Below are 144,179 nucleotides of genomic sequence, written 5' to 3' on the forward strand. Positions count from 1 at the left end.
TGGATTAAATGACACAGAGGAGCAGAGGCCAGCGGCAGAGTAGATTAAATGACACAGAGCAGCAGAGGCCAGCAGCTGAGTGGATTAAATGACACAGAGCAGCAGAGGCCAGCAGCTGAGTGGATTAAATGACGCAGAGCAGCAGCAGAGTGGATTAAATTACACAGAGCAGCAGCTGAGTGGATTAAATGACACTGAGCAGCAGCTGAGTGGATTAAAGGACACTGAGCAGCAGCTGAGTGGATTAAATGACACTGAGCAGCAGAGGCCAAAAACTGAGTGGATTAAATGACACCGAGCAGCAGCAGAATGGATTAACTGACACTGAGCAGCGGAGGCCAGCAGCAGAGTGGATTAAATGACAACGAGCAGCAGCAGAATGGATTAAATGACACAGAGCAGCAGAGGCCAGCAGCTGAGTGGATTAACTGACACTGAGCAGCGGAGGCCAGCAGCAGAGTGGATTAAATGACAACGAGCAGCAGCTGAGTGGATTAAATGACACTGAGCAGCAGCAGAGTGGATTAAATGACACTGAGCAGCAGCAGAGTGGATTAAATGACACAGAGCAGCAGAGGCCAGCAGCTGAGTTGATTAAATGACACTGAGCAGCAGAGGCCAGCAGCTGAATGGATTAACTGACGCTGAGCAGCAGAGGCCAGCAGCAGAGTGGATTAAATGACGCAGAGCAACAGCAGAGTGGATTAAATTACACAGAGCAGCAGGTGAGTGGATTAAATTACACAGAGCAGCAGGTGAGTGGATTAAATTAGACAGAGCAGCATCTGAGTGGATTGAATGACAACGAGCAGCAGCAGAGTGGATGAAATGACACCGAGCAGCGGAGTCCAGCAGCAGAGTGGATTACATGACACAGAGCAGCAGAGGCCAGCAGCAGAGTGGATTAAATGACACCGAGCAGCGGAGGTCAGCAGCTGAGTGGAATAAATGACGCAGAGCAGCAGCAGAGTGGATTAAATGACACAGAGCAGCAGCTGAGTGGATTAAATGACGCAGAGCAGCAGCAGAGTGGATTAAATTACACAGAGCAGCAGCTGAGTGGATTAAATGACACTGAGCAGCAGCTGAGTGGATTAAATGACACCGAGCAGCAGCTGAGTGGATTAAATGAAAACGAGCAGCAGCAGAGTGGATTGAATGACAACGAGCAGCAGCGGAGGCCAGCAGCAGAGTGGATTAAATGACACGAGCAGCGGAGGCCAGCAGCTGAGTGGATTAAATGACAACGAGCAGCAGCAGAGTGGACTAAATGACGCAGAGCAGCAGCAGAGTGGATTAAATGATACAGAGCAGAAGAGGCCAGCAGCTGAGTGGATTAAATGACACCGAGCAGCGGAGGCCAGCAGCAGAGTGGATTAAATGACAACGAGCAGCAGCTGAGTGGATTAAATGACACTGAGCAGCAGCAGAGTGGATTAAATGACACAGAGCAGCAGAGGCCAGCAGCAGAGTGGATTAAATGACAACGAGCAGCAGCTGAGTGGATTAAATGACACTGAGCAGCAGCAGAGTGGATTAAATGACACAGAGCAGCAGAGGCCAGCAGCTGAGTTGATTAAATGACACAGAGCAGCAGAGGCCAGCAGCAGAGTGGATTAAATTACACAGAGCAGCAGGTGAGTGGATTAAATTACACAGAGCAGCAGCTGAGTGGATTAAAGGACACTGAGCAGCACCTGAGTGGATTAAATGACACTGAGCAGCAGAGGCCAGCAGCTGAGTGGATTGAATGACAACGAGCAGCAGCAGAGTGGATTAAATGACACCGAGCAGCGGAGTCCAGCAGCAGAGTGGATTAAATGACACCGAGCAGCGGAGGCCAGCAGCAGAGTGGATTAAATGACACAGCGCAGCGGAGGCCAGCAGCTGAGTGGATTAAATGACACAGAGCAGCAGAGGCCAGCAGCTGAGTGGAATAAATGACGCAGAGCAGCAGCAGAGTGGATTAAATGACGCAGAGCAGCAGCAGAGTGGATTAAATTACACAGAGCAGCAGCTGAGTGGATTAAATGACGCAGAGCAGCAGCAGAGTGGATTAAATGACGCAGAGCAGCAGCTGAGTGGATTAAATGACACAGAGCAGCAGCTGAGTGGATGAAATGACACAGAGCAGCAGAGGCCAGCAGCTGAGTGGATTAAATGACACAGAGCAGCAGCTGAGCGGATTAAATGACACTGAGCAGCAGCTGAGTGGATTTAATGACACAGAGCAGCAGCTGAGTGGATTAAATGACACAGAGCAGCAGAGGCCAGCAGCTGAGTGGATTAAATGACGCAGAGCAGCAGCAGAGTGGATTAAATTACACAAAGCAGCAGCTGAGTGGATAAAATGACACTGAGCAGCAGAGGCCAAAAACTGAGTGGATTAAATGACACCGAGCAGCGGAGGCCAGCAGGTGAGTGGATTAAATGACAACGAGCAGCAGCAGAGTGGATTAAATGACGCAGAGCAGCAGCAGAGTGGATTAAATGATAAAGAGCAGCAGAGGCCAGCAGGTGAGTGGATTAAATGACACAGAGCAGCAGAGGCCAGCGGCAGAGTGGATTAAATGACACAGAGCAGCAGAGGCCTGCAGCTGAGTGGAATAAATGACACAGAGCAGCAGAGGCCAGCAGCAGATTGGATTAAATGACACTGAGCAGCAGAGGCCAGCAGCTGAGTGGATTAAATGACACTGAGCAGCAGAGGCCAGCAGGTGAGTGGATTAAATGACACAGAGCAGCAGAGGCCAGCGGCAGAGTGGATTAAATGACACAGAGCAGCAGAGGCCAGCAGCTGAGTGGATTAAATGACACAGAGCAGCAGAGGCCAGCAGCTGAGTGGATTAAATGACACAGAGCAGCAGAGGCCAGCAGCTAAGTGGATTAAATGACGCAGAGCAGCAGCAGAGTGGATTAAATGACACTGAGCAGCAGCTGAGTGGATTAAAGGACACTGAGCAGAAGCTGAGTGGATTAAATGACACTGAGCAGCAGAGGTCAGCAGCTGAGTGGATTTAATGACACTGAGCAACAGAGGCCAAAAACTGAGTGGATTGAATGACAACGAGCAGTAGCGGAGGCCAGCAGCAGAGTGGATTAAATGACACAGAGCAGCGGAGGCCAGCAGCTGAGTGGATTAAATGACAACGAGCAGCAGGAGAGTGGATTGAATGACAACGAGCAGCGGAGGCCAGCAGCTGAGTGGATTAAATGACAACGAGCAGCAGGAGAGTGGATTAAATGACACCGAGCAGCAGAGGCCAGCAGCTGAGTGGATTAAATGACAACGAGCAGCGGAGGCCAGCAGCTGAGTGGATTAAATGACAACGAGCAGCAGCAGAGTGGATTAAATGACACCGAGCAGCAGAGGCCAGCAGCTGAGTGGATTAAATGACAACGAGCAGCGGAGGCCAGCAGCTGAGTGGATTAAATGACAACGAGCAGCAGAGGCCAGCAGCTGAGTGGATTAAATGACAACGAGCAGCGGAGGCCAGCAGCTGAGTGGATTAAATGACAACGAGCAGCAGAGGCCAGCAGCTGAGTGGATTAAATGACAACGAGCAGCAGGAGAGTGGATTAAATGACACCGAGCAGCAGAGGCCAGCAGCTGAGTGGATTATATGACAACGAGCAGCGGAGGCCAGCAGCTGAGTGGATTAAATGACAACGAGCAGCAGCAGAGTGGATTAAATGACACCGAGCAGCAGAGGCCAGCAGCTGAGTGGATTAAATGACAACGAGCAGCGGAGGCCAGCAGCTGAGTGGATTAAATGACAACGAGCAGCAGAGGCCAGCATCTGAGTGGATTAAATGACACTGAGCAGCAGCAGAGTGGATTAAATGACACTGGGCAGCAGCAGAGTGGATTAAATGACACAGAGCAGCAGAGGCCAGCAGCTGAGTTGATTAAATGACACTGAGCAGCAGAGGCCAGCAGCTGAATGGATTAACTGACGCTGAGCAGCAGAGGCCAGCAGCAGAGTGGATTAAATGACGCAGAGCAACAGCAGAGTGGATTAAATTACACAGAGCAGCAGGTGAGTGGATTAAATTACACAGAGCAGCAGGTGAGTGGATTAAATTAGACAGAGCAGCATCTGAGTGGATTGAATGACAACGAGCAGCAGCAGAGTGGATTAAATGACACCGAGCAGCGGAGTCCAGCAGCAGAGTGGATTAAATGACACAGAGCAGCAGAGGCCAGCAGCAGAGTGGATTATATGACACAGAGCAGCAGCTGAGTGGATTAAATGACGCAGAGCAGCAGCTGAGTGGATTAAATGAAAACGAGCAGCAGCAGAGTGGATTGAATGAAAACGAGCAGCAGCAGAGTGGATTAAATGACACCGAGCAGCAGAGGCCAGCAGCTGAGTGGATTAAATGAAAACGAGCAGCAGCAGAGTGGATTGAATGACACAGAGCAGCAGCTGAGTGGATTAAATGACACTGAGCAGCAGCAGAGTGGATTAAATGACACGAGCAGCGGAGGCCAGCAGCTGAGTGGATTAAATGACAACGAGCAGCAGGAGAGTGGATTAAATGACACAGAGCAGCAAAGGCCAGCAGCTGAGTGGATTAAATGACAACGAGCAGCAGCAGAGTGGATTAAATGACGCAGAGCAGCAGCAGAGTGGATTAAATTACACAGAGCAGCAGCTGAGTGGATTAAATGACACTGAGCAGCAGCTGAGTGGATTAAATGACACTGAGCAGCAGAGGCCAAAAACTGAGTGGATTAAATGACACCGAGCAGCGGAGGCCAGCAGCTGAGTGGATTAAATGACAACGAGCAGCAGCAGAGTGGATTAAATGACGCAGAGCAGCAGCAGAGTGGATTAAATGATAAAGAGCAGCAGAGGCCAGCAGGTGAGTGGATTAAATGACACAGAGCAGCAGAGGCCAGCGGCAGAGTGGATCAAATGACACAGAGCAGCAGAGGCCAGCAGCTGAGTGGATTAAATGACACTGAGCAGCAGAGGCCAGCAGGTGAGTGGATTAAATGACACAGAGCAGCAGAGGCCAGCGGCAGAGTGGATTAAATGACACAGAGCAGCAGAGGCCAGCAGCTGAGTGGATTAAATGACACAGAGCAGCAGAGGCCAGCAGCTGAGTGGATTAAATGACACAGAGCAGCAGAGGCCAGCAGCTGAGTGGATTAAATGACGCAGAGCAGCAGCAGAGTGGATTAAATTACACAGAGCAGCAGCTGAGTGGATTAAATGACACTGAGCAGCAGCTGAGTGGATTAAAGGACACTGAGCAGCAGCTGAGTGGATTAAATGACACTGAGCAGCAGAGGTCAGCAGCTGAGTGGATTGAATGACAACGAGCAGTAGCGGAGGCCAGCAGCAGAGTGGATTAAATGACACAGAGCAGCGGAGGCCAGCAGCTGAGTGGATTAAATGACAACGAGCAGCAGGAGAGTGGATTGAATGACAACGAGCAGCGGAGGCCAGCAGCTGAGTGGATTAAATGACAACGAGCAGCAGGAGAGTGGATTAAATGACACCGAGCAGCAGAGGCCAGCAGCTGAGTGGATTAAATGACAACGAGCAGCGGAGGCCAGCAGCTGAGTGGATTAAATGACAACGAGCAGCAGCAGAGTGGATTAAATGACACCGAGCAGCAGAGGCCAGCAGCTGAGTGGATTAAATGACAACGAGCAGCGGAGGCCAGCAGCTGAGTGGATTAAATGACAACGAGCAGCAGAGGCCAGCAGCTGAGTGGATTAAATGACAACGAGCAGCGGAGGCCAGCAGCTGAGTGGATTAAATGACAACGAGCAGCAGAGGCCAGCAGCTGAGTGGATTAAATGACAACGAGCAGCAGGAGAGTGGATTAAATGACACCGAGCAGCAGAGGCCAGCAGCTGAGTGGATTAAATGACAACGAACAGCGGAGGCCAGCAGCTGAGTGGATTAAATGACAACGAGCAGCAGCAGAGTGGATTAAATGACACTGAGCAGCAGAGGCCAGCAGGTGAGTGGATTAAATGACACAGAGCAGCAGAGGCCAGCGGCAGAGTGGATTAAATGACACAGAGCAGCAGAGGCCAGCAGCTGAGTGGATTAAATGACACCGAGCAGCAGAGGCCAGCAGCTGAGTGGATTAAATGACAACGAACAGCGGAGGCCAGCAGCTGAGTGGATTAAATGACAACGAGCAGCAGCAGAGTGGATTAAATGACACTGAGCAGCAGAGGCCAGCAGGTGAGTGGATTAAATGACACAGAGCAGCAGAGGCCAGCGGCAGAGTGGATTAAATGACACAGAGCAGCAGAGGCCAGCAGCTGAGTGGATTAAATGACACAGAGCAGCAGAGGCCAGCAGCTGAGTGGATTAAATGACACAGAGCAGCAGAGGCCAGCAGCTGAGTGGATTAAATGACGCAGAGCAGCAGCAGAGTGGATTAAATTACACTGAGCAGCAGCTGAGTGGATTAAAGGACACTGAGCAGCAGCTGAGTGGATTAAATGACACTGAGCAGCAGAGGTCAGCAGCTGAGTGGATTTAATGACACTGAGCAGCAGAGGCCAAAAACTGAGTGGATTGAATGACAACGAGCAGTAGCGGAGGCCAGCAGCAGAGTGGATTAAATGACACAGAGCAGCGGAGGCCAGCAGCTGAGTGGATTAAATGACAACGAGCAGCAGGAGAGTGGATTGAATGACAACGAGCAGCGGAGGCCAGCAGCTGAGTGGATTAAATGACAACGAGCAGCAGGAGAGTGGATTAAATGACACCGAGCAGCAGAGGCCAGCAGCTGAGTGGATTAAATGACAACGAGCAGCGGAGGCCAGCAGCTGAGTGGATTAAATGACAACGAGCAGCAGCAGAGTGGATTAAATGACACCGAGCAGCAGAGGCCAGCAGCTGAGTGGATTAAATGACAACGAGCAGCAGGAGAGTGGATTAAATGACACCGAGCAGCAGAGGCCAGCAGCTGAGTGGATTAAATGACAACGAGCAGCGGAGGCCAGCAGCTGAGTGGATTAAATGACAACGAGCAGCAGCAGAGTGGATTAAATGACACTGAGCAGCAGAGTCCAGCAGGTGAGTGGATTAAATGACACAGAGCAGCAGAGGCCAGCGGCAGAGTGGATTAAATGACACAGAGCAGCAGAGGCCAGCAGCTGAGTGGATTAAATGACACAGAGCAGCAGAGGCCAGCAGCTGAGTGGATTAAATGACACAGAGCAGCAGAGGCCAGCAGCTGAGTGGATTAAATGACACAGAGCAGCAGCAGAGTGGATTAAATTACACTGAGCAGCAGCTGAGTGGATTAAAGGACACTGAGCAGCAGCTGAGTGGATTAAATGACACTGAGCAGCAGAGGTCAGCAGCTGAGTGGATTTAATGACACTGAGCAGCAGAGGCCAAAAACTGAGTGGATTGAATGACAACGAGCAGTAGCGGAGGCCAGCAGCAGAGTGGATTAAATGACACAGAGCAGCGGAGGCCAGCAGCTGAGTGGATTAAATGACAACGAGCAGCAGGAGAGTGGATTGAATGACAACGAGCAGCGGAGGCCAGCAGCTGAGTGGATTAAATGACAACGAGCAGCAGGAGAGTGGATTAAATGACACCGAGCAGCAGAGGCCAGCAGCTGAGTGGATTAAATGACAACGAGCAGCGGAGGCCAGCAGCTGAGTGGATTAAATGACAACGAGCAGCAGCAGAGTGGATTAAATGACACCGAGCAGCAGAGGCCAGCAGCTGAGTGGATTAAATGACAATGAGCAGCGGAGGCCAGCAGCTGAGTGGATTAAATGACAACGAGCAGCAGAGGCCAGCAGCTGAGTGGATTAAATGAAAACGAGCAGCAGCAGAGTGGATTGAATGACAACGAGCAGCAGCGGAGGCCAGCAGCAGAGTGGATTAAATGACACGAGCAGCGGAGGCCAGCAGCTGAGTGGATTAAATGACAACGAGCAGCAGGAGAGTGGATTAAATGACACAGAGCAGCAGAGGCCAGCAGGTGAGTGGATTAAATGACAACGAGCAGCAGCAGAGTGGATTAAATGACGCAGAGCAGCAGCAGAGTGGATTAAATGATACAGAGCAGAAGAGGCCAGTAGCTGAGTGGATTAAATGACAACGAGCAGCGGAGGCCAGCAGCTGAGTGGATTAAATGACAACGAGCAGCAGCAGAGTGGATTAAATGACACTGAGCAGCAGAGGCCAGCAGGTGAGTGGATTAAATGACACAGAGCAGCAGAGGCCAGCGGCAGAGTGGATTAAATGACACAGAGCAGCAGAGGCCAGCAGCTGAGTGGATTAAATGACACAGAGCAGCAGAGGCCAGCAGCTGAGTGGATTAAATGACACAGAGCAGCAGCAGAGTGGATTAAATTACACTGAGCAGCAGCTGAGTGGATTAAAGGACACTGAGCAGCAGCTGAGTGGATTAAATGACACTGAGCAGCAGAGGTCAGCAGCTGAGTGGATTTAATGACACTGAGCAGCAGAGGCCAAAAACTGAGTGGATTGAATGACAACGAGCAGTAGCGGAGGCCAGCAGCAGAGTGGATTAAATGACACAGAGCAGCGGAGGCCAGCAGCTGAGTGGATTAAATGACAACGAGCAGCGGAGGCCAGCAGCTGAGTGGATTAAATGACAACGAGCAGCAGGAGAGTGGATTGAATGACAACGAGCAGCGGAGGCCAGCAGCTGAGTGGATTAAATGACAACGAGCAGCAGGAGAGTGGATTAAATGACACCGAGCAGCAGAGGCCAGCAGCTGAGTGGATTAAATGACAACGAGCAGCGGAGGCCAGCAGCTGAGTGGATTAAATGACAACGAGCAGCAGCAGAGTGGATTAAATGACACCGAGCAGCAGAGGCCAGCAGCTGAGTGGATTAAATGACAACGAGCAGCGGAGGCCAGCAGCTGAGTGGATTAAATGACAACGAGCAGCAGAGGCCAGCAGCTGAGTGGATTAAATGACAACGAGCAGCGGAGGCCAGCAGCTGAGTGGATTAAATGACAACGAGCAGCAGAGGCCAGCAGCTGAGTGGATTAAATGACAACGAGCAGCAGGAGAGTGGATTAAATGACACCGAGCAGCAGAGGCCAGCAGCTGAGTGGATTAAATGACAACGAGCAGCGGAGGCCAGCAGCTGAGTGGATTAAATGACAACGAGCAGCAGCAGAGTGGATTAAATGACACCGAGCAGCAGAGGCCAGCAGCTGAGTGGATTAAATGACAACAAGCAGCGGAGGCCAGCAGCTGAGTGGATTAAATGACACTGAGCAGCAGCAGAGTGGATTAAATGACACTGAGCAGCAGCAGAGTGGATTAAATGACACAGAGCAGCAGAGGCCAGCAGCTGAGTTGATTAAATGACACTGAGCAGCAGAGGCCAGCAGCTGAATGGATTAACTGACGCTGAGCAGCAGAGGCCAGCAGCAGAGTGGATTAAATGACGCAGAGCAACAGCAGAGTGGATTAAATTACACAGAGCAGCAGGTGAGTGGATTAAATTACACAGAGCAGCAGGTGAGTGGATTAAATTAGACAGAGCAGCATCTGACTGGATTGAATGACAACGAGCAGCAGCAGAGTGGATTAAATGACACCGAGCAGCGGAGTCCAGCAGCAGAGTGGATTAAATGACACAGAGCAGCAGAGGCCAGCAGCAGAGTGGATTAAATGACACCGAGCAGCGGAGGCCAGCAGCTGAGTGGAATAAATGACGCAGAGCAGCAGCAGAGTGGATTAAATGACACAGAGCAGCAGCTGAGTGGATTAAATGACGCAGAGCAGCAGCAGAGTGGATTAAATTACACAGAGCAGCAGCTGAGTGGATTAAATGACACTGAGCAGCAGCTGAGTGGATTAAATGACACCGAGCAGCAGAGGCCAGCAGCTGAGTGGATTAAATGAAAACGAGCAACAGCAGAGTGGATTGAATGACAACGAGCAGCAGCGGAGGCCAGCAGCAGAGTGGATTAAATGACACGAGCCGCGGAGGCCAGCAGCTGAGTGGATTAAATGACAACGAGCAGCAGGAGAGTGGATTAAATGACACAGAGCAGCAGAGGCCAGCAGCTGAGTGGATTAAATGACAACGAGCAGCAGCAGAGTGGATTAAATGACGCAGAGCAGCAGCAGAGTGGATTAAATGATACAGAGCAGAAGAGGCCAGCAGCTGAGTGGATTAAATGACACCGAGCAGCGGAGGCCAGCAGCAGAGTGGATTAAATGACACAGAGCAGCAGAGGCCAGCAGCAGAGTGGATTAAATGACAACGAGCAGCGGAGGCCAGCAGCTGAGTGGAATAAATGACGCAGAGCAGCAGCAGAGTGGATTAAATGACACAGAGCAGCAGCTGAGTGGATTAAATGACGCAGAGCAGCAGCAGAGTGGATTAAATTACACAGAGCAGCAGCTGAGTGGATTAAATGACACTGAGCAGCAGCTGAGTGGATTAAATGACACCGAGCAGCAGAGGCCAGCAGCTGAGTGGATTAAATGAAAACGAGCAGCAGCAGAGTGGATTAAATGACACAGAGCAGCAGAGGCCAGCAGCTGAGTGGATTAAATGACAACGAGCAGCGGAGGCCAGCAGCTGAGTGGATTAAATGACAACGAGCAGCAGAGGCCAGCAGCTGAGTGGATTAAATGACAACGAGCAGCGGAGGCCAGCAGTTGAGTGGATTAAATGACAACGAGCAGCAGAGGCCAGCAGCTGAGTGGATTAAATGACAACGAGCAGCAGGAGAGTGGATTAAATGACACCGAGCAGCAGAGGCCAGCAGCTGAGTGGATTAAATGACAACGAGCAGCGGAGGCCAGCAGCTGAGTGGATTAAATGACAACGAGCAGCAGCAGAGTGGATTAAATGACACTGAGCAGCAGAGGCCAGCAGGTGAGTGGATTAAATGACACAGAGCAGCAGAGGCCAGCGGCAGAGTGGATTAAATGACACAGAGCAGCAGAGGCCAGCAGCTGAGTGGATTAAATGACACAGAGCAGCAGAGGCCAGCAGCTGAGTGGATTAAATGACACAGAGCAGCAGAGGCCAGCAGCTGAGTGGATTAAATGACGCAGAGCAGCAGCAGAGTGGATTAAATTACACTGAGCAGCAGCTGAGTGGATTAAAGGACACTGAGCAGCAGCTGAGTGGATTAAATGACACTGAGCAGCAGAGGTCAGCAGCTGAGTGGATTTAATGACACTGAGCAGCAGAGGCCAAAAACTGAGTGGATTGAATGACAACGAGCAGTAGCGGAGGCCAGCAGCAGAGTGGATTAAATGACACAGAGCAGCGGAGGCCAGCAGCTGAGTGGATTAAATGACAACGAGCAGCAGGAGAGTGGATTGAATGACAACGAGCAGCGGAGGCCAGCAGCTGAGTGGATTAAATGACAACGAGCAGCTGGAGAGTGGATTAAATGACACCGAGCAGCAGAGGCCAGCAGCTGAGTGGATTAAATGACAACGAGCAGCGGAGGCCAGCAGCTGAGTGGATTAAATGACAACGAGCAGCAGCAGAGTGGATTAAATGACACCGAGCAGCAGAGGCCAGCAGCTGAGTGGATTAAATGACACAGAGCAGCGGAGGCCAGCAGCTGAGTGGATTAAATGACAACGAGCAGCAGCAGAGTGGATTGAATGACAACGAGCAGTAGCGGAGGCCAGCAGCAGAGTGGATTAAATGACACAGAGCAGCGGAGGCCAGCAGCTGAGTGGATTAAATGACAACGAGCAGCAGGAGAGTGGATTGAATGACAACGAGCAGCGGAGGCCAGCAGCTGAGTGGATTAAATGACAACGAGCAGCAGGAGAGTGGATTAAATGACACCGAGCAGCAGAGGCCAGCAGCTGAGTGGATTAAATGACAACGAGCAGCGGAGGCCAGCAGCTGAGTGGATTAAATGACAACGAGCAGCAGCAGAGTGGATTAAATGACACCGAGCAGCAGAGGCCAGCAGCTGAGTGGATTAAATGACAACGAGCAGCGGAGGCCAGCAGCTGAGTGGATTAAATGACAACGAGCAGCAGAGGCCAGCAGCTGAGTGGATTAAATGACAACGAGCAGCGGAGGCCAGCAGCTGAGTGGATTAAATGACAACGAGCAGCAGAGGCCAGCAGCTGAGTGGATTAAATGACAACGAGCAGCAGGAGAGTGGATTAAATGACACCGAGCAGCAGAGGCCAGCAGCTGAGTGGATTAAATGACAACGAGCAGCGGAGGCCAGCAGCTGAGTGGATTAAATGACAACGAGCAGCAGCAGAGTGGATTAAATGACACCGAGCAGCAGAGGCCAGCAGCTGAGTGGATTAAATGACAACAAGCAGCGGAGGCCAGCAGCTGAGTGGATTAAATGACACTGAGCAGCAGCAGAGTGGATTAAATGACACTGAGCAGCAGCAGAGTGGATTAAATGACACAGAGCAGCAGAGGCCAGCAGCTGAGTTGATTAAATGACACTGAGCAGCAGAGGCCAGCAGCTGAATGGATTAACTGACGCTGAGCAGCAGAGGCCAGCAGCAGAGTGGATTAAATGACGCAGAGCAACAGCAGAGTGGATTAAATTACACAGAGCAGCAGGTGAGTGGATTAAATTACACAGAGCAGCAGGTGAGTGGATTAAATTAGACAGAGCAGCATCTGAGTGGATTGAATGACAACGAGCAGCAGCAGAGTGGATTAAATGACACCGAGCAGCGGAGTCCAGCAGCAGAGTGGATTAAATGACACAGAGCAGCAGAGGCCAGCAGCAGAGTGGATTAAATGACACCGAGCAGCGGAGGCCAGCAGCTGAGTGGAATAAATGACGCAGAGCAGCAGCAGGGTGGATTAAATGACACAGAGCAGCAGCTGAGTGGATTAAATGACGCAGAGCAGCAGCAGAGTGGATTAAATTACACAGAGCAGCAGCTGAGTGGATTAAATGACACTGAGCAGCAGCTGAGTGGATTAAATGACACCGAGCAGCAGAGGCCAGCAGCTGAGTGGATTAAATGAAAACGAGCAGCAGCAGAGTGGATTGAATGACAACGAGCAGCAGCAGATTGGATTAAATGATACAGAGCAGAAGAGGCCAGCAGCTGAGTGGATTAAATGACACCGAGCAGCGGAGGCCAGCAGCAGAGTGGATTAAATGACACAGAGCAGCAGAGGCCAGCAGCTGAGTGGATTAAATGACAACGAGCAGCGGAGGCCAGCAGCTGAGTGGATTAAATGACAACGAGCAGCAGCAGAGTGGATTAAATGACACCGAGCAGCAGAGGCCAGCAGCTGAGTGGATTAAATGACAACGAGCAGCGGAGGCCAGCAGCTGAGTGGATTAAATGACAACGAGCAGCAGAGGCCAGCAGCTGAGTGGATTAAATGACAACGAGCAGCGGAGGCCAGCAGCTGAGTGGATTAAATGACAACGAGCAGCAGAGGCCAGCAGCTGAGTGGATTAAATGACAACGAGCAGAAGGAGAGTGGATTAAATGACAACGAGCAGCGGAGGCCAGCAGCTGAGTGGATTAAATGACAACGAGCAGCAGCAGAGTGGATTAAATGACACTGAGCAGCAGAGGCCAGCAGGTGAGTGGATTAAATGACACAGAGCAGCAGAGGCCAGCGGCAGAGTGGATTAAATGACACAGAGCAGCAGAGGCCAGCAGCTGAGTGGATTAAATGACACAGAGCAGCAGAGGCCAGCAGCTGAGTGGATTAAATGACACAGAGCAGCAGAGGCCAGCAGCTGAGTGGATTAAATGACAACGAGCAGCAGCAGAGTGGATTAAATGACACCGAGCAGCAGAGGCCAGCAGCTGAGTGGATTAAATGACACAGAGCAGCGGAGGCCAGCAGCTGAGTGGATTAAATGACAACGAGCAGCAGCAGAGTGGATTGAATGACAACGAGCAGTAGCGGAGGCCAGCAGCAGAGTGGATTAAATGACACAGAGCAGCGGAGGCCAGCAGCTGAGTGGATTAAATGACAACGAGCAGCAGGAGAGTGGATTGAATGACAACGAGCAGCGGAGGCCAGCAGCTGAGTGGATTAAATGACAACGAGCAGCAGGAGAGTGGATTAAATGACACCGAGCAGCAGAGGCCAGCAGCTGAGTGGATTAAATGACAACGAGCAGCGGAGGCCAGCAGCTGAGTGGATTAAATGACAACGAGCAGCAGCAGAGTGGATTAAATGACACCGAGCAGCAGAGGCCAGCAGCTGAGTGGATTAAATGACAACGAGCAGCGGAGGCCAGCAGCAGAGTGGATTAAATGACAACGAGCAGCAGAGGCCAGCAGCTGAGTGGATTAAATGACAACGAGCAGCGGAGGCCAGCAGCTGAGTGGATTAAATGACAACGAGCAGCAGAGGCCAGCAGCTGAGTGGATTAAATGACAACGAGCAGCAGGAGAGTGGATTAAATGACACCGAGCAGCAGAGGCCAGCAGCTGAGTGGATTAAATGACAACGAGCAGCGGAGGCCAGCAGCTGAGTGGATTAAATGACAACGAGCAGCAGCAGAGTGGATTAAATGACACCGAGCAGCAGAGGCCAGCAGCTGAGTGGATTAAATGACAACAAGCAGCGGAGGCCAGCAGCTGAGTGGATTAAATGACACTGAGCAGCAGCAGAGTGGATTAAATGACACTGAGCAGCAGCAGAGTGGATTAAATGACACAGAGCAGCAGAGGCCAGCAGCTGAGTTGATTAAATGACACTGAGCAGCAGAGGCCAGCAGCTGAATGGATTAACTGACGCTGAGCAGCAGAGGCCAGCAGCAGAGTGGATTAAATGACGCAGAGCAACAGCAGAGTGGATTAAATTACACAGAGCAGCAGGTGAGTGGATTAAATTACACAGAGCAGCAGGTGAGTGGATTAAATTAGACAGAGCAGCATCTGAGTGGATTGAATGACAACGAGCAGCAGCAGAGTGGATTAAATGACACCGAGCAGCGGAGTCCAGCAGCAGAGTGGATTAAATGACACAGAGCAGCAGAGGCCAGCAGCAGAGTGGATTAAATGACACCGAGCAGCGGAGGCCAGCAGCTGAGTGGAATAAATGACGCAGAGCAGCAGCAGAGTGGATTAAATGACACAGAGCAGCAGCTGAGTGGATTAAATGACGCAGAGCAGCAGCAGAGTGGATTAAATTACACAGAGCAGCAGCTGAGTGGATTAAATGACACTGAGCAGCAGCTGAGTGGATTAAATGACACCGAGCAGCAGAGGCCAGCAGCTGAGTGGATTAAATGAAAACGAGCAGCAGCAGAGTGGATTGAATGACAACGAGCAGCAGCGGAGGCCAGCAGCAGAGTGGATTAAATGACACGAGCCGCGGAGGCCAGCAGCTGAGTGGATTAAATGACAACGAGCAGCAGCAGAGTGGATTAAATGACGCAGAGCAGCAGCAGAGTGGATTAAATGATACAGAGCAGAAGAGGCCAGCAGCTGAGTGGATTAAATGACACCGAGCAGCGGAGGCCAGCAGCAGAGTGGATTAAATGACACAGAGCAGCAGAGGCCAGCAGCTGAGTGGATTAAATGACAACGAGCAGCGGAGGCCAGCAGCTGAGTGGATTAAATGACAACGAGCAGCAGAGGCCAGCAGCTGAGTGGATTAAATGACAACGAGCAGCAGGAGAGTGGATTAAATGACACCGAGCAGCAGAGGCCAGCAGCTGAGTGGATTAAATGACAACGAGCAGCGGAGGCCAGCAGCTGAGTGGATTAAATGACAACGAGCAGCAGCAGAGTGGATTAAATGACACTGAGCAGCAGAGGCCAGCAGGTGAGTGGATTAAATGACACAGAGCAGCAGAGGCCAGCGGCAGAGTGGATTAAATGACACAGAGCAGCAGAGGCCAGCAGCTGAGTGGATTAAATGACACAGAGCAGCAGAGGCCAGCAGCTGAGTGGATTAAATGACACAGAGCAGCAGAGGCCAGCAGCTGAGTGGATTAAATGACGCAGAGCAGCAGCAGAGTGGATTAAATTACACTGAGCAGCAGCTGAGTGGATTAAAGGACACTGAGCAGCAGCTGAGTGGATTAAATGACACTGAGCAGCAGAGGTCAGCAGCTGAGTGGATTTAATGACACTGAGCAGCAGAGGCCAAAAACTGAGTGGATTGAATGACAACGAGCAGTAGCGGAGGCCAGCAGCAGAGTGGATTAAATGACACAGAGCAGCGGAGGCCAGCAGCTGAGTGGATTAAATGACAACGAGCAGCAGGAGAGTGGATTGAATGACAACGAGCAGCGGAGGCCAGCAGCTGAGTGGATTAAATGACAACGAGCAGCAGGAGAGTGGATTAAATGACACCGAGCAGCAAAGGCCAGCAGCTGAGTGGATTAAATGACAACGAGCAGCGGAGGCCAGCAGCTGAGTGGATTAAATGACAACGAGCAGCAGCAGAGTGGATTAAATGACACCGAGCAGCAGAGGCCAGCAGCTGAGTGGATTAAATGACAACGAGCAGCGGAGGCCAGCAGCTGAGTGGATTAAATGACAACGAGCAGCAGAGGCCAGCAGCTGAGTGGATTAAATGACAACGAGCAGCGGAGGCCAGCAGCTGAGTGGATTAAATGACAACGAGCAGCAGAGGCCAGCAGCTGAGTGGATTAAATGACAACGAGCAGCAGGAGAGTGGATTAAATGACACCGAGCAGCAGAGGCCAGCAGCTGAGTGGATTAAATGACAACGAGCAGCGGAGGCCAGCAGCTGAGTGGATTAAATGACAACGAGCAGCAGCAGAGTGGATTAAATGACACTGAGCAGCAGAGTCCAGCAGGTGAGTGGATTAAATGACACAGAGCAGCAGAGGCCAGCGGCAGAGTGGATTAAATGACACAGAGCAGCAGAGGCCAGCAGCTGAGTGGATTAAATGACACAGAGCAGCAGAGGCCAGCAGCTGAGTGGATTAAATGACACAGAGCAGCAGAGGCCAGCAGCTGAGTGGATTAAATGACACAGAGCAGCAGCAGAGTGGATTAAATTACACTGAGCAGCAGCTGAGTGGATTAAAGGACACTGAGAAGCAGAGTCCAGCAGGTGAGTGGATTAAATGACACAGAGCAGCAGAGGCCAGCGGCAGAGTGGATTAAATGACACAGAGCAGCAGAGGCCAGCAGCTGAGTGGATTAAATGACACAGAGCAGCAGAGGCCAGCAGCTGAGTGGATTAAATGACACAGAGCAGCAGAGGCCAGCAGCTGAGTGGATTAAATGACACAGAGCAGCAGCTGAGTGGATTAAATGACACTGAGCAGCAGAGGTCAGCAGCTGAGTGGATTTAATGACACTGAGCAGCAGAGGCCAAAAACTGAGTGGATTGAATGACAACGAGCAGTAGCGGAGGCCAGCAGCAGAGTGGATTAAATGACACAGAGCAGCGGAGGCCAGCAGCTGAGTGGATTAAATGACAACGAGCAGCAGGAGAGTGGATTGAATGACAACGAGCAGCGGAGGCCAGCAGCTGAGTGGATTAAATGACAACGAGCAGCAGGAGAGTGGATTAAATGACACCGAGCAGCAGAGGCCAGCAGCTGAGTGGATTAAATGACAACGAGCAGCGGAGGCCAGCAGCTGAGTGGATTAAATGACAACGAGCAGCAGCAGAGTGGATTAAATGACACCGAGCAGCAGAGGCCAGCAGCTGAGTGGATTAAATGACAACGAGCAGCGGAGGCCAGCAGCTGAGTGGATTAAATGACAACGAGCAGCAGAGGCCAGCAGCTGAGTGGATTAAATGAAAACGAGCAGCAGCAGAGTGGATTGAATGACAACGAGCAGCAGCGGAGGCCAGCAGCAGAGTGGATTAAATGACACGAGCAGCGGAGGCCAGCAGCTGAGTGGATTAAATGACAACGAGCAGCAGGAGAGTGGATTAAATGACACAGAGCAGCAGAGGCCAGCAGCTGAGTGGATTAAATGACAACGAGCAGCAGCAGAGTGGATTAAATGACGCAGAGCAGCAGCAGAGTGGATTAAATGATACAGAGCAGAAGAGGCCAGCAGCTGAGTGGATTAAATGACAACGAGCAGCGGAGGCCAGCAGCTGAGTGGATTAAATGACAACGAGCAGCAGCAGAGTGGATTAAATGACACTGAGCAGCAGAGGCCAGCAGGTGAGTGGATTAAATGACACAGAGCAGCAGAGGCCAGCGGCAGAGTGGATTAAATGACACAGAGCAGCAGAGGCCAGCAGCTGAGTGGATTAAATGACACAGAGCAGCAAAGGCCAGCAGCTGAGTGGATTAAATGACACAGAGCAGCAGAGGCCAGCAGCTGAGTGGATTAAATGACACAGAGCAGCAGCAGAGTGGATTAAATTACACTGAGCAGCAGCTGAGTGGATTAAAGGACACTGAGCAGCAGCTGAATGGATTAAATGACACTGAGCAGCAGAGGTCAGCAGCTGAGTGGATTTAATGACACTGAGCAGCAGAGGCCAAAAACTGAGTGGATTGAATGACAACGAGCAGTAGCGGAGGCCAGCAGCAGAGTGGATTAAATGACACAGAGCAGCGGAGGCCAGCAGCTGAGTGGATTAAATGACAACGAGCAGCAGGAGAGTGGATTGAATGACAACGAGCAGCGGAGGCCAGCAGCTGAGTGGATTAAATGACAACGAGCAGCAGGAGAGTGGATTAAATGACACCGAGCAGCAGAGGCCAGCAGCTGAGTGGATTAAATGACAACGAGCAGCGGAGGCCAGCAGCTGAGTGGATTAAATGACAACGAGCAGCAGCAGAGTGGATTAAATGACACCGAGCAGCAGAGGCCAGCAGCTGAGTGGATTAAATGACAACGAGCAGCGGAGGCCAGCAGCTGAGTGGATTAAATGACAACGAGCAGCAGAGGCCAGCAGCTGAGTGGATTAAATGACAACGAGCAGCGGAGGCCAGCAGCTGAGTGGATTAAATGACAACGAGCAGCAGAGGCCAGCAGCTGAGTGGATTAAATGACAACGAGCAGCAGGAGAGTGGATTAAATGACACCGAGCAGCAGAGGCCAGCAGCTGAGTGGATTAAATGACAACGAGCAGCGGAGGCCAGCAGCTGAGTGGATTAAATGACAACGAGCAGCAGCAGAGTGGATTAAATGACACCGAGCAGCAGAGGCCAGCAGCTGAGTGGATTAAATGACAACAAGCAGCGGAGGCCAGCAGCTGAGTGGATTAAATGACACTGAGCAGCAGCAGAGTGGATTAAATGACACTGAGCAGCAGCAGAGTGGATTAAATGGCACAGAGCAGCAGAGGCCAGCAGCTGAGTTGATTAAATGACACTGAGCAGCAGAGGCCAGCAGCTGAATGGATTAACTGACGCTGAGCAGCAGAGGCCAGCAGCAGAGTGGATTAAATGACGCAGAGCAACAGCAGAGTGGATTAAATTACACAGAGCAGCAGGTGAGTGGATTAAATTACACAGAGCAGCAGGTGAGTGGATTAAATTAGACAGAGCAGCATCTGAGTGGATTGAATGACAACGAGCAGCAGCAGAGTGGATTAAATGACACAGAGCAGCAGAGGCCAGCAGCAGAGTGGATTAAATGACACCGAGCAGCGGAGGCCAGCAGCTGAGTGGAATAAATGACGCAGAGCAGCAGCAGAGTGGATTAAATGACACAGAGCAGCAGCTGAGTGGATTAAATGACGCAGAGCAGCAGCAGAGTGGATTAAATTACACAGAGCAGCAGCTGAGTGGATTAAATGACACTGAGCAGCAGCTGAGTGGATTAAATGACACCGAGCAGCAGAGGCCAGCAGCTGAGTGGATTAAATGAAAACGAGCAGCAGCAGAGTGGATTGAATGACAACGAGCAGCAGCGGAGGCCAGCAGCAGAGTGGATTAAATGACACGAGCAGCGGAGGCCAGCAGCTGAGTGGATTAAATGACAACGAGCAGCAGGAGAGTGGATTAAATGACACAGAGCAGCAGAGGCCAGCAGCTGAGTGGATTAAATGACAACGAGCAGCAGCAGAGTGGATTAAATGACGCAGAGCAGCAGCAGAGTGGATTAAATGATACAGAGCAGAAGAGGCCAGCAGCTGAGTGGATTAAATGACACCGAGCAGCGGAGGCCAGCAGCAGAGTGGATTAAATGACACAGAGCAGCGGAGGCCAGCAGCAGAGTGGATTAAATGACAACGAGCAGCAGCTGAGTGGATTAAATGACACTGAGCAGCAGCAGAGTGGATTAAATGACACAGAGCAGCAGAGGCCAGCAGCTGAGTTGATTAAATGACACTGAGCAGCAGAGGCCAGCAGCAGAGTGGATTAAATTACACAGAGCAGCAGGTGAGTGGATTAAATTACACAGAGCAGCAGCTGAGTGGATTAAATGACACTGAGCAGCAGAGGCCAGCAGCTGAGTGGATTGAATGACAACGAGCAGCAGCAGAGTGGATTAAATGACACCGAGCAGCGGAGGCCAGCAGCAGAGTGGATTAAATGACACAGCGCAGCGGAGGCCAGCAGCTGAGTGGATTAAATGACACAGAGCAGCAGAGGCCAGCAGCTGAGTGGAATAAATGACGCAGAGCAGCAGCTGAGTGGATTAAATGACGCAGAGCAGCAGCAGAGTGGATTAAATTACACAGAGCAGCAGCTGAGTGGATTAAATGACACTGAGCAGCAGATGAGTGGATTAAATGACACTGAGCAGTAGCAGAGTGGATTAAATGACGCAGAGCAGCAGCTGAGTGGATTAAATGACACAGAGCAGCACCTGAGTGGATTAAATGACACCGAGCAGCGGAGGCCAGCAGCAGAGTGGATTAAATGACGCAGAGCAGCAGCTGAGTGGATTAAATGACGCAGAGCAGCAGCAGAGTGGATTAAATGACACAGAGCAGCAGCTGAGTGGATTAAATGACACTGAGCAGCAGCAGAGTGGATTAAATGACACAGAGTAGCAGAGGCCAGCAGCTGAGTGGAATAAATGACACCGAGCAGCAGAGGCCAGCAGCAGAGTGGATTAAATGACGCAGAGCAGCAGCTGAGTGGATTAAATGACACTGAGCAGCAGAGGCCAGCAGCTGAGTGGATTAAATGACACTGAGCAGCAGAGGCCAGCAGCTGAGTGGATTGAATGACAACGAGCAGCAGCAGAGTGGATTAAATGACACAGAGCAGCCTAGGCCAGCATCTGAGTGGATTAACTAACACTGAGCAGCAGAGGCCAGCAGCAGAGTGGATTAAATGACACAGAGCAGCAGAGGCCAGCAGCTGAGTGGATTAACTGACACTGAGCAGCAGAGGCCAGCAGCTGAGCGGATTTAATGACACAGAGCAGCAGCTGAGTGGATGAAATGACACAGAGCAGCAGAGGCCAGCAGCTGAGTGGATTAAATGACACAGAGCAGCAGCTGAGCGGATTAAATGACACTGAGCAGCAGCTGAGTGGATTTAATGACACAGAGCAGCAGAGGCCAGCAGCTGAGTGGATTAAATGACACAGAGCAGCAGAGGCCAGCAGCTGAGTGGATTAAATGACACAGAGCAGCAGCTGAGTGGATTAAATGACACAGAGCAGCAGAGGCCAGCAGCTGAGTGGATTAAATGACACAGAGCAGCAGAGGCCAGCAGCTGAGTGGATTAAATGACGCAGAGCAGCAGCAGAGTGGATTAAATTACACAGAGCAGCAGCTGAGTGGATTAAATGACACTGAGCAGCAGCTGAGTGGATTAAATGACACTGAGCAGCCGAGGCCAAAAACTGAGTGGATTGAATGACAACGAGCAGCAGCAGAGTCCAGCAGCAGAGTGGATTAAATGACACCGAGCAGCGGAGGCCAGCAGCTGAGTGGATTAAATGACAACGAGCAGCAGCAGAGTGGATTAAATGACGCAGAGCAGCAGCAGAGTGGATTAAATGATAAAGAGCAGCAGAGGCCAGCAGCTGAGTGGATTAAATGACACCGAGCAGCGGAGGCCAGCAGCAGAGTGGATTAAAGGACACAGAGCAGCAGAGGCCAGCAGCTGAGTGGATGAAATGACACCGAGCAGCAGCAGAGTGGATTAAATGACATTTACATTTATTCAAACATTTCTTCAAAAATGTCAGTACAAATAGAATATTATTTTAACTCAATGAATCAACGGACAAAAAATCATGATGCTAAATTAAGTTCAAACTTGCTGGACAAAGTTTTACAACTGATTTAATTTAGTTATTTTGGTTATTATTTCTTTTATTATATTTTAGCTTCCTGCCTGCCTCTTATAATCAGTTGTGTTTACTGTATCTGCAGACTGCTGATGCAGCTGTCAATGTGGAAGAAGAGCTGGCAGCAGAGGTGATGGATGTGTACTTGATCCAGAATGAAAGTGGACAAGTCGATGTCGGGATCGTCATGGAGGGTTCTGCTGTGCTCAACCATCTCAGAGATCTCAGCAGAGCCTGCTGCTACCTGCTAGGACTCACTGATGAGTTAGACCTGAGCCTGCTGCTACCTGCTAGGACTGACTTATGAGTTAGACCTGAGCCTGCTGCTACCTGCTAGGACTCACTGATGAGTTAGACCTGAGCCTGCTGCTACCTGCTAGGACTCACTTATGAGTTAGACCTGAGCCTGCTGCTACCTGCTAAGACTCACTTATGAGTTAGACCAGAGCCTGCTGCTACCTGCTAGGACTGACTAATGCCTTAGACCAGAGCCTGCTGCTACCTGCTAGGACTGACTAATGCCTTGGACCAGAGCCCGCTGCTACCTGCTAGGACTGACTTATGAGTTAGACCAGAGCCTGCTGCTACCTGCTAGGACTCACTTATGAGTTAGACCTGAGCCTGCTACTACCTGCTAGGACTGACTAATGCCTTAGACCAGAGCCTGCTGCTACCTGCTAGGACTCACTTATGAGTTAGACCAGAGCCTGCTGCTACCTGCTAGGACTGACTTATGAGTTAGACCTGAGCCTGCTGCTACCTGCTAGGACTGACTAATGCCTTAGACCAGAGCCTGCTGCTACCTGCTAGGACTGACTAATGCCTTAGACCAGAGCCTGCTGCTACCTGCTAGGACTGACTAATGAGTTAGACCTGAGCCTGCTGCTACCTGCTAGGACTCACTTATGAGTTAGACCAGAGCCTGCTGCTACCTGCTAGGACTGACTTATGAGTTAGACCTGAGCCTGCTGCTACCTGCTAGGACTCACTTATGAGTTAGACCTGAGCCTGCTGCTACCTGCTAGGACTGACTTATGAGTTAGACCTGAAAAACCCCAAAACGCTGAAATACCTTTTAGAGGTATTTCTAAAGATGTTTTTGGAGGTAGATGCAGGAAAGCTTTCAGTAAAGGTGCAAAGACTGAGAAACATGGTCATGTAGTTTGCTTGGAGGCAGTTGTTCAGATGAGACTGTGACTCATTGAACCACGTGTGGAAGGTGATATTGGTCTCTTGTTAGTCGTCTGGTTCTGGAGAGAAACTAAAGCAACCTTTAGTTCCTTTGAGTCAGACCATCATCAGGTGGGCTCAGGCTCACTTTCATTTTATTTCAATGTATATTGAGTCTGCATTGACAAATTGCTTTAAGAGGGATTTTCTCTATTTTCTATTAGGTATGACACATCTGATGTTATGTTTATAGGCAGTTTAATAAAACACTGATTGCAGTGTACTTTAGAGGAGACTGTACTTAATGCATGTTCAGTGTTGGGGATTTTCAGGAGCGAATACCTGACCAACGGTTATGTTGGGTTTTATGGTGTAACATTTAGTTGTCAAAATAAATTTAATAATTAAGTTTATTTAATTATTAATCTAAATCAATAATTGTTATTAAACTGCGTTTAATAAACCGCGGGGCACCACCCTGTAAACAGGGAACAACCAAAATATTACAAAATATCAGTCTCAAAATTAGTTACTTAAATACTAATATCATTAATAATTAATAATCGGTATTTAATTGAAGGTGTGAAATCCGAACACAAAGCCCTTTCACCCAGCCTAAGTCACAAAGCAAATTCACAGTGATCACAAACAACGACTTTTAAATTATAACAGAATTTATTTAACAAAGCAACATCAAGTTAATCAATGAAACTCAATCAAACAAAGATAGATAGATAGATAGATACTTTATTGATCCCGAGGGAAATTCAAAGAACTATTATAAACTAAACTACAGGAAACAAACAAAAACAAACAAGCGTGGCACAGGTGTGTGTGTGTGTGTGTGTGTGTTTCTGTGAGAGTGAGAGAGACAGAGAGGGGGAGGGACAGACAGACAGACAGCGACAGATCAAAATGGCAGCGTCCACGTGTGGTCACGTGATGGCGGACACAGAACGTGATCTACGTTTCAGCATCGTCTGGAAAGCCACAGATCTCTATGTGTGTGCGTCTACCGAAAGGTGTGTGTGTGTGTAAAGCGAGAGAGCGGGAGAAAACAACGCACCTCGACAGCTCAATCACGGACTGGAGCTCACGTACAACTCAGAGCATAGTTTACTTCACTACCAGAAGCCAGTGGCCGGATTTGTATCAGATGGCGTTCACACTAGTCTTTCTGATAATGAGTCTATTGCCCGGTTATGACGCCGGAGCTCACAGATAAACATACGGGACACAGCGGCACAAATAAAGACCACAAAAGAGATTTTTGCTCTCATAAACCAAAGACACAGTGGTCAAACACCAAGTAAATATTATCACCGTTTCACAATAATAACTCAGTTATTAAACACACTCTCTATATCTAACTGCCCAGACCTAGCTAAGCCTCACTTGTAACCGTTTCGTCCACGGTTGATGAAAGGAAGAAAAGAGGTCCTGGAACGGCCTTTCTGCAGTTGTAAGGTGATGGCGGTGCGTTCAAAGGGGTTGGAGCAAAGGGCCGTAGTGTCCTCCGTCGAGCGGGGTGATCTCCGTGGGTGTCCTTTTTTTAAAGGACGGAACGAGACGTAATCCTTACAGTCTCTCTCTATACCGTTTTAATACGGGAGAAACAAAACGCTCTTCTTTGAGATGCGTTCAAGTGGATGATCTAGGCTCGGAAATTAGGACGTCGGTGTGCTTCAAGGCCTCGGATTAGCTGCGCGCCAAAACTTTTAAACAAAGAGAAGCGTGTTGAAACAGGAAGCAGATGGGGGTATCCTCGGACGTCGCCAGACGACGTTTGAAAGAGAAAGAACAATGAGGCATGGCCGGCTTTATACCTCCCAGACTTCACACCTATGTGTTAGGTGTGGCAAAGCATTCTGGGAGTACCTGCAAGGCATGCTGGGATAAAGAGTCTTTTGTTGTAGTTCTCCAAGCGTACCCAGCCTGAACTTTGCCATCCTGGCTGGCCCCCAACATCAGTTTGTAACAATGTATTTCCAAGTTTAATTTGAAGTGTATCTATCACAACTAAGAGAAGAGTTGATCAATGTAAGGTCATCTAAATGGGAAACTTAAAGTGGGGATGATTTCATTTTTCCTTATAGCACACATTCTAATTGTAAACTTTTGAAAGCAGGCTTTCTGTTTCAATGTGTTTAGAGTTGAACAGGGATTTATAACACATGATGGAAGCAGCAGTGTTTGTTTGTCTGAAAACATTGTGGACAGCATTCCTAGAGAGAGATGTCTTTTTGTTAAGAAGTAAACCGTAACCATGACGACTGTATTGTGAGTTCTACAGAACATGTTGAAAGACAGTTAAGCCTGGTTCACACGGCAGGATAATTACGCCGATTTTGGCCCCGATTCTCCCCTTCCGATAATCTTAAGGACGCCCCGATCATCATAAGATAATCTTATAAGATCATCCTGCCGTGTGTGGTGTGTTCAGACCGTTCTCGTCCGGTCGGAAGAATGTCGGGACCGCTCCGATCTCAAATCGGGGATATTCAACATGTTGGATTGTTTTGGCCCGATCTCTCATCATGTGTGGTGTCCCCCGAGGAGAAAACGAGCACGAGCCTGTTGACTGTGACGCATAGCCAATCAGAAAGCGAGGTGACGTTGTAGCGAAATCACCGGTCAACTACTCACCTCCATATCAACATGTAGAAAGTACAGTTCATGCTCCCGTTGTCTCCGCTCCTTTGACCGACTCCTCTTTTTAAAAGCGTGTTTTTCAGATAAAAACAGCACAAACAATCCCTATTACATCCTCATCGTCCGTTTGTTGACTCTGGAATCACGTTTGATCTCGAGAGGTTTTGCGAGATTTCCCGTCTGATCGGGGGACGTTCGCGAGTGAAATCGGTTGGTGTGTGGTGTGATGCTGTTGCCGTGTGGCCGCACACCACACACTGTACGACCAAAACTGTAAAACCTCTGATTATTTATCGCCATGTGTGTGGTCTCTCAAGTTTGGGAAATCGGCCGACAATTTTAAAATTCTGCCGTGTGAACCAGCCTTTAGACATCATTTTCAAAGTCAAAGGACGATTTGTGAGAGTTAAAGTTGGCTGTCGTATGGTTGAGTTGACTCCAGTTCTTTTTGAAACTTGGTCACATTCAGAGAGATTAGCTAAATGTTTACTGTTTGGTTATTACAGTAATTACACAACACTGTGTCATTAATGTTTCTGCTGTTTCATGCAGCGCTGAAATAAACAGTGTTCATTTGCATACTTCATATCTGATGCAGGAAAGAATAAAACATGTTTGAGATTTGGTCATGCTTGTGTTTCTGATTTAAGTTTGACATCTTGAAGTATTATGCTCTTATAGAATGTCATATTTTAAGTAAAAAAAAGACTGTTTTAGCACAAGACAATTTTTTAATGAATAAAATGTGTTTATTTAAGCAAAAAAAAGGGAAGTATTTAGTTATATCCTCCTTATGGTTTTACTTATCTCTACTCATTTTCTTAATTTCTTTCTGCTCATATTTTCTGAAGGCTTTATAGAGTATTTCAGTTAAATGTTCAGATCCCACCCTGTTATTTAACCAAGCCCTCCCAGCAGTCTACAGAGGTTAGGTCAAAGACTTTCATAAAAACCCCTGCAACACCCAAGCCCTGCACCTCAGCTGTCTGTTAAATGCTCTATATGCAATAATCTTTCATCCTCAATGATCTAATTGTTGTATTTCTCTCAGAGGGCTGGCTGCCCACCAGGGGAGCTGTGTCCTCCTCAGTACACTTTCCTTAGTGCACCCAGGCTGACCGCTCTTTAAAAACATGTTTACCTGCATTCCTCTAAACTCAGGTTCTTACATGACCTTTAAGATTCTCTCTTTTAAAATCACATGTGACATTCCCATCTGCTGAACAATCGTTTATAGACCTCCTCACCTTAACACATGGTTAAGCATTGTCTGACTTACTGTCCTGTATTGTTTTAACATTTGATGAAGCTATGATAGTTGGTGATTTTATTATCCGTATTGATAACCCTATCTCATTTCCATTAACCGCAGACACACTCTTGATTTAGGTTTTACCTGAAACTTATCACCTAACTCACTGATCATAAATGTGTTACTTTAGAAACAGCCACAGCAGCCCAGGTATCTTTAACAGCCAGTCTGCTAGAACCTTCTCAGACCATTTCTCAGAAACAACTAACTGTCCCCCTCACTTTATAAACATCATGGTTCAATAATGCATGTACCTCTGCCCTTAACATCGCTGCCCCCTACAGTTCAAGAACCACACCTGCAATCAACCAAACACCCTGGATCAATGATGACATCAGACAGCAAAGAAAATAGTATATATATAATCTAAACTTCAAGTTCACTACCTGCACATGGAGGACTTACTACTGAAGCTGAATCAGATGATCAAAGATGCACAAACTAATTATTTCTTTGACCTGATCAGTAAAAATAAACCAGGTTCCTGTTCAGGACTATAAATCAGTTAATCCCACTCCCCCCATCATCCACTTCTCATCTCCCAGTGACTGTGAACGCCTCTTCTTTTTCTGATTTACCCTCCTCTCCACTAACCCCCCCCCCCCCACACACTCTAATGTCAGAACTGACTCCAGTGTCCCGACAGAGCCTACAGAGTCCCTACAGTGTCCCTACAGAGCCTACAGAGTCCCTACAGTCCCTCCAGTGTCCCTACAGAGCCTACAGTGTCCCTACAGAGCCTACAGAGTCCCTACAGTCCCTCCAGTGTCCCTACAGAGCCTACAGAGTCCCTACAGTCCCTCCAGTGTCCCTACAGAGCCTACAGAGTCCCTACAGTCCCTACAGTGTCCCTACAGAGCCTATAGAGTCCCTACAGAGCCTACAGAGTCCCTACAGTGTCCCTACAGAGCCTACAGTGTCCCTACAGAGTCCCTACAGAGCCTACAGAGTCCCTACAGTGTCCCTACAGAGCCTACAGAGTCCCTACAGTGTCCCTACAGAGCCTTCAGTGTCCCTACAAAGCCTACAGTGTCCCTACAGAGTCCCTACAGAGTCCCTACAGAGCCTACAGAGTCCCTACAGTCCCTACAGAGCCTACAGTGTCCCTACAGAGTCCCTACAGAGCCTACAGAGTCCCTACAGAACCTACAGAGTCCCTACAGAGCCTACAGTGTCCCTACAGAGCCTACAGAGTCCCTACAGAGCCTACAGTGTCCCTACAGAGCCTACAGAGTCCCTACAGTCCCTACAGTGTCCCTACAGAGCCTTTCCACTACAGTAGCCTACATGCAGTCCCATCTAAATTCCTGAAATCCATGTTCCCAGTCCTGGGCCCGAGTGTACTCTCCATTATCAACCACTCTCTCACTTCCGGCTCTGTCCCTGATTATTTTAAAGTTGCCAGTGTCCAACCCCTTTTAAAAAACCAGACCTAGATCCAACCAAACCAGAAAATTACAGACCAATCTACAAATTACCTTTCATTTCCAAAATCCTAGAAAACAGATCAACAGATCAACTTCTCTACTTAGTCGAAGAAAATTCAATATTTGACAAATGTCAATCCAGTTTCCATCACAAACATAGCACTGAGTCTGCATTACTGAAAGTAATCAACGACATCCTGATGCACGCAGACAAAGGTGAATATTCCATTCTTGTTTTATTAGACCTAACAGCAGCCTTTGACACTATTGATCATTCCATCCTCTTAGACAGACTCCAAAACTGGGCCGGTATCTTAGGTACAGCTCTGAACTGGTTTCATTCATACTTAACAAACAGACACTTCATCCGTATTAACAACTATGTATCCTCCCCTGCTCCCCTCCTGTGTGGAGTGCCTCAAGGTTCAGTACTCGGCCCTGTCTTCTTTTCCCTCTACATGCTTCCCCTTGGTCATCTGCTCAGCCAACTCCATAACATATCTTATCAACAAGGTAACCCTAAACAATAACAACCCTAAACAACTAGCCCCCCTCCATGACTGTCTAGCTGCTATCAAAGACTGGAAGTCCCACAACTTCCTTCACTTAAACCCAAGTAAAACGGAAACTCTCTTAATAGGACCAGACTCCTTCTCCACTTCAGTTCATCAGTTTATTGGCCCCCTCCACTCCAGCATCACTCCCTCCTTCTAAACCTTGGAATCATCTTCGACCAGCATCTCTCCTTCAATCAACATGTCACGAAGCTTGTCCAGTCCTGTTTTCATCAACTTAGAAATCAGACACATCCTCTCCCCCTCTGACCTCGAGCTCCTCATTCACACCTTCATCTTCTCCCGTCTACATTACTGCAACTCACTTTTCACCTGCCTCAGTCAGTCCTCCCTTTATCGCCTCCAGCTAGTCCAGAACTCTGCCGCCAGATTACTAACACGAACCAGCTGTCGGTCCCACATCACACCAGTACTCGCTTCCCTTTATTGGCTTCCTGTAAAATCCTGTATTCACTTCAAAATACTTCTAATGACTTTCAAAGCCCTGCACCACCTCAAGCCCCTCGTTACATTTCTGACCTGCTAGTTCCCTACTCAACCAATCAAACCTTCTGTCCATCCCCCGCTCCAATTTATCCACAATGTGTGTGTGTGTCTGTATTGTGTCTATGTACTAGTGTGGTGTTTCAGTCACAGTGTGTCAGAAAGTTTCTATCTACATGTTGCAACTGTTTTTCTATCCTTGTTTTTCCTTTTTTGTTCTATTTCCTTGTTGTGTTAATCACTTTTGGAACATGTTGTTTTAAAAAGTGCTGTATAAATAAAGCTTTACTTACTTACTTTTAACGACACATGGTCTCCAGTCCAGAGTCAGAAAACAGAGTGTGATTTTATTTCACCTCATTCAGAGCGTTTGGCACCACTGTTTTAAGTTTTGTGATCCACTGTCTTTCTGCTGTTATTCTCTGGGCTGCCGACCAACCCGTCCCTGATTCTAGGCCTGACATCAATCAAATCTGCCCCGTAGAGCTCAGTCATCTGAACAGCTCCATCAACATGGTACAAGTGCTGTTTTAATGGTTGTAGCAGCTTGTTTAGTGTCTGTCCCACGTACAGTTTCTCCTAACTTCTACCTTCAATCAAATACACGAGGTTTGAAGAGCTTGAAAGTCTTCCACACTGGGGCACCCAGCTCCGTGTGTTTGTTACTCACATATTTGATCGGTTTGAAATGAGTGTTGCTCACATCTCTTTTCTCGCTCTCCAAGGAGGCATGAATTAGTAGATCTTTGAAATTCTTATTGTGTCTAAAGGCTGATATAATCCTAAAATCAGAGAAAGGCTGAAGCTCAAGTTTTAATTCTTCAAAGTGAGTTTTCACCGATGTATTCAGCTTTAGTGCTGCTGTAGAGAAGGTGGACACCAGAGGGATCATTCTTTTATTCTGATCCACTCTGGTGGTCCCCTGTTCTCCCCCAAAGTTCTGCTGCACCTCACTTTTAATTAAACGCAGGAAGGACCTACTGTAGCCTCTGACTAAGAGTGCCTTAAAAAGTGTTTGTGTGGCCACCTCCGTGTCCTCAGCTTTTGTACAAATCCTGTTAAACCTTAGAAGTTGGGATTTAACAATCCTTTGAAGGTATGTTTAGGATGGCAGCTGCACGTGTGCAGTAAAGCGTGAGTGTCTGTTGGCTTAAAGGACACTCTGGTTCCTAGTTTCCACTTTTCTGTAGAGTCCTTCATGATAAAAACTCAATCTGTTCACCCTGTAGATTATATTTAACCTTGATGGACTTGTGATGATTGTTTAAACTATTGATAAAATCTCTCAAATCAGACTCTGAATATATGGTCCAGGTATCTGCCATAGAATACAGGGAGTTTTGAGCACTTGGGGAAGACCGTTTCTTCCCAGTCTGCCATATATAGGTTTGCATAGGCTGGGGTTGAACTTCTTCCCCATGGCTGTCCCGTGGACCTGTAGATAAAATCTGGAGTCAAACTCAAAATCATTCCTCGTCAGACCAAGGTTGAAAAGCTGGAGAAGGGCCTCGTCTGGTCTATTCGGATCAGGATAGTTCTGTCTAATTGATTTCAGACCTAGTTGTGTTTCTGTGTTTGTGTAGAGAGCATCAACATCCACAGAGAAGAGCATGGCTCCTGCTGGGATTTGTACAGTTTTCATCTTATTGACAAAAGAGTCTGTGTATTCAGCCACTCGGCACGACTCGCTCCCACAGTCTGAGACGATTGGTCGACCCGTTGGGACCTCGTGTGTTTCTACCAAATAAAGGAATAAGTGCTAAAAATGATAAAAGGTTCATTTATAAATATACAAAAAGCATAAATCACATAATATATCAAAACCACACTAATAAAAACACATGGGTTAATAAATTGTAAAAACATTTTACCTTTATTTACACCTTCTTAAACATTATAATCCAGTTCATAAAATAAACAAGATATTTTTTAATTTAAAAGGATAAGAAAGTCAAATAAGTAGAATAAAGTGGGGAGTTTGTTTGGGGGTCCAATAAACTGTCATCAAGCAGGACGAGGTGTCTCTGGAAAGGACGTTTTTATTACTAAAAGTGTTTTAAGGTGCGCCCTCTGCAGGCAGGTCCTACCTCATAAATTAAACAATTTATAAATAAAGTGTAAGTTAAAGTAGATTTTAATAGTCTGAATCCTCCTCATCGAGGTCTAAAAGTGCTGAAACGTCATGCAAGACAAAAGTGCTAAAATCCATTTTAAAATCATCAATAACTGTACACAATTAAAAAAGGGGGGGTTAAGAACATGCATGAGACACATTAATAGTCAAACATAAATAAATTAAGATCTCAGAGGAGGAGTAGGGCATAAAATAAATACTTAAAAAAAGAGATAATTAAAAGATTAAAAGAAGGAGGGTAGTCCAGCTCACAGAGGGTCGACCTGTTAAAACCTGCAGGAGAGGCCCCGGGAGCTCAGCATTTCTAAAAAACACAAAGCCATATTAAAAAAGGGTTAGGGTTGAGATTCTTTATGCACATCTTCACGCCTTCCTGCTTAAATGATTATTAACACACCTCGTAAAAAAAGGGGCACCACCTGGCTGACCAGGAACAATTATATTAATTAAATATAAATGTATCTACAAAATAAAAGAATAAGTGTTAAAATTGATAAAAGGTTAATTAATAAATGTAAAAAGTGCATAAATAAAATAAGTGCTTAACCCTGTAAGACCCAAATATAGAAAAACCTAAAAAAAAAAATATTTGACCTTTCAGATGTTGTTTTAGGAGGCATTTGATGCAGAAATTAAAGAGTTTTTAAAAAAAAAATGTTTATGTACGTTTTTAGAGAAATGTTGTAATATTGCAACATTGGGCTTAGTTGGGAGCAGAATTTCTGTTGTCTGAACAATTCAGAACAACTAAGGGTTCATTTGCAGGGTTGCTTCCTTTGCCCCCTAACAGTATAACATTAATAATAATCACACATTAGTCATATTTTTATGAAGTCATTTATTAAAAACAATAAAAATATGAAAAATATTAAACAAGATAAAACTCTTTAAAAACGTTTTTCCCCCCTCTTTTTTTCTTTTCTTGACATTGGTCATGAAGACTTTCATTGGTGGTGAAAGTCCCAAAAACAGTCCCTGTCGTCTGTAAAGCAAAGGCGAACATCACACTTTCTGCATTGTGTGTTGGTGTATCCTTTATTGCAGTGTCTGCAGCGTCCTCTCCCTGTCTTCCTTGGGAAATGGGCAACTAGATCGTTGCGTACATCCAATGGGAGGTGTGCACATCTCTTGGATGGCCTCTTCTGAGCATTCAGAGGGCTTCCTGATGTCACTGTCTGTGTTGCTGGGCTCCCTTTGCCTGAAGATGGCCGTCCTCTCTTTGGAGTTTGAAGTGTTGCGTTTACCAGGATGAGAGAGGATGCTAGCTGTGCCTGAAATTGTCTCCTGTTCATCGTCTCTCTTTGCTAGACATCTTGAACGCTTTACAGTCCCGCTTGTAGAGCAGCCAGGCATTGACCACAGCGAGGATGATGGTGTGCCAGAAGATGTACATGTACCAGCGACGGGATTTGATGGGGAACTTATATTTGGCTGTAAATGAGTCCAACAAATCCACACCTCCCATGTACTTGTTGTAGGCACCAACAATGTAAGGCCTCTCAACTTCAACGTAGGTTCTGTTGGCTTTTTCCCAGCGTTGAATCTTCTGCACAGGTTCAGGTCCAGCAAAGGATGACACAAGTGTGACGGCCCTGCTGTCATACCATTTGACAGCAGAGATGTTGTGATTCCCCTCCACTCTGATGTCATAGCTTCCTCTCCCCTTTTTCTTCAAGCTCTTCTCGTCTTCAAGGTTACAGTTGGGTAGGCGCACCTGCCTGGCTGTTCCCACGTAATGAATTCCCCGATCAAGGAGCTTCACTAATAATGGAACAATGGAATAAAATATAAATTAATTAACATGTGTATATATATATGTTTTATTATATTGTAGTACATAACCTGAAGGAATAGAATAGGGTGGTGGACTAGGTGTTCAGGGTAGAAATGTTTTCGAGGCAGACAATACTGTCTGCCTGGTAAGTCGCTTTGGACAAAAGCGTCTGCTAAATACCCTGAATGTAAATGTGAATGTAAATGTGAATGTAAATGGCTTAATGGCTCCAATTATCATACTAAAAGGAAAACATGCATACCCCCACTTACATCCACACCCCACATTCAGGAACATTCCTTTCCCCAGAACTGAATTGTCTGTTGATATCCTCTTTGTGGACGAAGTCATGGAATTTTAGGTCAGGCTGATCAAATTAACTACATTTTTTAGAAATAAAACTTTTAAATCAGTCAAACTTGACCATAACACAACAGAAGGGTAGAATGTATAATATCCATGTATAAAGAAAATACTCTCTTTCAGGCAGTGGTGTAGTGGAGGGAATACAACCTGTTTGAGCCCACTGCAACAAGCCAGCTATTTTGACTACCACATTCACCCAGTATTGTATAATTGCAACAATTATATAACAAGCTCTAAATGAAATTTGATGCATCTATTCCACAATAACTACATATGTACATGCTCTAGACATTGTAATAACAACCAAAAAAAATATAAAAGACATATTACTTACTTGAATCTGATGAATCCAGTCCAATGAAACAAATAGTTGTTGTTCGAAGGAAACCTTGAGGGGTTGTGTGAGTTCATGGCCAGAAGGCGTGACTTGTAAACAAATGTAAGATCCAATAGCATTGTGAGACTGAACAATAGGACCCAATGACTATGTAAATGTGGTAAAAAATAAGATAAAATATAACAGATTGTTTTTTAGGATGGTTAAAGGTGACGTTGTAATTTTACAACAAGGGGTGTTACAGGGTTAAATCCACATACATTAAAACCACACTCATAAAAACACATGGGTTAGTAAAATTGTAGAAACATATATACATCTTTATTTACACTTCTTAAAACATCTTAATTTTGGTGTTTGGCAAAACAAGGGTTGCCCATGATCAAGCTCTTAGAGCAACATTTCTGAGGCCGAAAGAAATAAATCTGACTCTCAACAAGGCCAAGTGTTCATACGCACAAACTACTCTGGACTTCTTTGGGTACACATTCTCCTGATCCCAAGAAGGTTCAGGCTCTTCATGATGCTGCAGCCCCAGCTAATGCTCGTGAGGTCCACAGTCTTCTTGGCAAGGCGAATTACAGTGCCTGTTTCATCAAGGATTTTGCCACCATAACTCACCCTTTGAGGGAACTTTCAAAAAAAGTCTGCTCGTTGGACTTGGGCAGAGGAGCAACAGAAATCTCTTGATGAAATGAAACACAGTCTAACGCTGTATGTATAACGTGTGGACAGAAGGCTGAGGTGGTTACCGGGGTTTTGACAGAGAAGGAGAGTCTAAGGCCAGCAGGGTCGGTACTGGGAGATCAGTCCAAGGGGAAACGCTGGAAAGACAGGCATGAATGCAATGATGATCTGAAAATGAAAATGTTTGGAGCAGCAGCTTATGTAGTGTCCTACAGGTGAGCTGATGAGGGGGGTGTGGCTGACAGGTAGAGTGAGAAGGAGGCAATGGAAAAGTACTGAGAGGCAGAACAGGGCTATGACAGAGAGCCAGCTGTTCCACCTCCCGTCTGTAGGTGGACTCGTCTCCGTCCTGGATGAGAGCGATGAAGGTGGTGTCGTCTGTGAACTTCAAGAGTTTGATGGGTCCCCTGAGGTGCAGTCATTGGTGTAGAGGGAGAAGAGCAGTGGTGCTCCCCAGCCTCACCTGCTGCCTCCTGTCAGTCAGGAGGAGGCCGGCACTGTGAGCTGGGTGAGTTTGTTGATGGCAGGATGATGGTGTTAAACACAGAGCTGAAGTCTACACAGGATCCCAGCGTAGGACTCTGGGGAGTCGAGGTGATGAAGGATGTAGTTCAGTCCCATGTTGACTGCATCCTCCACTGACCGGTTTCCCTGATAGGCAAACTGCAGGGGGTCCAGCAGGGGGCTCAAAGGACTTGATGAGCACAGACGTCTGTTGGTACTAATGCTGGTGAAGATGTGCTATCCCCTGTGTGGGGCTGTGTCCTTTTTGTCAACATGAATGTCACATGAAGCCCAACCTCAAACTGTTCTCATTTATTAATTGTTTGTTTGAAACAATGGAAATACAATTATTTATGAAGAGAACAATCAGTCTTCTTAAAGTGGGGGAAATCTTTCACCTGTCCAGAAAGCTTGTCAGAAGCCAAACTGTTGAAGTAAAAAGTCGGACATGATGAGAAATGTTCTTGTTGGATGTTAACTCGCCGTAGTCAAGGTTTATAAAAGGTAAACACACAGAGAGCTTCACAAAGTGTTTGTTTGATTTCAATAAGTCAACAACTTCCAGTGTTTGTCTTCAAACAGATTTATGTAGCTGACTGGCGGCGCGAGCAGTTGCAGCGGCCCCTCGCTCTCCCTATAGAACGGTGTTTTCACTTTTTTTTCTTACTTTCTTTCTTTCTTTTGACTTTTCCCGTTTTTCTGACTATGGAAAAACTCAATTACAGCCGCAAGTTTCTACTGGGCTCAAACAGTTATAACAATCCCCTTAATATTTTTAAGGTCACCGTTACATAATTAAATCAAAACCTACTGTAACTCAAAAGTGTCACTGGGTTAGGACCTTACTTTCCCCAAAATAAATCAAAAGAGCACTGGAGGAAATCAAATACAGGCTTTACTCCGTTTTTAACAAAAAACAAACCAAACGTCGTTGCCACAGAAAAGCAAATAATGTCCTCCTTTAACAGTCAAGGAAAAAATGTTCAAGTCCACTGAAAAGGGATCCGGAAGGGGAAAAAAGTATATTCCACAAAAAAAAAAGGAAACAAAAAAAACCCATTCGTTTGGCACTCACCGGTCTGGCGGCCTACTTCCTTTCAGAGATTGTCCAGGGTTGAATCAGGTCTCTTTTTGTGACGTCCGGTCCTCCCAACTCCAACAAAAAAACCCTGTCCAGGAGGAAACACCGCAACTTCCAAAAACCCCTATTCCCTCATCTTCATCCAGTAAAAAAACCCATCTCTCTTCAGCCACCCCATTCCTCTGCTCACTCCTCACCAAAACAAAAAAAATCCTCCCCAAACATTTCCCCCTCTCCCTTTGTTCACCTCTGCTCCGCCCCTTTCACACACCTGTGTATCCTTAGCTAATGAGGTCCTCACTCCAGGCACACAGGCAGGGAGATCACACACACACATACACACAGCCCCACACACACAGGGACCTCCCTCACAGTAGTGGCCATGTCACAGACCCCCCCCCCCCCCTGCCAGCGGCACCAGGGGAGAAGCCCCAAAGAAGGGTTTAACATTGACAACATTAATAGTGTCCTGTCTGCCCTTGTCGGCCGGCCAGTGAATCCTATAATTTACTGGCCCTAGCCTTTTCACAACCTGAGCGGGGCCTGACCATCGGGGGGCTAGCTTTGATGAAAAGTGCACCGAAGCATTGGACAGGGGGTGAGCCCTGACCCAGACCAGGTCTCCCTCCGAATACTGTGTATCTCTCCTTTGGGCATTGTGATACCTGGCTTGTCTGCTTTGGGCCTCCCCTAATCTTTTCCTCACCTCTTCCTTCATCTTATGCTGTCTTTCCAGAAACGGGTACTGGGAGTGTGCTGGGTTAGGGGCTTGGATTAACCTCTCCAGGGGTCCTTTAAGTGTCCTTCCCATCACAAGTTCAGAGGGGGTGTGTCCTGTGGATTCGTGCTTGGCATTGTTGATGGCAAATCTAAATTCTGGCAACCACTTGTCCCAGTCTCTGTGGTTGTCTTCGACATATGAAGCCATCATGGTCTTTAAAGTCCTGTTAACCCTTTCAGTAAGATTGGTTTGAGGATGGTAGCTGGTTGTCAGTCTTTGAACTACTCCCCATTTCTTACAGATATCAGAGAGTAACTGGCTGGTGAATTGTGGCCCTCGATCAGACACCATGTACTTTGGCACCCCCCACCTGGTGAAAATCTCATCTTTTAAAATCTGGCAGATTTTGGGGGTCTTACTGTCCTTCAAAGGAAATACCTCCACCCATTTGGTGAAGTAGTCCACAATCACCAGTAAATAGGCATGGCCCTTTTTGCTCCTCGGAAAAGGTCCCATGAGGTCCAATCCAATCATTACTCCAGCATCCTCCACCACTGTAGACTGGAGGTACCCTGCTGGCTTTGTGTTCCCAGGCTTGTATCGCTGGCAACTACTACACAGCTTAACATGCTGCCACACATCTTTTCTAACAGATGGCCACCATGCCACCTCCAACACTTTCAAAAGGGTCTTCAGTCGTCCTAGATGAGCCCCGATGGGGCTGTCATGGAAATACTGAAGGAAATCATTGACCAGCGTTTTTGGCACAACCAACTGATACTTTTTCCCATCAGCCTGTGTGGGAATCGTTCTGTATAGAACACCCTGCTGAATCTCCCATCCTATCCTGTCAGCCTGCTTCGGACCTGGTACACTGTGGTTTTTTAGAGCTTGCACCCAGTCGTCAACCTCTTGGGCCTGACCAATTTCAGCCAGTGTAATAGGGAGCTCAGTGGCAGATTTTGTTGCCATGCATGCCATCATTACCATCTTTCCAGTTGGTTGGGCCGCTCTGGAGAGGGCATCCAGCACCAAATTCATGCACCCCTTCCGGTAACAGACCCGGAACTGAAATCTTTGAAGCCTCAGGGTCCATCGTGTTAACCTTGAGGTGGTCTTGGGAGTGTTGAAAGCCCAGGTCAAAGCCGCATGATCAGTATACACCACAAATGGCACACCTTCCAAATAGTGATCCCATTTCTCTACCGCCCACACCACGGCCAAACACTCCTTCTCCGAAGTGGAGTAATTGTACTCTGCACCTCTAAGACCTCAGGACGCGTAAGCAATCACTTTCTCTCCTTCTGGAGTGGACTGACTCAACACCGCCCCTAAACCCACTGCACTAGCATCTGTTAGGACCTGGAAAGGTAGAGAAAGGTTTGGTTGAGCTAATATGGGGGGACTCTCCAGGGCTGCTTTAAGCTTTTCCATGGCCAACTGACATTCTGTAGTCCATTCCCAGTGTTGCCCTTTACGCTGTAAGCGGTTCAGAGGGGCTGCCAAGTCTGCAAAGTGGGGTATGAACTTATGATACCAGCCTACCAATCCTAGAAATCTTTTCAATGATGGAATGTTGGTAGGAACTGGGTAGTCTGTTACTGCGGCCGTTTTGGCCGGATCGATCTCCACTCCTTCTTTTGAGACCACGTGTCCCAGAAACTTGAGTTGAGATTTGAAGAAGTGGCATTTCTTCAGGTTTAAGGTGAGGTTAGCTTGATGTAATTTGCTAAAAACAGCGTCCAGGTCTTTGAGATGTTGCTGTTGGCTGGGTGAATATACGATGATGTCATCAATGTACACGAAACAGATTACTCCCCGAAGGTCCCCCAGAACCCTCTCCATCAGCCTCTGGAAGGTCGCTCCTGCATTCTTAAGGCCGAAGGGCATCACTTTGAACCGAAACAGCCCAAAAGGAGTGACGACGGCTGTCTTGTCTCTGCTGTCTTCTTCCATGTCCACCTGCCAATACCCAGACTTGAGGTCCAAGGTGCTGAAACACTCCGCTCCATGCAGAGACTCCAGAATATCATGGATCAGAGGCATGGGATAAGCATCCTGAGGAGTTTTGGAGTTTAGACCCCGGAAGTCCACACAAAACCTTGGAGACCCGTCAGCTTTAGCCGTTAGTACAACTGGAGCGCCCCAGGAAGAGTGACATGGTTCAATTATGTTGTCCTTTAACATCCTCTTCACATGCTCCCTAATAATCTCCTTTTTCTGTGGGGACACTCGGTAAGCTCTGGACCGCACCGGAACATTATCGATTGTGGGGATAGAGTGTTTAATGACTGTGGTGCGCCCCATCTGGTCTGAACAGACAGAGGTCCACTTCTGGACCAGAGGTTTCACCTCCTCAGGCAGACTTTCCATCAAGTCACAAAGCGTAGAGAGTTGCTTGGGGGGAGCTACAGCTTTAGAGAGGGAAGGCATAGCAACATGCAGATTAACGCTGGAAGGCCTTGCAGTCCAGGTCTGCTGGCCTAACACCCGATTAAGGAACGGAAAGTATGTCCATTTTCCTTGGACCTTCAATCCATACTTGTGTTCCCTCACATTAATTTGAACCCCAGTTCTCCGCATGAAGTTCAAAACAAGGATCAATGGAAAGGCTAAATGGCGGTCGTCCATGATGTAAGTCTCCACCGTCCAGACAGAATTGTGCCAAACGTATGACAGCTTTATCGATCCTAGAGCTACATGGGCTTTTCCATCAGCTAAAACGAAGGGTGGTGAATTCCCTATGTCCATTTTTTCTCCTGGTCGGGCAAAGGTCTGCCATAGACTATGCTGTATTAAGGTGTAGGTGCTACCCGAGTCCACCACAGCCTCACCGGAGTATCCACGAATTTCTATGGGCACCACCAAAAGGTGGGGGGGTTCTACCTCAGCTATGGCCATGTGAATTGAGGGGTGAGATGAAATTGGGTCTTGACCCTCTCTAAGTCTCTGGTTACTCTTTCTAGTTTTTGTTTTTTCTGGGGCTTTCTGGTTGTTCACTTTCGCCCAATATTCTTTTCTGGCTGCCCAGTCTCTTTCTACCAACTTCTTTATACCAACTTCTTTATCTTCTCGTCCTTCTTCCGCCAAGTACATAACACTTAGCAGGGAAGAGATTTCTGCGACTGGCTCTCTAAAAGTGACAAAAGGACCCGGCAGCAAGGAGGGAGGGGACCTTTCCTGTCTAGACTGAACCTGAACCAACTCCTCTGATCTGTCCTCTAACTCCACCTCTTCAACGCCAGCCATCCCAATGTCTTCTATTCTCAACCCCAAATAAAATCTAATATCAAACACAAATGTCTGTCCCAAACTCAGTTACAGTAGGCCCCCATACTGGCCACCATCTATAACAATCCCCTTAATATTTTTAAGGTCACCGTTACATAATTAAATCAAAACCTACTGTAACTCAAAAGTGTCACTGGGTTAGGACCTTACTTTCCCCAAAATAAATCAAAAGAGCACTGGAGGAAATCAAATACAGGCTTTACTCCGTTTTTAACAAAAAACAAACCAAACGTCGTTGCCACAGAAAAGCAAATAATGTCCTCCTTTAACAGTCAAGGAAAAAATGTTCAAGTCCACTGAAAAGGGATCCGGAAGGGGAAAAAAGTATATTCCACAAAAAAAAAAGGAAACAAAAAAAAACCATTCGTTTGGCACTCACCGGTCTGGCGGCCTACTTCCTTTCAGAGATTGTCCAGGGTTGAATCAGGTCTCTTTTTGTGACGTCCGGTCCTCCCAACTCCAACAAAAAAACCCTGTCCAGGAGGAAACACCGCGACTTCCAAAAACCCCTATTCCCTCATCTTCATCCAGTAAAAAAAACCATCTCTCTTCAGCCACCCCGTTCCTCTGCTCACTCCTCACCAAAACAAAAAAAATCCTCCCCAAACATTTCCCCCTCTCCCTTTGTTCACCTCTGCTCCGCCCCTTTCACACACCTGTGTATCCTTAGCTAATGAGGTCCTCACTCCAGGCACACAGGCAGGGAGATCACACACACACATACACACAGCCCCACACACACAGGGACCTCCCTCACAGTAGTGGCCATGTCACACAGTAATGGCATTTCTGTGGATTTATTACCAGAATCCCTAAAACAACAGCTTCAAACTTTGGGATTACTTCGCGAGCCAGCTGACCCCCTGGAGAGGAGACGTAAACGCAAACGATGCGAACGAAAACAAAAGATGTAAACGTGGAGGAATAAAAGCGAGGCTCGCTAAAATGCCCTACAGGACTGCTCTTCGACTATTTTGCTGGCAAATGTAAGATCTTTGGACAATAAAATGGACCATATAGAGCTGATGAGAGCTGCGCACCGCGACGTTAGGGACGGCTGTGCGTACATATTCACAGAGACATGGCTGAACGAACGCATCCCGGACTCCGCCGTTCAGCTTGAACAATTCACATGCTGCCGTTCGGACAGAATCCTTATTAAAGGAGGAAAGAAGAAAGGTGGTGCAGTCTGTGTCTACATCAGGGATGCTTGGTGTCGGAGTGCAGCTGTGGTATGTAAACACTGTTCACCGCTGGTGGAGTTTATGATCGTAAAGTGCCGTCCTTTCTATCAACCAAGGGAGATTACAGCGACCCTGCTCGTCGTTGTGTATATCCCCCCCACTAACAACAACGCAGATAGAGTCGATGCACTTTGGGAACTTTACAACGCCATCAGTGAGCAGCAGACAGCCCACCCAGACAGATTTTTCATCATCGCGGGGGACTTTAACCATGCAAATCTCAAGACGGTTTTACCCCATTTCCACCAACACGTGAACTTCCCCACAAGAGAAGGTAACACCTTAGACATGATTTACACATCTGTTAAAGGTGCTTACAAGGCGTCACCCCTCCCCCACATTGGCCACTCTGACCACATCAGTGTAATGCTAATGCCAGCTTACAGACCCAGGGTTAAAGTCACCAAACCGGTTTTGAAGCAGGTATGTGTGTGGCCAGAGGGGGCTTCTGCTGCACTGCAGGACTGCTTTGAAACCACAGACTGGGAGATGTTCAAGCAGGCAGCCACCTACAACAACCACACAGACATTGAGGAGTACTCTGACACTGTTACCTCCTACATCAGCAAATGCATTGATGATGTCACCACCACCAGAACCATCACCACCCGGGCTAACCAGAAGCCATGGCTGACAGGAGAGGTACGCGGGCTACTGAGGGCCAGGAACATCGCCTTCAGAGCTGGGGATGCAGTCGGCCTAAGAACAGCGAGGGCCAACCTGTCCTGTGGCATCAGGAAAGCTAAACATAGCTTCTCACTTAAAGTAACCAGACACTTCAAGGACAGCAGAGACGCGCAGAGCCTGTGGCGTGGTATCCAGATCATCACGGACTTCAAACCCAAGCCACAGACCTGTGACAACAACACCTCTCTGCTGAATGACCTAAACAGCTTCTTTGCCAGGTTTGAAGAAAACAATAGCATGCCCGCACAGAAGACCACCCCTCCTCCCCACGACCAGACCCTGTGCCTGACTGCAGCCAGCGTGAAGAGAACCTTCTCCAACATGAACACCTCCAAGGCTGCAGGTCCAGTCAACATCCCTGGTCGTGTGCTGAAGGACTGTGCAGAGGAGCTCAAAGATGTCTTCACAGACATTTTCAACACTTCTCTGAGGCAGACTGTTGTTCCAGCCTGCTTCAAAACGACCACCATCATACCCATTCCAAAGAAGCCATCACCATCCACTCTCAATGACTATAGACCCGTTGCACTGACCCCAATCATCATGAAGTGCTTTGAAAGATTAGTCATGGCCCACATCAAATCCTCCCTTCCCTCCACCCTGGACCCCTACCAGTTTGCATACCGGGGCAACAGATCAACTGAGGATGCAATCTGCTCTGCTCTTCACCCAGCCCTCACCCGCCTGGACTCCAAAAACTCATACGTCAGAATGCTGTTCATAGATTTCAGTTCAGCATTCAACACCATCATCCCTCAGCAGCTGATCGGCAAACTGGACCAGCTGGGGCTTAGCACTTCCCTGTGCAACTGGCTGCTGGACTTCCTCAGCGAGAGGCCTCAGACTGTGCGGGTTGGCGGCAACGCATCAAAAACCACCATCCTGAGCACTGGGGCCCCCCAAGGCTGTGTGCTCAGCCCCCTGCTCTTCACGCTGCTGACCCACGACTGCACTCCATCCTTCAGCAGCAACCACATTGTGAAGTTTGCGGACGACACAACAGTGGTCGGTCTCATCTCCAACAACGATGAGATGCACTACAGGATGGAGGTGGGCCAACTGGCCACGTGGTGCAAAGACAACAACCTCTTCCTGAATATCGACAAGCCAAGGAGGTTGTTGTTGACTTCCGGAGGGCCCCCACTCCCAAACCCCCCCTGACCATCGACGGTGCTGCTGTGGAGAGAGTGAGCAGCACCAAGTTCCTGGGGGTCCACATCAGTGAGGATCTCTCCTGGACAGCCAACACCACATCACTGGCCAAGAAGTCCCAGCAGCGCCTCTACTTCCTCCGTAAGCTGAAGAGAGCACGAGCACCCCCACCCATCATGTGCTCCTTCTACAGAGGCACCATCGAGAGCATCCTGACCAGCTGCATCACTGTGTGGCTGGGGAGCTGCACTGCTGCCAACCACAAGACCCTGCAGCGCACAGTGAAGGCGGCTGAACGGATCATCGGTGTCCCGCTCCCCTCTCTTCTGGACCTCTACGGCACCCGCCTCACCCGCAAAGCAACCCGCATTGTGAGTGACCCCACCCACACCTCACACAGCCTCTTCAGCCTCCTGCCATCGGGGAGACGGTACCGCAGCCTGCGGGCCGGCTCTACCAGACTGAGAAACAGCTTCTTCCACCAAGCTGTCAGGAAGCTGAACTCTCTCCCCTCTCTTCCCTCCCCTCTGCCCCCATGAACACTGAACATTGGACCCTCCTCCTGTTTGAATATTGAAACAGACCCTGGACACTTATTGCACATTGCACGCATGCACAAGTTTCACCTTCTTATAATCTTGTTCTATACTCCATTTTATTTAACTTAATACTTTTGCACAGTTAGGTTTATTCATGTAAATATTATTTATCTTTTTTACCTCTTTTTTACCTTGTTTTATTTTATTTACCTTTTTCTTATCTACATTGCACCGTGGGGAGGGGGGAAACGTAATTTCGATTTCACTGTATGTCTGACATATTTTGGAATTGACAAATAAAGAACCTTGAACCTTGAACCTTGAACCTTAGTCAGGCTGATCCACAGAGTGCTGGAGGAAGTGTGTGCTGCTCTGTCACACCATCAGAGGACCTTTGTGAGGACTCTGTGTGAGCAGTGGGCTGAGGGGGGGGAGTACAGCTTCCCTGCTTTGTCTGTCTCCCCTGCTGTGGGGGACTGGCAGGAGGGCAGAGGTCAGCTGCTGTCCTTCACAGCCCTTCACCTGGAGGACTTCAAAGACCTGGAGAAGAAGGCCATATACCAGGTGTGTGTGAAGGTCCTAAATGTCCGGTCTCTGGCAGGAGTCAGGGAGTCGAGGTGGACCGAGTTCTTTGGCCCAGATGTTTCCCTGAAAGGCTGCTGGCGGTCCCTGTACAAGCTGCCTGTTGAAAAACGGACAGCTGACCTTCAGTGGAGGGTCGTACACGGAGCTATAGCTACAAACAGATACAAGGTGCACATTGATCCTGGGGTGGGGGGGCAGTGTGGGTTTTGTTCTGAGCCTGAAACTCTCACACACTTGTTTGTTGATTGTTCACGTCTCGCTCCTCTCTTTGAGATTTTATCTAAATGGTTTCAGGCTCTTGGGGAGGTCTTTTGTTTTGTTTTGTTTGTTTGTGGACCGAAGTACTCGGCTAAGAAAAAGGCCGTTCACACACTGATGAACTTTCTGTCAGGTTCTGCTAAGCTAGCCATCTGGCTGAGCAGGAAGAACCAGGACAAGGACTCTGGGTGTGTGGATCCTGTGATGGTTCTGAAGGGACTTGTGAAGGCCCGACTGAGGGTGGAGTTTGCCTATTATAACATGATGACTGACGTGCAGACCTTCACTCGTGTGTGGGCTGTTTGGGGGGGCTCTGTGCTCTGTGGGGGAGGGGGGACAACTGCTGGAAACATTCTGATTTTTGTTGTTTGTTGGTGATTTTTCTTTGTTGACTGTTTGTAAAACAATAATCTGACTTCTCTTTGAGAAGTTAATAAAGGTTTTGTAAAATCAAATCTCTCAAATCAGGGAGAGAGTGGGGAGAGACATGCAGGAAAGGAGCCACAGGCCGGACGCAAACCCGGGCCGGACGCAAACCCGGGCCGGACGCGAACCTGGGCCGCCCGCGCAAGGACCACAGCCTTGCAACATGGGATGCGCGCACTGCGCCACCAGCACCCCGAAGCTAGCTCTTTTTAGCATGTAAGCTTTATTCTTGTAGTAGCATTACATACAACAAACAGCTGGAGTTTATATCAACAGCATCAGTTCTGCTGGTTGTCAGTCACAAACTCATGTGGATCCTCTGAGCTGATGATGAGGCCAAATAAAAACACAAGCAGGATCACTAAAAATTACATGAAAGTTATTAAGACTCAGCCTCTGCCTGCCATGAATGTTTGTTCTGTGTTATATCAGTAAATCAACAGAAGTTAATCAATTGGTATCATTTAAGGAAAAGGAACAAAAATACAATGTTTCCATTTCCTTGATTGTATTTTATTTAAAAGCTGTCGGCTTCATATGAAGAAGTTTACTTCTCCATTTTCTTAAGTTAATGTAACTATTTAATACCAATTATGCATTCAATCATTTGTGAATTGTTCAAGTCTTTACAACATACCCTCCAAGTCAACCAAGGCCCTGATCCTGGTCCATATGGGGGGTGCAGATCTCTATGGGATTTACTGAAGACGCTGCTGATGGGAGGCGAGGCAGCAGAGACTTCAGACTGTCTGCTGACTGAATGAACTGCTGCTCCTCACTGAAACCTGTATCCATGAACATTCACTGCACCTCCTGGACTTTCAGCCCTGATCACCTGTGACATCAACCTCTGCACCCTGCATCTTGTCCCATCTCCCCCATCCCATTTTCAAGCCCAGCACAGTTTAGCAGATGGCTGTTCCGTCATGAGCCCGGGTCTGCTGAAGATTTCTGCCTGTTAAAAGGAAGTTTTTTTCTTGCCACGCTATGACGGATTAAGCTGGGCTCTTGTAATATAGCCATCAGTAAGGTCCTTTACCTGCTTTTTGTAAACATAACAATGAGCATGTTTACCTGTTCTTTTGTTAATGTTAACAGACAAACAGTAAGGTCCTTTACCTGCTTTTGTAAAGTGTCTCGAGATAACGCCTGTTATGAATTGATGCTATACAAATAAAGATTGATTGATTGATTGATTGATACAGAACTCCTGTCATACACTGATGCTTTTCTTGACTCTGGTCCACAAACACACCACATGTACTTACCAGAGAGTAAAGAGCATAGATGGTCATGAGTCAAGAGGTCAGAGGAAGGCCGAGGCTGATGATGATGCATGTTACCACATGCATTATGAAAGAGACTTTCTGCTCATAGCTGTCGAGCGCATCGGAGAGCTCATCTTTCTGGTGGGTGACGTTAGCGAAGTGATCTGTCATTCTTCAGATTGAAACCTAAAGAGAAAGAGATGAAGACAGAAGAGAGAAGAGAGTTTTAAGAACGTGTTGCATGAAACAATGAACAGCACTAATAACAAAGATGATGATTGTTATAGTATAGTTTTAAATGAAACAATGAACAGTACTAATAACAAAGATGATGATTGTTATAGTTTAGTTTAGTTTTAAATGAAACAATGAACAGTACTAATAACAAAGATGATGATTGTTATAGTTTAGTTTTAAATGAAACAATGAACAGCACTAAGAACAAAGATGATGATTGTTATAGTTTAGTTTAGTTTTAAATGAAACAATGAACAGCACTAATAACAAAGATGATGATTGTTATAGTTTAGTTTTAAATGAAACAATGAACAGCACTAATAACAAAGATGATGATTGTTATAGTTTAGTTTTAAATGAAACAATGAACAGCACTAATAACAAATATGATGATTGTTATAGTTTAGTTTTAAATGAAACAATGAACAGTACTAATAACAAAGATGATTGTTATAGTTTAGTTTAGTTTTAATTGAAACAATGAACAGTACTAATAACAAAGATGATGATTGTTATAGTTTAGTTTTAAATGAAACAATGAACAGTACTAATAACAAAGATGATTGTTATAGTTTAGTTTTAAATGAAACAATGAACAGCACTAATAACAAAGATGATGATTGTTATAGTTTAGTTTTAAATGAAACAATGAACAGTACTAATAACAAAGATGATGATTGTTATAGTTTAGTTTTAAATGAAACAATGAACAGTACGAATAACAAAGATGATTGTTATAGTTTAGTTTAGTTTTAAATGAAACAATGAACAGCACTAATAACAAAGATGATGATTGTTATAGTTTAGTTTTAAATGAAACAATGAACAGTACTAATAACAAAGATGATGATTGTTATAGTTTAGTTTAGTTTTAAATGAAACAATGAACAGTACTAATAACAAAGATGATGATTGTTATAGTTTAGTTTTAAATGAAACAATGAACAGTACTAATAACAAAGATGATGATTGTTATAGTTTAGTTTTAAATGAAACAATGAACAGCACTAATAACAAAGATGATGATTGTTATAGTTTAGTTTTAAATGAAACAATGAACAGTACTAATAACAAAGATGATTGTTATAGTTTAGTTTAGTTTTAAATGAAACAATGAACAGTGCTAATAACAAAGATGATGATTGTTATAGTTTAGTTTTAAATGAAACAATGAACAGCACTAATAACAAAGATGATGATTGTTATAGTTTAGTTTTAAATGAAACAATGAACAGTACTAATAACAAAGATGATGATTGTTATAGTTTAGTTTAGTTTTAAATGAAACAATGAACAGTACTAATAACAAAGATGATGATTGTTATAGTTTAGTTTTAAATGAAACAATGAACAGTACTAATAACAAAGATGATGATTGTTATAGTTTAGTTTTAAATGAAACAATGAACAGTACGAATAACAAAGATGATTGTTATAGTTTAGTTTAGTTTTAAATGAAACAATGAACAGCACTAATAACAAAGATGATGATTGTTATAGTTTAGTTTTAAATGAAACAATGAACAGTGCTAATAACAAAGATGATGATTGTTATAGTTTAGTTTTAAATGAAACAATGAACAGTACTAATAACAAAGATGATGATTGTTATAGTTTAGTTTTAAATGAAACAATGAACAGTACTAATAACAAAGATGATGATTGTTATAGTTTAGTTTAGTTTTAAATGAAACAATGAACAGTACTAATAACAAAGATGATGATTGTTATAGTTTAGTTTAGTTTTAAATGAAACAATGAACAGTACTAATAACAAAGATGATGATTGTTATAGTTTAGTTTAGTTTTAAATGAAACAATGAACAGTACTAAAAACAAAGATGATGATTGTTATAGTTTAGTTTAGTTTTAAATGAAACAATGAACAGTACTAATAACAAAGATGATTGTTATAGTTTAGTTTTAAATGAAACAATGAACAGTACTAATAACAAAGATGATGATTGTTATAGTTTAGTTTTAAATGAAACAATGAACAGCACTAATAACAAAGATGATGATTGTTATAGTTTAGTTTTAAATGAAACAATGAACAGTACTAATAACAAAGATGATTGTTATAGTTTAGTTTTAAATGAATTAATGAACAGCACTAATAACAAAGATGATGATTGTTATAGTTTAGTTTTAAATGAAACAATGAACAGCACTAATAACAAAGATGATTGTTATAGTTTAGTTCTAAATCAAACAATGAACAGTACTAATAACAAAGATCCTCAGATCATGTCACTCTAACTCACAGGTTTCAGAACTCAGCTCGTCTCATTTCCTTTGACATTAAAACTTTTCTAGAAATACATCTCAGTGGTGATGTTCGTTTGGATCAAAGAACAAAGAAACAATTTGTATTTATATGACGAGAGAAAAAATAAATATTTGATTTGTTATAAAGCTCAGAGTTTATTTGCAAATAACTTTAAAGTTATTTATTCCAAATTGAAAACAAGAATAACAGAATAACCACCGAAACCAAATGATAAGATTAGAATTATGTCATCATGTTGATATTCCTTCTCATGTCTGTTTGCACTCTTCTTTTCTATTGTATCTGTAGTAAGAAGACAACACTGAGCAGATGTCTGATGTTTCTCTGCAGCTGAACTGTCTAAAGTGATTATGATCAGTGAAGGTACTCTCTCACTTCCTGATCAGATAAAACATCTCTTCTAAGGAAGTGAGAAAAAAACGAGTCAGCATGATGATGTGTCTGGTGAAGAAACTAAGAAATGCAAAGGAAACAATAAGTGATGGACTAAAAATAGCTATCATTCTGAAAACATCCATCCTGAACCAGTGAAGAATGACCATTTAAAGAGTTCAAAAGCTACTTACAGAGCCATGAAGAGACAGAGAAATGTTTCCACAAACCAAAGTCCAATTTTATCAAAGTGGATCTTCTCTATCCAACATGCTGTGGCTTCCACAGAAGCTCAACACACAGCAACAAGACATGCAGGAGAAAGACCAAGCACAAAGATGATGCAAAACAAAGTGCTGAAAGACAAGAATGAGGAGGAACAAACCTTTGTATTCAAAGGAAGTCACAACTTTCTTACAGAGGAGATGAAAGAAAACGGACTGATGGTTGATCATTCACTTTGGATGAGTCTTTAAACCCAGATTCAAATGGAAGACTCCTCCCTGTCATTCTGAAGGAGGCTTCTTCATACCAACGTCTTCTCAGGATCTATTCTCTGTAAACAAGCGACGATGCCAAAGTGCTCTTCAAAAAGAGACAGACTGAACTCACAACCACGGATGAGTCTTCAGATGAGACTTCAGATGAGTCTTCAGATGAGATGAGTCCTCAGATGACACTTCAGATGAGTCTTCAGATGAGACTTCAGATGAGATGAGTCCTCAGATGAGTCTTCAGATGAGATGAGTCCTCAGATGAGTCTTCAGATGAGATGAGTCCTCAGATGAGTCTTCAGATGAGACTTCAGATGAGATGAGTCCTCAGATGAGTCTTCAGATGAGATGAGTCCTCAGATGACACTTCAGAAGAGTCTTCAGATGAGACTTCAGATGAGATGAGTCCTCAGATGAGTCTTCAGATCAGATGAGTCCTCAGATGAGTCTTCATATGAGTCTTCAGATGAGACTTCAGATGAGACTTCAGATGAGTCTTCAGATGAGTCTTCAGATGAGACTTCAGATGAGTCTTCAGATGAGACTTCAGATGAGATTTCAGATGAGATGAGACTACAGATGAGTCTTCAGATGAGACTTCAGATGAGTCTTCAGATGAGACTTCAGAAGAGACTTCAGATGAGACTTCAGATGAGATGAGTCTTCAGATGAGACTTCTGATGAGATGAGACTTCAGATGAGACTTCAGATGAGACTTCAGATGAGTCTTCAGATGAGACTTCAGATGAGACTTCAGATGAGTCTTCAGAAGAGACTTCAGATGAGTCTTCAGATGAGACTTCAGATGAGTCTTCAGATGAGACTTCAGAAGAGACTTCAGATGAGACTTCAGATGAGTCTTCAGATGAGACTTCAGATGAGACTTCAGATGAGTCTTCAGATAAGACTTCAGATGAGTCTTCAGATAAGACTTCAGATGAGTCTTCAGATGAGACTTCAGATGAGACTTCAGATGAGACTTCAGATGAGATGAGACTTCAGATGAGACTTCAGATGAGATTTCAGATAAGACTTCAGATGAGTCTTCAGATGAGACTTCAGATGACATGAGACTTCAGATGACACTTCAGATGAGTCTTCAGATGAGATGAGACTTCAGATGAGACTTCAGATGAGATTTCAGATAAGACTTCAGATGAGTCTTCAGATAAGACTTCAGATGAGTCTTCAGATGAGACTTCAGATGACATGAGACTTCAGATGACACTTCAGATGAGTCTTCAGATGAGATGAGACTTCAGATGAGTCTTCAGATGAGACTTCAGATGAGTCTTCAGATGAGACTTCAGAAGAGACTTCAGATGAGACTTCAGATGAGATGAGTCTTCAGATGAGACTTCTGATGAGATGAGTCTTCAGATGAGACTTCAGATGAGACTTCAGATGAGTCTTCAGATGAGACTTCAGATGAGACTTCAGATGAGTCTTCAGAAGAGACTTCAGATGAGACTTCAGATGAGTCTTCAGATGAGACTTCAGATGAGTCTTCAGATGAGACTTCAGAAGAGACTTCAGATGAGACTTCAGATGAGTCTTCAGATGAGACTTCAGATGAGACTTCAGATGAGTCTTCAGATGAGACTTCAGATGAGTCTTCAGATGAGACTTCAGATGAGACTTCAGATGAGACTTCAGATGAGATGAGACTTCAGATGAGACTTCAGATGAGATTTCAGATAAGACTTCAGATGAGTCTTCAGATAAGACTTCAGATGAGTCTTCAGATGAGACTTCAGATGAGACTTCAGATGAGACTTCAGATGAGATGAGACTTCAGATGAGACTTCAGATGAGATTTCAGATAAGACTTCAGATGAGTCTTCAGATGAGACTTCAGATGACATGAGACTTCAGATGACACTTCAGATGAGTCTTCAGATGAGATGAGACTTCAGATGAGACTTCAGATGAGATTTCAGATAAGACTTCAGATGAGTCTTCAGATAAGACTTCAGATGAGTCTTCAGATGAGACTTCAGATGACATGAGACTTCAGATGACACTTCAGATGAGTCTTCAGATGAGATGAGACTTCAGATGAGTCTTCAGATGAGACTTCAGATGAGTCTTCAGATGAGACTTCAGAAGAGACTTCAGATGAGACTTCAGATGAGATGAGTCTTCAGATGAGACTTCTGATGAGATGAGTCTTCAGATGAGACTTCAGATGAGACTTCAGATGAGTCTTCAGATGAGACTTCAGATGAGACTTCAGATGAGTCTTCAGAAGAGACTTCAGATGAGACTTCAGATGAGTCTTCAGATGAGACTTCAGATGAGTCTTCAGATGAGACTTCAGAAGAGACTTCAGATGAGACTTCAGATGAGTCTTCAGATGAGACTTCAGATGAGACTTCAGATGAGTCTTCAGATGAGACTTCAGATGAGTCTTCAGATGAGACTTCAGATGAGACTTCAGATGAGACTTCAGATGAGATGAGACTTCAGATGAGACTTCAGATGAGATTTCAGATAAGACTTCAGATGAGTCTTCAGATGAGACTTCAGATGACATGAGACTTCAGATGACACTTCAGATGAGTCTTCAGATGAGATGAGACTTCAGATGAGATTTCAGATAAGACTTCAGATGAGTCTTCAGATAAGACTTCAGATGAGTCTTCAGATGAGACTTCAGATGACATGAGACTTCAGATGACACTTCAGATGAGTCTTCAGATGAGATGAGACTTCAGATGAGACTTCAGATGAGATTTCAGATAAGACTTCAGATGAGTCTTCAGATAAGACTTCAGATGAGTCTTCAGATGAGACTTCAGATGACATGAGACTTCAGATGACACTTCAGGTGAGACTTCAGATGAGATGAGACGTCAGATGAGACTTCAGATGAGATTTCAGATGAGACTTCAGATCAGTCTTCAGATGAGATGAGATTGGCTTGTGAACAGAGTCAGAGTCTGTTTATTCCAGTTCTTTTGTCTCATCATCAATATCCTTTTAGGGGACATGTGGGGACATGTGTGCATCATCAACATCCTTTTAGGGGACATGTGGGGACATGTGTGCATCATCAACATCCTTTTAGATGAGACTTCAGATGAGTCTTCAGATGAGACTTCAGATGAGTCTTCAGATGAGACTTCAGATGAGACTTCAGATGAGACTTCAGATGAGATGAGACTTCAGATGAGACTTCAGATGAGATTTCAGATAAGACTTCAGATGAGTCTTCAGATAAGACTTCAGATGAGTCTTCAGATGAGACTTCAGATGAGACTTCAGATGAGACTTCAGATGAGATGAGACTTCAGATGAGACTTCAGATGAGATTTCAGATAAGACTTCAGATGAGTCTTCAGATGAGACTTCAGATGACATGAGACTTCAGATGACACTTCAGATGAGTCTTCAGATGAGATGAGACTTCAGATGAGACTTCAGATGAGATTTCAGATAAGACTTCAGATGAGTCTTCAGATAAGACTTCAGATGAGTCTTCAGATGAGACTTCAGATGACATGAGACTTCAGATGACACTTCAGATGAGTCTTCAGATGAGATGAGACTTCAGATGAGTCTTCAGATGAGACTTCAGATGAGTCTTCAGATGAGACTTCAGAAGAGACTTCAGATGAGACTTCAGATGAGATGAGTCTTCAGATGAGACTTCTGATGAGATGAGTCTTCAGATGAGACTTCAGATGAGACTTCAGATGAGTCTTCAGATGAGACTTCAGATGAGACTTCAGATGAGTCTTCAGAAGAGACTTCAGATGAGACTTCAGATGAGTCTTCAGATGAGACTTCAGATGAGTCTTCAGATGAGACTTCAGAAGAGACTTCAGATGAGACTTCAGATGAGTCTTCAGATGAGACTTCAGATGAGACTTCAGATGAGTCTTCAGATGAGACTTCAGATGAGTCTTCAGATGAGACTTCAGATGAGACTTCAGATGAGACTTCAGATGAGATGAGACTTCAGATGAGACTTCAGATGAGATTTCAGATAAGACTTCAGATGAGTCTTCAGATGAGACTTCAGATGACATGAGACTTCAGATGACACTTCAGATGAGTCTTCAGATGAGATGAGACTTCAGATGAGATTTCAGATAAGACTTCAGATGAGTCTTCAGATAAGACTTCAGATGAGTCTTCAGATGAGACTTCAGATGACATGAGACTTCAGATGACACTTCAGATGAGTCTTCAGATGAGATGAGACTTCAGATGAGACTTCAGATGAGATTTCAGATAAGACTTCAGATGAGTCTTCAGATAAGACTTCAGATGAGTCTTCAGATGAGACTTCAGATGACATGAGACTTCAGATGACACTTCAGGTGAGACTTCAGATGAGATGAGACGTCAGATGAGACTTCAGATGAGATTTCAGATGAGACTTCAGATCAGTCTTCAGATGAGATGAGATTGGCTTGTGAACAGAGTCAGAGTCTGTTTATTCCAGTTCTTTTGTCTCATCATCAATATCCTTTTAGGGGACATGTGGGGACATGTGTGCATCATCAACATCCTTTTAGGGGACATGTGGGGACATGTGTGCATCATCAACATCCTTTTAGGGGACATGTGGGGACATGTGTGCATCATCAACATCCTTTTAGGGCAGGGTTTCTTAACCATCTGCAGGGCGCCACCTGCAGGGCCGCGAGGGGATAATATGTTTGCATCTGTGGGCCATAAGGGCTGTGATCGTTGGCCTGCAATATACTCTCCGACCACCAGAGGCAGTATCATCAGTTGGAAGTTGGCCCCCCACCCCACGCAAAACTTCGGGTTCATAGTCGCATTTGTTTGTGCTTCGTTTGTGCTGTAAAAAGTTTCGTTTGTGCTGTTTCTGTTTTTGAGTTATTAACGATTATTATATAGGTCATCCTGAGGTCACCTAGCCCCCCATCTTCTCCAAATTGACCCGGAATTGTCGCGTTTGTTTGTGCTTCGTTTGTGCTGGTTTGTGCTGTAAAAAGTTTCGTTTGTGCTATTATGAATTTATAGAAATAGCGCATTTTAATTTCACGCGATGACGTCACTCAGCCCCCCATCTGCTCCGAATCGACCCAGAATGGTTGCGTTTGTTTGTGCTTCGTTTGTGCTGGATTGTGCTGTAAATATTTTCGTTTGTGCTGTTTTGGTTTTATAGATATTTTAAATCTTATTGTCGGGCGATGACGTCACCCCTCCCTCCGGGGATTCCCCGGAAATGGTCTCGTATATTTTCAATTGGTTTAAGTGCCATAAACATATTCGCTCAAAAGTGCTTTTATTGATATTTATTATCAAGCGACGCTGGTAACTCACTGTCATGCTTCATTTTTGTTTTCTTTTTTGAATCCATTCAGGACTGGATCTACATTGTTTTTTTTACTACATTAATCGAATTGCACCCGTGATGGCTTTACCTGATCATAACTTCTTGATGCATCTTCCTTGTATTGCCTTCCTGTCCAAAACATGTCTGAAATTCCAATAAAAAGATGTTGTTCCATCTAGACGTGTACTTTTATTTTTTTTTTTAAAGGAGCATCATGCTCTACATTTATATCTACATTTATTTACCATTATGGGGCGCTCAAACAAGTTAAGCACACCTTTGATTGAAAAAAGGGCGCAAAAATCTACCTTCCCATGCACTTTCAGAGAACAGAATTACAATTCGTCTGCAAAACAAGATTTCTGCCCAATGTAAGTGAAATGTTTAAACAATACCATACAATGTAGAGTGAAAGACATTGCTCACAGAATATTGGTAATGCAGAAATACTGTCCTCAATGACTAGGAATTTTTATGCTTGCTAAAATTATATATTATTGTGTTAGATGTGGCAGACAAAATTTACAGTACGATAAAGACAAAATTGAAGAGGAAAATCTGCATCATAAACAAAAGAATTAGGAAACTAAATACATTTTCATTAAAGTAACCCATTAGCTAGATAAATTTCCTATGCATTTGACTTATATTAGGCATAGCACACAATGTAAAACAAATAGCAAAGACGTACTTAAGCAATCATTGCTAATTATATTAATTTGTTTTTAAACTAGATGCCCAAAAAAACAGCCGTGGACAGAGACTCTATTTTTGCTGTTCTCTGTGCATCAAAAGAGGCCATACTCCAAAATGGAAACATTGCCACTCCAAATGCCAGAGTATGGACAGATGTGAGTGAGCAACTGGGAAACAAGACCTCTGCAAAGGCCCTGTACACCTTTGTCAAGGCAAACAGACACAACATCTGGACAGCTTTAGGATTCAGTCATCCTGAAACTAATGATGACACTGACACTGAATCAGGTTCCCTTGTCCCCGAACCTAAAAATGATCAGGATTTTCAGCTTCAAGTTCCTTTTGACAAGTGGAAGGAATTTATTCCTGAAAAGGCAGACTACAAGGACAAGTATTCTCGAAACGAAAAAAGAGAATATACAATTTTGAAACCTGGCACCTGGACTCATGTTATAAATGAGCAGATCTGGAAGGCAGTGAAAAGTACTTGCACATTTGTTTTCAAAAGAGCCAGGGTTTATCCATCAGTCACAAGTACTTATATTGAAATCAGAGGCCACTGTAAGGAGTGTTCTGGTCTTCTTGACATGAGTTGTGACAGAGAGCCTGCAATTAACAGCCCGATGGTGCTTAACTGTTGCATCACAAACAATGATGACTCCCTGCACACTGGCGGTTCAAAGCGCTTCATGTCTGGACAGTTGCGTGTACAGATAGCCAAAGAACTGTGTGAGGGCAGAATGGAACCCCATGTGTGGCGTGCATCGCAGGCAGAGAAGTTGATGGAGTTTGGAGATCCTGAGCCGAGTCATCTACCAAATTTGGCCACCCTGCGCAAAGCAAAACAAGAAAAAAATGATGTGGAATTAGGTGACAAAGATCCCATTTTGTCATTGCAGCTACTGAAGTACAGTGCACCCCACGGTAGCAGCATTAAAGACATTGGACTGGACAAGTTTTTCTGTCACTACTGGAGTCAAACACAAATGCATGTGTACAAGACCTTATTAAAGAAATCTCATGACACAGTGTGTTTTGATGCAACTGGCTCAGTAGTCAAAAAACTGGTGAGACCAAATGGCTCCTCCGGTCAAATCTTTTTATATCAGGGTGTTCTCACAGGGCATAACAGCTCTAGTGTCCCAGTGGTGCAAATGTTGTCAGAGAAACATGATGTGAACGCTATCACACAGTGGCTGACAGAATGGATTCGCGCAGGTGCACCTGTTCCAAAAGAAGTTGTGAGTGATTTTTCTCTGGCCATTCTTGGAGCTCTGGTCAAGGCTTTTACCCCTCACCCTGACCTCAAGGCCTACATCAATGAATGCTTTAATGCATTGCTTGGGAACCCATCTGCAAAACTGCCCCCTTGTTTTGTCAGGGTTGATGTGGCACACTGCATTAAAATGATCTGCCAGTGGGACTGCCTGAAAAAGAAAACACATTGTGTTAAAGATTTCTTTGTGAGATCAATAGCACAGCTTGTCAAGTCACAATCTGTTGAACATGTAAAAAACCTCATACATGCCATCACTACTGTGGCACTCAGCGAAGCAGAGGGCAATGACAGTTCAGGGGCTCCTCTCCCATCAGAAAGGTGCAAGAAATACCTGAAAGCTCAAATTGCAGAGGAGGTTGTCATCATTCCAGATGAAACAGTTGAGGGACAGGAACCAGTGGATGCATTTGGTCATATCCAGACAACCGCCCGACAGTGGGTGTGAACTGAAATATGTGAGGAGAGCAGGTCACTTGCCAAGGCTGATGGAGACAGAGATAACATCCACTTCCTCCCTGAGATTATTTCCCACATAATAAGACTCGGAAGTTACTTACCACTCTGGACGGGAATAATGGTCCCTCTTTTCCGAAACACCAGCATCACTGCAAGCTCAGCTGCTGTTGAAGCAGCATTCAAAAACATTAAACATGGACTTTTCAAGCATGAAAACCTGCCTATTCGGGTGGATCGATTCATGGCTCGTCATCTTTCCTTCATCGAAGGAAACATGCGGATTTGTTGTGCAAAACAAAAAACAGAGGAGAATGCAGTTGATTTAATTACTGTCACAGGACCTGACCCTGTCTCCACTACTGCCAACAGTGTAAAAGATGAAAGAAAAAAGGAAGTTCATGCTTGTGAGGAGTCTGCTGCTGCTGCTGCAAACATTGTTCAAACAGATGAGGATGCTGTTGAAAACTGGAGAGGCCTAGCAGTTCCACCCAAAAAAAGGAAGATGAGTTCCTATCTTGCTCCTTGTCCTGAATGGCTGCACACAGACCCATCTGTGGACCGGAAAAAAGTCAAAGTGCAGCTGTTGAAAAACGAAAACAAACAACAGCCTGTTAAACTTGGCAAATCAAGAGTGTCAGTGCTTAACACTTGTGCATTTGATGCAGTTCTTCAGAGTTCATGTTGCTCTTTTTGTGACAGCTATTGTTTTGAAAACATTGTAATTCGCCAGGAATATGACAAAAAGTTCCTCGAGCTGGTTAAAACCATTGTCACAAAGGGTGTAACCCAGCAGGTATACTCACAGAGGGCAGAACTGCTGAGGGGAATGTTCAAAGCTGTCCACCTGAAATCTGGTGCCCTCCAAATCGATGCACAATGCCACATCTCTGCTGTAATTAAGAGAACCATGAGGACTCTTTCAAGTGTTTGTTTCACAAAACAATGTTCCTCACAGTACTGTGATCTAAGCAAGCAAGTCACTAGGGAAGTTCCACTTGTGTCTACCCACATTGCTGTTCTGCAGACGTGTGGCATGTCTCATCTTGAGGTGGCTGTGGAACAAGGACTCAACCTTCCTGACTCTCCGTGCCTCAGGCCAATCCAAAGCCCATCTCAGTGTCCTCCTGAATTAAAAAAGCAAGACTGCAAGACAGGAAAGGTTCTGTGTTCAGGGAAGGTAACCCACAGCTACAGTCTAGCAGAACTTGTGTGGATTGACACTGACCTTGGCAGCCATTCTTTCAGAACTCCATCACAGACAAATGCCTCACAGAGCGAAGTTGCATTATCTGAATTTCCCTCCAGGCTGGTGCTCCAAGGGAAGACGCTTATTTTGAGGGCAGTCATTGCTTTCCAGGGAGGCTTGACCCAGGATGCTCTTGGACATTATGTGGCATATTGCAAGAGGGCTGCATCTGTCTGGGAGATGTATGATGACCTGGGAAGTGTAGTGAAAGCAGCATCAGAGAACACCAAGATCTACTCGCATGCTGTGTTATATACAAAAGAGTGATCACTGGTTGTTGTTGTCGTTTTGTATAGTTAATAACAGATGGATATGTTCTGTATTACTCTTCAAATGTTCCATTGTTACCATCACGTCATGCTCTATTTTGCACATAAAGCCATTGTTAGAAACAGGAGTCTTTTTCTTCATGCAGTCAACAGCGTCAAATGCATGCACATCTATTATACAGTGCTTAATAACATTGTTAGGCCAAATTATATTTTGACATTTAAATAAAATAGAATTACTACTACTACTACTTAAAATATAATTTCAGTTAAAGAGCTTTGGACTTGTCACCATTGGAGAAACACAAAAAACATGTTAGTCATTACCAATGCTAGTAATTTATGGCAGCTGGTGTGGCATGAACTTTAGGTGGTGGTGTAATAAATGTCTTTTCAGTAATCATTTAGATGATTTGGAGATATTAATTAGGCAGATTAAATACCCATGCAATATCAAGTTGTGTGCAGAAGTTTGCAATGTGAACTAGCAAAATTGCTATTAACTGCTGTAAAGCCACAGCAGCAGAAATTAATACGAAAAAATAACACTGAAAAAGGCACTTTTTTCGATAGTGAAAAACTGTTGCGTGACATATTTACCTTGAGTTCTCCTTTCATCGGCGGTGCAGGATGTTGAAGTATGGAAAAAAAGTTACAAGACCACGTGGAATTAAAAGATAAATACGGCAGCACGAGAAAAGCCTTCGGGCTTTAACCGAACATACAGGTAATATGTTGCACGAGACCATTTCCGGGGAATCCCCGGAGGGAGGGGTGACGTCATCGCCCGACAATAAGACTTAAAATATCTATAAAACCAAAACAGCACAAACGAAAATATTTACAGCACAATCCAGCACAAACGAAGCACAAACAAACGCGAACATTCTGGGTCGATTCGGAGCAGATGGGGGGCTGAGTGACGTCATCGCGTGAAATTAAAATACGCTATTTCTATAAATTCATAATAGCACAAACGAAACTTTTTACAGCACAAACCAGCACAAACGAAGCACAAACAAACGCGACAATTCCGGGTCAATTTGGAGAAGATGGGGGGCTGAGTGACCTCAGGATGACCTATATAATAATCGTTAATAACTCAAAAACAGAAACAGCACAAACGAAACTTTTTACAGCACAAACCAGCACAAACGAAGCACAAACAAATGCGACTATGAACCCGAAGTTTTGCGTGGGGTGGGGGGCCAACTTCACGCAGGTTACATCATGATGAGAAGAATATTTAGCTTAACGTCTATGGAGAAGTCTCAACTCTGCTAGGTGACTACCCTGAGGCCCCGTTTACACGGAGACGCTGTGACAGAAACGCATCGAACCGACCGCACTCCGGATTGGAAGTACAGACCGTCTACACAGCAGGTCTCTGAGTGAAAACGATGCAGTTTTCACGCCCAGCCAGTAGTGGGCAGTGGAACTTTACAGCGCAACACTCAGCAGTATAACCACTTCCTCCACAACTGTTTAGCGGCTAGTTCTCCTAAGTCTTACCTAAACGCTGCGTATGGTCGCCCTGTACTCGGGTAAAGGTTGAACTGTTTGCCGCAAGTATTCGATGCTCTTTTGGCGGCGACACACACAATGTATCATATCAAGGTTCTGTTTTAAAAGACGATACAACGCGAATAGCTGCTGAAGCACATAGCCGCTGCAATTGTTGTTTGTTCTCGACTACTGCGCATGTCCAAATGTTTCGTCTTACTGTCACAGCGTCTCCGTGTAAACGGGGCCAGAATCTGAAAGGAAACGTAATGGAGAGGTTCTTAAAACGAAAAAATAATGACGGCAACGGGGGCAGCGCTACACAAAACAGAATGCTCTTTTTAATTTCACCAAATCTACCCAACTTCATTGAGCACCTAATTTTATTGCTTTTGTTGCTAAGTTTATATTGGGTTACTTATCTGACAAACATGCACTAAAACATGGTTTTATATGAGCTTAACTTGTGCAAAGTTTAATGCATAATTAGCCTATGTATAGGTTATACATTGATTAAAAAAAACATACAAATGAAGAACAGTATTAATTACTACATAGTGACACAAATAGCTATTAAATAAAAATGACCGCAAAAGTTAAATCAGAACCATTCACTCGATTGGGCCCCAGACTACCTTGCCCTGAAAATGTTGGGCCCCAAGGTCAAAAAGGTTAAGAAACCCTGATTTAGGGGACATGTGGGGAGATATGTGCTAACCAAAGAGCATCATCTGAAGAGCAGAACTTCCTGTTTAGGAAGTCACCATGTACTTACACATCTGTTGTGTCTTAAACCAAGAGCTCAGATTACAAATATTTCTCATGACCCGGCTGAATCCAAAGGTCAGACAACTACTTGTGCCTGTTATTCTTTCTCCTACAGTAGACAGTGTGCTCACATTACCAGATGTAGTACATGTATGAAAATCCAGCGAAACGCTCTAATCGACTGTGTGTTGTTGTTGACACCGAAGGAAATTCCTTAAAAGCAGAAATAGGAAAAGCGATGCCAAAGATAATGTGCCGTTAGAACTGATAGACAGACTGAGCAGATCCTCTTTCCTCCAACACAAGAGTGACACAACATTAAATAGAATCCCATGAACAGGAAGAGGTGTGAACACATTGATGCAGCCAACATTATCTGAAAATAATTCAAGGTACAGGCTGTCCCATCATACACAGGTAGGCTGGTTTTTAAACCTTTATTTAAGCAGGAAGAGAAACTCATTGAGATTAAACTGTCACGATCTGGGTAGGAAACAGGAGAGGAGGACCCAAGTGCAGAACCAAAATTTATTAACAAAAAGATAAAACAAAAACTTACAAGGAAAAATCCAAAAACCAGGACGGAGAAAACACAGGGAGCAGGGAGAAGCAGCAACCAAAGCCGACGACATACAAAAGATACTGACAAAGACAATACAATGAACCAACAAGAAACTGAGGCAAACACAGAGACTAAATAGACAAGGGGTAATCAGACACAGGTGATACTAATGAGACAGGTGAGGAACATCAGGGTAATCACTAAGGCGGGAAACACAAGGAACAAAGAACACCAGACCAGAACACTGAGGACAAGTACAAAGTAAAACCCAACACTGACACCACCACCAAAACCTGATCTACAAAATAAAACAGGAAACAGGCATACAGGCCTTAGTCAGTTCCGGTGGACGGCCTGGAGGCCGAACAGACTCAGGGGAGAGTTCTGGGGGTTGGCCAGGAGGCCGAGCAGGCACAGGAGAGAGTTCAGGTGTCGGCTGGACCACAGAGGAGAAGACGTCAGGCATCGACTGGGCCGCCGAGGAAACGTCGTTGGACGTCGGCCGGACTGCAGAGGGAAGCTCAGGCGTCGGCCGGATCACAAAGGGAATGTCGTTTTGCGTCGGCCGGATCACAAAGGGAATGTCGTTTTGCGTCAGCCGGACTGCCGAGGGAAGCTCAGGCGTCAGCCGGACCGCAGAGGAGACGTCGTTGGGTGTCGGCCGGACCACAGAGGAGATGTCGTCGGGTGTTGGCCAAACTAGCGAGGAGACCTCGTCGGGCATCGGCCCGAATGCCAAGGGAACCTCAACTTGACGCCGACGGCGTTCAGCAGGCACGGGTACAGGAAGCTGACAAGCTCTGCCGAAGCTGGTGGCAGACGGCGTTCAGCAGGCACGGGGACAGGAAGCTGACAACGCTCTGCCGAAGCTGGTGGCAGACGGCGTTCAGCCGGAACGGGGACAGGAAGCAGACGGCGCTCTGCCGGAACGGGTACAGGAAGCAGAGGCTTAGTAGAGGCTGAGTTTTAGGCTGCTGTGGAGGGCTTGACTCAAAAAATGCTCTCGTCCAGTCGGGGAGCATATGAGTCAGCCAAGGCCTCGAGTAAATCTCCCTTCGAGCCTCAGCAATGGCTGCCTCCCTTTCCTCCTCACAGCAAGCCATTTTAAAGTCATTTTTAATGCACGTTAGGTTATATGTAACCTCACGCAGATCAAACGAAAAAAATCCTGCTGGGTCCATTGTTGGTCGGTTCATTCTGTCACGATCTGGGTAGGAAACAGGAGAGGAGGACCCAAGTGCAGAACCAAAATTTATTAACAAAAAGATAAAACAAAAACTTACAAGGAAAAATCCAAAATCCAAAAACCAGGATGGAGAAAACACAGGGAGCAGGGAGAAGCAGCAACCAAAGCCGACGACATACAAAAGATACTGACAAAGACAATACAATGAACCAACAAGAAACAGAGGCAAACACAGAGACTAAATAGACAAGGGGTAATCAGACGCAGGTGAGACTAACGAGACAGCTGAGGAACATCAGGGTAATCACTAAGGCGGGAAACACAAGGAACAAAGAACACCAGACCAGAACACTGAGGACAAGTACAAAGTAAAACCCAACACTGACACCACGACCAAAACCAGATCTACAAAATAAAACAGGAAACACTAAAGACTAGACTTAAAACACAAGACAGGAAATAAACTAACAGGCAACATAGAAGAACACAAGGATACAGGGAAACACACTCAGGACTAAAGTAAAACACACTAGGAACATACATACACAGAACACGATGGAAATAATAAAAACTAAAACAAGATTAAATACAGAACAAAACCAAACCATGACATAAACATCTCTTTGTCACGAGTGTCCTGGACATAACAAACACAAGGAAAAAGACAACAAGCAGCCAGACAGAGGAATACAAAAATACATCACAGATTCATCCTTGGGCAAATGAAAGACACAAATAAGAGTTTTGAACAGCACATGTTTGTCAGAATACATAACATAAAGATATTAGGGAGAACATCTACAGCCAGATGTCTCTGCCTCCGAGCCCGTTCACTTCCTCTTCAAAGTGTCCAACGACAGAAGGTTGTTCACTTTCAGTTCACTCTGTAATGTAAAGGGAGCCGCACATTTAAACACCTGTTTTCCAAGCTCCATTCTGGCCTTTGGAACAGATAATCATAGCTCATAAAAAGTCTGTGACAGAGTCAGATTATGGCCATGTAAGAAAACAGTCTGCCAGGGTCATATTAGGTCGTTTTACTGAGTTCACCCCACCAGGGGGATAATCACGTCTGTGTATGTGGAAACATTGGATCATTTATACTGCCTGCTACAGATATATCTGAAGATGACTGAGCTTGCATCAAAGACACTGTGTGTTTGTGACAACTTCATCATGTCAGCAGGTTGTGTCTGTGTATGAACCTTCACAAATTATTATTATTTATCTCTTTTTATTGAAGGCTTTTTAAATGAGTACAGCGAACAGAAAGGACATTTGAAACTCTTCACATAAATTATTCAGAAGCTGTATGTTCACAAGCCTGCCTGCAAGTTCCCCCTCCCCCAAGCATGTTCGTACCATCAATACACTTACACAAACATATACACATATACTTGAACAAAGTAACTCAATAAAAACAAACATGTATGTTGTCAACCTGGCCCCTTCGTGCCGTATATATATAACGTACTGGAACACATGCAAAATATTCAGAATTATTTCAAAGGGTTGGTCTAGCGGGAACTTTGTGTTGTATGTTTTCAGTTTTTCACATTTGAAGAGCAGGTGTTTTACCTGTGTACACTTAAACAATACATACGTGTTCACATAAATATATTTCCTTCTTTGTTCCCTTCCCATTAGTGTCTCAAAGAGCAGTTAATCATAAATCACATGATTATGTCATATTTATTCTATGTTGCTTCATGGCACCAGTCTAGAACAGTGGGAGCTGAAGGGTCTTTCCATCTACAGTAGATCAGCTTTTTAGTGACTGCAAAGGCTGTAGTCAGCCGCTTGCTGTTAAACTGAACTTCCAGTCTGGAGAAAACTCCAAGCAGGCATACTGCGGGTCTATTTGTTTCTTCATTTCACTTACTTATTGACAAACCTCCACACAGAAGCTCTTATTTGTTTGTCCTTGGAGACTGTGTGGGCTCTGCAGCAGATCTCATCCCATGCTCCATCAGTTATGTCACAACCTAAATCTGTGCTCCACACTCTCCTTGTTCCCTGAAAGTTTGTTTTCTTCTTAATAAGTTCTTTATAAATTACAGGTGTGTATTTTGGATAGATCTCACTCTAATATGAATTTATCCCAGTGTGTTGCAGACAGGTTTTTTCTTTAAATAGGATGATAGTTAGCTTGTAGCATAACGTTAGCTTTTTACTTCTCTGGGCTGCATTAACTCTTCAAACGTCATATAAATGATGTTCATCTGTAAAGATTATCCCGCTGAACACATCAGAAACGTGTGTTTGACACAGAGCTTATATTCTGCAATGATCCAAAATCCAAAAATCCAAAAATCCCATAGGCAAACCACCGGCGCCATTTTTTCAGATTGGCCTACAAAAATACGTCATTACTACACCAGTCTATAAAGGAAGTCTAAGTCTAAGAGGACATCTGGTCCTCCTGGGAAAGATAAGCTCCCATATGACCCTGTCCAAGGATACAGTGTGCAAGGCTTTCTCACTCCCAGCTTCAAGCTTCTACTCGGTAAAGAAGTACCACCACTCCCAGCTTCATCAGTACAGCCCCAGGACTGGTCTTTGCCAAGGAGACAACAGTGAGGAAGAGTGTTTTTTGCTTCTTCACCATGAAGGGATCCTTGATCCTGAAGCCTTGCCCACTGCACAGAAACCACCTGGCCTTAGTGCTACGCCTCACTGGTATCTATAAAACACCTTTAGGGACTTCTGCACTGAGGACACAGAAGATCTGTTTTGTCCAAAACCAGCTGTGGCTCGTCCGTAAATATGCACGCTACTATTACAGTCCCTGACAAAAGTCTCGTCACTTATCCATTTTGTAGAAACAACGGCTTATAACCTGAATTTTAATGAATCAGTTGGTTTTAGAAATGCCTCATATGAAAGCTTAAACCTTCCCAATTTATGTTTAATATACTAAAATAAATGTGCTTCACTGAAGAAAGATTGATCATTTAATGATCAGAGGTTTTGCCAAGACAAAAGTTGTGTCGCCTACAGAGAGTAATGTGAAAATTAAACAAATCATTTACTTGAAATACAAAAATATGTTGCATAACATCAGTGAATTAAGTAGTGGTGCCGTGAGATCCATATCTAATGTCTTGTATGACTTCCATGCAGTTCGATGAAGTCATCAGGAATAGCAGTCTTACTTGCCCCCCAGAGGTCATCTTTGGTTCTTTGGTTTTGTCTTTCATTCGACCCCAGACAGGTTTCATCATGCGGTCCAAAGGAAAGGTTTGATATCCACAGTATGAATGATTTCTGCTGACGTTGATATAATACCAGTTATTGCATCATGTTTTATTCCAGGTTTGTGTGTTTTAATCTAATTGTCTGACTTTTCAGTACATAAAGGTGTTTGTGTGTACAGGGCTTGCAGGAGTGATTACACATTCCAACATGTGTTTTTGGCCCTTTAAACTGAATCACTCACCAACTCAAACACAGGTTTAGTTTAAGGCCCTGAACAGTTAATCACTCACCTACTTGTATAGGTTCAATGAGCCTTGATAGTTAATCACTTCAATGGTTTTCTCCTTAAAAAGAATTAGTTACTAGACTAGATGTCAGTTGATGATAAGGACAGGTAGGAAGTGTCTTCCTCTACAGATTGGAGAAAAGATTCAGGAGTATGATGCACCAATGAGAGAAGGGGAACCAAACATCATCATAACTTGTATTCTTGATTCATCAGGTTCATAAACTCTGTTAACCTGAAAGAGACGTCTTCAGTCATTCCTCTCATCCCATCAAAAGAATGCACAGAGAGATTCAAGGTCATTATTTAGAGGAGTCAGATTTATATTTACAACATTTAGGAAAAGGATTAAATAGACAACTTTTATCCAACAGTAGCTTAAACCAGTGGGAGACAGTTTGAAGGGACAGTTGGTAGATAGTGAAGGATCAGCCGGACCACCCAGTGGCATGGCCTCTGATTAGCCATAACTGATTTTGTAGCCCGTGAAGGAGCTAAACTCCTGAACAATAGAGAGAACAGTTGGTATTTGTCAGAAACAACAGGATGTCATCGACATAGACTGCTTTTTTATGAACTGTTCTTCCCACTGTCATCCCATGCACAGGCCTTTGGAGAGTTGTACAGTGTCCTAATTTATTTGAGAAATTCTCCTCCCAGTCCAAACCTCTCCAGTGTGTCAAACAAATATTCCCACTCTTCTCTATCGAACGCCTTATCGGCGTCTAAAGATATGTCAAGTCCCCTATGATTTGTCTGACTCGAGTACTTTATGACATTTAATAATCTCACATTTTGAGGGATAGCCTGTTCTGTATGAATCTGGTCTGGATTTATTAAAGACGGCAGGAACTCTTCTAGTCTTGTTGCGAGCAGTTTTGATAGCAATTTACTATCTACACCAAAAAGGCTAGTGGGCCTCAATGAGCCGCAGATATCAGGTGGTTTGTCTTTCTTAAGGATAAGTGTAATATTTGCTAAATTAAGCATTGGAGGGAGGTGATCAGTCTTAAAGGAATCTGAAAACACATCAGTTAGTTGTTAGTTATGAACCAAAGTTTTGGGTAAAATTGCTTCATTATTGTATTAATATCTTTGGTTTTGTAGTGTCTAACCACCTGATTGTTATCCAGTGAGGGTATGTGTCACTGCTGGACCCCCAAATATCGTATTTGTCTCGATTCTACCTCTTACCAAGCTCGCTCAGAGACGGCCAGGTTTATTTCCTGACTCATAAAGCCTATGCTTAGCAAAGACAATAGCTGATTCAGCCTTTCTAGTTAGCAACCGGTTCAGGGCTGAACAAGCTGCCTCCATTTTTTTAGACATAGCAGCCTTTTAGTGAGCCATGGTTTATGAAATAATACTTCCCCTGAGATGAGCTTTAGCTGTTTCCCACAGCAGAGAAGGGCTGACGTTTAGGTTCTTATTAGAAGCAATAAAAACATTCCACTGCTCAGTAATATAGTCAGTGAATGGTAGATTACTCAGTAAAGAGGAATTCATCCTCCAGTGGCGAGTGGAGAGATCAGGGTAGGGAGGGCGGATGCTCAAACTAACATGAGAGTGGTCAAAAAGTGAGCACATGCCAATTGAGCACTCCCTCACCCTATCTAAAACCATTCTGGAAAACAGGAAGAAATCAATTCTTGAAAACGTTCTATGGGGATTGGAAAATAAAGTATCATTTGTCCTCCTGGGATTAGTTTTTCTCCAGGTGTCAAACAGCTCTAAATCATGGCAAAACTCTTACAGGTCTTCCGAGAGGTTGGGCCCGACTTAGGTGGAGACTGGTCAACGCTTGGGTCAGACACACAAAGTCGCCCCCTGATATGACATACTGATACTGATGAGACCTCAGATAAAAGCTGAGAGATAAAGGCAGAATCATGTGAATGTGGGCCATATACGCAACCGATGAGAATCTGTTCCCCATAAAGATAACCTGAGACGAGGACATATCGGCCCTCATCATCTTGTATAGTTGACTCTAAGGTTAACGGGAGACTGCGCTGGATAATATAGCTACACCTCAGCTATTTGTGTTATAAGATGAATAAAACACCTGTCCCACCCATGACCTCCTCAATTTGAGAAGCTCCAAGTCATTTCAGTGAGTTTCAGTCAATAAGGCTATTTGAGTTTTCTCCTTTTTCAGAAAAGCAGGGATCTTTTGCCTTTAACAACATTACTGAATCCATTAACATTAAGGGAGACTATTTTAAGATCACTCATAACATGATAAAAACTAAAAATGAAATAAAGTATTGTGTGATCCTGCTGAAAGCTTTATGGTACAGCAGAGGGGCTGTGTTTATAGCACAAACTAAGGGATAAATGGACGATTCTGTGAAATATAAGGATAAACTTTATTGATCACCCATGGGGGAAAATTGTTACAGCAGCTCCAAAAAAAGATCAACTATTAAACACACAGTTTGTAACATTAATGATATTAATGATTCATCAGAGTCATGTGGAGGTGATGCTGTAAAACAGTCTGAGTGCAGATGGGATGAATGACCTGCGGTAGCGCTCAGTCTTGCAGGGTGGGTGTCTCAGTCTGCTGCTGAAGGATCTGCTCAGAGACCCCACAGTGTCATGTGGGGGGAGAGGAGCTGTCCATGATCCTCTCAGTCTCGGTCTGCCCTTTCTGCATCTCATTACTCTGTAGCTCCGCCCTGAGTGAAGGGGAGGAGCTGAGTGTTCAGTGGGCGTGTAGCTCCGCCCTGAGTGAAGGGGAGGAGCTGAGTGTTCAGTGGGCATGTAACTCTGCCCTGAGTGAAGGGGAGGAGCTGAGTGTTCAGTGGGCATGTAACTCTGCCCTGAGTGAAGGGGAGGAGCTGAGTGTTCAGTGGGCATGTAACTCTGCCCTGAGTGAAGGGGAGGAGCTGAGTGTTCAGTGGGCATGTAACTCTGCCCTGAGTGAAGGGGAGGAGCTGAGTGTTCAGTGGGCATGTAACTCTGCCCTGAGTGAAGGGGAGGAGCTGAGTGTTCAGTGGGCGTGATGTTCTATTGAGGTTTCAATGTGTGATGGCCGAATGTTATTAAGTGCTGTGAAGTTTAGTGTGGGGAAACTTACAGACATGTTAAAGGATCAGGTGGAACAGTACATTAGGATGGGCTGAGTCATGCTCTTTTCTCAGCAGGAGGAGATGGGGTGACATAGAGTACTTTCAGTTTGTGGATGACTAACAGTCTTTGATGGCTCTTTTTTTGGATGTCACTGGTGTCTCTCCAAGATACTGGAAACTATTTACTAGTTCCACTGCTTGGATATTGATTAGAAGTGGGTGCTGGGGTGAGGGGGAACTGATTATTAATGATTTTATCTTCAGGACGTTGAGATAAAGATGGTCATTCTCACACCTGGCTTTTAGCCATGCTTCAAACTCAGCTGTACAGTTCAGGGTGTTAAAATGGGCATAAAGATCTCAGACAAAGAAAAGATATGAAGCCTATTCACATGTGCTTTCACAGGCAGAAAACAGAATGCACAGAGGAGTGCTGGGACGAAGGGAGAATGAGGAACAATAAGGGAAAAAAAGGATTCTGTAGTATTAAACACTCCATGCCCAAACAGAGGTAAAATACACATTTAGGATGACTTTAATGAGGGTGTTGATACAGTGGATTTTTTTTCACACAGAGAGAGAGACCGAGGCGATCTATAGGCTGACACAGACGTTATTACACACAGCTGTTTTCAGATGCAGTAATCACTTTAGCTTCCAAAAACACTGCTCCTCCTGGTGGTGGTTAGATCAAAAGTTGTAACTTATTTTCACAAGTGATGTTTAGGATTGTTAAAAGTCTGCCCACTTTTACTATGTCACCATAGGGGATCTCGGCCACTGCACAGTCCTTGCGAGGATGGGTTAGTACCTCGACCGTGCACGTATCGGTCGAGGTACTAACCCTGGGAGAAAAGGGTGGGAGTTCTTATTTGATCTATCAGTATCCAGACCTGTGGCATGTAGGCAAAGGGTACAAAGCGAAGGTGATCAGTTGTCTGCTAGTTTGTTTTATTTCAAGGTTCAAGGTTCTTTATTTGTCAATTCCAAAATATGTCAGACATACAGTGAATTCGAAATTACGTTTCCCCCTCCCCACGGTGGTGATGATAAGGGCGGAACGCATACCTGGGCAGCTTGGTGGGTGGGTACATGGGAAATGTCAGATTACACTTGTTTTGCTTTCTCCCATGTGAACTTTATTGTGTCTCTTCAGATTCCCCTTTCGTCTAAATCGTGCCCCACAAAGAGAGCAGCTGAAGGGTTTTTCTTCTGTATGAGTACTCATGTGTGTAGTCAAAATTCTTTGCAGGTTAAATCTTTTACCACACTCAAGACAGCTGAAGGGTTTGTCTCCTGTGTGATTTGCCATGTGATTTGTCAGACTGGCCTTATGGGTAAATTTTTTCTCACACTGAGAGCAGCTGTAGCATTTCTCTCCAGTGTGAACTAGCATGTGTTGGGTTAGGGCTCGTTTTTGTTGAAATGCTTTACTGCAAACAGAGCAGCTGAAGGGTTTTTCTCCTGTGTGAATCATCATGTGTGTAGTTAGATGCTCTTTTCGATTGAATCTTTTACCACACTCAGAGCAACTGAAGGGTTTCTCTCCTGTATGAACTATCATGTGTGTAGTTAGATTTCCTTGTAGGTAAAAGCTTTTTCCACACTCAAGGCAGCTGAAGGGTTTTTCCCCTCTGTGATATTTCATGTGATATGTCAGACTGGCCTTATGAGTAAATTTTTTCTCACATTCAGAGCAGCTGTAGCGTTTCTCTCCATTGTGAATTAACATGTGTTGGGTTAAGGCTCGTTTTTGTTGAAATGCTTTACTGCAAATAGAGCAGCTGAAAAGTTTCTCTTCTGTGTGAATCATCATGTGGGTGGTCAGATGCTCTTTTCGGTTAAATCGTTTACCACACTCTGAGCAACTGAAGGGTTTCTCTCCTGTATGAACTAACATGTGTGTGGTCAGATGCCCTTTTTGGTTAAATCTCTTACCACACTCAGAACAACTGAATGGTTTTTCGCCTGTATGAGTAATCATGTGAGTGGTCAGATTTCCTTGCAGGTAAAAGCTTTTACCACACTCAAGGCAGCTGAAGGGTCTCTCTCCTCTGTGACTTGCCATGTGATATTTCAAACTGGACTTATCTGTAAATCTTTTCTCACATTGAGAGCAGCTGAAGGGTTTTTCTCCAGAGTGAACCAAAATGTGTTTAGTCAGAGAGCCTTTTTGTTTAAATATCTTACTGCACTGAGAGCAGCTAAAGGATTTCTCTCTGTGATTTGCCATGTGATATGTCAAACTAGACTTATTGGCAAAACTTGTCTCACATTTAGAGCAGCTGTAGTGTTTCTCTCCAGTGTGAACTAACATGTGTCTGGTCAGATGCTGTTTTCGGTTAAATCTTTTACTGCACTCAAGGCAGCTAAAGGGTTTCTCTCCTGAATGAACTAATACGTGTCTGTTCAGATGCTCTTTTCGGTTAAATCTTTTACCACACTGCAAGCATCTATGTGCTCTCTTACCAATCTTCAGTTTCTTATTTTTAAAGTTTAAGTCTGACAGATCTTGTATGGTCTCTTGCCTATTATCACTGTCATCAGTCTCTGGTTCATCATAGTCTTCAGTCTGGGCCTCAGTCTCTGGTTCATCAGAGTCCTCGATCTTGACCTCAATCTCTGGTAATAAATGTTGCTCTGAGTCTAAGTCCCTCTCTGGTTCTGCTCCTCCACAGTCCTCTCCATCAGCTCCTGTTTCCATCTGTTCAGTTTGTCTGTGATGAAGCTGTGAGGACTGAGGTTTCTCTTCATCATCTTCACTCTTCACAGAGACAGGAGTGAAGGGGAACTTGGTGGTGTCAGCCTCCTCCAGTCCTTGAAGCTGACTGATCCACACTTCCTCATGTTCTTCTTTAATGTGTTGGGGCTTAGTGTCCTCCTGGTCCAGAATGTGGCTCCACTCCTGCTGCTCAGGTGGAAGCTCTTCTTTACTCACCAACAGCTGCTGGACATCTGCAGGACACAGTAAACAAACATTAACCACACTGAGACTGATCTTTGAATATTAATAAGGCCAGTCAAATGATTTAGTTTTTAATGACTGAAAATCAAGAGTTAATTTGAATTGATCACATTTTAATCATGTCTCATGCCTTTAGGGCCCCTGAAGGTGTGAAAATGACCATGTACAGAGTATGGTACAAAAAGAAGAACCATGCCTTCTGTAGCAACATCCTCTTCATGCATGATAATGCACCATCTCATGCTGCAAAGAATATCTCTGTGTCATTGGCTGGTATGTTATCGATTCTTTTTAACAATTCATTTCCTAGCATGATGTCAAGTCGTGTTGCGAGTACACGTCAAACACTTTGTGCCCACGACCCAGCTGGTAGTGGCTCAGTTAAGAATTAGTCTCTACAGCCACAGTTAAGGATCATCTTTATTGATCCCTCAAGGGGGGAAATTTGGGTGTTACAGCAGCTCCAAAAAACAGTAAAACTGGGAATATAAACAGCATCAAATAGCAAAAAGAAATAAAGAACAGCTATGAACAAGTTAGCTTGAAACACTATAAACACCATACACACTATAATATAGAGCTGCAGCTATCGAATATTTTAGTAATCTAGTATTCTATCGAATATTCCGATCGATTAATCGAGTAAACGAATAAATCATACTTTTGCTTAATTAAGGTTTAACTCGTCTTGGGTCGTCCCTACAAACCTGCTTCTTTGCAGTTACCATGGTAACGCCTGCTTGTTACAACCAACCACCTCTGCTCTACAGCTGCTGACACTCACCATATTACTGACAGGGTCCATAATTAACTTTATGATTCACTGGTCAAGGCGGCAGGTAGATGAAAAATACAGGCCAAACACGTTTTAATGGCTGAAATAACAAATAGTGTTTTGTGTAGCCTTCACATCTGTTACTGTACATTTAATAGAGAAAGCATTATGTTCTGTTGAATCAATCACAGAATCAATCATTATGTCAGATCAGGAGATTGAGAAACTTTAAATATATATTTGCTAAATTATTATTCCACAAACAAGTTCTGTCTTGTTTTAGCTTTGAAGACATTAGACATTTAATATAATCAGCCTGTTCATTATTAGAAGTGTATCTCTGTCTGCTCCTGCAGCGCATGCATTCAGCGCGCTCACAAACTACAGAGACCATAGATGCGTCTATGACAGAGACTGTGAGAGGACGTTGCTATCGTTGTTAGCTGAGACTACAGAGACCATAGACGTGTCTATGACAGAGACTGTGAGAGGACGTTGCTATCATTACGCTAGCTGAGACTACAGAGACCATAGACGTGTCTATGACAGAGACTGTGAGAGGACGTTGCTATCGTTACGTTAGCTGAGACTACAGAGACCAGAGACGTGTCTTTGACAGAGACTGTGAGAGGACGCTGCTATCGTTACGTTAGCTGAGACTACAGAGACCATAGACGTGTCTTTGACAGAGACTGTGAGAGGACGTTGCTATCGTTACGTTAGCTGAGACTACAGAGACCATAGACGCGTCTATGACAGAGACTGTGAGAGGACGCTGCTATCGTTACGTTAGCTGAGACTACAGACACCATAGACGCGCCAATATTGAAGATTGTGCTACAGGATGGAATTTCCACTCTGATAAGGACAGAGTCGATCCAAGTTGTTACACCAGGCAACAAGCAAACTGGGGTTTATTTCCGGTACTTCTCATTTCCAAGAAGGATGGGACTCTCCGTCCCGTTCTCGATATGAGAAGGTTAAACAAATGTCTCAGACATTTACTGTGCAAGAGATTGACCATCCCAAGGGTGAAACTGTTCATCTGCAGAGGGTATTGGTTCATCGCCATTGATCTGACGTATGCCTATTTTCAGATTACGATCTAGAATAGGGCATTGGCGGTTCCTCAGATTGCATTGGGAAGCAGGACATATGAATTCAGGTCCGTCCATTTGGGCTCCCGCTGGCTCCCCACACCTTACCTGGTGCATGGAAGTAAAGTAAATTATTTGGATGACTGACTCGGGGGTGCATATTCAGTGGAGCAATATCAGGCTCCTTTGTCCTCGCTCCGGGATCACATACAGCACCTAGGTCTGCATCTTAACTGGAGAATTAAAGCAGACTGAAGCCATCTCAAATAATGCAGTTCTGGGCCTAATGGTGGTTCCCCAGACTGCATAACTAACATTGACTCAGGAGAGAGAGGTGACCCTCTGGGGAATGTCTCTCACTTTTCAGACCGGGAGCCGGGGTCATGTGGGTGTCTCCGCCTCCTGGGGTTTATGACATCGTCGGTCAGGCTGTGCTATTGGCCCTTTTTCCTAGGTGCCCAGTGCAGAGGTGTCTCCTGGTGCTAGGATTGAGCCCAGGAGGCTGTCTGCAAAGCCCCGTGCTTATCAGATGGCTGCAGGTGGTCCTCCACTGGTAGATGGTCAGCATGTGCTGCTGAGGACAGACAGTGTGACCACAGCGCCTACATCAACCGACAGAGGAAAGTTTGGGTCCCCACGCCTGTGCATACTTGCACACTGGCTGTGGCTTTGGGCGTACCCCAGGGGTCAGTCCCTGGGGGGCGGCTCATGTGCCAGGGGTAACACTCTGGCAGAGGATCGGCTGTCCCAGGGTGTGGCCTCCGGCCTCCGGACCCCGGAGGCTGGAGGCTACACCCTCTCGTGGGGGCAGGTATCTGGCACCACTTCGGACAAGCAGCGGTCGATCTGTTAGATCAGCCCACTATCTCCTGTTCTTCTCGGTTGGGAAGACAGGCCTCCCCTCAAAGTGGACGCCCAGGCTCATACATGGCCAAGGGCCCTGCTTTAGGCTTTCCCCTCGTCTTTATGCTCCTTCCACCTCTGAGTGTGAATGGAGGAGATGAGGCTTGGCCTAGTGGCCCCCTTAGTGGCCTTACATGACATGGTTCGCAGATATCCCTCCACTGCAGGACGGGACTCCGTGGGAGGTTCCAGTGCAACAGGATTTGCTGTCACAGGCACAGAGAACTCTGTTCCATCCCCACCCCCCACCCCCCCTGGGGGTCTGGAGCTCTGGGCATGGCCTCTGAGAGGACCAAGCTGTTTGCCATGGGGCTGTCACAGTCGACGGTCCAAAGTCTGCAGGGTGCTTGTGCGCCATCATCTAGGACACTATCGTAACAGAGGGGTCCTTATGGCAGGGTGCAGGGGACAGCAGGTGGATCCTCAGGCATGCTCGGCACCAGTGAGTCTGCAGTTTGCAGGAGTTCCTGGAGGCAGGGAAGTCGCCCTCCACCCTAGCGAGGAATGGTGGCGGCTATCAAGACAACCCGTATAGGTTGATGCCAATTGGAGGAAGCTGGTGGCTTTGTCCCAATTCCTCATGGGGGCCGGAAGTCATATGGGCTGTTATTGTAGACCGGCTCTCCCGGCTTGGGTTAGAGCTGGTTGTAAAGGCTCTGGAACGGACTCCGTTCGAGGCCCTTGATTCGGTCAACTGAGGTGGCTAGCCCTTCAGATTGCCCTGTCATGGCGCCGGCCACCGACGGGCGAAGTGAGGAGCTTCAGGCTCTCTCCCTTCTTGTGGACCTCGACAGGTCCAGATGGTGCAGGCAGTATCCAGCATTTTCTTCCCAAGGTTCTTTCTGACTCTCTGTCGAGTCAATGGTTTGAGCTCCGGCTCTCTACTCCAGGGGCAGAGAGGAAAAGAGGAGCACAGAAACTCACTGGTGTGTACTGTGCTGGCACTACAGGTGTTGTGCACAGGGCACCGATGAACCGATGGGCAGCTAATTTGTCGATTTACGGCGGAGTATTCGGTAAACCCTTGTCAAATGCCGGTCTTCCCACTGGATTGTAGAGGCTATCCAGCAGACATATGTGGGCACAGGGGATCCCTGTGGGTGCCGGCACACTTTACCAGGGGCATGGCAGCTTCCTGGGCATTGTGGCAGGGTGCATCTCTGAGTGAGATCAGCACAACTGCTACTTGGTCCCGTCCGTCTACATTTGCTTGGTTCTACCAGATTAATGAGGCTGCAAGCAGTCATTCAGCGGACGGATGCTGGTCAAGCCCAGCGATAGCGTCATGTTTTACTTTCCCTTCTCCGTTAGCCTGGCATGGCTATTCGGAGTGGCGACTTCGAGCCTCAGCATCTTGCAGGGCAGGCTAGCCTTGGTGGCATTAGGCACCTTGGCATCAGGCAATGACTGGCAGTCAGCGGTGCTTGCTGGCCGGGGGGGTGTGTATATTTGAATATTTTTATATAGTTCATTGACATCCACGTGTTGGTTCTTTTGCTTGGAGCACTGGTAGCGGCTACGTCTCGTTCAATGGACACACAGTTCATGTTTTGGGCGGGTGCTGCTCTATCCCCTTGTGGTGTGTCTTACAGAGCCCCATACATATGAAATATGCAGTGGAGAGATAGTCTCGATACGATAGAGAACGTAGGTTACAAGGTGTAACCATGGTTCTCTGAGTGAAGAGACTATCTCTCCAGCTCGAGGCCACACGGGGATATGTTCCATCAAAAATTTAATCAGTGATAGTGTGGTGCACAGGTGCTCTTATACTGTCATTAGCCACCTCACAGGTTGAGTGTCTTAAAGTTAATTGTCCACAACGTCACCTGACCCTGTGGGTCAGCCCCATACATACATATGAAATATGTAGTGGAGAGATAGTCTCTTCACTCAGAGAACCATGGTTACACCTTGTAACCTACGGTATAAACACTATAAACACTATAAACACCATAAACACCATAATACAAGGTATAAACACCATAAACACTATAAACACCATAAACACTAAAAACAACATAAACACCATAAACACTATAATACAAGGTATAAACACCATAAACACTATAAACACCATAAACACTATAATACAAGGTATAAACACCATAAACGCCATAAACACTATAATACAAGGTATAAACACCATAAACACTATAAACACCATAAACACTATAATACAAGGTATAAACACCATAAACACCATAAACACCATAAACACTATAATACAAGGCGTGTTTACGTGTCCGCTCAGCGCGCGAACGTGTCCACTGTGTGTGAACGTGTCCACTGTGTGTGAACGTGTCCACTCAGCATGTGTTGGGGTATTTATATTTGACTTTATAAAAAACAGAAGTAAAGTTTTTGTCTGTGATTTAAAATCTGTCTCTAATAATCTATATCTTATGGGCTTATTTATATTTTATTTTGCAGGATTGATCTGTCAAACACCGTCAGGGTTGCTAGGAGACCGAACGCTTACTGACGCAAGTAGGAAGTCCTCATCGACCAGACCTTCTCATTTCCTCCCTCTGAAGGCCGCTGTATAAGGGTTCCAGTGTGTGTGTGTGTGTGTGTGTGTGTGTGTGTGTGTGTGTGTGTGTGTGTGTGTACATTGAAGTAATAATCGACCGACTCTATGACGTCATAAAATGATTACACATTAGGACCTGAGCCATCATGTACTAACTTGTTTCACTTCCTGTTTGAGGGCGTGCAGGACAGGTTCCGTCCTTCCCTACCTTGATCTGAGCCATCTTCCTGCTTTATCGTTGCTGTTGGGTTCTTCACCTCCTTCCTGTCGGAGCTCTCGGTACACACCTCCATCTTAACATCCCCGTGGCCGTCAATCACTGAACACAGCTTCCTGTTCGACGTCATTTCCGGAGCATGTCCTGCTTCAAGCGTCGGTATGTTGTATTAGAGACTCCTCCGATCACTCCTCATTGAGTTGAATGGTAACGTTTGAGTAGAATTAGAACAAGCAGACCGAGCTCAGAAGACACGCTACACCCTCTCCGCCATCTTCTTCTTCTTCTCTTGTTTTTTTCCCCGCCATCTCTTCTTCTATTGATTTTATCTGGCAGACTGTACACTGTAGAGTGTAATGCTGCCCTCTACAGTCTTCTTCTTCTGTTGTTTTTATCTGGCAGACTGTACACTGTAGAGTGTAATGCTGCCCTCTACAGTCTTCTTCTTCTGTTGTTTTTATCTGGCAGACTGTACACTGTAGAGTGTAATGCTGCCCTCTACAGTCTTCTTCTTCTATTGTTTTTATCCGGCATGCTGTACACTGTAGAGTGTAATGCTGCCCTCTACAGTCCTCTTCTTCTGTTGTTTTTATACGGCAGACTGTACATTGTAGAGTGTAATGCTGCCCTCTACAGTCTTCTTCTTCTTCTTCGTCTGCTAGTGTTTTTTCCGGCAGGCTGTAATGGAGTTAGATTTGTGTCTTTATTACAAGCGAGAAAATAAATGATCTGAGAGAAAATACAATGTTTGAGAGAAAAAGTTATCACACTGATAGCAAAAGAACATTTTATGGGAGAATTTGTAAGCAATAAGAAACCCCTACATTTCTGGACTTGGACAGAAAAGGGCACAACTCACCTCAGACACATCTTCACTAACATCACTCTCACACACTTAGTTCAAGAGTATGGCTTTCTTGAATATTCACAACTAAGACCAGCCATGGAGGACCAATTAAACCTGAACAATAAACCTTGACATGTAATCTCAACACTCATACATGTCAGACCTAAAATAATTCACTCCAGAACCGTACACAGTCTCTTCCATCACAAAAGGGCAACAGGATCTAACATATACTCAATGACCAATAACACAACAATCAACAACTCATTCAAAGTCCTCCACAGATATCACTGCACAGACTACAAGTGATCAAAGATGGGATTCACCTCAGTTGTTGTTTTGTGCTCTTGTGTGATGCTCGATCATCTTCATTTATCTCATTAGGATATCATGATGTGTTTGTGACATTATTAATATTGCTATTATTTCCATTACTACGACATGTCTCGAAAACCTTTGAACCTGAAACTACAAAATTTGTTACCCAATTACTGGTTCTCTCAAATACAAGTTCCCCTCATAACACACACACACACACACACACACACACACACACACACACACAATCAAGATGGTGTCTATACTTTAGATCATTTGTTACTATCATTGTTATTTTCATTACTATTGTTTCTCTTTTTTGTTTGTTTTTGTTTATATTTTACTTGTTTGGTGTTATAACCACCATCATTACCATTAATCGTACCATTCTGTTTATCCCTCCCCCAACTGTAATTCCCCCACTTTCCTTACTGTGTGTCTGTTCTCAATGTAAATATGTACTTACCACCTGGTGCATAAATAATCAATGTTAAAAAACAGTCCTTGTGATGTTTTCAATGTGAGTTATGACATTAAGCTCAGAGGAGGATGGATTAAAATCTTTTGTAAAAGTTTCTCTCAGGCGTTCAGGACCTATAAATAAAACCTGTGTTGTCCTGGTCCAGCTGAAGGAAGCTTGACTTCTTATCTAAAAGACAGTTAAAAAGGGCATCCATTGGCCGTGTGTCATCAGCATAGCCATGGCTCCTGATGTTATCCCCTAGCATGTATAGATTAAAGAATGGACCCTCCCACAGCTGGCTTCATGGGTTCCTGACGAGCGTGCACCTATGCTTACAAAGAAGTGAGATCAGAAGTGAACCACTGAAAACACTAGCAGAGACGCCGGCCAGTCTGTCTGATAAAAGAACTAAAACATGTATTTTGTATGTCTTAATGTTACAACCCGGCTCTCGGCCGCAACAAGAAACATGAACCCGGACACGATTTCTGCTCAGAACGCAATCACGTTTATTCACATCCAGCCAAACTCGTGTCATCCAGCCATACAGCCACACATCTGCGCCACCACGTTCCCACGGTCCCGTTGTGCGGTCTTCAGAGAGAGAGAGAGACCGCCATCTTTCCTCAATCGCTTTTATGGAGGAAGACTACTCTGGTCCCAGGTGCAGCACATCCACTGATTACGAGCCCGCCTCCTGGAACCTGCAACAGAATATAACCAGCAGCACAGGAACACCAACTGGTGTGGAGGGGTCGTCACACCCCCCCCCCATAAGAACGGAGTTCCAATAGGAACACCGGTAGCTAAACGGACCCACAGTGAATCAGCTATACATTCTCAATATTGATTTTTTTCTTTTCTTTTTTTAACAACATTTATACAACTTGTATTTACAAACATACTGACCCTTTGGGAAGTAGTGTTCTCCAGCTAGCTAAACCCGCCTCCATACCTCCCATTCAGCAACTCGAGCGCCTGAAGGAGCATTTAAGAAGGCAGAACAGAGACATAGAAGACCAGAGCGTTAAACAGTACTTAAGAGATAGGGGCTCTAGACAAAGCATCGGCCACAACATTATCAGAGCCTTTGATGTGACGAATGTCTAGACAATAGGACTGCAAATACAACATCCACCGCATCAGCCTGCGATTTGGGCAATGTATAGAATGTAAAAAGGTTATGGGGTTATGATCAGTGTACACAACCAGAGGAACGCTAGAGCCGACATAAACATCAAAATGCTGTAGAGCCCAGATGAGTGCGAGAGTTTCTTTCTCAATCACAGAATAGTTTAACTGAAATGAATTAAACTTTTTTGAGTAAAAACTCACGGGACGATCAACATCATCACCATCTGTTTGAAACAAGACGGCTCCGGTACCCACATCACTTGCATCCACGTGCAGTTTAAAAGGCCGATCCATGCGAGGAGCTGCGAGAACAGGCGGTGAACACAGAACAGACTTGACATTGTCAAAAGCTTGTTGACACAAGGAGGACCAAACAAACCGAACTTTTCCCTTCAAAAGATCAGTCAAAGGAGATACCACAGTGGAGAAATTTTTGCAAAAACTGCGATAATACCCAACTAAACCGAGAAAACGCTGAAGCTCTTTCTTCGTGGTGGGAACAGGATACTTCTCAATGGCGACAACTTTGTCCTGAACTGCACACACATTCCCCTGTCCCACGACTTTGCCAAGATAAGTGACCGTGGCTTTAGCAAACTCACATTTCGCCAGGTTCACGGTCAGTCGTGCATCCCTCAGACGATTAAACAGTTCCTTAATACGCCCGATGTGTTCCTCCCAATTATGACTATAAATTACAACATCGTCTAGGTACACAGCACACCCTTCCAGCCCTGACAACACCATGTTCATGAGGCGCTGGAAAGTCGATGGTGCATTTCGGAGTCCAAAACTCATTACAGTGTACGAATACAACCCGGAGGGTGTAATAAAAGCAGAAAACTCCTTAGCTCTTTGAGACAAAGGGACCTGCCAATAACCCTTCAGTAGGTCAAACTTACTGACAAAGCATGCAGAACCAACCTGATCAATACAATCTTCTATCCGGGGTAGCGGATAAGCATCGGGTTTGGTAACCCTGTTTACCTTGCGATAGTCCGTACAAAACCTCGGACTCTTATCAGACTTCTCCACCAGTAAACAAGGGGATGCCCAACTCGAAAATGAAGGTTCTGCTATTCCATTCTCAAGCATGTAGCTTATTTCTGCATCCATTACCTTTTTCTTCTCCTCAGACACCCGGTAGAAACGCTGTCGAATGGGCTGTGCATCACCTACATCTATGTCGTGCTCAATGAGATGTGTTTGACTCGGTGTATCACTAAACAATCCAGGATAACTGTGAATAAGAGCAGACAACTCAGCACATCTTTCTGCAGAGAGATGACCCAACAAGGACTCAAGATTACACAAGGTTTCAGAATTTTTCAGTCTACCACGCAACAAACTTTCATCCGGTGCGGTGACCCCATCATCCTCCCCTGCTGATAATGAACTCCCCACTGTTGCCGCTGCTGAAACAGGTTTGAACTCCCTAGCATAGTAAGATTTTAGCAGATTGACATGGCAGAGTTGAGTTGATTTCCTACGCTTTGGTGTGGAAAGGAGATAATTTTGGTCAGACACCTGACGCAGCACTGTGAAGGGTCCAGTAAATTTGGCCAGAAACGGTGAATGAGAAATCGGCAACAAGGCAAGGACCTGATCCCCAGGACTAAACAGTCGCTGTTCGGCTTTACGGTCGTAAAGGGACTTCATTTTACCCTGGGCAGACAACAGCTTTTCCTTAGCCATCTCCCCAGCTGAGTACAAACGATGCCTGAAACCGTTTACATACTCAAGAAGGCTAGGAGGAGGTTCAGATAGTGCGATAGCGTCATGCAACAGCGCAAGCGGCCCTCGTACGGTGTGCCCGAAAACAAGTTCATTTGGACTAAAACCGGTGCTTTCCTGCACAACTTCCCTGGCAGCCAATAGAAGCCACGGCAGCCCCTCCTGCCAATCCTGATTTAGCTCAACACAATAACTACGCAGCAATGATTTAAGAGTCTGATGGAACCTTTCCAAAACTCCTTGGCTCTGTGCATGATAAGCTGAAGACTGGTTATGTTGAACTTTTAACTGTTTTAACACTTGCAAAAAAAATTTTGATGAAAAGTTCGAGCCCTGATCACTTTGAATTACCTTTGGAATTCCAAAAATGGAAATAAACTGAGTTAGTGCTTTTACTACTCCCTTGGTATTTATGGAACGCAGTGGATACGCGGCGGGATACCTCGTGCTCTGACACATCACAGTGAGTAAGTAGCTACAACCAGATTTGGAACGTGGTAAAGGGCCAACACAATCAATGATCAGATACTCAAATGGCTGTGCGATCGCAGGAATGGGGCACAGAGGCGCAGGCCTAATGCTCTGATTGGGTTTACCGGTCATTTGACAGACGTGACACAATTTAATAAAGCGGGACACATCTTTCTTCAAACGCGGCCAAAAAAAATAACGCAACATATAATTATACGTTTTTCGAACACCCAGATGCCCCGACTGGTCATGTGCCGCCTTCAGGATGTCATCACGAAATCGCACAGGAACCACGATCTGGAATACTGGCTTACCAAGAAAGTCCTCCCCATGTGGCAACCATTTCCTCACCAGCAGCTTCCCCTGCAGCAGATAACCACTGGCAGAACTGTCTCCATCCATCGTAGACAGTACGGCATCAAACAAAGGACGTAAAGAGGAATCCACTCTCTGCTCTTCCACTAGATCAGTGCGAGAGACAGACAACAATGAGTCAGGAACAACAACAGAATTCTCCTCACTCACCTCTTTTACACTCTGCTCCAATTTCCCCTGTGCACAGCTCATAGCCCGTGTAACAGCACAAACTGAAAACACTTCCGGGAAACTTTGTGCACTCTCATCTGGGTTCTCAGTCACAGTGGGTGAAGCAGACACTATAGGAGGTGGTGGAACGTCAGGCCACACACGGTTACCAGCCAGGCCGTTCCCAAGGATGATGTCCACCCCTCCAATCGGCAATGCAGGCCGCACTCCTAAGACAACCTCCCCTTGTACCAAACCACAGCTGATCACAACAGAATGTAGTGGAACAGGTACAACGCTCAATCCCATACCTCGCATCAAAACAAAATCCCCAGTATCTGAATCCTCAGAAAAAGGTAATACAGAGCTCAAAATGTATGAGTCGTATGCTGCAGTGTCTCTTAAAATTTTTACTGGCCTGCTGATGTCACTCCCAGCCAGTGACACACGACCGTCAGACACAAAGGCCGAGAAACCTGAATCCTCCCAACTACTGGGTTTTCCACTCTTTGCCTGCGGGTGAGAAAAAACAGGGACAGGTTCAACAGACACAGCACAAACAGCAGAGTTACCCCGACCCCCGCTATTTGACCTTCTGGCATTAGCTTTAGGACAATCAACTCTCCAATGTCCTCTATCTTTGCAGAAATTACATACTTTAGAAGGGTCAAAGTGAGACTGGACATGTGTCACTTCATCCTGACCAGAATGAGAACTCTCCTCCCATCTAGCCGAGGAACGATACGTACCCCCTTCAGTCCGGACCCTGAAGTCACGACCACCTCTGTGCGTCAGCACATACTCATCGGCCAGCGCAGCAGCCTCGGCAGCAGTCTTTACCTTATGCTCGCTGATGTAAACCGCAATGTGGCCAGGTAAAGAATTTTTAAACTGCTCCAACACAACTAAATCACACAACGCAGCATAAGTGTCAATATGTAGAGCATTACACCACCGGCTGAAAAAAGTAACAAGATTTCTAGCGAACTCTACATGAGTCTGTTTGTTCGACTTCTCCCATGTCCTGAACTTTTGACGGTAAGCTTCAGGAACTAACTCGTATGCCTTTAGCACAGCATCCTTCACCGTTAAGTAAATCTTGCTCTCCATCACTGTAAGTGCAGAATAAGCCTCTTGAGCCCTACCTGTTAGTACACATTGCAATAACAAAGTCCGTTCAGAATCAGACCACTCCCTGCTCTCGGCTACCCGCTCAAATAATGAAAAAAAAATATCAGGGTCCCTCTCACTAAACTGAGGAACTAACCGCAGATTACTGCCAACATCAAAAAACAACAGATCTACCTGAGGCGTCAGAGGCCTGACTACCATTCCCAAATGTGAAACTCAACCTCCGCTCTTCAATCTCAAGTCTTCTGATCTCTGCCTCTCCCCTCAATTTCTCCACGGCCAGCTTCTCCATTTCCGTTTGCAAGAGCAGCAACTCTTTTCTCTGCTCGAAAGTCAGACCAGCATCGCTACTTATCACCATGCCAACAACCCTCTTTTCAGTTTTGAGAATACCCATGTCGGTCAAATTTGCTTTTAAAATGCCTTTAATGTTTTCCTTCATTCTCTTATCACCAATATCCAAGTTGAAGTGATCTGCTATCTTGATCAACTGCTCCCCGTGAACAGCACTCAAGCAGCTCCTCTGACGGCGCACTCAGAAACTCTTCCACACTGCCCATGTTCAAAACATTCACTTGTCTACACACAGTCTTCTACTCACGAGAAACCCGACTAATGGCCACCCAGCTCACGCAGCCCTTTACACAGCCTGGACGTCACCGCAGCTTCTCGTCCCTCTAACTGCCTAACAAAAACTAACTAAGCTCCCCCCTAGCGTCTTCAGATGCTACTTGTGATGGGTATTTATGCACTTTATCCCGCAAGCCCGGCAAAGCAACCAGTAATTGGCGACTTCACCGCAACCTCGGACGTGCTCCCGAGCTGTTAGCTCCAACCACTTTCACACCACTTCTACCACCCACCTCACGAACTCCATATGGGAATCCGCGCTAAACCTTACAGGGACAGAAACCATCGGCAAATGTCAGCACTGCACCGGAATACATAACTCACTGCCAAAAAATAAACTCACATTAAACCTGGCGACCCCGACAACACCCACCGCTGTCTACGCCATTCAGCTCCGTGCCACCTCAAAACGTAACTGCACAGGTCAACGCTACTTCCTCACTCTTGATTGCGCAACACCCGACTTCATTCAGAAAAAGGAAAAACTCAGCCCATCAGGCCCTTTACCTGAGCTGCGGAAAATCTAGTAGGACAAAACACCGGACGAGCCCCCATCTGTTACAACCCGGCTCTCGGCCGCAACAAGAAACATGAACCCGGACACGATTTCTGCTCAGAACGCAATCACGTTTATTCACATCCAGCCAAACTCGTGTCATCCAGCCATACAGCCACACATCTGCGCCACCACGTTCCCACGGTCCCGTTGTGCGGTCTTCAGAGAGAGAGAGAGACCGCCATCTTTCCTCAATCGCTTTTATGGAGGAAGACTACTCTGGTCCCAGGTGCAGCACATCCACTGATTACGAGCCCGCCTCCTGGAACCTGCAACAGAATATAACCAGCAGCACAGGAACACCAACTGGTGTGGAGGGGTCGTCACACTTAAGGGGTGTGATGGTCATTCACAGACTAAAAAGATGTTAAGCTGGTTAGGTTCTGCACTGATAAGCCGATCTCACGCGGACCCTCTGGACATCTAGTCTTTTTATTATTCTTTATATTTCACTTTTTTTTAGGTTCTATTGTATATATTGGTTGTTGCTGCTCATATTTTATTTTATTTAAGTGCTTGTTATTTTAGTCTTGTTTTTTCTTTCGCACCAACTTATCAAGACAAATTCCTTGTATATGTAAATGTACTTGTTTCCATAATCAACACATTTACCTGTTGTGTGTGAGCTTAATCAACCTGTATTATCGCTAGAAGTGACTCCATTGTTTTGAGTAATTTATTTTGAGTGATTTTTTGTTACTGTGTCAAATTATGTCAAAATCTGGTTGGTGGATCGAGACCTGGAAGTCTGCAATGTAAAACACTCTATGGAAGAAGAGAGAGAACATAACAATAATACCGTGTTCTTCTTTATTTTTCGGACCCTTCCTCTATTTAGACCATCAACGACCTTCTGAAAGGCACAAGCTTGGAAGAGGAAGTGCCAAGACGCACCAGAGGTCAGATCTCATTGGTCGAGACTCGGTGCTTTGAGGTGCCTGAAAAGAACAAGAGGGGAAGGGTCCGTCACTTTTAGTGATCAAGGTTGGGTTCCTGTGACAAGTTGAGCAACTCTTGGCTAATGGCTGTCTGATTAGCATACAGAGCTAAGTCCTTCTCTTAAACTGGTGGTGTTAGATGCACACAGCTGGAGCTGTAAATCTCTATTGGATCGTTGAGCTAGCTTGCATAGCTTCTTGAGGAGGGCTTCATGTTCAAGCACATTTTCAAGTGTGGTTGACAAGTAGAGTGTCCGAGCTGTGTTGTGGCCTTCTATTGGCTGGCCTGCCTTCAGGACTGAAGGTGTTATGGGAGACACCTTTTGAAGTATTTCAAGCTTGAGGGGAGCATCTTTAATGTGAATGCTTAAGACCGTGTTAGGATTTGCTTTTTTAGCAGATACTTGTTTGGTGAAACCTCTTAAAGCAAGCTCACAGAGTTTACGATGCGTGGACAAGCAGAAAGGTCAGGTGCTGGCTTGTGGAGGTTTTGAGTTTCAAGGACTTTAAAGTTCAAGTCTTCCTCCAGCCCAAGTTTGTTTGTGGAACCAAAATATATTATATATCTATTAAGGTTAGTCATTGCAGACATGGTCAGGCTGGTGCTCTATGAAATTATTGGCGTTCTGGCTGGACGGTTTCCTGATCAAGTAAGTTTTGTCATAGCGAAGTGGGTTATGTTACAAGCTATTGTGTTCTGGTCTTGAAATGTTGGAAATATGCCCAATGGATGTGAGGGATCCTGGGCGGGGAACTGGTTCCACCCTGTTAAGAAGAACAGGTCCGATACCTTGAGGCCAAAGAAGATCCCCTGGATCACTCTGAAAGGCCAGATGGAGCAGACGCCCCCCTTGGAGGGTGGAGGTACTTCTTGTTGTCTCTGTCGGTGGCGATCTGGTTCTAGAGAGAATTGTAATCCTCTTTGGACGTCTGCTAGTCTTTCGTCTTCTCCTGTTGTTGAACATGTCTTGCCTGACTAGTCAAGGTGTTGCTCTAATTTCAAATCCAAATCCTTTTCTTTCTTCCAAAGAGCACTTTGGAGCTTGCAGTGAGCCTCCTTACCTTCTTCCTGTGGAGTCTGCATCCTGACTGTTCTTCCTCTCCAAGCTGCAGCTGAGCATGACTCTCTGGTGGCTCTAACAGTGGGAGGGCCTGCAACTTTGACAATTCAAACATTTAAGTTAGGTCTTTATCTTTGAGAGTTTGATCTACGACACGTTCTGACACCATGCCATGAAGGAGAGCGGGTTTAGTTCCTTCCACTTCAGTGATGAAACCAGGTAGAAATGGCTCAGTCATTTTTCCATTGGGTCATCTATGTGAGCTGGTTCTGAGAGGTCAGAGATGTCTAACTTCTGTGTAATGAGCAAGCCAAAAATTATAATTAAAAAAAAAGATTCAAATCTTTTCTTTTATTAAAATGTAAATGATTAATATCAATAAAAGAAAATAAAACTGATTTATTTGGTTGAGGAGTCTGAGAAGTTCTAATCCGAGAGCGGCGGTAAGTTAATACGATCAGAAGCTCTTGAAAGCTGAAAATGAACAAAAAGAATTTAGCTTCAAATTAAAAAATTGCAAATCCAAATTGAGCACGCTCAATATTGACAGAAAATTTTATTGAAATGGATTTATGAAAAAATAACTTTTGATTGAAAACCAAAGTTGAATCAAATCTCTGATAATAAAAAGGAAAAATGTAAATTAAGGTCAAAACTGAGTGTTACAAATGTGAAATTTAATTTAGATTAAATTGGTACAGATTGTAAACAAACAGAAGAAAAGCTATGAAAAATAGTTATTTTCAAATGTACGTTACATGTAGTACAGAATCAAAATAAATCACCTAAAATCCTTTATGTTCAATACAGTTATATACAGATAAGTCAAATCAGGTTTAATGTTGATTAAATTAAAATCAATCGGCCCTACTTTGGGAAAGGAGCACGTTCTCCTGTCTTTATTTTTAAATCTTTATGATTCAAAAACTGTCTTTATTTGCAGGGAACAGTACAAGAAATCCTTCAAACTCAGTTTATCAAAACAAGAAGACTGGGGACTCAAAAACTAATGCAGGACAGCCAGGTGAGCTCCCAGCATGTGGGCTTTTCTTATTTGTTAGCGATGTGTTCAGGGGGTCAGAGGACGGCCTATCACAGCCAGCAGGGGCGGTGACACCTGTTACCTTTAGTAGAATGTATATGTATGTAATACTCCTGGGAGGACAGCATGGTTAACTACAGAAGAAATACATATTGACTGATCAGTTTCATAATCAGAGGATGAATTCTCAAGGAGCAGCTTTCAATCAGTAAATAAACAGACGCAGTTCTAAATGATTCAGGATGAATTTATTTCATAAAAGGATGACCAATACTGCAGAGGAATTCAGTAAATATAAAAGATGATACTTTCTATGATTTGAGTAACTTTGGTTTTGTTTCTAGCTTCATGGTGGCGTTATCAAGGTATAAAGTAACAAAACCATAAATGCTTTAGTAATTTCAAGAAAAATGTAATGAGGACAATTCTGTGATTAGAGGATTTAGAAATATCTACTTGGAGCGAGTGTGTAGACACTTCCTGGAGTTTTCTCTCTCTCGAGGCAGAAGCTGTGACCTTCTGTTGGTGGACTTCAGTCAAACTTCGCCGCGTGGTCCAACATTTAAGGTACCGCTGTTTCCTCCAGAAGTTCTGCTGTAAGAATGACTCTATCAGGCCGTAGAAGTGATGTCACACAGCAGTGTCAGGGTCTCCACAGCTGAAACTGGGTGTCAGCCTCAACAGCTCCGGGTCGATCAAAAGAATTCAACTGCAAAAATAACCACTCAAAAGGACACTTGTTGGCCAATGGGAGTTAGATCGAGTCAGAACAAGATGGATGAAGTTATGTATGGCTTATCAACAGAGAAAGAAGCAATCAGACCAGCAGATCCCTCTCTCTCAGATTACAAAGACGACGTTATGAAACAAAGAAGACTTGACACAACTCAACACAAAAGCACTGAACCAGTAACTCCTGGGATGTCTGCAAGGGGCCAGAGGGGGCATGCTGCTCCAGGGGAGACAACCATTAAAGAGCTGAAGTACTGGATTTTACCGACTAAACTCAAAGAAAAATATGAGGAAATAAACACTTTGTGATGTCACCATATTTGACTAAATATGAGCAGACTGAATTTTAACATGGTGAGAGACATCTCCAAACACTTAGGGAAGTATTCTTTAAATCTGTAATTCAAAGTACACTGTTAATCAATGAATCAGAGGAAATGCATCATAGATCAATGGTATGAAAACATAAAAAAGGTAATATACCCTCTATGATAACATGCAGTGTGACTATACACAGTAGAAATATAAGTTTAAATGTTTTGTCTATAAAAATACTGACCAAAAGGTGGCAGTAGTACTCTACCTTGTAGCTGTTCAGTACCTAAAAACACCTTTTATTGAACTTATTTGTTGAACATCATAGCAGAAAATGTCCCTCTTAATGTCGTTGAAGTGTATTTTACATACGACAATGTAATATAAATAAGTATTTGAAGTGTAAATGTGCTGCTGAAGCATGTGAGCCTTTTGTGGGACAAATGGTGTTCTTAAGGTTAGAGGTTGATTTAACATCAAAGACAATGTAGGGGTTTATTTATGAGGGTATTCCTTAAGACTGAAGAAGATAAACAATTTAGAAGTGAGAACAGACTCTTAGGCTACATTGGGGGAGATAAGAAGTCACCTTATGGTGACCTATGGTAACCTTTGAGGCCATATGTCCTGAGGAACCACAGGGGGTGCAGGACTGTAGGAGCCTGAAGGATCAAAGCTTAAATGAAGTCATAAAGGTCTTGATGTTGTTTTGACCAAAACTGTATAAATAAGAAGGTCTTCTTCATTGTTCGAGAGGATCACATTTGGCTGGTGACTCTCCCAGGAACATGACTAACCTGGACTGATGCTGTTCTTGTAAATAAATGTTTTATATTACATGCAAGTCAGTGTCAGCGGATATTTCTTCATCATCTACACATCATCGTCAAGGAGGGGACTTAAGAAACTACATCGTCATTATGACCTAGATCTGATTTAGAATCCAATGGACATTCTTTCACATCTGAAACTAAGCATAGTGATGGACCCGGTATGTTCCTCCTGTGTCAGGCTGTAAGAGTTCCTGTCCTGTGGTGTTGATAACCAAATGGTCTGCTTCACCTGAATGTGGATTAGGAATGTCATCTGTTCTCCTTCCACTGTCCAGTTAATGTTTAACTGAAAGATCCGGCTTAGGCAAGAGAGGTTGTAAACGCTTAATCGGAGAGCTCATCAAGAAAATTCCGGTGCTGCTACACTCCAGGTAGCTGAAGCGTTTCTCCCCTCTGTGAGTTGTCATGTGATATTTCAAAGCAGTCTTTCGGTTAAATCTTTTCTCACATTGAGAGCAGCTGAAAGGTTTCTCTCCAGTGTGAATCATGATGTGTTTGGTCAGATTTGTTTTACAGTTAAAACTTTTACCACACTCAGAGCAGCTGAAGGGTTTCTCTCCAGTGTGAATCATCATGTGTCTGGTCAGATGCTGTTTTTTGATAAATCTTTTACCGCACTCCGAGCACCAATGTGGTCTCTTACAAGTCATCAGTTTTTTATTTTTAAAGTTCAATTCTGACAGATCTTCTCTAGTCATTTGCCAATTATCACTGTCATCAGTCTCAGGTCCATAATCGATCTTGACCTCAATCTCTGGTAATAAATGTTGCTCTGAGTCTGAGTCCCTCTCTGGTTCTGCTCCTCCACAGTCCTCTCCATCAGCTCCTGTTTCCATCTGTTCAGTTTGTCTGTGATGAAGCTGTGAGGACTGAGGTTTCTCTTCATCATCTTCACTCTTCACAGAGACAGGAGTGAAGGGGAACTTGGTGGTGTCAGCCTCCTCCAGTCCTTGAAGCTGACTGATCCACACTTCCTCATGTTCTTCTTTAATGTGTTGGGGCCTAGTGTCCTCCTGGTCCAGAATGTGGCTCCACTCCTGCTGCTCAGGTGGAAACTCTTCTTTACTCACCAACAGCTGCTGGACATCTGCAGGACACAGTAAACAAACATTAACCACACTGAGACTGATGTTTGAATATTAATAAGGCCCTTCAAATGATTTAGTTTTTAATGACATTGATCCACAACATGTCAGTACGCTTCTTGTATGGTCTTTTTATTTAGTTTGAAAAGAACTTTTTAGCTGGATACTGTAGAAACTGAAAACTTCTGCAATGGTAGAGTAAAGTTTCTGCATGTATTTATTTCCTACTTAATTCCACTTGTAGTGATGAGATTAGTCGGGTGATTTTGAAGCTTAAAGGAAAACAGCAAACACTAATCAGAGCCACACCAGTAAATGAAATAATACACTTAATGTTATATATGCACAAGAGGACTAACAAATGACTCTCTGCGTAATGCACCTCTGATCAACACTATGGTCAGATAAGCTGGCTCAGTGCAGGCTCTATGTAGCCTCGGCCAACGTGCAGTAATGCTACTGTTCCCAAATCTGAGCGCTAGGAAACTATTTATCAGCTTTGACCTAAAACGGTCCGAGGTATAACATGAACCATCCTCATCCTGCTTGTTGTTTACGGACTCTGAGTTCTGCAAACATGCCGGCTGCACTCGTTGTGGTTAGCCTCTTCTTGCTCTGCTGTAGCTCCACTTCTGCATGAGACGGTTTTCTTACTTGGCATTTGATGATCGGTGCGATAAGCTTGGAGAGTGCCAACGTTCAGATTTTTGAGTTTGGTTGAAGACAGGTTTCATGAAATGTAAAATGTGCTTTGTTACAGCATTGGAAGACTCTGGTGACTTAGCTGCTAACACAGCTGAACTATTTTGTTACAGTTTGGAACTTTTATCAGTGTAATAAGTCAGGCCTTTGCTGAAGTATTGATAATGTATTTAAACAGCTGCTAACCAGTGGTGTTGTCTGATCGTAGCACTGACTGCTAAAGACCAAGTTAACCCATAGAGAAGACATTTCTAAATACAATAACATATGAAACATCAAGGTGTGTGCAGCAGGACCTTTGTGTTAAAGATATCTGTGGTCTGCTTCTTTTTGGCCAACTTTTGGCCTTTAAGAAATCCGGGTGGGTTTTTGTAAATGTGTAATTAACATCAGACAACATTCAAATCTACCATCCATCTCTTTGTGTGTGTGGAAGACTTAAAGGACTTTTCTGCATGGGGACCAGAAGCAGAGACACGGGCCTTGCATTGACCAGGACTTCTGATGGTAGACGGGCTCGTCTTTTGACTACTCAAAGTGCTTTCACACCGCAGGTCACACCGACCCATTCACACACTGATGGCTGCTGATGGTTATGTTGCTCAGGCATATCCTGAGCAATTTTTGACTATTCATTCAAAAGATGAACGGAAGAAAAGAGAGGCTGTTTAATACCGAGGTTTTTCTTATAAGCCACATTTTCTTTTTGTTATATTTAGTTTAATCTGCTATAACTTTAAAATACTGTGCATTCATTTGCCTCTGTCAAACCTGTATAACCCACAAAAACCTGAAATACTACCTCCATCTAACTGAACTATCAAGTGAAAGAAAGTAGCTTAAAATACCATGCTATGTTTTTAAGCACAATCTGTATTTGTTAAAGTTACAAGACTAGTGGTACATTTCATGTGATTGAATTAAATATAATAATGTAATTGCCTTCTCAGTCGTGTCTGTATCACACCACTCTACTGTCTTTATGTGCATGCTGTCTTTAACACTAACCTGCATTAAATGTTAAGCACTCGAGTGTTGAAGTACTTTTAAAGCTATTTGTTTCCCATCTGTGACTTCTGTCGTTGCCCTACAAGAACATGAGACATTCTATGTTTTTACAGCTTAAAACAGGAGAGAAAAGGTTTAAATCAATGAATACTTTATTTTATGTATAACACATTGGCTGAACGGTGGTTTAGTTATAAAAGTGAGGAGGTTACTGGTTTGAATCCCTGTCTGACAGGAGTCTCTCTGTGAGGAGTTTGCATGCTCTCTTCCCTCCACAGTCCAAAGGTGTTCACAGAGAGGAGAAAAAGTAAGGGAGACCATCAGGTGAGCTGGCAGGGGTATCTGTATCAGCCATCTTTCTTCTTCCTTGTGTCTAAAATGAGGATAATAAAAAAACAATGAGATAAACATCTTAGACAAGGAAAAGAACCAGAGAAAAGGTCCATACAAGCAGAAACCTTAATGAAACAGATTCATTTACCAACTCCACAGTAATGCACAGAAACACATATACTCAATTTTTGTGTAAATGTACATAGAACTGAAGTAACTCCTGACAGCAGATATGACTTTAGTACTATGTGCACCACTACTTTCTATCATATAACATATTTTCACCAGCATATGTTAGATCTGTACACAGCCTATGTTGCTAACTTAGCTTAAAATAGTTTTAGTTCGTTTTTTCCCAAAAAATAAAAGGTTTAATAACCCAGAGTTAAAGTAGATAGATAGATAGATAGATAGATAGATAGATAGATAGATAGATAGATAGATAGATAGAGGGAAATTCAAGGCATCCAGTAGCAGTATAGTAGCAACGAAAACATTTTTAAATTCAATAATTAATATCAAAAGTGTGATTTTCTTAATTTCTGAATGAACTACGTTTAGATATTTGACTTGAAATATATGGTGGTTTTGTACTCACCTATGGTCGGTAGATGAATTTCCCTCCGTAAAGATTATTAAGTTCTTGGCATAGCTGGGCTGCGTAAGTTATCAGAGCGGTACGCTAAATGGGCGGGGTGTGTTGCCAGGGCTCCTCCCGCCGGACCCTACTGCGCAGACTCTGGTTGCAAATGACGTCAAAATTCCAAGATGACAGCGCCCATGAGGGCCGTAAAAAAGCTTCACGAACGTTGAACGGAAACAGCTACAGTCCACACCCACTGATTCAGCCCCATTTGAACTCCCCTGACTAAAATGTTCTGGCCCTGCTATCCGATTTGTGTGTTTACCAACCAATGCACCCTAAATTCAACTTTGTTCTTTGGAGGAGAGCTACAGATGTGTAAGTGTCTGCAGTGATTTGTTTGAGAGTTTGGGATGGGAAGTTGTTAGGTTGTTGGATTGGGGAAGAGAATATTTGGCACCTTACCCACTGATTGATGTTGTAAATTGGGTGAGCCAGGACTCACTGAAAGGAGGAGTGTGTCAGTGATGTCTGCCCTAAACTGTCTGCCGCCTGATCGATCTTTACTCTGTGGTGGTCAGAGGAGTCCTACCACTGATAAAACAAGCTGACATACATAGATGCTCTCACAGATTGTATTTTTACATGCTGTTCCCTCCAGTCCTCACTGTTCATGTTAAAATCTCTCAATGCGTTTCAGTTTGCTGAGGCCTCACTGCTGAGTTTACGATGGGGAGCTCCTTGTCTGTTCTATGTCACTGTGTCTTTACAATGCTGATCTGGCTCCTTTCTTTCTCTCTACCAGTTGAACAATGTTAATATCTTTCTTTATACAATGGACGTAGTATTTTTCTCTATCTACAATAGTCTTCTAAAATTTTAAAATATTGTGTATTTTTAACATTAAAATCTGCTCAAAAATGAAATGGTTTTGACTCCAATAAAAAAATATTGTCATTTAAGTTAAAACTAATGTCATGCTTGATGACATTAGTTTTTAAATGGGTGTGGCTGTGTTCAAATATTTATGAAATAATTAATGCAGTCTAATTATTCTAAAAGCCATACAGTAGCCATTTGACTGTTAATCACCAACATTATCATCAACTGATGAACAAATACTGATGGCTACTGATTTATTTATTTATTGCATGTTTATTTGTAGGAACAACGAAGCAAGTCAACCAATGACACATATTAATGCATTGCCTAAGTTACTGTAATTTGGAATGCCTTTTCCTGTACATGGGCCATTAATATACTTCAAATTTGTTGACTGCTGTTGTTTAGGAATAAAGTGTTGAAGGTAATTTGAAGCTGTGGATGAAACGTTCTCTATGACAGTTGTGAGCATCACATGAAGAGGTTTTCTTTAGAGTGATGTTAATATTTAGTATCAACCATTCAAAACTTTGACCCCAACTCAGCTAAGGCTGAATACTTTTTAGACGTACTGAAAATGATTGAATAAATTCAATAAGCAGAGTATCCCCTCAAACGATTGGGCACAGACGACTAAAACAAACTGCTAAGGGCAGCACAGTGAATCAGATTTTTGTTTCTGCTTTATGGAAAAAACTATCTTATATAAATAAATATCTTTATGCTATTTCAAGCCAAATATCTAGAGTCCTCAATTTCTTTCTTACCCTTTGTGTTGTTTATACACTTATTCATTGTGTTATTTGAATTGACTTGGCCTATGGTAGTGACGTTTGAGTAGATAAAGACCTATTTGTAACTTCAGGTATAGTCCCACCTGAGATTATGCTTTTGAATACAAATGTGCATGAGGAGTTGAGGACATGCACATATAAGCATTGCATTATGTATGTGATTTTAGACTTAGACTTTCTTTGTCAGTGTCATTCAAACTTGAACTCTACAGTGCAGATAAACGCAATTTCGCATTGTCTCATAGTGCAGGATATAAACAGCAGCACGTATTTACATAAGGTAAGTAGTATCTATAATATGCAGATATAAAAACCTATGTGTGACATTAATATCCAGATAAATATATATACTTTTTTAATGTGTTATATTGTCTTTGTATTTTTAGAACATTTATTGCACTTGGCTACAATTGTCTTTCATCGTTTTCGCCGTCTGTCCATGTCTTTGTCCAGAGAGATGCTCTGCCCCTCACTGTCTGTGTGGCCTCCTTTGTTGTGATGTGGGGCTGCTGCTCCCTTTCCAGAGAAACCACAATGTGTCACAGCCACAGAAATAGATCTGTGTTTAGATCCCCTTAAACCCAACCCAGTGCTTGTTATGAAAGATGTTCTGTGGTTAACTCTGTGGAAAAATGTTTATTTTTCTTTGGGTTGGAAAAGAGCTTACCAGGTGAACATATAATATCCACTAACATTGAATTAGCAGGAACCTCACATCATGAAGAGTCCTAATATCTTTACTTTTTTTTTTTTTTTTTTTACTGAATTAACCTACAATGTTTCTGTTTTTGATATCATGATCCAGTGTGCAGCTGAGGAGCATGATGTCCATGTGATGTTCCAAGTCTGCCCAGACTGATCACTTTGGTTTCATAACATTGTCCAGGACCCCCCCCCCCTACAGGAAACAAGGTAAACTGCAACATAGAAAAACAACAGCATCGTCTCTAAAGGCAACATAATAAATCAGACAATTCCTTCCAGTGCACTATTTAACCTGGAGTTGGCACAGGCCAGAACATCATACATAAGTCGAACATTTTTACATCTCTTGTAATAATCTCTTTTTTCTAGATATTAATGGAAATTTAAAACACTAAAGAAGAACTCATCGCAGTATGCTGTATACAAATACATTCCCAATCAGGAAATGATCTTTCTCATTTAAAAAAAAAAAAAAAAAAAACCTAGAACCAGTATCTCCTTGTATCATAGCTTATTTATCATCTCCTTTTCTACTTTAAGAAAATACATTTTAAGCATTTACTGTAGCACGAATAAAGCAACATTTCAAAACCAGCTGCTATAGTCTTAAAGGACAAACTTTATGGATCCCCCAATAGGGGACATTTGGTTGTTAAAGGGCTCTAAGATGGCACTCTCAGTCTTACCTAAAAGGATCTCCCCAATAATTCAGTTTCTATGAATATGTTCAGCGCTTTGAAATGAAATGTACTCGTGTCCTAAATCTGAAAATCTCTTTTACAATCATTTTCTTGTCATAGCTTTTTTGCAGGCAATTATCCTTGACATATATTTTCTAAAACCATTAGATTCCTTTTTTACATTGTCCCAAGGAGTACAGTAGTTACTTAGATGTAAGTTAAAATGACAACCCAATATTTCCACCATACATTTCTCCAGCAAGTTCTTTCAGCTCTCCAGCTTATCCAGTTTGCTACCTTAACACACCACAGACACACAAGGCTAACAGATATCAAATAAATCATGAAAACAAAAGAAAACACGAGACCAAAAAGATGGACTCTCTTTGCCTGAGTTATTATGTGATTAATGGCACTCATGTCAAAATGATGAAAACAGTATTGGTAATCTGGATCTGTACAGGTCTGATGTTAGATAAATAGATAAACACTCATCTATTATCGTTATACTGTACCTCAACTAACTACTATGACTAAATAGGCTTAGTTTTGCTTATATGAGTAAACTACATATAGGTCAGAGGTGTACCTCTTGATGAGTGGCTGATAAGACATCAGGGGTCAAATCTGAGTAGTCATCTCCTCTCCACTGTCAGACCCACTAATATATCACATGACTATGTCTGGGTGCTGTCAGCCCCGGCTGCTGCCCACTGGGGTTAAACCAACAGAGACCTGAGAGGGAGGTGGACAGTGGAAGACAAAACTTTCTACTTCTGTTACCATGATATCGTTTTGCTCTGATCACTTTTTGTGGTGAAACAACACCCCCAGGTTATGACGTAGGTGATTCCCATGTCGTGACTTATTTTAACTCTCCATCTACTGCTGCTTCATCTCTCCCTTCCCCTCTTCAAGTGGAGGTCGGAGTAGTGGAGGCCTAAGTTGGAGCTAAAGATAGGGCTCCTTAGAGCCTTCATTTGTCATCTGTGACAGTATTGTAATCAGGCGCAGAAGATCCTGCCTACAGGCCGGACCTGACAAGAGGCTCGAGCAGTCCTGAGCCGCCTGAACATCTGCCAACCCATTGCAGGCGTGCAAGTAAACACAACGAAACCCCCATACTCAATCTAATGCCAGAACACAGAGGACACATTTATACAACGCTGCTAAGTGATTTTGAATAACATAGTTAATTAACTCTGACTTGGACTCTTCTGATGACACCAGCGAGAGGACGCTTGCAGTGTGTGTTTGGCAAAGTTTATATGAAAGGGGAATAGAAAATCATCAAATGTGCAATTTAACAACAGAAACCTTCTTTTTGTGACTTCTTTATGAATGTCATGTAGTTTATCTAAAACTAATCAAACTAATCAAATCAAAGTTTTGGAGGAATTGTATAAATGGCTCACAATTTATCAAGATTAATGGAACAGCTTAGCCAAGAAAAATAAAAACAACCCTACCACCATCATCTCTCTTTCTTGCTATCTCTCTATCCCACTCACAGCATGAACATCATAGAACTCAAATGTTGGATGGAACATCATATAACTGATAATGTATTGGCTTAAAGTTTAGCAAAATAAAACAAGATAAAAGTCAGGTGAAAACCATGGTTCATCTGGTTGACAAGTGAATTAAATGTGATATGTTAGCAAATATATACAATAGATTTTCGATTAATCCATCTTCTTCTGAGGGACAACTAAATTAGAGTAAGGTTTATAAATGCATTTCTTTCATGTTTAATGAATCAATGGTCTGCACATTCAAAGCTAAGAGTTCACATCATAACCAATGGCAGAATTTCCAAATAAGAACCAAGAGTCATCTGCTGCAGTGAGTAAGATCAGGGATGGATGGCGCTGGTTAATTCAGCAGAGTGGTGAATATTCTTTGTGATCAGTCAATAAAACACCTTTTGTAGTGTAATTAGAAGCATATTGTCTTATTTCTTTGTGCTTTTCTCTTGTTCTGAGTTTTAATCAGCACATTTTCTCTCTTTCACAGGTTATGTACATTTATGCTATATAGGCATAATTCTAATGTTAATGTTAACTGCACAAGTTTTATTCTGTAATGATGTTTACTCTGAGTCACATAGGAGGGCTTCTAAATGTTGTTTGGGGATTGTTGTACACAGAGGGGTGGGGGACAGTTGGTGTGTATTGTAACTAATGTCTTGTGTCCTTCTTGTCTTGTATACTGCTACTGGATACTTGAATTTCCCTCAGGATCAAAAAAGTATCTATCTATCTATCTATCTATCTATCTATCTATCTATCTATCTATCTATCTATCTATCTATCTATCTATCTATCTATCTATCTATCTATCTATCTATCTATCTATCTATCTATCTATCTATCTATCTATCTATCTATCTATCTATGAGTGACATTAGACTATTTGTTTACACCAAAATACAATAAGTTGTTGTGTTTCCCATTTTAAAGGTACAATTAATTGTAAAGTATTTTATAGTTCAATTTTTGAAGAATAAAATGCTCATATGTCTGCCATGCAGAATTAAAAACATAACAGGATGTCTGCCATATTTTTTGAATGCCAGAAAAAATGACTCAAATTAGAGTTTCACAGAATACCTATTTAAATGTTTCCCCAAGGCACCCTTTATCCGATCATTACAAACTGATTGTCAGTCTGTTCTTAACATGTTGAAGACCCACAGTTATGTGAAACCAAGACATTACATAAAAGGGAGTGTCCAGGGCATACTGTAAAACATTGATGTCTCGGTGCACCCTCATGAAATTGTTTCAAAAGGCCCCCTCAAGAGGTTTTCTCCCCGACATGCGTGACATTTTTCCTGCATTTTAACCTTGTCAGGTCTTATATAAAATGCCAGTGTCAAAACTCAACAGGAAGTCCACCATCACATGTTTAATGTATAAATAATGACCCAATTTTGCATGTTAAAACTTCTTATTTGAACATACATCCTGGAAACCCTGTTCATGCAATTATTAATGTTTAAGATCTCCTGTTACGCTTCACCAGATTCTGCACAAAAGGGCGTGGCCTTGGTGTACTGTCAAACTTTGACTTTTACACAAATCAAACCTGCTGTTTGGCCACATCTCGCTGTTGCACTCCCACTGTCACACTCCTGCGGTCGCAACACACCCATGCACGGGGTGCTTCAGGCCCTTCATCACCACTTCACATCACCACATCAGCAATTTCGCATTGCTTCTTCTCGTTTCTAGAAGATGAGGTTTTGGTCAGCAGCTGGGTCCTGAAGAAAATAAGTTCTGTTTGTGTTCATTTAGGATATACTGTCATTAGTTCATACTTTATGACATTAAAGTTCTATTTTACTACTATACAATATTATTTGTGTTTTGTGCTAATTACCAATTGTGGGCATGCCAAAAAACTAAATTGATAGTGAACATGGAAAAATATATAAATGCCAAGTATTGCCAATGTGAGCATGCATCAGCTACAAGCTAAAAGACCACAAAGATATCTCAAACCTGCCCAAAATAACAAAACATTTTGTTGCTGCATTGCCAAAAACCCTGGCAAAATATAGTTCTTTAACAGGAAAGACAACTGAACTCTTGGTTCTAAGTAAGGTCCTCTCTACCATAAAAATCAGACAAACTTGCTCTGAAAAAGAGGAATTATTAACCCAGAGAATTACCCCACCCCAGCTCAACCAATGGATGCGTTCACTGTGTAGCAGGGTTAGTGGTGTTACAGAAAGTGAAAAAAGAAAAACAAAAAAAAGAAGACTCCAGAGAGAGAAAATGGGAAGGGAGGAGGAGGATACTAAATAAGTGGCTTTCCAGTTTTCCCATAAAATCTGTGAATTTAAGGAGAAGGCAGGTTGGGTTAAAGGGTTTAGAGAGGTAAATTGATGGTTTGAGTGTGTATGGGTACTTGATCACTGATCAGCAACTTTTTTTAACCAATAAAGAATTAACCAATACTCCCTGCTTACATAAAAACACAAACCCTCACACATGCATAAAATCTAATCCATATGTGCAGAATGAACTTTTAACTGAATTAAAAGGTTCAAATACCAGATGTAAAAAAACACAATAAAAACTAAACAGAAAGGTCAATGGACATGGCGTTTGACGTGGGCAAATTCCCTGGTGTTCAGGTATCACCAAATGGCATCAGCTTGTTCTATCTTAAACTGCTTTTATTACAGGAAACTGTGTGTGGAATGAGAAACAATCTGTCTCCTTACACAACACATCTGTACTTGGGGAACCCAATGACGCAGATGGGGATGAAAAATAAAGTAGGGAGTGAGTTTGTTAAGCTATGTGACGGTTAGACGTTCAAAGAAAGGACATTTTTCCCAGATGATGGTATAAACTTTTTTTTATACTCCTATACAGACTAATCAAGAGTTTTCCTTTTCCTTTGAAAAGTTATATGATATACAGTTTTGAAAGGGGGTTATGGTCACTTAAGATTATGACTTTATTGAACATTTAAAGATAACCAACTTTATTGAAGATTATGAGATAACCTTTACCATGAGATTCTGAGTTAGGGTTTGTTTATGTGTGTGTTTGTATTTGTGTGTGCGTGTGGTCCTGTTGTAATGATAGATGTGTGTAGAGGGAGGAGCATGAGTTGGGGGGCAGTAAACAGAGACATGCATGTAGGAGGTCTGGGTGCAGACTGAAGCCAGAGCTCTCAGGATCCCAGACAGAGATACAGACATATCCCATCCCTCCACATGCTGCCACTCAGTCTACGCAGCGCCATAAACTACACCACCCATCAGCCCAGCTTAACTCTTTCCCCGCCAGAGAATTCTAGAATTGTTGCCAGCCAGCGCCAGCCTTTTTCACCCTTTTCACCAATCTTTCAAGACCCACAGAATATTTTCTTCTTTGAATATGTAAATAGTGAATACATCAAAAGAAAGATCAGAGCCTCTGCTTTCATATACAAAAAACAGTTTTATTCAAGCTTCATTCATTCTTTTTTTATCAGCACTTGAACATCGTCAATTTTCACAAAAAAACAACATTCCGGACAAAAAGCTGAGAAAACAGCACTTTTGTGAAACACACTTATTTTCAAGAAAAAAATGATTTTGAGTTTACATTTTGATTCTTCTTGCTTTCATTTCACAGTTATATTTTAAAATAAAGTTATATTATATAAAATAAGTTATATTTTAAAATAAATAAATAAAAAATGTTACATAAAATGACATTCTCTTTGAATAGTGTAGCATGACAACATTTACAATCGTGAGATAACTCACTAACTTTATACATTTTTCTTCTCATATACACTCAGAAACACTTTCTTTAAAGTCTTTTTTTTTTACAAACTTAAATATTGGTTATTTTAAATAAAACATTTGTTAAACAAAAACCTGAGAAAACTGCATCTTCAAAAGCAGAGCTAACTTCATATTTACATTTGTTTGCATTGCCAACAGCCATATGAAAACGAAAAATGAAGCAAAAAATAAAATTAGGCATTGTAATGTGCCTTTGAGTGGTACACTGTGTAACACTCCCCAAAATGTAAGGGGACACCACAACTTTTGCAGTAGTATGTCGTCTCTTTCCGCAACCCCTTACGTGAACAAACCCTGCACCTTCTAGTTGGGTGCTGCTTATTGGCTGTTGGCAGGATCGGAACAAGTGCATGAGTTGCAAAATTGTCCAGCATCCTTCTCCCTGGGTCACTGTTGTACGGTGCTCTGGGTGTTTTTTGAGGTGGAGAGTCAGCTCTTCCTTCCTCACTACTAGCATGTCTCAAAGGCTCTTGGTTCGTCCATGCTTTTACAACACTCTGGATAAACGAGAGCAGAGTGCTGAATTTGCCCTGTGGGTTTTTAGCTTTGTAAATGACAAAAGCATTGAAGATACTGATTTCGAGGAGATACGTTACAAATTTCTTCGTCCACTTGTGTGACTTCCTGACAAATGGGTAGTACACAATGTTTTGATCTAATTTGTCGACTCCATTCATTGAATTGTTGTACTCAACAATGCAGGCTGGCTTTTGCTTTTGAATTTTGTCTTTGTGACCTCTTTGCCAGACCTCTATGTTTTCCATGTTGTTGGGATGGAATGTAGACACCATTTTCACTATTTTGGTTTTCATTTCTGAAACTGTGACCGGTTTCCATGCATGAATTCTAGCATGTGCAGAAGCACCATTCTCAGCTTGAATACACTGATCTGCATACAAGTTGGTCTGATCAACAATGTTCTGTATCAGTTCATCAGACAAGAACAACTCAATAAAGTCAACCGGTTGTTCTGAATCAAGAGCAGCAGCATCATTTAGAGGTCCAGGATTCTCAGTGAAAGGAAAGTCTTTTGGTTGCCAGTTCATTTCTTTCCACATCAGATTACCTGGACCAGGACCTGCACCTGGCTGGTTTACAGACCCTCTTGCTTGGTCACCAGGTACTTGACCACCACGGCCATAAGATCCACAGGTCCGACCTCTGCCTCTTTGCTGTGTTCGACCTGTAAATAATTAGAATGACAATTTTTTTTTATTCAACAGTGTGATGTGCACAAAGAGAGGAACGTTATTTTTCGGCCTCTTCATATCATATCTTACCTCTTTCACCTTGGGTAGGTCTGTATAAAGGAGACCTGGGCCTTGAATCCCTGGACTCTGCATCTGGAAAATGACAGTAAAATGTCAAACAAATATTCATTTGGTAAATAGTTTGTGTAAAAAATGAAAGATAAATTATTTCTTCTTCATCTCCTCTAACAAATTAGCAGATGCTCTCATATAGTATCTTATAATCATACAATCCAAGTAACATACTATCAAACTAAAAAAAACATGTCATCAAATCTCACCTCTTGCACCTCGGGAATGTCTGGACCTCGGAGACCTGGATCTTGGGAACCTGGACTCTGTGTCTAGAAAATGACAGTAAAATGTCACAAACATTCATTTGGTAAATAGTGTACAAAATGAAAGATTCATTTGTTTTTCATCTCCTCTCACAAAATAGCAGACACTCTTGTCTTGTATCGTGTAATAATCGTCTTAGTAACTTACTATCAAACTAAATAAAACACCATGTTATTATAACTCACCTCTTCCACTTCCGGTGGGTCTGTAAGAAGGAGACCTGGACCTCAGAGACCTGGATCTTGGGAACCTGGACTCTGTGTCTAGAAAATGACAGTAAAACGTCATATAAACATTCATTTGGTAAATAGTTTGTGTACAAATTGAGATGCAAATTATTTCTTCTTCATCTCCTCTCACAAATTAGCAGATGCTCTTGTCGTGTAGTGTCTAATAATCATACAATCTAAATAACATACTGTCAAACTAAATAAAACACCATGTTATTATAACTCACCTCTTGCACCTCCGGTGGGTCTGTAAGAAGGAGACCTGGACCTCGTAGACCTGGACCTCGTAGACCTGGATCTTGGAAACCTGGACTCTGTGTCTCAACAGTAAAATGTCATATAATCAGTCATTTGGCAAACGGTTTGTGTACAAATAGAGATAAATTATTTCTTCTTCATCTCCTCTCACAAATTAGCAGATGCTCTTGTCGTGTAGTGTCTAATAATCATACAATCTAAATAACATACCATCAAACTAAATAAAACACCATGTTATTATAACTCACCTCTTGCACCTCGGGAATGTCTGGACCTTGGAGACCTGGGCCTTGAATCCCTGGACTCTGTGTCTGGAAAATGACAGTAAAATGTCATATAAACATTCATTTGGTAAATAGTGTACAAAATGAAAGATTCATTTGTTTTTCATCTCCTCTCACAAAATAGCAGACACTCTTGTCTTGTATCGTGTAATAATCGTCTTAGTAACTTACTATCAAACTAAATAAAATACCATGTTATCATAACTCACCTCTTCCACTTCCGGTGGGTCTGTAAGAAGGAGACCTGGACCTCGGAGACCTGGATCTTGGGAACCTGGACTCTGTGTCTCAACAGTAAAATGTCATATATTCAGTCATTTGACAAACGGTTTGTGTACAAATTGAGATAAAGTATTTCTTCTTCATCTCCTCTCACAAATTAGCAGATGCTCTTGTCGTGTAGTGTCTAATAATTACACAATCTAAATAACATACCATCAAACTAAATAAAACACCATGTTATTATAACTCACCTCTTCCACTTCCGGTGGGTCTGTAAGAAGGAGACCTGGACCTCGGAGACCTGGATCTTGGGAACCTGGACTCTGTGTTTAGAAAATGACAGTAAAATGTCATATAAACATTCATTTGGTAAATAGTTTGTACAGAATGAAAGATAAATTATTTATTTTTCATCTCCTCTCACAAATTAGCAGATGCTCTCGTCGTGTAGTGTCTAATAATCATGCAATCTAAGTAACATACTGTCAAACTAAATAAAACACCCTTATCATAACTCACCTCTTGCACCTCGGGTATGTCGGTGTAAAGGAGACCTGGACCTTGGAGACCTGGACTCTGTGTCTGGACAATAACAATAAAATGTCCTTCAAAAATTCGTTTGGTACATAGTTTATGTACAGAAATGAGAGACATGTTATTTCAACGTCACGTTATCTCATGAATTATCAGATGCGTATGCTATCACGGTGAATAAAAAAAAATAATGTGATCATATCTTACCTCTTACACGTCCTGAAGGTCTGAATGTAGGTCCTGAATCCCTCCACTCGATGTCGCCACTGCTGTCTTCATCCAAATCAGTTTCACGAACGTCAAAAAATGAATTATCAGAGTCTGAATCGATAACTAACTCTAAAGCTTGGGCAGCCGAATATCTCCTCGCTGGCGCCGGCATGTTTGTACTATTCAAGAGCTTATCTTTTAGACGCGCGTCAAACTCATAGACTGATAGAACGCCACTGGCGCGAAAATAAGAACAAAGGAGATGGATTTTTTTTTTTTTTACTTTCCCGCGGGTGGTCTTGTTTGTTTGTTTTTGACCCCACAGTCCTGTAACTTTTTCACAATGTCCGCCAGAGCGCCCCCTATCGTATTACACTGAAAACACCAATTGACGGAATATTCCGTCAATGGCGGAGAATGAGTTAAGGACCAATAGAGCAGCAAATCAGAAGTTCCCTGTGATACTAAAATTGAACCATTAACTAGATATTAAAACCAACTAATGGGTAGGTTTGCACAATTTATGATTTAGGATCACGTCATTGCAATCTTTACTCTCTGCTTGACAGAACTAGCTACCTCCTCTCAAATTGATTTCATAATGGATAAAACAGGAACAAGCATGTGTGTGTGTGAGAGAGAGAGGGAGAGAGAGAGAGAGAGAGAGAGAGAATATGAATGACTATGAATGAATATGTTGAATATGTGTGTTTAGGTTTAGCATGAAGGTGGAAGCCATCGCTCTTCTGATCCTCTCTGGGCTCAGAAGGTCACACATTGTTCAGGAGGATGCAGACACCAGGACTGATGGATGATCGTTCAGACCGTTTCCCTGGGTTCACATTCAGTCGGGAAATCGTAATTTAGCCCGTGTGAGAGGTTGAAGGAGAAACAAATTCTCATTTCTTGTCCATTTTGCTTAGGTTCAGGAAGCTATCAAGAGGCTGAGAGCTCTGTCGCTTAGCTGGTCCTAAAGAGGAGGTGGAGTAAATCTTCAGCCAGCTGTCCCCTCTTTAAACTCAGTGCAGTGTTAGAGAGACCTGAGGACTGAGGCCGTTTAAGCTGAAACCAAAAACCCAGATTGTTCTTTCCCAGATGCCTCATCATATACAAACACTCTAGGACATGAACACAAGTTCTCGATCATTTGATAGCAGGATTACATGACTGTTTCTGTGTCTGAGTTTATGCATGGGCAAAAGATTTTGTAAACCTTAAGCGTTATAATTGGGGCAAAAAAATAACTGCTCGGTTAAAAAACAATGCCTCTGAAACCCCACTGAATCACCTATCATACACTTTCTTCAAGGATTGAAACCACATTACTGGGTTTATTGTTTTTGCCTTTTTGTGTGCTCTTCTACTCTCCCATGTTATGTAGGCTTGTATATGTTAGTTTAATGGTATTTGAATCAACCAAATTACTGAATTGAATATTGATGAAACTGGTTGATTTTCTACTCATTGTCTTGTACCTATCATAACAATTATAATAACAAAAACAAGGAACAAGAGAACGGGTCACAAATAAAGATTCCTGAATTTCCTCTAAGCAGGAAATAAGTTATGGTGCACAATAAAAAATGGGGTAAATGTACTTTAAATTAAATTTACCAATAAAAATAAACATTGAACTCAGTGTAGAAATGGCTTAAATACTTTGACAGCCTGAAAACATTGTAGTTATAAGATTGCATTGATTTTTTTCCTAGAATTGGAGAACATGACCTTTGCTCCCTCTAAAGGTTTAAGATCAAATAAGTTCCATCATCTCTATCTGCAACTTCACATTGAATTTTACAGTGTTTTGAAACATCATAATATAATTAAAAACCTTTGTAAACAAAACCAAAAAAGGTTGTGGTGGAAACACGCTTGGTAAAACCACAAAAGGTACTCTGACATCCCCAAACTTTGAATGGACTCTCTCAATGGCATGTCCACAATAACAGGACACAGCCACCTCATGTCATGAAGCTGACATGGGAAATACATGGGGGCCATTGTGAGGAGCAGCTACTTTGTTATGGGCACATTGTCCAATAGTTTTTTAAACTTTCAATTCAATTCAAAAAACTTTATTTGTCCCTGAGGGGCAATTCAATCTACATTATGACATCATCACTTTAGCTACCTAATGGGGCTGATGAGCAAGACTAATGATTCCTTAGTTGTGTATACGCTTTCACCACCCGCACTTCCTGCCAAGTTTTCAATTATGGTCAATGAGTAAGTGAGGGAGGAAGATGTAGAGATCATCTTTAGGCCTGATGTGGAAAGTCTTAGTAATGTATGTATGCAGAGAGAAGGAGATAGACTTAAGTGGCTCTGTAATAAAAATTGTTTGTAAAACGGTCACATAAACACTCAGGCATACGTCTCTGGAGCTGTCCAGGGCTTCCCACCACCTTTGTGCTTGGCTATAACTAGTTCATGTGAAAAGGCATTAAAGCATTGTAACCAACACATTGTAAACATTTTATTAATTTCTGCCTCTTTAAAGGAAAAAGGACAAATATAACGACCAAGTATGAAAACATTGTGAGTTAGTCTCAGTGCAGTGTTTTCATGTGGTGACTGTTTAAGATAACATCAGACCTCAGTATCCTCTATATTTAATGTGTTCATCTCCCTGATGACTTTGACTTAATCACCTCCTCTGAGATTACAGTCTGCAACAATCTTTGGATTTATCTGTGTTGTTTTTCCTGTTTGTTCTTCCTTTTTGTTCAGCTGTTATAGTTTAAATAAACTCAGACAACAGTGACACAGTAGATATCAAGCTGAAGGAACACAAAATTAGCTGCAATCATTTAAAACTGTAGATAATCGGGAAGACCACACCAAATATTATTCAAATATATAATATTGTGTCACAATCATTGCACAAAGTCTGTTGTATAATTTATAGCAGACTGATGACGATATCTGTAATTATAGAGGTGACGTGATTGACCTCTAGAGGTTTATAATGTAGCAGAAATAACAAACAATTTACTCTGAGAACACACACAGATATGATCTTCTTTTCCTGAAGGAGTTCCTTAGGTATTGGGGGGCTGGATTTGACTGCATCGACAGGAGAAACACTGCCCAGTAGACAATGAACTCATTTTGTTATCAGATGCAAAATCTAGCATTTGAAAAAAAGTGTAACATTTGTTTAGGCAAGCCTCCAATTTAGTATGAAGAGAGATGCCAGGTATTTTAAATGTTTTTTTTTTGTTAAGTCAGTGAAAATGGAGCTATAACTGAAATTACAAAACTTGTAATCATCAAACGAAACAATCAAAATTAAAACCACAAGCGATGATGAAGGGACCGAAGCACCCCGTGCATGTCGGCGTGTGTCGCGACCGCGAGAGTGCAACCGTGGGCGTGAAGCCGTGACACGTGGCCAAGCAGCAGGCCTTACAGTCATCAATGGTTAAGAAAATGGGGTGCGCCCATGATGTGATGGTACGCCATGGCCACGCCCTTTAACGAAATAACGTGCAGAGCACAATGACAGAACGTCAACATGTCTAGAACACACTAAGATTGAGTTTACAATGATCGGATAAACGCTTTTGGAGGAGTTCGTTCAAATAGCTAACCTGTCAAACGCGAATTTGAACCATTCAAAAAAAAATATGGCGGACTTCTTGTTTGGTTATGACTATGGGTGTAAGAGGATTTTATGTAGCTCCTGACATGCCCAATGTGCATAAAAATTATCATGCATGCAGGACAAAGAAACCTCAATGGGGAGGCTCTTTGGAATGTTTCAAGGGGGCGCCACTGAGTCATTTAGCCACGCCCACTTATTACAACAACATGACAAGTTTAATTTTTCTACTGGGATCATGTGTGTTGTGTTTGATGACTCTACGCCTATATTAAGCACTGTAACAAACTACTTCCTGTTTGTGACGAACATCACGTCCGTATGACCACGCCCTTTGACGAAATAACGTGCGGAGCACAACGAGAGATCTTCAACATGTCTAGAACACACAGAGATTGACTTTGTGTCAATCGGATAATTGCTTTTGTAGGAGTTCGTTCAAATAGCTAACCTGTGAAACGCAAATTTGAGCCATTAAAATAAAACATGGCGGACTTCCTGTTTGGTTTTGACTATGTGTGCAAGAGGATTTTTTGTAGGTCCTGCCATGGTTAACATACCAAAAAATTGTCATGCATGTCAGGGAAGAAAACTTCTATGGGGAGGCCTTTTTGGAAAGGTAAAGAAGGGGTGTGCCGAGACATCAAAGTTTGTTGGTGGCCACGCCCTTTAACGAAATAACGTGCGGAGCACAACGAGAGATCTTCAACATGTCTAGAACACACAGAGATTGACTTTGTGTCAATCGGATAATTGCTTTTGTAGGAGTTCGTTCAAATAGCTAACCTGTGAAACGCAAATTTGAGCCATTAAAATAAAACATGGCGGACTTCCTGTTTGGTTTTGACTATGTGTGCAAGAGGATTTTTTGTAGGTCCTGCCATGGTTAACATACCAAAAAATTGTCATGCATGTCAGGGAAGAAAACTTCTATGGGGAGGCCTTTTTGGAAAGGTAAAGAAGGGGTGTGCCGAGACATCAAAGTTTGTTGGTGGCCACGCCCTTTAACGAAATAACGTGCAGAGCTCAACAAGAGATCTTCAACATGTCTAGAACACACTGACACAGAGTTTACAATGATCGGATAAACGCTGTTGGAGGAGTTCGTTCATATAGGTAACCTGTGAAAAAGGAATTTCTGCCGTTTTTCTTGCATTCAAAAAAATATGGCGGACTTCCTGTTTAGTTTTGACTATGGGTGCAATAGGATTTTATGTAGGTCCTGAAATACCCAATGAGCATAAAAAATGTCATGCATGTAGGACAAAGAAACCACCTTTTTGAAAATTTCAAGGGGGTGCCACTGAGTCATTTAGCCACGTCCACTTATTATACCAACATGTGTAGTTGAATTTTTCTACTGGGATCATGTGTGTGATGTTTAATGAATGTATGACTATCATCTTCTCCCAGTATTTTGCTCACAGCAGTATTTTGCCCCAAATTGCATATTCATCATGGCAAATGCGCCAAAAAGAAAACTGCAGCCATGGATCTTTTTGAAAAAGGTCTGCTGGGTTCTGAAATATACTCCAAATCAAAAAATGCACCCACATTTGGTTCTTAGCAGGTGATGTTCTTCAACCCTGCTTTTATTACCATCTTTGTAATTTGGAACCAATACAGATGAGCAACTTCAGCAGGGATGAATTTAGCAGGGGTACATTTTTGTCTGTGGGATTTCGATTTTTGTTTATCAATATCATCATTCAGCCATCGCCATATTTATGTTGAAATGCATAACAAATTAGGTAATTAAATACATTTAAATGTTTGTCCAGTTGTAGGCATTTCTATAAAATAGCGTAACACACAAACCAGGGTTTGTGAGCCCAGGTATGTAGCTGCATCAGGACGCGAGTCCCTCAAGCCTAGAGAAAACCTACTAAGCCCCCCTGTGCATCTACTTTCTGCGGTCACTCAAATAACGTGCTAAACTGCTCAAGACCTTCTACTGCTGCTCGAGTGTTAACATACCATTTGTTCTGTTTTACTGGGTCTCGACATCCTTTAGTTTTTTCAGGGGTTTTATTTGTTTAATTTAAAATATATTTTTAAATAAAATACTCAATTGGATGCTCCAGTGTTGACTACCTTTTTAAAATGTCACAGTCACTTATACTGAGCCATGCCAAAATCAAGGCAAGATTTTATTCATTTATACCTTTCATGTAAAGTGTATATCATATTATTAGAATTTAAAATGTGTTTAAATTATGTCTGATCATCCCTAATATAACTTTATTTTACTTTATATTGCACTTGAATCTGCCTTTATAATGCTGGCAACAGATAAAAGATTGCTGGTGGGAGATACCATTTGACTGCTGCCTCTAGTAAAAGCTAAATGTATGATAAACCATTTATTTTGAAAGGTTGAATTAAAATAACAAAATATCACTCAAACATGTTTTTTTCTTGTTCTTGAATAAATCGATCTGCTCTTTAGAAGAAAGAAAGGAATTCTCATCCTTTCCTTGTACCCCCTCCTCTTCCATCAATTTGGTACAGTCCTGTAAATTCAGGTGAGACTTTGACTATTGATTGAACACGCTTTGTCCTGTTGCCCATGCAGAGAAGAAGGTAAGACCCATACAAAACCCTTTATACATAGCATTTCTATAAACATTGTCATGTAATTAAGCAAACTGATATAGTCTACTTGATGACGTTCGGATACACTCCTGCATCTCATTTACGACAGTTTAGCTCGTTGTTATCATATATTTATGGTTGTAATTAGCAAGCATGCTAGTCAGTGTAGCAGAGGCACAAAGTTTTAACTCATTCCCCGCCATTGACGGAATTTTCCGTCATTTGGAACCCAACCGTTACCCGCCATTGACGGAATTTTCCGTCAATTGGTGTTTTCAGTGTAATATGATAGGGGGCGCTCTGACGGATGTTGTGAAAAAGTTACAGGACTGTGAGGTCAAAAACCAACAAACAAGACCACCCGCGGGAAAGTAGAGAAAAAAAACAAAACATCTTCGTCCTTATTTTCCAGCGGGGGGAGTTCGATCAGTCTGTATGTGAGTTTGACGCGCGTTAAAAAGCTGTATAGATATGAGATAAAAGCTCTTGAACAGTACAAACATGTCGGCACCAGCAAGGAGATGTTCAGCTGCGGAAGCTATAGAGTTAATTATCGATACAGACTCTGATAATTCATTTTTTGAGCTCCGTGAAACTGATCTGGATGAAGACAGCAGCGGCGACAGCGAATGGAGGGATTCAGGACCTACATTCAGACCTTCAGGATGTGTAAGAGGTAAGATGTGATCACGTTATTTTATGATTCACCGTGATAACATATGCATCTGCTAATTCATGAGATAACGTGACGTCGAAATAACATATCCCTCAGTTTTGTACATAAACTATGTACCAAACGAATTTTTATTCAGACTTTTTATTGTAATTTCCAGACACAGAGTCCAGGTCTCCAAGATCCAGGTCTCCAAGGTCCAGACATACACGTACTGTAGGTGCAAGAGGTGAGTCATGATAACATATTTTATTTAGTTTGATAGTATGTTACTTGGATTATTAGATACTACAAGACAAGAGCATCTGCTAATTTGTGAGAGAAGATAAAAAATACATAATTTATCTTTCATTTTGTACACAAACTATTTACCAAATGAATATTTGTATGACATTTTACTGTCATTTTACACTCAGAGTCCAGGGATTCAAGGCCCAGGTGTCCTTTATCAAAGTACTAAATGATATCTATGTGAACAGTGATGCATCTAAAGTCTCAGTTTTAGTGCTACTGGATCTTAGTGCTGCATTTGATACGGTGGACCATAACATACTGTTGGACAGACTTGAAAACTGGCTTGGAGTTTCTGGAACTGCCTTAAATTGGTTTAAATCTTACTTGCAGGACAGGGTCTACACTGTGTCTGTTGGTAATTATGAATCTGAGCATGTGAAGATCACCTGTGGAGTTCCTCAAGGTTCCATCCTTGGGCCGCTTTTATTTAACATCTACATGCTCCCTCTTGTTCAGATCATGGAATATTACAACGTTTCCTATCATAATTATGCAGATGACACACAGCTCTATATATCAGTGTCAACGAATGACCATAGTGCCTTATACTCACTGAGCAAGTGCATCAACGAAATCACTGAGTAGATGTGTCAGAACTTTTTACAACTGAACCCAGAAAAGACTGAGGTGATTGTTTTTGGCCCTAAAGAGGAAAGTTCAGAGGTCAGCACTTGTCTTGAATCCATGTCCTTAAGAACAACAAATCAAGCCAGAAATCTTGGTGTGATTATGGACTCAGACCTCAAATTCAACAACCACATTAAGATGGTAACAAAATCAGCTTATTACCATCTGAAAAATATTGCAAGAATCAAGGGTTTTCTGACCAAACAAGATTCAGAAAAACTTGTTCATGCTTTTATTTTCATCAGGCTGGATTATTGTAACAGTGTGTTTACAGGCCTTAGTAAAAAATCTGTCCGACAGCTGCAGCTGATCCAGAACGCAGCAGCCAGAGTCCTCACCAACACAAAGAGGGTGGAGCATATTACACCTGTGCTTCAATCACTGCACTGGCTGCCTGTGTGTCAGAGGATCGACTTTAAAATCTTACTACTGGTCTATAAAGCATTAAATGGTCTTGGCCCTAAGTACATGTCAGATCTACTTGTAGAATATGAAACATCCAGACCGCTCAGGTCCTCAGGAAGAGGTTTACTCAGTGTTCCCAGAGTCAGAACCAAACAAGGTGAAGCAGCGTTTAGTCAATACGCTCCTCAACTGTGGAACAAACTCCCTGAACAACTGAGGACTGCTGCCACACTCGACTCCTTTAAATCAGGCCTTAAAACTTTGTTATTCGCTCAGGCTTTCAATTAGAAATATACTGTCTGCCTTACTGCAACACATTCTTCCTTTGTATTTTCACTTTCATCCCCGTCTTTTAATGATGTATTTTGCATCCTTTCCTTAAGCTCTGTTTTAATGTTTTTCTGTTTTATGTCTGTAAAGCACTGGGAATTGCCTTGTGTCTGAACAGTGCTATATAAATAAACTTGCATTGCCTTGCCTTTATACAGACCTACCCAAGGTGAAAGAGGTACGATATGATATGAAGAGGCTGAAAAATAACGTTCCTCTCTTTGTGCACATCACACTGTTGAATAAAAAAGTTGTCATTCTAATTATTTACAGGTCGAACACAGCAAAGAGACAGAGGTCGGACCTGTGGATCTCATGGGCGTGGTGGAGGTCAAGTACCTGGTGACCAAGCAAGAGGCTCTGTAAACCAGCCAGGTGCAGGTCCTGGTCCAGGTAATCTGATGTGGAAAGAAATGAACTAGCAGCCAAAAGACTTTCTTTTCACTGAGAATCCTGGACCTCTAAATGATGCTGCTGCTCTTGATCATATCATTCGTAAGCCTGACCTTGAAATGTACTGGTCTACAGGTGACATTTTGGCCAGCCCCTACTTCAACAAGGTCACGTCCCGAACCGGTTTGAAATCATATGGAGATTTCTACACTCCAATGGTTATGAATCAAGGCCAGCAAATAGCACTGACAGGTTGTACAAAGTCCACCCTGTCTTATATTACCTTATATCTAAATTCAGTCAAATGTATCAACCTAACACCAACATTTGCATTGATGAGGATATGCTTCTGTGGTGTGGACGGCTAGCGTTCAGGGTGTACAATCCCCAAAAACCTGTCAAATATGGGTTCAAATCCTACATCCTTCTGACACAGGGTACTGTTACAACATGAAACCCTATTGTGGAGAAGGCGCTTCCCTGGAAGACACAGTTGTCTCTCTTCTTGATCAGGTTTTTGTTCAACTAATGTTTTATTATTGAAAATAATAATATTTAAGTGTTTGTAAAAACAAAGTATTTCTGAGTGTATAAGAGAAGAAAAATGTATAATATAGTTTGTAAATGTTGTAGTGCTACACTATTCACAGAAAATGTATAATTGTATGTAATCATTTTCCTTTATTTTAGTTATTTATCTTAAAATATAACTGTAGTTGTCAAATGAAAGTAAAAAGAATCCAAATGTAAACTGAAAATCACATTTTTTTCTTGAAAACAAGTGTGTTTTACAAAAGTGCTGTTTTCTCAGCTTTTTGTCCGGAATGTTGTTTTTTTGTGAGAATGGCCGATATTCAAGTGCTGATAAAAAAAGATTGAATGAAGTTTGAATAAAATAGTTTTTTTGAATATGAAAGCAGAGGCTCTGATCTTTCTTTTGATGTATTCAATATTTACATATTCAAAGAACAAAATATTCTGTGGGTCTTGAAAGATTGGTGAAAATGGTGAAAAAGGCTAGCGCAGGCTGGCAACCATTCTAGAATTCTCTGGCGGGGAAAGTGTTAAAGACCTGCCCGCTGCACATGCAATATGTCCGCGAAGGTACATCGCAGGAAAACTTTCAGGCATCAACGGTACACTTTGAATGCACTATTGTATTTGGTTTGTGTCGTCTGTTTTTTAGAACGGCATTTAAATGAATCGGAGGAACGATGTTACATAGGTGTTTAAGAGGCAGTGTCAATCAAGTTATCATTTCTTGCAGCAAGAAAGGCAGGGGATGAACAGGCAAAGAGGAGAGGAGAACTTTTTATTTTGAACTTGATTTTTTTAGAAAGAGGATTTGGTGTAGTGTTCCTTCATTTTGAGACATTGTCACCATTTAGTGTCTGTGTTTGGGTGTTTGGTTTTTGTTTCTGTAACTGATGCTGAAGTTTAGGCAATTGGTTCTGTGAGCTGAAAGATCTCTAATAATCGTTCTGATTTATCGCATGCGTGCAGGTGCCTATGTGGCAGCCGCTTGAGCCGGGAAAGCACTTTGGATGTAGTGGGCTACTGTTAAAGCACTATATAATGCACACCATGTGGGTTGGGCATGCCAAATTTTTTTTCAGTCAAAACTTTTTTTTACTTTAATCCCTGCATTCACGCCACGTGAGCGCCATCTTGGGCGATGCAAACATGCCCAAGTAATGCAAAGTTTGTATGCCAAACTTTTTGCTGCTTAAAAATCCTCCGTTTTTTTATTGGTTTAAACGTTTAGTGACACAGGACATGGGAAGTTACTTAACTGATACAGCATATAGACATAAAATAACATTAGGTTATCAATGAAATAACTATCAGTGTCACGATCCGAGGTAGGAAACAGGAGAGGAGGACCCAATTGCAGAAAATAACTAAAGATTTATTTAACAAAAAGATAAAACAAAAACTTACTTAGCAAAACCAAAATCCAAAAACCAAGAACATCCAAAATCCAAAACCACGACGGAGAAAACACAGGGAGCAGGGAGATGAAAGACACCTCAGGAACAGACCACGAGACATTGACAATACAATGAACCGACAAGAGACTGAGGAAAAACACAGAGACTAAATAGACAGGGGTAATTGGACACAGGTGAGACTAACGAGACAGGTGAGGAACATCAGGGTAATCACTAAGGCGGGAAACACAAGGAACAAAGAACACTGAGGACAAGTACAAAGTACAACCTGACACCACAACCAAAACCAGATATACAAAATAAAACAGGAAACACTAATGACTAGACTTAAAACACAAGACCGGAAATAAACTAACATGCTACATAGGAGGACACAAGGATACAGGAAAACACACTACGGACTAAAGAAAAACAGATCATGAAACATTAAAGCGCAAGGGAAATAATGAACTAAAACAAGATTAAATACAGAATAAAAAACCAAACCATGAAAATCAGAATAGATATACATAGATAGACAAATGAATAGTCACATTTGAAATTCTTTTTTTTTTTCCTCTACCCAATATATAATGTGTGTATGTGTTTTATCTGTCTCTCACATTGTTTACAGCAATGTGTTGTTGTCACTAACACCTGATCTTTGCAGGAGATGGCAGCAGCCAGGCCAAGAAGAGCAACAAGAAGTCCAAAACAAGATGCTGCTTATTATTGTTCCTTTGGTGAAGATAAGGAAGGATTTGAATATAACATATTAAGTTTTGACAATGTAATTTAATATACAAATCTAAGAACCGTTTTCAAAATTGTTAACAATACTGCTCCACCCTCAATGAAAGAATTCATAAAACTTTATTCTGAACAAACGACCCGAACATCCCGCTCCACCACTCGCAGAAACTGTGCCGTGCCAAAGAGGTCCTCTGCATTTGCACAGACAGCCTTTTCATTTAAATCTATTCAACAATGGAATCAACTTCCTGATAGTCTGAAGTTGTCTGTGGATCTTAATAACTTCTCTAGAAACCTAAAGAAACACCTTCTCAATAATCAGCTGTCAGCATCAGCGCACTTAAATTTTACGCGTGTAATTTCGTTGCAATTAATTAATAATATTAATTAACAGAGTAAAAAACGTAAAACTTAAAATATTAATTAATTAACAGTTTTTAGGCTGTGATGGTTTTCGGGAAAAGAAACCATCTGATTAGTTTTAAATGACTACTGTTTTTAAATGACTACTGCATGTATTTGTTTTGTGCTACTGACAGTTATTTGTAATGTCATGTTTTAATCCTGTGTGCACCTGCCCGGGGACAGCAGATGGAAACTAGCATCCGCTAAATCTGGTACAAAGCATATTTTCGTAAGATTAATGTATTTTGTACATTGTCCCTGACAAATAAACTAATAAAATAAAAAAATAAATAAAAAAAATCAAATATATTGATGCATTTAGAGGTGATTATATTACATGTTTCTTTTTATTTAATCTGCACTTTAGGAAAATAGATTATGTTCTATGATCATTATCATAGAACATATCATTGATCCCAAAGCAGCTACCGGTACTCAAAATAGAAGCTGTTAAGAAGGACATTTAATTGTATATCTAGCTAGATACATTATTTAATAGAAAACGTTGTGGCTTAATCCAGAAAAATGATTTGGAAGAGAAGAAAAACTTCCATCAATCATTTGACAAAAAAACACTGAAATAACGAGAAATAACCACAAATACATCATATTAAATTCATTGATTAAAAAAAGTTAATTTCAATTGCCACTATTTGACAGCTCTACGTTGTTTAAAGTTTATTACTCCCCTTTGCTTATCATGTGTGTCTTTAGGTCGGGGTGTGTTTAGCTGCCAGTCCTTTGAAAGAAGAGATTTCCTTGTCGAGTACAGAGGGGAAGTCATTACCAAAAAAGAACAAGAAAACAGAGTAAAAGTCTACCATGACGCACTGAAGGTTTTCATGTTTGATTTCAAGTTCAACGGACAGAAGTTATGGTATGTATCTGTCTTCAAGTGTATTTTCTAAATGTGTATCTGAACACAGAGATGCAAACTTTGCCTGCCTTGTCAGTTAAAGTAGTTTAAATCATGAAATACGGTGCCAAGTATTGACATTTTTACTGTTTGATGAATATTTTGAATTGTTGGAGGGATATTTTCCGACATGCTGACATTAATATGTTCAATGCTTCCCTTACAGTACAAGGTATAAATGTTATGTTAAACTTGATATTTTAGTGTAGATGCTGCCAGAGAGGACGGATCATTAGGGAGGCTGGTCAATGATGAGGAAAAGAAGCCAAAAAGCAAAATGAAAGTTACAACAGTGGATGGAAGACCCCATCTGTGTTTATTTGCACTTAGAGATATTGCTCCAGGGGAAGAAATCACTTACAATTACGGTGATTTCAAGTGGCCATGGAGAAGACAGGTATTCAGAAATAGCAGCGTGCTAATGAGAGCAGATTTGTTTTTGTTCAATCCTATTCAAAATGTTAGAAACTATGACAATAGATTTCTGTGGACATTATATTTATGAATATAAAGTAGGATGAAAGTTACATTTAGAACCATACAGACATACAGGTCCTGTGTAATCCTCACCATGTCAGGTTCAGACTTTAGGAGGTCTTTTAGTTTAGCACATTGGAAGATTAAAGTTACATTTAGAATCATACAGACACACAGGTCCTGTGTAATCCTCACCTGTCAGGTTCAGACTATAGGAGGTCTGTTAGTTTAGTACATTGGAAGATTAAAGTTACATTTAGAATAATAGATACACAGGTCCTGTGTAATCCTCAGCATGTCAGGTTCAGACTTTAGTAGGTCGGTTAGTTTTGTACATTAGAAACAAACTCATATTCAGTGATTATTCTTTCCATTTCAGATTTCCAAAGAGGTGTCGTGTCAGGCTGCTGACATGGAAGCCAGCGGTTCCTTAGCAGTCATCATGCCAGAGGTAATTTTGATCTCCAATATCTTTACAGTAGAAGTCTGAACTCATGAAAATGATGTTAAGTAACATGGTTAAATGATGCGTAATATGCTGTTGTACAGCCATCAGGCTAGTCTACATTTATATATATTCTCTTTGTATACAGTATATAGTATACAATATTATTATTACAATGTTATTGTGTTACCTTTATTATATTATATCTATACTATACATTACTTTATTACATTATACTCCTATATTCTCATAACTATATTCTCTTGTCAAACTGCACTATATTTATTATACTTATCACTGTATATACTTTTACTTAACCTTTTGATCAATGTCACTTTAAATTATTCACTTTAACATGCTATTCACTACACAGAATTGACCTGTTGAATCCACCACACTATAGTCCTCTGTATATACCGGACTGTATAAATTACCTTTATATTAGTCCCTTTTGAGTGTAGCTTTGTGGGTTTTTTGTTTGTTTTTTAACATTTGTCATCATTTGTACTGTTGAAGAACAGGCTGTGGTTTTCTATACACGTATATTTTTTCCTCTGAATTATAAATTGTAGAAAGTCTGAAATCTAGATTTAAGAGTTTCAAAACAGGAATAATGTATTTTTCATGTCTTACTCATTAACAAAGATGAACAGAATACAAACAATTCATTGGTTTTGATATTCTACACCACACAAATGTCAGTTATGATCAAATTCTTATCTTTTGATTTCACCTTTGGTCTACAGGACTGTGATCCTGAACTAATGCCTGAAGAAATGTCAAGTTTAGAAAAATGTCTTGTATGTGGAGGACCCTTTGCACCTCTGAAATGGTCAGGTGTGAGGTGTCAAGGTCATTTTTTGAAACAACATATCTTTTAAACATGATGCCACAGGAACACTTTCTAAAAACAGTTCCATGTGTAACTTTGCTATATGTTCGAGATGAGCCATTTGCAGCTGCAGTACCGTAAATTCCGGACTATAAGCCGCTACTTTTTTGTCACATTATGAACACTGCGGCTTTTACAAGGATGCAGCTTATTTATGGATTTTTTATGGGGGACAATGAGCTTCTGCCGCAAAAACATTTGACCTCGTCACGTTAGATCTTAATATCAGTCATTTTGCACTTCATGCATGCACCCTCATCATGGAAAACACATGGAGAAATGCATATGATGCAGCTTTCAAGTTAAAGGTGATCGACCTGGCTGTCAAAGAAGCTAATACAGCTGCTGCACGTGAAGTTGACACTGACAGCTACAACGAAAAAAGAGATGAGGAAGTGAGTAATGAAGTCATACTGAGGCAGTGAATGGATGGACTTTTTCTTGTGAAATATATTACGGTAATCTTTTTCATCAGTCGTGTTACAGACACTGTTCGATAAAGGATTTCCAGTAGGCTTTGTATTTGTGGATGTTACCAGTAGCCTACGTATTTAATTAAATGTTAAAAAAAAGAAGTTTTTGTGTCACGTCTTTCTGTGTAAATAGCTTTGTTACAACGTGGACACCTGCGGCTTATAATCAAGTGCGGCTTATATATGTACAAATGCATTTATTTACTTATTTTTAGCCGGTGCGGCTTATATCCAGGTGCGCTCAATAGTCCGGAATTTACAGTACTTACCATGACATTATTAACTCTCTGCCTTTATTAATTCTTAATTTTCTCTGTCTAGTTTGCTACGGGTCCTGGCACAACAGTTATGTAAAGCACAATGTGATCACTGAACCTCTGAAAGAGGTAAGTGTTTAAGTAGAATTATTCTCAGTGAAATGCTGTCCAAGTACACAAAATATAATTGTATTTCTTTGATCATTATTAGGTCTGTAAAGAACAAAGTTCAAGTGAGGTGGCATCCTCAGAAGAGGAGTATGTGCCTGATTCCGCAGCTGATTCAAACAGTTCATGGGACAGCATAGAGGAGCCTTTAAAATCCATCGCAGACATTCAGAATTACAGAACTATGAGGTGTCCACCAGCAAGTCTGCTTCACATAAGAGAAGACACCACAAAGAAAGATTTGTAGAGGAAGAGAGAGAGAGACTGTTTCTGAAGCTGCAGAACCATTATCAGAAGATGTGATCAGCGCAAGTCAGCTTGAAGTTTCAGGAGTCATTGCCGAAACAGGAGATGCTGATGCTGAAGGCGTAATAGTTGATAGCACTGATGCTGGTGCTGAAAAGGTCACAACCACTCCCACCTTTCTTAGAAATAGAACCTACTGCGTCATTTGTGGAAAACTACAGACAAAGTTTACACGTCACCTAAAAATTCATGAGAAAACACATGCAGATGTTGCTCAAGTTTTTCTTCCCAGAAAGTCCAAACAGCGTGAGAAAATGCTTATAAAGCTACGCAACAAGGGAAACCACAAGCATAATTCAGAGGTCTTAGCCAGTGGAGTTGGAACCCTAAAAATAAGACGCACCGCAAAGACAAAATACAATGCAAAAGACTATATTCACGGCATGTACTGCCAGGCACTATATATTAAAAGAGATCTGTTGCGACATGTTAGAAAGTGTTCTTCTAAACCAGTTTCAGAGATTGGAAGAACAAGAGTCTTGTCTTTGGCCTCTATGAATGAGTTGCTCTATGTCAGCAAATATCCCCAGGTGTTTGGAAGATTTTAGCCACCATGAGAGATGATTACTGCTACTGTGCGAAGTGACTTCTCTATTCTTCAGCTGGCCCGGTCATTTTTTAATAAACATGGACAGCATCCCACTAAATTTGACTATATTCGCCAGACACTCAGAGAAAGTGGAAGACTACTGCTTACACTTCGCAAGGAATTCTCAATACTTACTCTTGAGGATGCTGTGAGACCTGTAAATTTTGATGTGGTGATCAAAGCTGTGAAGAAAGTGTCTGGTTACAATGATGAAAAGCACTGCTACCGCACTCCAAGTCTTGCATTAAAGTTGGGTCACTCACTGCAGAAAGTCAGTGACATTTTACATTGCAGAGCACTAATGGCACAAGACAGCAACCTGATTAAGTCAACACAGTGTTTCAAAACCCTCTATTCTACAAAGTGGTCTGAACTCATCTCCCACACCGCTTAAACTACACTGAATGAGCGCCACTTCAACAAGCCTTCCACTCTTCCTTTCACGGAGGATGTTCAGCGTCTTCATAGACATTTGGAGAAGACTACCGAACAAGCATTGAAGAACTTGGAAGACCACAGTTCAACAAAATCATATAGTGAACTTAGTAAAGCCACCATGGCAAATGTAATTCTTTTTAACAGGAGAAGAAGTGGAGAAATTTCAAAGATGACGCTGAATGTGCCCTGCACAAGGATGTCGCAGTTGGACTGACACCATTTGAACTGCACCTTTGTGAACACTTCAGCCGTGTTGAGTTGAGGGGTAAAAGGGGCCGTAAAGTGGCAGTGTTACTGCCACCAGACATGGTGAAAGCCATAACAGTCTTAATAGAGAAACGAAAAGACTGTGGTGTTCTGGCAGAAAACCAGTTTCTGTTTGCCAGACCTCATTGTCTGACTCCCTACAGAGGATAGGACTGTTTAAGGCTCTATGCAAGTGAATGTGGGGCTGAAAACCCTGAGTTCCTGAGGTCAACACAGCTACGCAAAATTTTGTCTCAGATCTTGAACCTGAAGGATCATGAGTTAGACCAGGTTGCGGACTTCCTTGGCCACAATATACGCGTTCATCGGGAGTATTACAGACTGCCAGAGGCAACTACCCAGCTGGCGAAAATTTCTACACTCCTGATTGCAATGGAGAAAGGCTCTCTCAAAAACCTTCAAGGCAAAACACTAGAGGAGATTGAAATTGAAGGTAATGCCATTATTGGCATATATGCCACTGTTCCTAAAATGGAGCAGACATATGTAGGCAATCTATAGCATTTGAATCTCATTATTCATCAAGGTAATGCCATTTCTTTTCTTAGATAACCTACAGTTGACCGATTCAAGTGAAGACAGTGAGGTTGATGCTGAGATGGGCGTCGATACTGAGAGAGGGGTCGATGCTGAGAGAGGGGTCGATGCTGAGACGGGATTTGATGTTGAGAGAGGGGTCGATGAAGGAAATCTCATATATTCACAGACTGGTAAGTAAAGGGTGATTTTGAAAAAAAAAATCATTCAATATTGTTTCATGAAATCACACGATTAATTTTATTACAAATTCCACAGAAATGAAAAGAATGACGAAACCTGTTGAGGAAGCACCAGGCATGTATTTGTCACCAGATGGTTACACTTTTAACTTCTTAAGTAATCTTAAGTACTTGCTATGATGTATCCCTAACCAATTGTAATTTCACTTGCAAGTAAGTAACTGAGTAATCTCTTACTGTTTTCTTGTATTTCAGACACAAATTGAGGAAATGTTAATGAGCATATTGCAGGTTGAAGACAAAAGTTAACTAATCATAGGAAAATACATTAACAATACTATTTTGAAAGACATTCAGAAATTAATAACCCACAGGGTCTCCTGGAGACGTTTTAGTCTTTGCTCTTTACTTCCACATTCACGGCTGTGAATATAACATAAGGGAGTCCCGCTGAATCCCCAACTGTTTAACATGGAAAATCATGGATCCGAGTGTCACTCCCGTCAATAAAGAGGACGAAAACATGTATTCCTTTACATATAATGGTCCGCTGGCTTATTATTCTGAACCTGTTAGATGTGATAGAGAGCAGAAACAGGCAGGATTAGAGGAATAACGGCCTCAGGAGAGAAGCTGTGGTGTGAGGAGAGACCCGGAGCAGGCGTCCTGCTGAGTGACAGGTGTCAGCTCGCCATATATGGGCTAGTGCTGTGTTCACATCAGCATATGTAAAGTTTGTAATCATATTCGTAAAAGTGTACATAAAAAGTGTAAAAGTTTTAATGGGATAGAGGACTGACAGATGTAAAGCTTGTTTCTTTCACCAATCTGCACGTTTCATTTTTTCCCCATTGCATACACTCAGCTCGCTTGCAAGAGAGTTAGATTTATAATAAATCGTATGACTACATATATTAATACAGACTGTTTGGTGTCCATTACGTGCAAACTAGAGAATATAACAGGATTCCAGCAGATCAAATCATTACGGTAAATGCTTGTCTGTGTATAGCCTGTTTTATGTTGAACACCCAGAGATTTAAATCATTAATAAGGAGACTCTTTTGGGCCTGATGCCGAAATATTCAACGTGTCTGTTTGATCGTTTCTGAGGTTGTGGGAATAATTCATCCAAAACACACGTACACTATGTGCCCGAATGTGTGCCGCTCAAATTCCAAACTATAATCGAACATGCCTGAATGTTTGTTTGTATAGTATTTTTTGCTCTCGGTGCAAGACAAATCCCCCCCCCCAGGGGCAACAAAATCTTCATTCATTCATTCATTCATTCATGCACGTACACATAAAGCTGATCAAAACAGAGTGACAGAGTGCGACTCCCTTATGTAACGTCATATGACGCGTTGTTGAAAGAAGAAAAAAAAGCTTGCTCTAAACATCTATGCTAAAGACAGCTACTTTCTCCTCTTAGATTAGAGCCCTTTAGTGTTGACGAACATAATGTGATAAAAATAATGTACTTTTTCTGTAACCATTATCAGACAATGTGAAGTGTTAATTTACAAAAAAATTTAACCTGCAATATGCTCTTTAATGTTATCTAAAATACAAGAAAACAGTAGGGGCCTGCTAGACTTAGATCTCACTACGAAGCAGTATTTGAGCTTAGCGAGGTAACTTCAGGGTTAACCCTGGGTTTTCAATCCTACGAGGGTCGATTACTTTTTACCTGGGTATATCACCACGGTAACTGATGCTGAACACCTGACCTGCTCCGGAGCAGGTTATGTTGGAGATAAGAGATCAAACTGTGAGAAGCTCCGCCCACTGACCAATTAGATCTTTAGATCATTGAGCTCCCGGAGCTGATGGAGAGGAGGGAGGACACTTCATGTGTCCCGCATGATTTTACATTAGACTATCGTCCGTTTAGTTAATGATTATGTTTCACTGATATCCTTTAACAGAGACTGAAAATATTTGAGTTGAAGATGAACAATTACAAATATTTTCTTGTGGCTTTGTATTTTCATTAAAGTTTAATTTCTCCATGCTGCTCTGTTTGTGATGGTCAGAGCTGCAGTTTAAATATAACTTTTAAAACCTTTTCTCCTCTCCACTTTAAAGAGTAGTGTTTCAGAGCAGAAACAGGAATTATTATACCGTATTTTCCGCACTATAGGGCGCACTGGATTATAAGGGGCACTGTAAATGAATGGTCTATTTTCAAACTTTTTTTATCTATAAAGCGCACCGGACTATAAGGCGCATTAAGCAAAACAAATAAATCAGTCAAACTTTATTAAACACATTCACAATAAACATTGTTCAAATGTTAATGAGCGTACCGTATTCACATTGACTCCCAGCCTTGTTCTGTTGTAACACTTAAAAAAACACAATCTGATGTCATGACTGATAGCTTTGAGTTTGAAGTCCGCGTCGTAAGCGTGTTTCTTGGTGCCATTTTAGGGTCTTTATAAACACACACTGTAATGTTATGGTGAATCACGTGTGTGTTACTCCACGACGCTCCTTACTACGGTAGTCATTACAACCAGAATTACCGTAATCCATATAAAAGGTGCTCCGGATTATAAAGCGCACTGTTTTTTTTTTGAGAAAATTAAAGGCTTTTATAGTGCGGAAAATACGGTAGTCAGTTCTAAGGTGAACTAACAATGGGTGCGTTTTTATTTCCCTTTTTTTTTGTCCTTCCTGCATTTGTTCCTGCAGCTGTGTCTCTTGGGAGGCTGTTTGTCTTAACGTATTTATATTGTTAATATAGGTGGCAGTTTTTGTAAATATGTTTGTAGATATGATCTGCTGACAACAGACGCGGTGATGATTGTGATAGGTTAAATGACGCTAACTCCGCCCCTTTTACGTGAACACGCTCTTGGCAACCCTGGGTTGACGGATCAGGTTGATAACTGGCATCGTAGGACTCATGATCACGATCTCTGATGTCAGAGTTAGTGAAGCCAGATAACCCAAAGAGACCCTGGATATGTTGAACTCGCTTCTTAGTACAGGCCCCTGATCTGCAATTGACTGTTTGTGCAAACCTGTGGGTGTGGACTGTAGCTGTTTCCGTTCTACGTTCGTGAAGCTTTTTTACGGCCCTCATGGGCGCTGTCATCTTGGAATTTTGCAACCAGAGTCTGCGCAGTAGGGTCCGGCGGGAGGAGCCCTGGCAACACGCCCCGCCCACTTTGCGTACCGCTCTGATAGCTTACGCAGCCCAGCTACGCCAAGAACTTAAGAATCTTTATGGAGAGAAATTCATCTGCCGATCATAGAGGTGAGTACAAAACCGCCATATATTTCAAGTCAAATATCTAAACGTAGTTCATTCAGAAATTAAGAAAATCACACTTTTTATATTAATTATTGAATTTAAACGTTTTTTCGTGTCCTGTATGTCTTGTATACTGCTACTGGATGCCTTGAATTTCCCTCAGGATCTATCTATCTATCTATCTATCTATCTATCTATCTATCTACTTTAACTCTGTGGGTTATTAAACCTTTTATTTTTGGCAAAAAACGAACTATTTTAAGCTAAGTTAGCAACATAAGCTGTGTGCAGATCTAACATATGCTGGTGAAAATATGTTATATGATAGAAAGTAGTGGTGCACATAGTACTAAAGTCATATCTGCTGTCAGTAGTTACTTCAGTGCTATGTACATTTACACAAATTGAGTATATGTGAGAGTAAATGTGTTTCTGTGCATTACTGTGGAGTTGGTAAATGAATCTGTTTCATAAAGGTTTCTGTTTGTATGGACCTTTTCTCTGGTTCTTTTCCTTGTCTAAGATGTTTATGTCATTGTTTTTTAATATCCTCATTTTAAACACAAGGAAGAAGAAAGGAGGCTGATACAGATACCCCTGCCAGCTCACCTGATGGTCTCCCTTACTTTGTTCTCCTCTCGGTGAACACCTTTGGACTGTGGAAGGAAGAGAGCATGCAAACTCCTCACAGAGAGACTCCTGTCAGACAGGGATTCAAACCAGTAACCTCCTCACTTTTATAACTGAACCACCGTTCAGACTATGTGTTATGAATCAAATAAAGTATTCATTGATTTAAACCTTTTCTCTCCTGTTTGAAGCTGTAAAAACATAGAATGTCTCATGTTCTTGTAGGGCAATGACAGAAGTCACAGCTGGGAAACAAATAGCTTTAAAAGTACTTGAACACTCGAGTGCTGAACATTTAATGCAGGTTAGTGTTAAAGACAGCATGCACATAAAGACAGTAGAGTGGTATGATAAAGACACGGACTGAGAAGGCAATTACATTATTATATTTTATTCAATCACATGAAATGTAACACAAGTCTTGTAACTTTAACAAATACAGATTGTGCTTAAAAACATAGTGAGGTATTTTAAGCTACTTTCTTTCACTTGATTGTTCAGTTAGATGGAGGTAGTATTTTTTTGTGGGTTATACAGGTTTGACAGAGGCAAATGAATGCACAGTATTTTAAAGTTAAAGCAGATTAATCTAAAAATAACAAAAAGCAAATGTGGCTTATAAGAAAAACCTCAGTATTAAACAGCCTCTGTTTTCTTCCGTTCATCTTTTGAATGAATAGTCAAACATTGCTCAGGACGTGCGAGCTGCGTCCTCTGTGGCTCAGGCGCGACACTCGGGCCACTGTTTCACATCAGACCGCCGTCCAGTGTAAGATCAGACAAACGCCCTGGTAAGAGAAGCAGTGGTCAGGTCCTGCAATCCTCCGAGGACGAGCTGAGAGAGAGAGAGGGGAAATCCTCAGTTTAATGTATAATATGTTGGTGAAAACAGGGAAATACCTATTAAAAGACATAAAATCTTCATTAATGATTATAGAAGCACAATAAAAAACATTAATATATAATTTTGGGAGAAACGTGATCTTTATGCCTTCTTTTATTGAGCCTGTATGTTTCCTAACCACTATAACAAGCAGCCGGTTTTTGTAGTCTGTGTCAGGTTTTGTCAAGTTATAACACAATTTATTAATAAGCGTTATTAAATGTACAACATGATCAACTTGTGATTATTGGATTGGTAATGTGTGTGTGTAAGCTCATGCTGAATATTTGGCAGATTTAAGCAGCATGATGCTCGGTTAATATTATATTACACCACCGCTGATTGTTTGTGTTCACGTGTCTGTCAGTCTCTTAAATCAGACAGAAGTTATATTAGATCAGAGCTTACTTTAGTTTTATCCTGATATCTAGAGAAATATTCTACCTCATTATACAGTATTATAAATATCAGGCTGCATGGTGACATGTTAATGTCTGTACAACACACTCTTTACACAGACTGTAAACATGTACACATCAGTAATTATACAGATTTATAGTATTTAACTTTGTTTTTGTCCTTGATACTTTTTTAAAAACCTTACCAGACCTATTTATTATTTACTGAAACATAACTGTACAGTCAATGAACGGCATCTATGAGCTGATTTTAATTACAATGTTTTGGTTTTAAATACAATTTCACTCACAAAAACGATATAACAATATCAAGAAACATATCATGTCAGTTATTAGGTTTGCTCATATTAAAAAGTAAAATAAAAAGATAAATCATACCTGATAAGTAAATAGCTTAGACTGCTAATATGTTAGCTCGCTCATAGCACTTTAAGCTATGACAGATAAATCACACTTTATTACTTACCGAAAAAACTGCAAAGATGCCTTAGAGTCCACAGGTCCGTGACATTAGTTTACTGCAGAAAAAACAGCTTTCACCAGCTCAAAAAAGACGAAAAGACTGAACAGAAAAGCTCTGTGGTGTCTCTGATCCATTTCACGACGTAACTGCTTATTTACCAAGAGCTCTACGCAAGATCCGCGGCTGTCAATCATCGCCATGTATGACGTCAAATCCCGTTTTTTAACCTCAAATAACTTATTTAAAACAAACTTCACAGAAAAATGAGCACTTGAACACCATGTAGGGTGATAATATCTAATTAAAACCGCAAGCGGTGATGAAGGGACCGAAGCACCCCACGCATGTCGGCGTGTGTCGCGACCGCGACAGTGCGACCGCGGGAGTGCAGCCGCGGCAAGTGGCCAAGCAACAGGCCTTACAGTCATCAAAGGTTAAAAAATTGGAGTGTGCCGAGACATCAAAGTTTGATGGTACGCCGTGGCCACGCCTTTGATGAAATAACGTGCGGAGCACAACGAGAGATCTTCAACATGTCCAGAACACACTGACACTGAGTTCGCGATGATCGGATAAACGCTGTTGTAGGAGTTCGTTCAAATAGCTAACCTGTGAAAAAGGAATTTCAGCCATTTTTCTTGCATTAAAAAAAATATGGCGGACTTCCTGTTTGGTTATGACTATGGGCGCAAGAGGCTTTTATGTAGCTCCTGATATGACTAATGAGCATAAATAATTTCATGCACGTAGGCCAAAAAAACCTCTAAAGGGAGGCCTTTTTGAAAATTTCAAGGGGGCGCCACTGAGTCATTTAGCCACGCCCACTTTTTATGCCAAAAAGTCTAGTTTTATTTTTCCCCTGGGATCATGTGTGTGATGTTTGATGAATGTATGACTATATTAAGGCCTCTTACAAACTACTTCCTGTTTGTGACGAACAACGCGTCCGTATGACCACGCCCTTTGAGGAAATAACGTGCAGAGCACAACGAGAGATCTTCAACATGTCCAGAACACACTGACACTGAGTTCGCGATGATCGGATAAACGCTGTTGTAGGAGTTCGTTCAAATAGCTAACCTGTGAAAAAGGAATTTCAGCCATTTTTCTTGCATTAAAAAAAATATGGCGGACTTCCTGTTTGGTTATGACTATGGGCGCAAGAGGCTTTTATGTAGCTCCTGATATGACTAATGAGCATAAAGAATTTCATGCACGTAGGCCAAAAAAACCTCTAAAGGGAGGCCTTTTTGAAAATTTCAAGGGGGCGCCACTGAGTCATTTAGCCACGCCCACTTTTTATGCCAAAAAGTCTAGTTTTATTTTTCCCCTGGGATCATGTGTGTGATGTTTGATGAATGTATGACTATATTAAGGCCTCTTACAAACTACTTCCTGTTTGTGACGAACAACGCGTCCGTATGACCACGCCCTTTGAGGAAATAACGTGCAGAGCACAACGAAAGATCTTCAACATGTCTAGAACACACTAAGATTGAGTTTGCGATGATCGGATAAACGCTTTCGGAGGAGTTCGTTCAGATAGCTAACCTGTAAACCGCGAATTTCAGCCATTCAAAAAAAATATGGCGGACTTCCTGTTGGGTTTTGACCATGGGTGTAAGAGGATTTTAGTAGCTCCTGACATGCCCAATGAGCATTAAAAATCTCATGCACGTAGGCCAAAAAAACCTCTAAAGGGAGGCCTTTTTGAAAATTTCAAGGGGGCGCCACTGAGTCATTTAGCCACGCCCACTTTTTATGCCAAAAAGTCTAGTTTTATTTTTCCCCTGGGATCATGTGTGTGATGTTTGATGAATGTATGACTATATTAAGGCCTCTTACAAACTACTTCCTGTTTGTGACGAACAACGCGTCCGTATGACCACGCCCTTTGAGGAAATAACGTGCAGAGCACAACGAAAGATCTTCAACATGTCTAGAACACACTAAGATTGAGTTTGCGATGATCGGATAAACGCTTTCGGAGGAGTTCGTTCAGATAGCTAACCTGTAAACCGCGAATTTCAGCCATTCAAAAAAAATATGGCGGACTTCCTGTTGGGTTTTGACCATGGGTGTAAGAGGATTTTAGTAGCTCCTGACATGCCCAATGAGCATTAAAAATCTCATGCACGTAGGCCAAAAAAACCTCTAAAGGGAGGCCTTTTTGAAAATTTCAAGGGGGCGCCACTGAGTCATTTAGCCACGCCCACTTTTTATGCCAAAAAGTCTAGTTTTATTTTTCCCCTGGGATCATGTGTGTGATGTTTGATGAATGTATGACTATATTAAGGCCTCTTACAAACTACTTCCTGTTTGTGACGAACAACGCGTCCGTATGACCACGCCCTTTGAGGAAATAACGTGCAGAGCACAACGAAAGATCTTCAACATGTCTAGAACACACTAAGATTGAGTTTGCGATGATCGGATAAACGCTTTCGGAGGAGTTCGTTCAGATAGCTAACCTGTAAACCGCGAATTTCAGCCATTCAAAAAAAATATGGCGGACTTCCTGTTGGGTTTTGACCATGGGTGTAAGAGGATTTTAGTAGCTCCTGACATGCCCAATGAGCATTAAAAATCTCATGCATGTAGGACAAAGAAACCTCTATGGGGAGGCCATTTTTAAGATTTCATGGGGGCGCCACTGAGTCATTTAGCCACGCCCACTTATTATAACAACATGACAAGTTTAATTTTTCTACAGGGATCATGTGTCTGATGTTTGGTGACTCTACACCTATATTAAGACCCATAACAACCTACTTCCTGTTTGTGACGAACAACGCGTCCATATGACCACGACCTTTGAGGAAATAACGTGCAGAGCACAACGAGAGATCTTCAACATGTCTAGAACACACAGACTTTGACGCTGTGTCAATCGGATAAAGGCTTTTGTAGGAGTTCGTTCAAATAGCTAACCTTTAAAACGAAAATTTTCGCCATTAAAAAAAAATATGGCGGACTTCCTGTTTAGTTTTGACTGTGTGTGCAAGAGGATTTATTGTAGTTCCTGACATTATTAACATACAAAAAAAGGCAACGCCCTTAAATAAAATAACGTGCGGAGCACAACGAGAGATCTTCAACATGTCTAGAATACACTGACACTGAGTTTACGATGATCGGATAAATGCTGTTGTAGGAGTTCGTTCAAATAGCTAACCTGTGAAAAGTGAATTTCGGCCATTTTTGTTGCATTCAAAAAAATATGGCGGACTTCCTGTTTGGTTTTGACGATAGGTGTAAGAGGATTTTATGTAGCTCCTGACATGCCCAATGAGCATAAATTTTTTTTGTGTATGTAGGACAAAAAGACCTAAATGGGGAGGCCTTTTTGAAAATTTCAAGGTGGCGCCACTGAGTCATTTAGCCACGCCCACTTTTTATGCCAGCATGTCTAGCTTTATTTTTCCACTGGGATCATGTGTCTGATGGTTGGTGAGTGTATGACTATATTAAGGCCCATAACAAACTACTTCCTGTTTGTGACGAACAACGCATCCGTATGACCACGCCCTTTGAGGAAATAACGTGCAGAGCACAACGAGAGATCTTCAACATGTCGAGAACACACTGACATTCTCATTGTGTCAATCGGATAATTGCTTTTGGAGTAGTTCGTTCAAATAGCTAACCTGTAAACCGCAAATTTCAGCCATTCAAAAAAAATATGGCAGACTTCCTGTTGGGTTTTGACCATGGGTGTAAGAGGATTTTATGTAGCTCCTGACATGCCCAATGAGCATAAAAAATTTCATACATGTAGGACAAACAAACCTTTGTGGGGAGGCCATTTTTAAAATTTCATGGGGGCGCCACTGAGTCATTTAGCCACGCCCACATATTATAACAACATGACAGGTTACATTTTTCTACTGGGATCATGTGTGTTATGTTTGATGACTCTACGCCTATATTAAACACTGTAACAAACTACTTCCTGTTTGTGACGAACATCAAGTCCGTATGACCACGCCCTTTGAGGAAATAACGTGCGGAGCACAACGAGAGATCTTCAACATGTCAAGATCACACAAACACTGACTTTTTGTCAATCAGATACACGCTTTTATAGGAGTTCGTTCAAATAGGTAACCTTTAAAACGAGAAATTTCGCCATTAAAAAAAAATATGGCGGATTTCCTGTTTAGTTTTGACTATGGGTGTAAGAGGATTTATTGTAGGTCCTGACATTATGAATGTACAAAAAAATTGTCATGCATGTAAAAGAAAAAAACCTCTATGGGGAGGCCTTTCAGAAAGGTAAAATAGGGGTGCGCCGAGACATCAATGTTTGATGCTACGCCATGGCCACGCCCTTAAACGAAATAACGTGCGGAGCACAACGAGAGATCTTCAACATGTCTAGAATACACTGACACTGAGTTTACAATGATCGGATAAACGCTGTTGTAGGAGTTCGTTCAAATAGCTAACCTGTGAAACGTAAATTTCGGCCATTTTTGTTGCATTAAAAAAAATATGGCGGACTTTTGGTTATGACTATAGGTGTAAGAGGATTTTATGTAGGTCCTGACATGCCCAATGAGCAACAAAAAAGTCGTGTATGTAGGACAAAAAAACCTAAATGGGGAGGCCTTTTTGAAAATTTCAAGGGGGTGCCACTGAGTAAATTAGCCACGCCCACTTTTTATGCCAACATGTCTAGTTTTATTTTTCCACTGGGATCATGTGTATGATGTTTGATGAATGTATGACTATATTGAGGCCCGTAACAAACTACTTCCTGTTTGTGACGAACAACGCGTCCGTATGACCACGCCCTTTAAGGAAATAACGTGCAGAGCACAACGAGAGATCTTCAACATGTCGAGAACACACTGACATTCTCATTGTGTCAATCGGATAATTGCTTTTGGAGTAGTTCGTTCAAATAGCTAACCTGTAAACCGCGAATTTCAGCCATTCAAAAAAAATATGGCAGACTTCCTGTTGGGTTTTGACCATGGGTGTAAGAGGATTTTATGTAGCTCCTGACATGCCCAATGAGCATAAAAAATCTCATGCATGTAGGACAAAGAAACCTCTATGGGGAGGCCATTTGTAAGATTTCATGGGGGCGCCACTGAGTCATTTAGAAACGCCCACTTATTATAACAACATGAGAAGTTTAATTTTTCTACAGGGATCATGTGTCTGATGTTTGGTGACTCTACACCTATATTAAGACTCATAACAAACTACTTCCTGTTTGTGATGAACAACGCGTCCGTATGACCACATACTTTGAGGAAATAACGTGCAGAGCACAACGAGAGATCTTCAACATGTGTAGAACACACTAAGATTGAGTTTGCGATGATCGGATAAACGCTTTTGGAGGAGTTCGTTCAGATAGCTAACCTGTGAAACGCGAATTTTCGCAATTGAAAAAAAATATGGCGGACTTCCTGTTTGGCTTTGACTATAGGCGTGAGAGGATTTTATGTAGGTCCTGACATTATGAACCTACAAAAAAATTGTCATGCATGTAAAATAAAAAAACCTCTATGGGGAGGCCTTTCAGAAAGGTAAAATATGGGTGTGCCGAGACATCAATGACATGTGCCGTTTGATGGTACGCCATGGCCACGCCCTTAAACGAAATAATGTGCGGAGCACAACGAGAGATCTTCAACATGTCTAGAATGCACTGAAACTAAGCTTGCGATGATCGGATAAACGCTGTTGGAGGAGTTCGTTCAGATAGCTAACCTGTAAACCGCGAATTTCAGCCATTCAAAAAAAATTTGGTGGACTTCCTGTTGGGTTTTGACCATGGGTGTAAGAGGCTTTTATGTATCTCCTGACATGCCCATCGAGCATAAACAATTTCATGCACGTAGGCCAAAAAAACCTCTATAGGGAGGCCTTTTTGAAAATTTCAAGGGGGCGCCACTGAGACATTTAGCCACGCCCACTTTTTGTGCCAACATGTCTAGTTTTATTTTCCCACTGGGATCATTTGTGTGATGTTTGATGAATGTGTGACTATATTAAGGCTCGCAACAAACTACTTCCTGTTTGTGACGAACAACGCGTCCGTATGACCACGCCCTTTGAGGAAATAATGTGCAGAGCACAACGAGAGATCTTCAACAGGTCAAGATCACACTGACATTCTCATTGTGTCAATCGGGTAATTGCTTTTGGAGGAGTTCGTTCAAATAGCTAACCTGTGAAACGCGAATTTTCGCAATTGAAAAAAAATATGGCGGACTTCCTGTTTGGCTTTGACTATAGGCGTGAGAGGATTTTATGTAGGTCCTGACATTATGAACCTACAAAAAAATTGTCATGCATGTAAAATAAAAAAACCTCTATGGGGAGGCCTTTCAGAAAGGTAAAATATGGGTGTGCCGAGACATCAATGACATGTGCCGTTTGATGGTACGCCATGGCCACGCCCTTAAACGAAATAATGTGCGGAGCACAACGAGAGATCTTCAACATGTCTAGAATGCACTGAAACTAAGCTTGCGATGATCGGATAAACGCTGTTGGAGGAGTTCGTTCAAATAGCTAACCTGTGAAAAAGGAATTTCGGCCATTTTTGTTGCAATCAAAAAAATATGGCGGACTTCCTGTTTGGTTATGACTATAGGTGTAAGAGGATTTTATGTAGGTCCTGACATGCCCAATAAGCATAAAAAAATTCGTGTATATAGGACAAAAAAACCTCAATGGGGAGGCCTTTTTGAAAATTTCAAGGGGGCGCCACTGAGTAAATTAGCCACGCCCACTTTTTATGCCAACATGTCTAGTTTTATTTTTCCACTGGGATCTTGTGTATGATGTTTGATGAATGTATGACTATATTGAGGCCCATAACAAACTACTTCCTGTTTGTGACGAACAACGCGTCCGTATGACCACGCCCTTTGAGGAAATAATGTGCAGAGCACAACGAGAGATCTTCAACAGGTCAAGATCACACTGACATTCTCATTGTGTCAATCGGGTAATTGCTTTTGGAGGAGTTCGTTCAAATAGCTAACCTGTGAAACGCGAATTTTCGCAATTGAAAAAAAATATGGCGGACTTCCTGTTTGGCTTTGACTATAGGCGTGAGAGGATTTTATGTAGGTCCTGACATTATGAACCTACAAAAAAATTGTCATGCATGTAAAATAAAAAAACCTCTATGGGGAGGCCTTTCAGAAAGGTAAAATATGGGTGTGCCGAGACATCAATGACATGTGCCGTTTGATGGTACGCCATGGCCACGCCCTTAAACGAAATAATGTGCGGAGCACAACGAGAGATCTTCAACATGTCTAGAATGCACTGAAACTAAGCTTGCGATGATCGGATAAACGCTGTTGGAGGAGTTCGTTCAAATAGCTAACCTGTGAAAAAGGAATTTCGGCCATTTTTGTTGCAATCAAAAAAATATGGCGGACTTCCTGTTTGGTTATGACTATAGGTGTAAGAGGATTTTATGTAGGTCCTGACATGCCCAATAAGCATAAAAAAATTCGTGTATATAGGACAAAAAAACCTCAATGGGGAGGCCTTTTTGAAAATTTCAAGGGGGCGCCACTGAGTAAATTAGCCACGCCCACTTTTTATGCCAACATGTCTAGTTTTATTTTTCCACTGGGATCTTGTGTATGATGTTTGATGAATGTATGACTATATTGAAGCCCATAACAAACTACTTCCTGTTTGTGACGAACAACGCGTCCTTATGACCACGCCCTTTGAGGAAATAACGTGCAGAGCACAACGAGAGATCTTCAACATGTCGTGAACATACTGATATTCTCATTGTATCAATGGGATAAACGCTTTTGGAGGAGTTCGTTCAAATAGCTAACCTGTGAAACGCGAATTTTCGCCATTGAAAAAAAATATGGCGGACTTCCTGTTTGGTTTTGACTATGGGTGTAAGAGGATTTTATGTGGGATCTCGCATGCTTAATGTGCATAAAAATTGTCGTGCACGTATGATGAAAAAACCTCTATGGGGAGGCCCTTTTGAAAATTTGAAGGGGGCGCCATTGAGTCATTTTGCGAATTTATTTTTACGAAATGATGAGAATATCAAATTTTTCGCCAGACCCGATGACATTGGAGATTTTGATGAGTTTTCATTCACGTTCAATCCGTCAAAAGTGGCTCCAAACTGGCGGAAGGACAAAAAAAAAAAAAAATTAAAACCGCAAGCGGTGATGAAGGGACCGAAGCACCCCACGCATGTCGGCGCGTGTCGCAACCGCGAGAGTGCGACCGCGGGACTGCAGCCGCGACTCGTGGCCAAGCAGCAGGCCTTACGCTTTGATTTGTGTAAAGGAGCAAAAGTGCCTATTGAACGTATCATGAATCTAGGGCATTATTAACCCCTGTTCTTGACATGATACCATGTCATTTTTGGTAGCATTGGATTCAGGACTTCACAGACTTTCAATAGATATCTATATATCCGCTGTAGGTTTAAAATTGAGCCAGATACGCCGTGCTACATATAAAAGAATTACAGCCACTTCAGTTTTTTACGGTGATTTCCGGTTTTAACCACAAGATGGAAGCATTGCCTTATTTTTGAAGGTGAAAAAGCGGTGCGCCTAGGCATGAAAGTTTGATGGAATGCAGTTGCCACGCCCTTTAACGAAATAACGTGCGGAGCACAACGAGAGATCTTCAACATGTCTAGAACATACTGACACAGAGTTTACAATGATCGGATAAATGCTGTTGTAGGAGTTCGTTCAAATAGCTAACCTGTGAAAAAGGAATTTTGGCTGTTTTTCTTGCATTAAAAAAAATATGGTGGACTTCCTGTGTAGTTTTGACCATGGGTGTAAGAGGATTTTATGTAGGTCCTGACATGCCCAATGAGGATAAAACATTTCATGCATGTAGGACGAAGAAACCTCAATGGGGAGGCCTTTTTGAAAATTTCAAAGGGGCGCCACTGAGTCATTTAGCCACGACCACTTATTATACCCACATGAGTAGTTTAATTTTTCTACAGGAATCATGTGTGTGACGTTTGGTGACTCTACGCCTATATTAAGGCCCATAACAAACTACCTCCTTTTTGTGACGAAAAACGCGCCCGTATGACCACGCCCTTTGAGGAAATAACGTGCAGAGCACAACGAGAGATCTTCAACATGTCTAGAACACACTAAGATTGAGTTTGCGATGATCGGATAAAGGCTTTTGGAGGAGTTTGTTCAGATAACTAACCTGTAAACCGCGAATTTCAGCCATTCAAAAAAAATATGGCGGACTTCCTGTTGGGTTTTGACCATGGGTGTAAGAGGATTTTATGTAGCTCCTGACATGCCCAATGAGCATTAAAAATCTCATGCATGTAGGACAAAGAAACCTCTATGGGGAGGCCATTTTTAAGATTTCATGGGGGCGCCACTGAGTCATTTAGCCACGCCCCCTTATTATAACAACATGACAAGTTTAATTTTTCTACAGGGATCATGTGTCTTATGTTTGGTGACTCTACACCTATATTAAGACTCAAAACAAACTACTTCCTGTTTGTGACGAACAACGCATCCGTATGACCACACCCTTTGAGGAAATAACGTGCAGAGCACAACGAGAGATCTTCAACATGTGTAGAACACACTAAGATTGAGTTTGCGATGATCGGATAAACGCTTTTGGAGGAGTTCGTTCAGATAGCTAACCTGTAAACCGCGAATTTCAGCCATTCAAAAAAAATTTGGTGGACTTCCTGTTGGGTTTTGACCATGGGTGTAAGAGGCTTTTATGTATCTCCTGACATGCCCAATGAGCATAAACAATTTCATGCACGTAGGCCAAAAAAACCTCTATAGGGAGGCCTTTTTGAAAATTTCAAGTGGGCGCCACTGAGTCATTTAGCCACGCCCACTTTTTGTGCCAACATGTCTAGTTTTATTTTCCCACTGGGATCATTTGTGTGATATTTGATGAATGTGTGACTATGTTAAGGCTCGTAACAAACTACTTCCTGTCTGTGACGAACAACGCGTCCGTATGACCACGCCCTTTGAGGAAATAACGTGCAGAGCACAACGAGAGATCTTCAACATGTCAAGATCACACTGACATTCTCATTGTGTCAATCGGGTAATTGCTTTTGGAGGAGTTCATTCAAATAGCTAACCTGTGAAACGCGAATTTTCGCAATTGAAAAAAAATATGGCGGACTTCCTGTTTGGCTTTGACTATGGGCGTAAGAGGATTTTATGTAGGTCCTGACATTATGAACCTAGAAAAAAATTGTCATGCATGTAAAAGAAAAAAACCTCTATGGGGAGGTCTTTCAGAAAGGTAAAATATGGGTGTGCCGAGACATCAATGTTTGATGGTACGCCATGGCCACGCCCTTAAACGAAATAACGTGCGGAGCACAACGAGAGATCTTCAACATGTCTAGAATGCACTGAAACTGAGCTTGCGATGATCGGATAAACGCTGTTGGAGGAGTTCGTTCAAATAGCTAACCTGTGAAAAAGGAATTTCGGCCATTTTTGTTGCATTCAAAAAAATATGGCGGACTTCCTGTTTGGTTATGACTATAGGTGTAAGAGGATTCTATGTAGGTCCTGACATGCCCAATGAGCATAAAAAAGTTTGTGTATGTAGGACAAAAAAACCTCAATGGGGAGGCCTTTTTGAAAATTTCAAGGGGGCGCCACTGAGTAAATTAGCCACGCCCACTTTTTATGCCAACATGTCTAGTTTTATTTTTCCACTGGGATCATGTGTATGATGTTTGATGAATGTATGACTATATTGAGGCCCATAACAAACTACTTTCTGTTTGTGACGAACAACGCGTCCGTATGACCACGCCCTTTGAGGAAATAACGTGCAGAGCACAACGAGAGATCTTCAACATGTCGAGAACACACTGACAATCTCATTGTATCAATGGGATAAACGCTTTTGGAGGAGTTCGTTCAAATAGCTAACCTGTGAAATGCGAATTTTCGCCATTGAAAAAAAATATGGCGGACTTCCTGTTTGGTTTTGACTATGGGTGTAAGAGGATTTTATGTGAGATCTCGCATGCTTAATGTGCATAAAAATTGTTGTGCGCGTACGATGAAAAAACCTCAATGGGGAGGCCCTTTTGAAAATTTGAAGGGGGCGCCATTGAGTCATTTTGCGAATTTTTTTTACGAAATGACGAGAATATCAAATTTTTCGCCAGACCCGATGACATTGGAGATTTTGATGAGTTTTCATTCACGTTCAAGCCGTCAAAAATGGCTCCAAAGAGGCGGAACAAAAAAAAAAAAAAAAAAAAAATCACTGGGGTTACAATAGGGTCCTTCGCACTGGTCAGTGCTTCGGTCCCTAAAAATAATCATTAGTTAGGGTTACAATAGGGTCCTTCGCACTGGTCAGTGCTTCGGTCCCTAATAATCGTAAGGAAAACAATAGGGTCCTTTGCACTGGTCAGTGCTTCGGTCCCTAATTAAAACCGCAAGCGGTGATGAAGGGACCGAAGCACCCCACGCATGTCGGCGTGTGTTGCGACCGCGAGAGTGCGACCGCGGGAGTGCAGCTGCGACACGAGGCCAAGCAGCAGGCCTTACAGTCATCGAAGGTTAAAAAATTGGAGTGTGCTGAGACATCAAAGTTTGATGGTACGCCGTGGCCACGCCCTTTGACGAAATAACGTGCGGAGCACAACGAGAGATCTTCAACATGTCCAGAACACACTGACACTGAGTTCACGATGATCGGATAAACGCTGTTGTAGGAGTTCGTTCAAATAGCTAACCTGTGAAAAAGGAATTTCAGCCATTTTTGTTGCATTAAAAAAGATATGGCGGACTTCCTGTTTGGTTATGACTATAGGTGTAAGAGGATTTTATGTAGGTCCTGACATGCCCAATGAGCATAAAAAAATGTGTGTATGTAGGACAAAAAAACCTCAATGGGGAGGCCTTTTTGAATATTTCAAGGGGGCGCCACTGAGTAAATTAGCCACGCCCACTTTTTATGCCAACATGTCTAGTTTTATTTTTCCACTGGGATCATGTGTATGATGTTTGATGAATGTATGACTATATTGAGGCCCGTAACAAACTACTTCCTGTTTGTGACAAACAACGCGTCCGTATGACCACGCCCTTTGAGGAAATAACGTGCAGAGCACAACGAGAGATCTTCAACATGTCTAAAACACACTAAGATTGAGTTTGCGATGATCGGATAAACGCTTTTGGAGGAGTTCGTTCAGATAGCTAACCTGTAAACCACAAATTTCAGCCATTCAAAAAAAATATGGCGGACTTCCTGTTGGGTTTTGACCATGGGTGTAAGAGGATTTTATGTAGCTTCTGACATGCCCAATGAGAATAAAAAATCCCATGCATGTAGGACAAAGAAACCTCTATAGGGAGGCCATTTTTAAGATTTCATGGGGGCGTCACTGAGTCATTTAGCCACGCCCACTTATTATAACAACATGACAAGTTTAATTTTTCTACTGGGATCATGTGTGTTATGTTTGATGAATGTAAGACTATATTAAGCCCCATAACAACCTACTTCCTGTTTGAAGAACAACGTGTCCGTATGACCACGCCCTTTGACGAAATAACGTGTGGAGCACAACGATACATCTTCAACATGTCGAGAACACACTGACATTCTCATTGTGTCAATCGGATAAGTGCTTTTGGAGGAGTTCGTTCAAATAGCTAACCTGTGAAACCGAATTTTCGCCATTGAAAAAAAATATGGCGCACATTTGGTGAACGGCGCACCCGGTACCTTCAGCCCTCTGGAGACATTTAATCCTTCGACGTTGATGCCAGACACCCACCTCATTAGGTAAAGTTGGCTAATTAGCTAATTATCTAAACGGAATTCAAACTCGCAGTGGACTCAAACAAACTGTAAGAGATGCATCATGAATGATAACCTTAATTAATTACTTTTGTTTAATCTTCAACAACCGATAGTAGAAGTTGTTGCTAAAAGTAAATGTTCATAGCAGGGCTCGAGACTAACGGCATCCCGTCGTCCCGGGGAGGATAAAAAACGTGTTTGGGATGAACTGAAATCTCCCCCGGGACACCATCAGGACGGGCATTTGTCAAAACCTCCGCTAAGTAAATGAGATACTACACCACCAGCTGACTACAAGTCAGCGCATCTCCTTGCGCTACAATATATATATTTTGGTTACTGTGCGCGAGACCCAATATAAACTAAAGTTTTCCCGCCGCTTACCGGTCCATATATCCCCTCATTAAAAAACGGCTTGCTGACAGGACCACCACAAGTATGTTACGTTGGTTAAAGGTTACGCCGATCGAGGGCACTTCCGCTGCTGCATCATTGTCTAATGTTACAAACCCCGACTCTGAGGTAAGGACACATTTCTTTTGTTTTTTTAATAGTCATTCGAGTAGAGTATGATAGAGTATGAAACTGATCATAACCTTGCTAATATTAACTTAAGCCAGCCAGGCACTGTTGGCTGTGATTAAAGTTGTATTAGATCAAGCATAATGTTATTAAGATGATTTCAATGTTACATTGTTGTGGTCTCTTTTAGTTATTCGTGTTATTTGGGGGTCTTAAACGTAAAAGGCAATGTGACGAGAAGAAATTTAAAATAAACGGGCACTTTGAACTATTTCTCAGCAGGGAGAAAAGAGCGCACGAGCTGCTCTTGTATTGCTTTAATAAGCAATCAGGCTGCCACTGAACAAAAAGAGAGAGGTTATACAGAATTTAGATTTTCAAGAGATTGAAGGAGAGGTATTTGTTTTGTCTTATTTGCTCAGTTGCACAGGCCTCTGTATGATCGGGCCGATCATACAGAGGTCCTGTGGTTTAGCCGCAGAGCAGCGCTATGACGCGTCCTCAAATTACTCTGTCCACGGAGCT

At 42.9% G+C, this 144,179-nt stretch overlaps 1 protein-coding gene and 4 long non-coding RNA genes across 7 annotated transcripts; 1 reads left to right on the forward strand and 4 right to left on the reverse strand.

The window, feature by feature from the left end:
- Positions 1-56,548: 56,548 nt before the first annotated feature.
- LOC306834155 lies at positions 56,549-57,932 on the reverse strand. The gene is made up of 2 exons (XR_013780456.1): positions 57,829-57,932; positions 56,549-57,645 (listed from the first exon to the last, which is right to left on the reverse strand). It is a non-coding gene; the product is annotated as an uncharacterized lncRNA (long non-coding RNA).
- A 423-nt stretch (positions 57,933-58,355) lies between these two features.
- Positions 58,356-60,381, reverse strand: LOC306833654. 2 transcript variants are annotated; one of them, XR_013780399.1, is made up of 5 exons: positions 60,069-60,381; positions 59,179-59,391; positions 58,963-59,096; positions 58,757-58,843; positions 58,356-58,533 (listed from the first exon to the last, which is right to left on the reverse strand). It is a non-coding gene; the product is annotated as an uncharacterized lncRNA (long non-coding RNA). The 2 variants fall into 2 exon arrangements; XR_013780400.1 differs by having other exon boundaries at positions 58,963-59,077; positions 60,069-60,356.
- Positions 60,382-71,086: 10,705 nt separating this feature from the next.
- LOC306829497 lies at positions 71,087-78,963 on the reverse strand. Of its 2 annotated transcripts, XR_013779867.1 has the most exons (4): positions 78,906-78,963; positions 78,527-78,812; positions 72,660-73,000; positions 71,087-72,623 (listed from the first exon to the last, which is right to left on the reverse strand). It is a non-coding gene; the product is annotated as an uncharacterized lncRNA (long non-coding RNA). The 2 variants fall into 2 exon arrangements; XR_013779868.1 differs by lacking the exon at positions 78,906-78,963 and having other exon boundaries at positions 78,527-78,865.
- Positions 78,964-86,591: 7,628 nt separating this feature from the next.
- On the reverse strand, positions 86,592-107,086 carry LOC306832236 (uncharacterized protein; the record flags this gene model as incomplete). The annotated part of the gene is made up of 11 exons (XM_079356743.1): positions 106,676-107,086; positions 106,454-106,516; positions 106,186-106,257; positions 105,922-105,999; positions 105,677-105,739; positions 105,398-105,484; positions 105,126-105,203; positions 104,883-104,945; positions 104,632-104,694; positions 104,096-104,534; positions 86,592-86,613 (listed from the first exon to the last, which is right to left on the reverse strand). The coding sequence occupies exons 1-11, from the start codon at positions 106,848-106,850 to the stop codon at positions 86,592-86,594; spliced, it is 1,203 nt and encodes a 400-aa protein (XP_079212869.1). The 5' UTR covers positions 106,851-107,086.
- A 12,782-nt stretch (positions 107,087-119,868) lies between these two features.
- On the forward strand, positions 119,869-121,375 carry LOC306829692. Its single transcript, XR_013779895.1, has 3 exons — positions 119,869-120,004; positions 120,464-120,535; positions 121,276-121,375. It is a non-coding gene; the product is annotated as an uncharacterized lncRNA (long non-coding RNA).
- The last annotated feature ends 22,804 nt before the right edge of the window (positions 121,376-144,179 follow it).

The sequence above is a fragment of the Symphodus melops genome, assembly GCF_947650265.1.
Source record: "Symphodus melops genome assembly, chromosome: 1".
Classification (NCBI taxonomy): Eukaryota; Metazoa; Chordata; class Actinopteri; order Labriformes; family Labridae; genus Symphodus; species Symphodus melops.